Raw genomic sequence first — 144,179 nt, 5'->3', positions numbered from 1 at the left:
CCGATCGCATCGGTGTTTCTATGGAAACGCCTGCGATTAGGAACGAGCCTCCTATGTTTTGCATTAAATTAAAGCAAAACACCGGCGGCTTGTTCCTGATCGCAGGTGTCTCCATAGAACCGCCCGGTGGGTGCGGCTTGGTCTGCGTTTGCAAACGCAGCCAAAATGGCATGCGTGCCACCACCCTTATTGATTGCTGACCATTTTGGTGGAGTTGTAAGTTTGGCTTCTCTACGCCACAGCCCTGTGATCAGCGGTAAATACAACCACATTCTATTTCTGAAATGCCTTGATCAATAGCAGACACAAAGTATTGCAACATTTTCTATAAAATACCAGCAAGTGGAAAGAAGAATTAAAAAATACACAAATAATAATACACACATAATAAATAAACAAACATAATTGGTATTCTCATGTTCCAAAATGTCTAATTTTTAACTATAGAAAGTTTTCTGTTTCGCACATTTAAAGGAAATCTACCATCAAAAACAGCATAATAAACTAGGGACACTTGCTAATAGATCCAGGCACTGTGACTGTGGATATTTGGTATCCATGGCCTCCTTTATTCTAAAAACAACATTTAAAAATATGCTAATGAGGCACAAGGGCTCTGGGGGGGGGCATTACCAGAGTCCCTCCGTGCTGCAGCTTTATATGCTCTGACACTGTCTACCCCTGCTTTCTTCTTCCTCTGCACTTCCCCCTCCCACTGCCTGCTGTACTCTCACACTTCTTCAAAGTGTAACAGCCTTTGTGTCTGCAGCATGGAGTGGATCTAGTAACACCCCCAGAGCTCTTCTGGCACATAAGTTGATTTATAAGGAAGGAGGCCGTGGATAACAAATCTAAGAAGATTATTACGGTGCCTGTATCTATGAGTAAGTGTCCCCGATTTATCCATGCTTGATTTTGATGGTAGATTTTATTTAATATGCCATGGCAATGCATCAGTATCATCTGTACTTGGTGCTGGGGGCGCTGGTGTGGGGAGGATGACCTTCAGAACATCTTAGACACCGCAATTATTATTTATTGCAAACACTGGTTGTGACTGCTGAGGCAGGAGCCTGGATGTCCGGAAATGCTGGCCTCCTTCTCCAATTGTGAGCATGTGCAAGCACCACGTCAGGGTAGTGTCACGTGGTGCACTTAAGCATCTCTCACCACTACATATGAACCTGCAGTGGGGGTTAAAGTTTTATTTGTTGTGGGTTTTTTAGCAGCCCTTCAATGCTCTTAGACAAGTAACTGGCAACACCTTAATATGAGCATTTAATACTTGTCCATTAAAAGGTGCTGCAATGCAAGAACAGAGACTCAGTCAAAAGATGGATGAAGTAATAAAAGCTCCAGTTATGAGGTTGTTAAATCGTTATTGTGGTTACCGTTTCTGGAAGTAGAAGTAACGGCTCCACAACTGTCAGCCCCAAGCAGATCACAAATGTCAGCAAGTGCCACATTTCCTGGGACAGGATTTGCTTCTTATTTTATACATGTGGAGTGTGTCTTCACTACTTTTTACACACTTTTCATTTTTTGTACATGCATTGTAACAAGCTTTTACACAGCATACATAAATCCTTAACCCCTTAATGACCAGGACATTTTTAACAAATTTTCTTAAGTATCGATTCATTGGTGCAGGATATTAGGTGATTTACCTACATACATCTATTAACCTCTCAGCGCCCCATGCAGTATTAGTACCGGTACATCATTTAGTGCATCATGCACGGAGATTCCTTGCTCGATTGTTGCCCAAAACTGTTTTGGGTGACAACCCTGTCGTCAGATCTCAGACCCCAGTGCTGTCTTTAGTAAATGCCTGTAAGGTCCTGTCACAGACAGGACCTTACAAGCACTGTCAGCCTATACATATTGTTATAATGAACAACAAATTGAATGATTGCTTGGTTATGTCCCATAGTGAAAAAAAGTAAAAATTAAATGCTTTTACAAATAAAATACACATATAACATTAAAAAAAGTATAAATAACAAACCCCACATATAGATTATTGCCATGTCCGTAATGACCCGTACAATAAAACAAAATCATTAGTGAGCCCACACAATGAACGGTGTAAAATTTTATATATTTTTTAAACTCACCAAAAACTATCTTGTACCAAACAAAACACAATGAAAACTGAGCAAAAAAAGTATCTATGTGAAAATGGTACTGTTGTAAAGTACAATATATAGCACAAATAATAAGCTCTAAACTAGCTATATAGAACAAAATTAAAAGTGTTATGCCACTTGAAAAATGGTAATGCAAAAATTGCTGATTTTATCCCCACATTAGGTTTTATTTGTAAAACGTAAAAAAAAATATTAGGTTTTATTTGTAAAACGTAAGCAAAAATATAGAAATTTGGTATCACTGTAATTATATGGACCCGTAGAATAAAGATGACATGTTACTTAGGTTATAGGGCAGTGATGAGCAACCTTTTGAGCTTGGTGTGTCAAAATTCGCCAAAAAACCGAGCATAACTCGGGTGGTGTGTCACCTTGACAAAAAAACATAATTTTGTGACATTTATAGTTTAAATAACAAATATGTATACTATTTAACTTCTAGGGTACTTTAACCCTAGGTTGTCTGATTGATCCTACCATGTACTGCCATACTACAGTATGGCAGTATATGGGGATTTTCCACATCATCTATTATTATATGCAATTCGCACATTGTAATAGATCGGTTACAATCAGACAGGTGTGGAAATTCTAAGTAACCTGTGAAATTTCTGTCATGAAAGTTCACAGGTTATAGCGAGGGCGCAGGTGCCGCTGTCTGCATCTCCCTCATACCCTCTTGGCATGGAGAAGGTGTGAGGAGCAAAATAATCACAATGTCTGGCGATTTGCAAGGCGTTGCGATTATTTCAGGGCTTGTACATCACAAAACTGACACACAAGCCCTGATGACTTCTATCATACAGTGCACTGACCTTACTTACTATATGATGAGAGTTGTTGTCCTCCCTTGCCCCTGCTGTGGAGATGGTCGGTGTAGAGGTGGCAGCTGCTGGGACATCACACAAGGCAGCAGCGATGTGACCTCTGACTGAGCTGCCATCTTCCCCCCACCACAACTATCAGGAGCTGCAGAGGAGCCTCCTGGGTGTATGGCCGGGTCACCTCTCCTGCTGTGCCCCATGCTGATACCTGTGCTGACTGGAGACACTAGGCACAGCTCACACATGGGGAGGGGCCGGCCCAGGGGAGGAGGAGGAGGAGGGGGGAGTGCTGGAAGCTCAGTGCAATCTCTCAGCCTCCCGGCTACTGCACCTGGTCATGTAGGATGAAACTTAACTCTCAGGCAGCCGTGTGTCAGTGAAAATGGCTACGCATGTCAGCACTGACACGCGTGTCATAGGTTAGCCATCACTGGTATAGGGTAAACACCAAAAAAAAAAAAAGTAAAAAAAAAACAATTACAAAATTGATAATATTTCTACAACCCTCCCACAAAAAATACATAAAACCAATGTTTGATTTGTAAGTCACGTGACATCAAAACAAAATATCCAGGCTTTTAAAAAATTATAAAAATGTATTCTGCATAAATACTGTATATGTGCACACTATTTTTCACAATGTTGTGCTGCACTATGCACGCTGATACACAATACTGTGCACCTAAAGGGGCATTCCGGTGCGTATTCACACCATCTACCACATTTATGTCTGAAATATAATTGTGGAGCATGTCTGTTAGGGTGCGCCAGGTTCATGAAGACCTTAGAATAAAGATGACATGTTACTTAGGGCATATTAATCAGGTGCATTCTGCACGCTGCATATTTGTCTCACTAATAATCAATGTGTCCATCTATCTGAAAACGAGATAATTTTGAAAATGGTGAATTTTTCACACATTTCCATATTTTTTATTATTTTTTAAAATAAATGCAAAAAATATCAACCACAATTTACCACAAACATGAAGTACAACATGTGATGAAAAATCACTTTGATAAGTTAAAGTGTTCAAAAGTTATAACCATATAAAGCAACGCATTTCAGATTACAAAAAAGGGGCTGAGCCTTAAAGGAAACCTACCATTTAGAATGGCAGGGTTAAGCTGTAGAGCAGGAGAGGCTTCGGCGCTGTGTGCGCACGATCGTGCGCGTGCCTACATAGGAAATAGCGGAGATGTTGCGCGCGCACGGTCGCGGGCAGCGCCGAAGCCTCTCCTGCTCTAAAGTTTAAAAAGTGTTAAAACCGCGATACCGCGGTTTATAACGCTAACAAAAGTAAGTACCGGCACCAGCTCACGCTGAGCTGGTGCTCGGTACTTACAGCTTACCCCTACCATTCTAAATGGTAGGTTTCCTTTAAAGGGGTATTCTGATACAAAAACCCATAATGCTATAAATAAGTGAATTCAACAAAACTCCATTTGTCATTAGTCTCAAAATGGAGCTTAAATGGTTAGATTTTATGACAAAATGTTCTGGGCTTTCTAAAGTATGCAGAGTTGTCACCAAGATGGCCACCACTGGAAACTACAAGTCCCATGAACCCTCGGTTCTCAGTAACAGCTCCTCCCTCTTTGCTCTGTTCCCAGTGACGATCTAACAGACTGTCCTGTCCAGGCAGGTGGAGGACATGTGATGTGGACATGTGACCAGCGTCCATCTTCTGTCCTGTGTCTCCTCCACACAGAGAGAATCAACAGAATGATTAAAGGGCAAGTAGCATTGTAATTCTTCATTACAGTGTATGTCACCAGCATTTTCTGCTAAGGGGAGCAAAATTTTAATAACAACTAATTACTTATTAGCTTATATTTTAAGGACCTATTTGTATATGAATTATACTGATTCCTGGAATACCCCTTTAACCCCTAGGCGCACCAGGACGCTATAGTACGTCCCCGGGGCTACATGCTTAGCGCACGGGGACGTTCTATAACGTCCTGCTTCTGGCACCGGCTCACGAACGGAGCCGGTACCAGAAGCAGCGGCTGTCAGCTTTCTAGTACAGCTGACAGCCTGCGCTAACACCCGCGATCGGAGCCGGCTCCGATCGCGGGTGTTAACCCCTTACACGCGTGTAAGGGTTTTCGCGCTGTGGATCGGATCCCCCGTGCCGCTTACCGGGGGATCCGATCCACTTCTGGGCAGCTCCGAGGACTGGCATGTGCCCCGGAGCTGCCCGGTCTCCATGGCAGTCAGACCCCTTCCGGGTCTGACTGTATACTGTCTGAGCATGCGCGAGCATGCCAGACAGTTTATACTGCTCTACAATAAAATAGTATTGTAGAGCAGTGTATTGAACTTGAACCAGTGATCAGAGTATCACTGGTTCAAGTTCAAGTATGTATAAGTAAAAAAAAGTCAAAAACACTAAAGTTAATAAATTAGAATAAATAAAAAAATAAATACAGGCAGTCCCCCGGTTACATACAAGATAGGGTCTGTAGGTTTGTTCTTAAGTTGAATTTGTATGTAAGTCGGAACTGTATATTTTATCATTGTAACCCCAGCCAGAACTTTTTTGGTCTCTGTGACAGTTGGATTTTAAAAAATGTTGGATTGTCATTAGAACCAGGATTAACAATAAAGCTTCATTACAGACGCCTGTGCTAACTGTTATAGCTGTTTATTCTAGCATAGGACTAAAGTACAATAAATTACCAATATCCAGAGGTCCGTTTGTAACTAGGGGTCGTCTGTAAGTCGAGTGTCCTTAAGTAGGGCACCACCTGTACATTAAAATATAAGCCCCTAAAATGTCACTTTCCTATAAAAACACTTAATAAAGTATAAAAAACACAAAAAAAAACGCATATTTGGTATTGCCGCGTCCGTAACAATCTGTATAATAAAACAGAATCGTTACTGGACCCGCACGGTACACGCCGTAGAAAAAAAACGCAAAAACGTTCCGAAAAAAGATCATTTTTAATTAATACCCTATAAAAAAAATGCTCTAAAAAGTAATTTAAAAAATGTTATGCAGTCCAAAATAAGGCCACTATAAAGAACAACTCTTCTCGCAAAAAATAAGCCCCTAACTAGATTTGTCAGCCAAAAAATAAAAAAGTTATGCATATGAAAAGATGGTGATGCTAAAATGAACAAGATTTTCTCCAAATTGGTTTTTATTCAGTACAATTGAATAAAATACACAAAACCCCCACATATTTGGTATCCCTGCGTCCGTAACAATCTGCATAATAAAACAGAAACATTATTAGATCCGAAAAGTGAACCCCGTAAAAAAAACCCCAAAAAAGCTCCAGAAAAAAAGATCATTTTCAATTAATACCCTATAAAAAATGCTCTAAAAAGTGATTTAAAAAATGTTATGCACTCTAAAATAAGACCACTAAAAAGAACAATCCTTCTCGCAAAAAATAAGCCATTAAACAGATTTGTGAGGCGAAAAATAAAAAAAGTTATGCATATGAAAGACGGTGATGCTAAAATTGACAACATATTTGGCAAATTACTTTTTATTCAGTAAAAATGGGAAAAAATAAAAAATCTACTGTATTTTTCGGACTATAAGGCGCATTTAAAAGTCTTGGATTTCCTTGGAAATCCAAAGTTCGCCTTATAGTCCGGTGCGCCCTATATGAGGGCAGCAGACCATACTTACATAGGTCCCCGCTACCGGAGACAGCAGATCTCCAGCGGGAACTGCAGACCACGCGGCACGAACAACTTCTGCCGCGTGGTCTGCAGTTCCCGCTGGAGATCTGCTGTCTCCGGAAGCGGGGACCTATGTAAGTATGGTCCGCTGCCCTCCTCCCCCTCACCTTCCCCACTCACCTTCCCCGCGTCGCCGCGTCTCTTCTCGGCGTCGCGTCCCGTCGGGTCTCCGCTCCGCCCCCGGACCTCCGCCACGCCCCCGACCCTGCGCCTTATAGTCCAATGCGCCTTATATATGGAATTATTACATATATAAGGCGCATCGGACTGTTGCGCCTTATATTCCGGTGCGCCTAATGGCCCGGAAAATACGGTATATAAATGAGGTCTTTTCGTAATCGTGGCGACCCATAGAATAAAAATAATATACTATTTTTATGGTATGGTAAACGGCCAAAAAAAAAAACCATAAAAATCTTCCTGAAAAGTGATGATTTTCATTTCCTCCACCAACAAAGAGTTAATAAATTCTCACCAGTTAGCCTATAGATTCCCCCAAATTACGTACCAGAAAAGTGCATCTCATGTGGCAAAAGAAATAAGCCCCTATAGGTCCACATTAAAAAAAAGAAAAAAATTATAGCCTGTACCATGTGACATAGCAAATCTGATCTGGATGGTGCCTCCTTCCCTTCTATGCCCGGCCGTGCGCCCATACAGCAGGTTACCACCACATATAGAGTATTCGTGTACTCGGGAGAGATTGGGTAACAAACTTTGTGGAGCCTTTTTTCATTTAATCCATTGTAAATGTTTAATTTTCCACCCAAAATGAGTGTATTGTGAAAAAATATTACAATTTGCAGACTGCACCTCCATTTTGTTTTAACCCCTATAAAACACGTAAAGGGTTAACAAGCTTCTTAAAAGTGGTTTTTCATACGTTGAGGGGTGTAGTTTCCACAATGGGGTAATTTATGAGTCTCGCTATTATTTAGGCCTCTCAGTGTCAATTAGAAGATGAGCAGGTCCATCTAAATACAGGTTTTGGTGATTTTACAAAAAATGTGAAAAATGATACCTAAATTCTGAGCCTCATAACATTCTAGTAAAATATGTGGAATCTTAAAAAACCATCCAAAATAAAGCAGACATTTGGGAAATGTAAGTTATGAATTTATTTGGGTGCTATGACTGTCTGCATCAAAAGTAGAGAATTTAGAACATTGAAAATAAAGAATAAACAATCTCAAAATTCCCTGGATATCTCATAGCGTTCCAAAGCTATAACCACTTATAGTGACATAGGTCAGATTTGAAGAATGGGGCCGCGTCCTTAAGGCCAAAAGAGGCTGAGTCCCATAGGGGTTAAGTAAATAATGGCTATGTCCTAAAGAGGTAAATAGTTCTGCACTGCCTCCAGGCTTTACTTAACATATCAAGAAAGCGGTGCAAAACCTATAATATAGATGAATATAGGTAAATTACCTAATATCCTGCCCCCCCCCCCCCCCCTCACACACACAATATGAATGTGTTTCTAATCATTTATTGCTATTTCGTGTTTTTACTTTATATGTCACCATGAGAACATAATCTACTCCTGGGGACATTTTTTTTTTCACTTACAAGTTTTTCCCTGTTACTGGAGCATTCATATGAGCCACAGTTACAATGGGAAATGACCCCTGTGGGGTTGATGTCTAGGGTAGAGCTGTACTGGGTCTGATCAGACCCACCAGCTTTGCAGACCCTGAAATCATATGACCACCGGGTCTACAGAGAAAGCGGCAATGTCGGCGCCATGCAGTGAAGATAGGAGAAGTCAGAAGCAGTAGTAAACTGTTCCTGCCTTCTCCCTAGGGTCTCCAGTATGTCTGGCCTCCTTCCTCCTAATGTAAACTGAAAATATGATAATGAGCCTGACGGGTTACTATCTCCTTTGTGATCTAGCTTCATAGACTGTTACAAAGTCTTACATTCCTCCTGCTTCCTCAGTACAAGCAGTAATCTAGTGCTGTGGGAGCAGGGGGTGGGTGAGACAGTGTAACTGAGTTTGTATGTTTTCTCCGTGTTTGTGTGGGTTTCCTCCGGGTCCTCCGGTTTCCTCCCATTCTCCAAAATATACTGGTAGTTTGATTAGATTGTGGGACAGGGACTGATTTGGCAAGCTCTGTGTAACGCTGTGTATTCTGTGTGCGCTATATTAATAAAGGAATTATTATTATAATAGGCAAGATTACATGGACACCAATCCAATAACAGCATTTATTATCTCTCAAGCTCCCTATAGCTATAGTCAGGTTGACAATAATGTCAAATGAATAGTGGGGAAGCATCCTGCAGCGGATACAATGCCAGATTAATAGCAGAAGAGGAAGTCATCTATGGCTGATAAACGAAGCCGTTATTTTCAGGAACCGGTTGAATTTGGACCACTTTGACACGCCATAGCCGTGACATCACAACAGGGAGAAATCCTTGTTGGAACTTGACAGAGTGAGAGGTTTCTACTGGAGCTACTCTGTTTACCACTATTCACATAATGAGACAGCAAATAAAATGGATAAAAGATCCTTTTCATCATCATCAGCCACCGCTGAACAAGCAAGTAAGTCATTTGTAAGTCAAATATCTCAAACTGAAGGTTAGGCTTATATAATCCTGGGGTTGATCCATGCTATAGCCAGCATAGTGACCACTTATTGTTTTCCTGTTTAATTTCAGTAAGTGAGGACTAGCGTCGGTGGATTACCAATTGTTGTGTTCAGGCTGTAGTTACTACTACTGCTCCCACCAGAAACTAGCCCCTAATTTCTTGTTATATTGTAATATTGAGAAGTGCAGTGGTATCCCTTTTAGAGATAGAAGCATATTTGGTGGAGTTGTCCCCCAATGCATGATAGGTTAAATAAAATCGTAGATCCATATAATATTATATGTGTAGAGTCCTGCATCTGTAAGACAAAACTGGTTTTATTTTCCCTTGAGTTTCTCTCTATATTGGTGAAAGAAGGGGCTGCTTCAACGCTAAATCTCTCTATTGCCAGGCTTTGGGGTACAGCCAACCAGTCGAGAAAGACTTATCTGACATGCACATGAGAAATGTAAAGTCTGGCCTTATTGTCCCCTCTTCCCTTTTTACCTCTTTATCAACAGTGTTTATTTTATTACCCTAGCTACTGCTTTCTTGCTTGGATTTTCTTTGATAGTTCCTGATATTCATGTGCAGAATCAGGGGAGGATTAAAAGAGGGGCTCCTGAGACTCTAGCCCCGGGGCCCTTACTACTTTCACTTTTTAAGGGGCCTCCACCAGTTTCCGACAGTCTCTGAGTCTGTGTCTCTGTGTGCAATGCGCAGTGGCCCGTGGCCACCGCAACGCCGCACATAAGGGTCTAGGATGTCAGCTCTGTCAGCGAGACACAGCTGCCTTCGCTGGGGGGGGATCGCTGATGCACTGTTTCAGGGCAGCAGATTGTGATGGGATGCTGGCGGCGAGTGATGACGTCACAATGTCGGCGGCCGATCACTACATGCTGCCGCCAAAGCAGTGCATTGGCGATCTCCCTCAGCAATGGCAGCTGTGTCTTCAGTGGCCGGTGGCTGTCTGAAGAGCGAGGAAGAGCCTGCAGCGTTGTGGGATCACTGGAAGGAAAGGTGAGGTAAGCATGAAGTTTATTATTTTGTGGCTATTTTCTACAGGGGACTGCCGGCTAAATTCTACAGGGATCTGATGGCTGTATACTACAGGGGGCTGGTGGCTGTATACTACAGGGGGCTACAGGCTATATACTACAGGGGTCTGGCAGGCTATATATTACAGGGGGCTGGAAGGCTACATAATACAGGGGGCTGGCAGGCTGTATACCTCCAAAAACATTATTGGAAGGGCCCCCACCAGTTTGTGCCCAGGGGCCCCCACCACCCTTAATCCGGCTCTGTGCACAATATATAGTTTATAAGAAAATAATTGGAAATGAAGGATCCATCCACAGAGATTACATGTTAGCTCATGGACTATTTCACTTTCACAGTCACATTCTTGTGTATTGGTGAATGGGGGTGCTAGGTCCCTGTTGTTTTCCATCCATGCTCCTGTTTGTTACCAATGGACAGGTTGAGCAAAGCAGCATTGCACCTGTGTCATTATTTGCTAATAGCTGTATGACTGCAGTGTTTCACTTAAGTCTGCCAAGAGGCATGGGTCAATAAAGCTAAAGAACAGTGTCCTTTGGTAAATGGGCAGAGGGCAGCTATTTTCTGTAATAGCATCGTATGTATTTATGGAGAAGTTAATGGAGACATGATTATTATGTCAATGGTCTAATGACTGTTTGCTTAGGATCAGCAGCAGATACATGTCTACAGGGTAAATACTGGTGGTAAATGATGGCCTTTATCCAGTGAAATCTAGACATAGTTTTATTTATGTCAGCTTGCAGAATTGCCATTAAAGGAGGAAAAGGAGATTTGTAAATGTGAAGACCATTTTACTCTTTTTTTTTTATATATAATTGGGTTTTTATTAAAAGTTTAACAAACAATGTGATGACACATGTCAGCAAATAAACAGGCAGTATAAGAATTTTTTTTTTTTTTAAACAATACATACAAATAAAGAAAGACAAGATTTGTCGGATCTGAGAATACAAGCTTTCAACAATCTGCATCTTTAACTAGGGATTAACCCTTCATCAAACCTGTTTATTATACAGCGATTCTCCGGTCTATGACCGTACAATATAAAATGCAAACAGGGTTGGGACCTGAACATACGCAACCAATAACCTCATGTGATGCCTGAAGTTGTTGGCCTCATAGCTGAGGTATGCAATCAGACTTATCCGCTTATGTGTTAGCACATTTCCAGCAAAAGTCCTAATACACAAGAAAGGAAAAGAGAACCAGTAGAAGAGACACAGGGACCTCAGTCATACCCACAAGGACAAAAGACAACATATAAATTTCAAGACAGAGCCTCCTCAAACAGTTGGGCGCCCACTTCACTCCTCCCCGCGCCCCAACTCCTCTGCCCAGAAGCGATCCCACTGTTCCCACACTTTATCAAAGGCCAAAATACGATTATCCAGGGAGGCAGTTAGGGACTCCATAGTGCGAATACTTCTCACTCTGGAGAGGAGGTCCAGGCGGGAAGGGGGGGGCCTGCCTCTTCCAGAATTGCGAAATCAGGCATCTGGCTGCCGTCAGAATGTGTAGGCACATCTTGGTGATTGTCTTGGCCAGCGGCTGGGAAGAAACATTCAGTAGGTAAAATAGAGGGGAAAGTGGGACATCTACCGCTGTGACTGCTTGAATAAGGGCCTGCACCTCTTGCCAGAAGGGCTGTATGAATGGGCAGCTCCAGAAGATGTGCTGAAGGGTCCCGCCGGCGAGACCACAGCGCCAGCAAGTATCGGGTGTGTCCGGAAAAAGTTTATGTAGCAAGGAGGATGTATGATACCATTGCAGCATTAGCTTGTACTGGTTCTCCTTGTACGTGGCACAACGAGACGTCTTCGCAGCCCTCCGCCAAATCAACTGCCAAGTCTCCTGCGGTATCGCCTCCCCCACTATGGCCTTCCACTTGGTCATGTATGGATGTGAGATCAGTTCTTCTGGGTCTGGGTGCAATAACACCATGTAAATATCTGAAATGAGACCAGCCGTGTGGGTGGCGTTTTTACAAATGTGCTCAGATACAGTGGGTATCGAGACCGTTTCAGTGCTCTCCAGGGATTGTAACAAGTGCCTAACCCGCATGTAATATAAGTTGGCGGAGGGCGGAAGATTGAACTTATCTCGCAAGTTCTCAAAGGGTAGAATCTTCCTATCTCGGTAGTCCACAATATCTGCAAATCTGAATAGACCCTTTTCATGCCAGGGCTTGGAATCCTGTGCACTCCCTGAACATTGCAAGGAAGGAGTATGTTAAAAGGACTGCATTGGGGAACACTGTGACACCAAAGGGAATTTGTTCATACAAGCTTTCCAGACTCTTATTGTGAAAGCAATGGGACCTAGAAAGGAGCTAGGTGTCGGGGGCGGTTTCTTAGACCAGAGGTAGGAGTTGGGATGAAAGGGGGCTAACCACAATTTTTCAATCTCCATCCATTTGGAGACCAAGCCGGAATTCGTCTCAGGTGGGTCGCCCAACAATACTTAATTATGTCTGGGACTGACAAGCCTCCTCTGGACTTATGGGATAGCAAAACTGATTTGGAAATCCAATGTCTCTTTTTGGCCCAAATAAAGTGCAAAATCATCGCTTGCAGAGATCGCAGGACGCGATCGATACCGGTAGAGTCTCGAATCCATAGAGCAGTTTGGGCAAGATGGTCATTTTGACCGCAGCTATCCTACCAAAAAGAGACAGGGGGAGGGAGTTCCACTTATCCAGCAGGGTTCTTATCTCCCGGAAAAGACCGGGGAAATTCTGCGTGTAAAGGAAGCCATATGAGGGGGTCAGCAGTATCCCAAGGTATTTGATGGCATCTGTTTTCCAGTTATATTTGAAGGTCAATTTAAGGTTGTCCACTAGGGGTCGCGGTAGATTAAGCGGCAGGGCCTCCGTCTTGGAGGTGTTGACCTTATAACCCGATAGACGCCCGTACTGTAATAGCCAAGCTTGCAGATTGGGCAGGGAAATGAGGGGTTGGGTTATGGTTAGCAAGATGTCGTCTGCAAACAGCGCCAATTTAAATTCTTTATCTCGAAGTGCAATGCCGTGTATGTTGGGATCTTGCCTGATTTTTGAGGCCAGGGGCTCTATGCACAGTATAAAGAGAAGAGGGGATAGCGGGCAGCCCTGTCGGGTACCATTTCGATTCTGCAGAGGTGGGGAAGACGCGTGCGGGAGCTTAATTTGAGCTGTGGGATTTGAGTATAGCCCTTTCAATGCCTGAAGGAAGGGACCCCGTATGCCTATTTGTTCCAGAACGTGGAACATAAAGGGCCAACTGAGGCGGTCAAACACCTTCTCAGCGTCCAGGCTCAAAACTAACGCTTGATCACCCCGTTTGTTAACCAAATCAATAAGATCAATCGTTCTTCTGGTGTTGTCACCCCCCTGTCGATCTTTATCTTTATGGATCAAATGGGGGATCCACTGGATCAGACGGTTGGCCAGTAAGTTTGTAAAAATTTTTAGATCCGTATTCAAAAGTGCTATTGGCCTATAGTTAGCACACTCAGTCGCATCCTTCCCCGGTTTGGGGATAAGGGTGATATACGAATATACGAAAGTATGTGAGTCCATCCGGCCCAGGAGACTTCCCATTAGGCATTTCCTTTATTACCTTTCCTATTTCATCCGGTGTTAGTTCTGAGTTAAGAGCTTCAACCACCTCCTGGGACAACCCTGGAAGGGAGTAGGAGTCTAAAAATTCCACCAAAGCTGCTTTCCTGTGATTTTCATCTCGGGGCAAGGTGTCTGGCAAGGAGTACAATTTGGCGTAAAAATCATGGAAACGGGATGCTATAGCCCTTGGGTCATGTAGTAAGCCCCCAGCCGCGTCCCGTATGACATGGGGTACCTGATGGTCTCTTTTTTCCCTCAACTGTCTCGCCAACAGGGAGTGTGGTTTATTGGCCTGCTCATAATACTTTTGTCTAGTAAACACAAGTAGCTTTTCTACCTCTTGGGTTTGCCGGAGCTGCTCCCTCGTCTCTGTCAGCCGGCGTAGGCGACTCTTAGTGGGTTTAGCCAGGAGTGCTGCCTCTTGTTTGCCTATCTCTTTTCGCAATTCCCCTTCCAGGTGCAGCCTGTTCTTTTTGAGTCTTGCCTTGTGAGCCTCCCATATCATAGGGATGGAGGGTATAGATTCCTCATTGAATTGAAAGTACTCTTTCAGAGCTGCAATAAGCTCTTCCTTAATTAAGGGTTTTTTTTTAGAAGGGACTCATTTAAGCGCCAGTGACAAGCCCTGACTGAGTGCCAGATGGACAGGCGCATGATCTGACCACGAAATGTCCCCCACCTCTGCAGATTGCATCAACCGCAATATTTGTATATCCCCGAACCAGTAATCGATCTGGGTGTGCGTGCCGCGCGGAGCGGAATAGAAGGTGAAGGAGCGGTCGCCCGGATTACCCACCCTCCAAAGATCGCACAAGGCGAATCGTCGGATAACCCTACGAAAAGGCCGTCGAAATGCTGTTTTGGGACCTTGCTGGAGGTGTTGGGTTAATTGCTAAGCGGTCCATAGTTTCTGAGAAAATTACGTTGAAGTCACCCCCTAACAGTAATGGCGCAGGTGGAAGTTTGGCTAATTTGTTCAGGACTTTGGTGATAAAACGAACCTGAGACTTATTAGGGGCATACAAATTGCATAAGAGAATTGGCGACCCAAACATTTTACCCTGAATGATAATGTATCGCCCATTGGGATCCGAGGTCACCGATTCCGGGACAATGGGACAGGAAGTAGAGAATAAGATCGCTACTCCCGCTTTTTTATTGTCTGTGGAGGCCATATAGCAGACGGGATATAAGTGCCTCACGAAGTTTAGGTTCCCTGTGGTGTCAAAGTGCGTTTCCTGCAGGAACACTACATCAGCTCTAGACCTTTTCAGCTCATTGAGCGCTAGGCGGCGCTTACGGGCTGAATTGAGCGCCTTCTTATTCAAAGTCAAAAACTGAACCATGATGAGCTAAACAGTTAGAGCGTGGATATGAAGCGGCTAATATACCCTAAGCAGGTTTTACCTTAGACCGGCTTCTGACAGGCGAGGTCTATACACTGCTACTGCCACACCTCCTTTAAGTGCAGAGAATGGAGTCCCGTGTGCACAGCACCCTAGAGCAACAGGGAGACAAGAACGACACAAACACAGACACAACAGATACCTAGGAAGACAAACACTAGAACGAATCCAAGAAAAAAAAGGGGGGAGAGGGAGGGAAAAAGGACGGAAGAAAATAGAACAATCAATCTATAACTAGAGAGAGGAGGCACCTCCTGTCTCCAGTGTAGGCTTAATCAGCCGATCTACCCCTAGACTCGGGGAGCACTGTCGGCTGGTCCAGAATCCTTCACCACCTAAGGGTTAGGAGGAAAAGGTCTGAGCAAGACCTACTTACCGAGGGTGTTGTGGCAACGGAAGCCTCTAAAAGGCTATAAACCTTGTAATATACAAGTCGATAACAGCTTAAGAAAAGTATTAAACAACAGATTACAATAAGACATCACACTGGGAGAAGCACCCCAGCGCCTTAGTGCACGTATGTAGTTAACAAACTTAGAGAGGAAGTACCCCGGAGGTACACCCAGATAAAAGAAAACCCCCCCTCCCCCCGGACCAACAAAGCTAAAGAAATTAACTTCAAAGGATATTTAGCAGGGCGGTCTGTCGCCCTCAATCACACGAGTCCCTGGAGAAAGTTCTATTTCTCGGTTTTCGTCGTTTCTGCTGGGGCTGGCTTCCCTCTTGCCTCTGATACATCGGTGGAGGGAAAAGGTCCCAGTCATCCATCTCCGGAATCGGGATATCCCAGACCTTGCAGAATTCTCGTAAGTCCGCGCTCGCAGATAGAGTGGTCGTGACTCCGTCTTTAGTAGCTGACAGAGCAAATGGAAAGTTCCATAGGTAGGAAATCCCGTGTTCACGCAGCACATTCAGCAAAGGTTGCATCATCCTTCTCTTCTGTAGAATAATTCCTGACAAGTCCTGGTAAAGCTGCACCTCTGCACTGTTAAAGGTGAAGTCTCTCTTCTTCCTTGCCAGGGACATAATCCGCTCTTTTAGCTCGAAGTCATGAACACAGCAGATGATATCTCTCGGGTTCGCCCCCATCGATTTAGGCCTCAGCGCTCGGTGCGCCCTGTCAAGCTTAACTTGTGTCTCCGGCTCATCCAGCAGTGCAGAAAACAAAGCTTGAAGAGTAGAACGGACATCCTCCTTACCCTCAACTTCGGGGATGCCCCTCACCCGGATATTGTTGCATCTGCCCCTATTATCCAAGTCTTCTAGATGTCTGGCCATATCTTGTATCACAGAGGACTGAGTACGCAGGACTTGTTGCGTGTGTGAGACTTGGCGTTTCGTATCCGCTTGTTCGGCTTCCAGGTTATCGCGCCTCATCTCCGAGAATTCGGATTTGAAAGTTTCTTTAACATCCGCAATCAGACATTTAAAGTCCTCTTTAGTGGGCAGATTCTGCAAGTGAGTGTGCCAGCTTAATTCAGGGGCTGGTGTTCTACTATCCGCAGCAGAAGCGGTGAATTGTTGCTCGGGTGGGGACTCCCATTCTGGTGAGGGTGCCGCATAACGTGCCATAGCAGGGGTAGCACTAATGTCATCTCCAAATGACTGTGACAGCGGAACATACGGGATTATGGGTGTAAACACCCCTGGTTGCGGGACAATAGGAGATCTGAGAGGCGGCACCTTTGTTTGAAAGTCCTCTTGGTCTGATGCAGTGAGGGCCAGGCTGTCCTTGATAGGCGAGGGATGGGTAACTTGGGAAAGTTGCTCACCTTCATGCTGCTGCCTGGGGGAACCCTGCTGTGATTCCTGTGTCGATGCGCCAGAAATTTGGCGCTGCTGCGCCAGAGTGGAGCCCTGCTGTATTTGTGGCGCAGGGGCGCCACGATGGTGACCGGAGACCGCATGGTGCGGGGAGGTGTCCACATGGCCTCGTACCTGTGGCTACTGCACGGTGGCGTCCGGGGAGCTGTGTTTGCCTGCAGGAGCTGTGGGCGACAGCTTGGTCCCTGGAGGAGCTGATGGCGCCATTTTCGCTGTCATCCTGCTACTGGGTGCAGGCCCCGCCGGTGGTTCAGTGGCGGGAACGGAGCGGAGGTACCGGGTAAGTGCCATATTCCCTTCTGATGCAGCTGGTTTTGGTCCTGGGGTCTTCACTCCCCTTCCAGGGTTTGGGGGCCAGGGTAGCTCCTCTCTTTTGGGTTGAATCAGGCACCGGGGTGGCAGAGCTCTCTCAGTGTGCGGCCATCTTCCTTGAGGTCCAGCCACGCCTCCAAGACCATTTTACTCTTAACATCCAAACATGTTATCAAAGAAGTCACAGCAAGGCCACTTCTTTCACTAACTATAGATTTATCAGCTGAGTAAGGTTAGTGACACAATATACTATGGTGTAAGAACTGCAGTAAAAAAGATATAAGGGATCCATGTACCAATTCGGATAATTCTTGTTTGTACCCAGTATAGATTGCCTATGTCCAGGTAACAAGCCTGGAGTTGATAGATGCTACTGTTTACTAAAGCTGTATCAGCGGGCAATATATTATCATAGTTATAATGTAAAAATAAATGGTTAGCACCAGGGTTGTAACTACCGTGGTAACAGACATAACAGCTGCCATGGGGCCCACAGCACCAGGGGGCCACTGCATCTGACCTGTCACACTAAAGAATGGAGGATGTGCACCATCACTTAATCGCAACACATCAGCAACCTTAGCCACAGTTTACACTGCACATTGTTCAACATAATGGGGCACATTTACTTACAAGGTCACTGGAGCGCACTTAAAGTGCATTGTCCGTCTATAATGCTGCGTGCAGCGATTCACTAAGATAGTTCATCTGAAATCATGTGTCGCTTCCCTGCACTGGTCCAATAGAGTTCACCATCTTTTTTGTGGTGCATCTTTAACATAAGGCGTTTTGAAAGCTAAATATGAAAGCTAAATATGGCGCTCAGTCGGAATCAGTCAGACTGTCCGGCGGAACACCCCCTAATATGTGCCGCATGGAGGCCAGCGCAGCTGCGCCACAAAAGGTTCGCGTGCGACACAAGCTCAGCGCAGACACTCATTACATATCTGTGCTATCCATTTTAGCCATGAAGAACGTGAACAGTCCGACTAAAGTGCATTGCAAAGCCCTTAGTAAATGTGCCCCAATATGTATGCAACAGTGTTCATCTTCCACAGTACATTGCATGAATCAGTAGCTCAAATTAGAAATGTTGGGAAAGAGGGACTAGGGATCTCTCATCCCTATTTCCTGCTGTCTACTTCCCCCATGTGGTCAGCAGCAACTGGGACAGATCTGTGTGTATATATATATATATATATATATATATATATATATATATATATATATATACATCAGTGCATACATGATTTATACAAATATTGTATGAGGGGGTAGGGTTCCCCCTTCAGAAGGCTGCTATGGACATAGAACTGACCCAAGGAGGTGGTCTAATGATAAATAACCCCCTATATCCATATACCAGATGTAAGATCCTTTGTCCGTTGTATGTGTTGTGTAAAAGGAAGTCTAGGAAAGATCATTTGGTATAGCCCTAATTATGGAATCAATAGACGGATTTTTGGATAATCATGCCCTAAGTGCCCTAAGCACTGTAGATTTGTCAGGTTTCTGGTATTTAGTACATGCACTAAATAATAGTTTTCATTCCTCTCAACCGGTGGGGTGGTGTGGGATAGTTTTATTTTGGTTATAGTTGAAGTTGGTTTTATTGTGAATGGTGAGCGAATTTTATAAACAGCTGTGGGGAAATGAAACTTGAGCTCTGATTGGTTTCCAAGGGCAACTAGAGCAGTTCTGCTCTCAGGCATTCACAGACATTCACAGTCTGAGACAATAAGAGACAGTCAAGGATAGACAGAAAAAAAAGTCGGAGATAGAGACAATCAGTAAGAGACAGAGACAGTCCAAGAAAGTCAGAATCAGAGACAGTTAGAGACAGATTGAAGAACGCGGAGACAGAGATAGTCAGAGACAGACAGAGAAGGAAAACAGAGGCAGTCGATAGAATCTGTGTCCATATACTGGATCCCATTACTGTTTGCCAGATCCCTTGTTGGAGCTTGTGTCTGTCTACTGGATCCCATGTCCTTCTACCAGATCCTGTTAGATCCTGTGTTCATCTACCAGATGCCATGTCCGTCTACCAGATCCTGTGTTAGATCTTCTGTCTGTCTACCAGATCCTACGTTAGATCCCGTGTCTGTATGTCAGATCCCATGTTAGATCCCGTGTATGCCAACCGGATTGCATGTTATATTCCGTGTCCATCTACTGTATGTCATGTTAGCTCCTATTTCCTTCTATCGGATCCCATATCTGTCTACTGGATCATGTATTTAATCCTGTGTCTGCCTACCAAATCCTGTGTTGGATCCTGTGTCCATCTACTGAAACCCAAGGATTTCTACTAGATTTCTATTTTGGATCCAGTTCATATACCTATACTAGATCCCATGTTTGTCTACCAGATCCTGTGTTCTTTTCTTTAATCACATGTACATCTAACAAATCTAATTGCTCTCTACTGGATCCTAGGTCTGCCTACCAGATCCCATGGTATATCCTGCGTCCCTCTACAGGATTCCATGTTTGGTACAGTGTCTATCTACTGCATCCTGTGTCCGTCTACCAGATCTTGTGTTGATTCTGTGTCCTTCTACTGCATCCTATGATAGATTCCGTGGCCATCTTCTGGATCCCCTGTAATACCCCGTGACCTTTACTGGATCCCATGTTGGATACAGTGGGGAACATTAACTTACCCAGTCTGCGGCGTTCACCGAAAGTACATTGTCTGGCGGTAATGTACTCTGCCATTATTGACTAAGATTGTGTGCCCGATATCCTGCATGTGTCGCTTCCCCGCTCAGGTCCGACAGAGTTCACCTTCTTCTTCCCGGTGCATGTAAGTGCATTGTCTTGCGGTACAATTTGAAAGTTAAATCTTGTGCTCACTCCGAATCAGTCTGTTCTTCCAATGGCACACCCCTCAATTCGTGTCGCATGGATCGCGTGCAACACAATCCAGCGCAAACCCATGTTAAATACCTGTCAAAGCCGTGCAAATCTGGAAAACGGTGCGAAGTCTGACAAAAGTGCAGCGTGCGACCCTTAGTAAATAAGCCCCATTATCTGTCTACAGGATCCCATGTTGGATCCCGTGTCAGTCAATTGCATCCCATACTAGATCCTGTGACCGACTACCCCATGTAGTCCCATATCCATTTACCGGATCCCATGTTAATTTCTGCATCATCTACCAACTCTCACATAAGATCCTATGCCCGTCTACTGAATCCCATGTTAGATCCCAAGTCCATCTCCCGGATCCCATGTTAGATCCAGTGTTGGATCCTGTGAACGTTTACCAGATCCCTTTAAGCCACTTTAATTAATCTGATGGGCAGTGGAGCTCCAAAGATAGACATAGAACTGACCCAAGGAGCTGTTCTAATGATAAATAACCGCCTGTGTCTGTATACCAGATGTAAGATCCTTTGTCCGTTGTACAAGTTGTGTAAAAGGAAGTCTAGGAAAGATCATTTGGTATAGCCCTAATTATGGAATCAAGACAGATTTTTGGATAATCAGGCCTTAAGTGCCCTAAGCACTGTAGATTTGTCAGGTTTCTGGTATTTAGTACATGCACTAAGTAATAGTTTTCATTGGGATATGTAGTTGATGTGTAAGTGAATGAGGTTAGTATCATAGGAGGGGGCGTTCTTCTTCTCTTATATCTGTAAATGGCTCACTTGATCATTAGTGAGTTATATGGCATGATTATTATAAGAAGTTAAAGCTGATTATAATCTTTAAGATGTTTTTTTTAAGTCGCTCTGTATAAGGATGGCATTTAGTTTTATGTTAAAATTGAAGCTAGTTAATAAGGGCAACACAAGTTGGTTATTATTAGGCTGCGGACTTACAGAGTGTCAACTCGTGATATGAGGTGGGCAGAATGTGGTCAGCTCAGGATAAGAGGGCAAGCTGGTCTCATTGCTACTAGGTTCCTTCTCCCTACCTATTTGAACCTGAATAAATATGCCCAGGACAAGGTCCACTATGTTATCAAATAATCTAATGAGTCTTGTCTATAGTTTTTGCATCCAGTACAGTTTAGCTTGAATTTATTACAGTAAGGAAACGATCATGTTGTGTTTTTTTTCCATATTCCTTCTCTTTTTACTTCTTACTACTACTACAGGTTCCTCAATTTCACCAAGTTAATTTTTTTAAAAAAAGGGGCTCATATAAGTGAAAGTGAGTTTAGCTTGCAAACCAAGGGTTTATATAGATGTAGATATAATGGGGCACATTTACTGAGAATGTGGCAAACTGCTTGTGTATAAGGCTCGGTGCGATAGATTCATTACGAACGTGCGCCATGAATCATGAATCTGGCTCTTCCCTGCACTGGCCCGACAGAGGTCACCTTTAAGACTTTGCATGTTAAGTCCGGCGCACGCTCTGACTGAGCGCCAGAAAGCCCTAATTTGTATTGCATGGAGGCTAGTGCAGCTGCGCCACAAAAGGATTGCGTGCAACACAATAGCGGCGCAAACACTTCTTAAATACCTAGGCAAGCAGCTTACACTTAAAAGAATGTGCAAAGGTCGACAAAAACCTTGCAAAGTAACTTGCAAAGACTTTAGTAAGCATTATGAGGGATGCACTGTGGGCTCCCTAAAAGTAAGAATTAGAAGACCTCTTCCTGATGCCATAAATGAGTGAATATTTCTACTATACTGCCCTTAATAAAAATACTAAGGGGCACATTTACTTAGAACAGTGCAAATTGCACTATATGTAGTGTTTGCCTGTGCAGGGTGACCCGGATTGAGGATTTCTGGCGCACATTCTTTGTGAATCTGGTGCCACCTGCTGAATTTTTGCTGAATTTTTAATATGGCCCATGCAACATGGTTCTAGGCAGTCTTTACATACTGGCTTTTTACTCGAGAGCTTACTAAAACACATGTTGCATCTGCGTAACTGAGTTTTCCTTTTATCCGGTTCTTTAGATTTCTCCTTCTCTTTGGTCTCCTGCAAATAGAGAAGGAGAACGGTTGCTATTTTTCTATCATGCAACTTCTGTACAAAAATATACATAGCATGAGGATATTTTAACCCCAACATCACCAGACCACCCCAAAACCACTCACAGGAGCTATCAGCGGGGGATCTGTAATAATGATGCCCATGACAGAGGACTCAGAGCTGCCAATTTTGGTAAATGTACAAAAAACAATACACATTAGACAGGCATGATGAGTAAAAGATTAAAGGTCATTATATATATATATAGCAGTCTGACCTTATCAGCGCACATGAACCTAGGAAGGAGAGTGGGCTTCAGAGATCTAAGGGATAACAATTGTCATTAGAACCCTTCTGATTGTATAATTACCTTGCTACACTGATGTACCAGATCGACGAAGTGTGCGTGGCTGATGGCGACAGACCCCAGATCAACTTGAGAGCCTGCCTGCATATCAAACATACTCACGCTGGCTTTCTCGCGTTGCGATACGTTACTTCTGTTGCGACGCGTCTTGGCCGGAAGTCGCCATCTTGGAAAGGTTCCGCCGCTCATACATGCTCCCAGGTGATGTTGGCTTCACGGAGCCACTAACAGAGCCAGTTGAAGGTCCCATCAGAGGCAGGGGAAGGATGCCTAAGAGATCGCTCACGGCCTAGGACCGGGAGGTTCAAGGAACACATCCTGCACCTGACTCTCCCCCTGACTGTCTTCCCTAGAGGAGATGGGGAGAGGTCTCTCTACTCCCTGCCCTGTGCATGGGGTGGGGTATTTAACCTCTCTGCTTCCTGTCCCTACAGAGGTCAAAAGGGTCATCCTCCAGATGGGGCCATCATAGGGACACCATTGAAAGGAGTGTTTCTCATTTCATCCAATGTGAAATGCGTCTTCTCATTTCTTTATGTGTTTTCCCAACATTGATACTGTCTGATGGACTTGCTGTGGCGAGGTACCACCAGGTCGCCCTACAGGCGCAACTTTGCCCATGGAGGTGTCTAAGGCGTGGTACAAAACCGTGAGGCACAATTGTGGTCGGGGAAAGGCAGAAGGTCAAGCAGCATGGGAATAACGTCAGCAGGAGGTGCCGGGACTGGAGCAGGAGGGTGGAGAGGTGAGTGAACCCGGGGAAAGCGGACGACACAGAGAGGGGCACAGGATTCTGAAACTGCTTCATTTTTTGCAAAATTGTCCGAAAGAGCAACCTCTGCATGGGTACGAGTCCAATACAAGGGGCTGCAGCTATGCAGTTCTCTGTTTCTCAGTGTTCTATAAATGCCTTTTTGGGATAGCCTCTTTTTTGAAACCTAAATTAGAGTTCATTGCATTCTCTTAAAATCCTTTTGAGAACAACTTCACCCTGCACAAACGGTGCTGACCAATGGGAATTCCCTTTAAAGGTGTTTTTTTTTTTTTTAGGGTGAAATGTTTCCGATGTCTAAAAGATATGGCGGTTTGTAAAACTAGGAAGTCCATAAAAGTCATCAAAAATTAAAAAAAATGTACAAAGTCAAAGTACTACACCTCCATTTCCCCAAAAAACATAGTCAATATAATACCCCAAAATAAAATCTATTTGGTGAATTTTTCATTGTCATTTCTGAAAACGTGTTTTGCTTCCTACCACCGTGAAAATAAATTTTGTGGAAAAGATGGAGGTACTATACATGAAGTGTAATTTAAAGGACATCTACTATCAGTTTTACTAACAGTTAAGTATTCCTACCATCTAGTTCCTGAGAAACAATTTCCCTCACAGCTTCTTTCATTATGACTCTATATGCTGTGATTTCAGCCAAAATAAAAATTATGCAAATCAGTCTGAGGTGCTCCAGCTACATCCCCGAAGCCCCTCAAAGCACCTAGTCTTATAATTTATTAAGTCCTCCATTACACTACAAGTCCTGTCTGCCACCTGCTTTATGCCCTGTGGCCATGAGGATTACCTTTAAAGTCCTCAAGATGGATTTAATTTTTTTTATGTTTGCAGGGTACCCATGTGAGGAATACTATGATTAAAAAATTACAATCAGACAAAATATACTCCATTAAAGAAGACACAAGACACAAAACGTAAGAACTTTGCTTAGTTTTTTAAATAATATTGTGGTCTTATTTCTCTTGTAAAATCCATTACTACAAATCTAAAACAGTTTTTTTTAGCTGTTGTAACACTAAGTCTAAAATAACAGAGGAAAAGTAAGAGAAGACATTGGGAACAACATCCTTGAAGAAATAAACATGGTTGATGATGACAGAGGAATATATTTCTCAGATTCTATAAAAATGCAAATAGGGTGCTGGTTTGGTGCAGAAATAGGAGAAATTCTTTAAGAGAATTAGCCCAAATATACCTCTTCAACCATGGGAACATAAAACTTAAAATTCGTCCTCAAACCACAAGACTTCAAATATGTTTCAACACCTTCTTAATAATAATTCTTCAGCTCTAGGTCCCCAATCCTCTTCTACTGCCTCACAACCATCTGCAGGTGTCAAGCTGCTCTGTGAACTCTTGCATCTACTTTGTGTCGAGCTTGGCCATTTCCTGAACATAGATCCCGATGCTTTCACTGTCAAACAGTAGGAAGTAAATATTCTTCACAGTGGATGAGCTGGAGGAGCCAAAATGGTTGGAGATTGCTCGCAGAATCACCTGAGCCGCTGTTTGCTTGGGAAAACCGTTTCTTAATAGTGAAGGAGACAGACAAGAGAAAAGTTTAGTCACATATTGCCGGTCTTTTAGAATGTGTTTATCGTTGTTCAGTCACATGGTCTCAATCACATTTACACATCTCAAAAAATTGCACACACAAATTTAAAGGGAAACTGTCATCACATTTTCACACATACAGCTAGTGACAGGTTCCCATAGAGTCCTATTAACTAACTGACACCCTTCTTTTACTTAAAGTTGATTTATGTAGATTTAAGGGAAACAATTTTTAAGTTATAATCCCAGGCATCAGAAGGGGTGTGTCTTGCTCAGCCAGACCCTCCCATCTTCTCCACCCCATGTCCCATGCCTCTACTCAGCATGTTCTGTGACCAGAGTGACATCACGTAAGGTCCTGTTACATTTATGTCTACTCCATGTATGCATCTGATCACATGAAATCACAGCAGCCATCCATGGATTTCTGCTGTCATTTCATGTGATCAAATACATACATAGGGTAGAAGTTGTGGATGTAAAAGGACCTTAGATGACTTCACCTGGTCACATGACTCTAAGTGCATTATATCATAGCACTTAGACCTGTCAATCAGGTAAATTTTAATATGCAGGACTAGATGTGAATGACTTACGTCAGGTGATTTGCATATCAGTTTACAAACTGATTTTTGTAACATTGCAGCCATGGAAAGGAACCATTTAGGGATAAGGACAATCTTTTATAATCATAGTTTTTAATGAAGTCTTTATTTTGGGTGGGTTAATTAATTTTTTAATGGGTTCTCTTTAAGTTATGGCTTGGGGTCACGTTACCTCTCATGGGTTTTCCCTATAGCTCAGCTCTAGAATGTATAAGCATTAGCTGCTTCAATGTCCACCTTATACTGTACTGACAAAATAAATTAGTAGAACTGGTTCTCATCACACAAAAAAAGAAGTAGCATACAGGACAATCTAGAGCAATGAACTGACTGCAGGAGGCAAAGGGAATAAAAAAAGAGTGGAAACAAGCATTGTTCTGTAATTTTATATGTAACAAAGTTTCTTATTGTCACTTTAACTAGAAATAATCTGTGCATCAAAGGTTTAACCTTTATGATAAATCTCTCCCTGTATGTCTTTAATAGAGATTTTGGTGTAATAAAGTTTTGAGGTAAAACCGCTCTTGTTTCCCATGGAAACCAATCAAGGCTCAGCTTTAATTTTATAGGCTGAGCTCTTATTGGTTGCCATGGGCAACTAGAACACATTTGCTCTAAGAAATTTATGATAAATCTCCCCCACAGAACCTATGGAGCTCTTAATAACAATGCATGTACATATTATCATGCATGCCTTACCAGACAGTGGGAGAGGGTTTGTATTGATGACTTTTAAAATTTATGACTGCTTTGTATTCTATAATACTGACAGTCTTGAGATAAAATTCTACCCACAATTACTTAAATATTTTATTAATTAAAAACTTTTCAAAATGGTTTACAATGAAAAGGAACATATTGGGTACAGTTGGAACTAAAAAAAAAGTGTCAAAATAAAATATAAATTCTTATTATTTTGTTATTCTATCGAATATATTTCTAAAAATGGATCAATAAGTTACATAAAATATAAAATAATATCAATAAAAATTAAACCTCATAAGGCAAAAAACAAACTTGCATGACAAAGTTAGCGAGCAACACAAAACCCATCAACATGTTTTACTCAATAGCTAAAAAAATATAAAAAGAATATAATTTTAACAAATTGTAGAATACTTTAACCTACTGTGGTTAAGTTGGTATACAGTGAGATTAGACATTTGTTACATAAAAAAACAAATTGATTCCAACTATCGCCTGAGTGGTTGTTCTATTAAGAAGTGCAACAACAACAAACTTGAGACCTTGTCTTCTAATTGTTAGATTACATTTATGTCGGCCAAACACAATTATTTCACCTCAACAGAAATGACTGACCTTCTAATGTTTGTGAGGCCATGAAGAAGAGAAACTTTTTCAAGGCCCCATGCTTTTATGTACAGCGAGATAACACACAGTTACTGTGGACTGGCAGAAGATTTCTCACCTCTTCCTACAGAAGAATTGGTTTGGTTGAGACTGAATATGAGGTCGAAAGAGGTAACCACTGCCAACACACACAGGTATCTTCTTTACGATAAAGAAGTGAAAAAAAAAAAACACATACCTGCCACTGGGCAAAGAAGGAAACGCCACAGATTTAAGCTTTTTATCTTCTGCAACTGATAAACAATTCTTGATGGTCTTTTCCAACTGCTCTTCACACTTATCTGATCCCCACTGCGGGATGTGGCAGTGGATGACAAACTTGGCTGCCAATCCATTGGCTTGACTGAGGGCGGCTAATAAAAAAAAGTTATAAAATTACGTAGTTAAATCATAAATGAATGTAGCATGTTATACAGTAGAAGGAACTAAGCAGATTGTACACAGTGCCCATTCCACGCCATGTAGGGGTGATGGGGGCGTAAAGGGGCACGGTCACAGGTACTTTTTAACCTGCAAAGTTTATTTGCGAAACTATGCCAGGTTGGCCCTGGCCTAGTTTTGCCTGGTGGCAGCGCCTATTTATGAGTCCAGCGGCTAACGGAGATATGTGGCCTTTATCATATGCAGGTGTATGATAAATTCCGCCCCCCCCCCCATAGTGCCTGTACTGCTGCCCGAATGTCATAGAGAAGGAATGAGCTAAACAGAATGAAAAACTGATGAGTTTTTGAGCAAAAAAAATGTGCTGAAAAACCCTAAGGGAAACCCCAAAACCCCTACCCCAAGGAACAGGGTGTCTATGTACTGGGGGCTGCTGTCTATGTACTGGGAGCAGGGTGCTTTTGGCTATATACAAGGGAGCAGGCACTGGCTATACACAAAGGGACAGGCACTGGCTATACACAAGGAGGCAGGCACTGGTATATACTGGGGGCAGGGGGCTACTTACTATATACTAGGGGGCAGGGGCTGGCTATATATTGCGGGGCATGTGCTTGCTGGCTATATACTGGGAAGGCTGTTACCAATGCATTTCCCACCCTAGGTTTATACTCAAGTCAATGGGTTTTCCCAGTTTTGTGTGTTAAAATTAGGTACCCCAGCTTATACTTATATGGTATAAGAGTATATACGGTATATCTTTGCTATTTAATAATAATTCCTCTATTTATATAGCGCACACAGATTCCGCAGCGTTGCACAGAACTTGCCAATGACTGCCAGCTTTCCTTCCATGATTGTGCTAAAAGAGATAGCTGCCATTCACTAATAGGACATATGTTCTACAGTTTCAAAGTAAGAGTAATGATGAAGCATAACAATGTTTTTACAAAATGATACATCTTCTCATCAACTCCTGCTCTACGACTTGTTGCTTTCAGACAAGACACTATTTACAATCTGCTCAGCTCCTTCTGCTCTATAACATCTTTCCTGGAAATGGCACACTATGTATAAAGCTCTCTGCTCCTCCTGCTCCATAACATGCTGCTTGCACACACTTTATAATCTTATGAGCTTCTCCTGCTCTATTACACTGTATTTTTATGTTGATTGGTTCTCTTCACATTACATTTTATATCAAAGTAAGTATTTCTTCACTTTTGCAATGAATATTTATTAAAGATTAAAAGGATGTGTATTGAAATTCCACTGTTTAATTCTAAGCGAAATATTGAGTTTCTTTGCAATTTATCCATTCTAAGCAACAGCAAGTTCTGTTTTCCGTTAAGATAAAAATGCAGCTACAGAATATTGCTGGTTTCCTGTTACCACACAGTGTGAGAGCTCAGAGTACTAAGTTATTATGTTACTCCTTTATTGTTAATATAGGTTTAAACTGTGAAAGGTTGTTAATAAATTGCAGTTTGGCTATTTTGCACATGTGTTTTTCTTTTTTAGTTTGTATTGCAAGTATTGAGCAACTCAGATGGTATAGATTTTTTTTTTAATATGGGCCCCAAGGAGGAATAAAAATTCCAAACTAGCCATACTTGCCCCTCTCCTGCTCCCAAGTCACATGGCATCTATCCTCACCATCAGCCTCTGTTGATATACAGAGGTTAAGCAGTGACATAAAGTTGACAGCCACGTGCCCACTACAGCCTGTCAATGCCACATCACTGCTGAGCCGCTGTATACAAACAGAGACATGTGGTTATGGGGGTAGTGCCACCCTGAACCAGAAAGCACAAGAGAGGTCAGTATAGCTACAGTAATTTGACATTTTTATACACCCCCGGCCCATGTTAGAAGGAAAAATATCCCTGAGAGCCCATTTAATCAGAGGGAACAGTAAAAAACAAACACAACAACATGGTAGAAGCAGGATAGGGAATTTGTGTGGAAGGTAAAGAATGGATGATTGTTGTACTAGAACAGAGTATTAGGACTGGGTATCAGTAATTTAGATTGACTACTATGATTTCATGATGCACAGTTAGACATTTTCATTGTAGTCTTGGCCAGATAATAGGTCTCATTTATCAAAACCATCTTTCACTTCCTAAACTACTATGGAAAAAAACACTGCACTGCACTGTACTGTGATTAGTTACTATTGGAAAACATTTTTTGTTGATATTCTAGGGCACCAGCCACCAGGCTGTAGCCAAACCATATAAAAAAGGAAAAAAAAAAAATCATTCCTGATACTCATCTTTCCCCTGCCCCCCAAAGTGGCAGCAGTTTTCTCCTATCCTCGGTGACTGTGGGAAGGGCTGAAGCTAGGAGATGATGTAATTACATTGCGTCTGCCGGCTTCTGAGACGAGTACAGCCTCTCCAAAAAGAGAGGAAGAATGCTGCTGCTTTGGGGGAGCTGGGAAAGGTGAGTATGTATGTATTTTTTTCAGTGATTAGAAGGAGTTTTCAGAAAAGCGGTAAGGGCTATGGAAAAATGTGTGTGTGGTATTAAAATGCCCCCCCTTTGTGAAGCCCACTTCATAAAGAGAGACCACAGAAAATAGGGCAATCTAAGGGAGGGTGCTGCAGAAAATGTGGAAAAATGGTGTCTATAAGGAGAATGCTCCATAAACAAGAGAAAGGAGGGGCTGAAGGTAAGGGGGCATTATAAGATGGGGCTGCAGGAAAGTGGGCATTGTATGGGTTGTTGTTAAGTACTGGATAATTGCAGGCACACACATTTTTCCACAAGGGCTATGGGAGGCATCTGGAAATTGGTATTGGTATTTTGTTCAGCCTGTCCATATTAAAAAAAAAAGGTTGGGGACCATTGTTCTAGGGTACAATGTTTTTAAGTAACCTTCATGATTTCTCCTAAACTTTAGAGAATAAAATGTATTGCACCAGCTTGTATGACAGAGCCAGGAACGGTGTTCATTTATATAAAAAATAATATTATAACCTCTGCATTATGGTCAAAGAAATGTATATCACTTTACCTCCAGTCAACTCCAAGGGTCCATGAGATTTACGTAGCTCTTTCACAGCTTCCAGGAAATCTTTGCCGCCAGCTTTTTCCAAAGCATTTCCTATACATATGATACTATAATCAGTATTAAGTATCCAGACCATTGTATTAGTTTTGTATATACTGTTCATATATAATTTATTTTTTTTAATTTCTACCTTTTTATTTTTTACATAGTGCATTTTTAAATGAGATGTAACATCAAAGACAACCATATAGTTTGCATGGCAGAATAGTGATCAGTTGCCTAATATTAGATATAGATTGTCCATATCCCCTGCTGTTGTTGAATTTGTCGGACGAAAGGACAGTTAGAAACTGGCTTCCTGTGGATTGGCACTGTCAGATAGTAGACTGAACTGTATAGACTGATTATTTATGCTTCATTACTTACCAATGTCTTCTTTGAGGTCAATTTCAGCTGTTGTTGGATGTATAATGCCTTCAACTTTCATCAAGCCTATGTGTCCGAGATCACTCTGAGTCAAGGACAACTAATAAATATATAAATGTATACAGTTTTTTAAAGACCATGCTAAATCTCGTTAACTTATATTTATTTTAACTTTAAAACTTACCTTCTGCCCAAGCAGTAGACTCTTTGAGGAAAGGATGGTAAATCCATCTCCAGGCCCATCATCTGATGTGGAACTGGATGCACCTTCCTTTCCATCTGCTTGTTTTTCCTATTAGTAGATAAAGACAGTCTTTGTCAGTAACATGTACAAGCTACTTTGTACTTTGAAATATATAGTTAGGCTATGTTCACACTACTGTCAGAGCCATTGAAACAAAATCTGTTTAGATGTGGTTTTCAGAGAAACGCCATACCCTCAATTCTTCATACTTATGATCTATCCACAAGATTCCCACACAACCCCACCGAACACATAATAATGATCAGCTGTTCCAATGCCAAACTTCTCTGCTTCTTAATATCCTAATAAAGAATTCCGTATATATCACAAAAATAAGGTAAAAAGAAATTGCCATATTGCAAGGCCCCAGGTAACACTTCTTACCTTTCTGAGTATTTTATTTTTCCCAGATTTTGCCTTCTTTGTCAGTTTGTCCAGTGATTTTCCACTCTTTTTCTTTTTCTTCTCTACAGGTTGAGAAAGGATAGTCTCTTTGCCACGAGTACCACGCTTTTTAGCTAAGAGCTCAGGGTGAATTCTTGGCAGGACCCCTCCACTTGCAATTGTCACTCCTCTGAGTAGCTAAAATAACAAGTAATACAGACAATATATATAAAAACATTAACAGAGCAGCTTTGTGGTCCAAATTGGTTCATTCTTTAAATGGAACCTGTCACCAGGAGACCCATTTTCAGCAGCCCCACCTCAGTCCCCCTCTTTATTTTACAGAAATAAAGATAAGTTATATATTACCTTACAATGCCATGTGAGCAGTGACTAGTCCATTTGTCCCCTGGGAGTGGCTAAAGAGGAGCAGTTTCCCCCACCCTCGGGAAACTGCTCCTCCATGTGTCGTTTTCAAATTTATAAGACCGCCCCTTACCTGGCATATCGAAGCCCCCTGCCGGGTTCCCCCTGTGGACATCAATTGATGATCCGCCCGCTGTCATCCCCTTCCGCTGACCGCGTCAGGCATTCTCACGCCTTCGGGGTCAGCATCCTGCAGAACATGTGGCCAGACATGCACAGATGAAGTGGAGCCGGCAGCATGGTCTCCACATTGGTCTGTGTATGCGCTACACTATGCCTAGCAAGTGGCTGCGTAGAGTAGCGCATGTGCAGATGAATGTGGAGACCGTGCTACCGCCCCTGCTTCATCTCTGCATGTCCAGTCGCACATACTGCAGGATGCTGCCTGAATGCCTTTCTCTGACCCTTAAAGTGTTAAAGCAGTGTCAGTGTTGAAGAATGACTTGTTTCATTATTTTATACATCATCTTTCCAATTTTTCTTTATATTTTTAAATATTTTTTCTTCAAGGACTGTTTTCTTTTAAAATCATTTAAATTTATGATAATGAGCCTGAAAATTTCCTGGGGGTGAAATCAGAGTCCCATCCATACTGCAGATCACAGGCTGACTCTCTCTCCCACTGTTTGACAAATATTCCTCTGCTGCGGTGAGATTACATCAGGCAGAGGGGGGATAAGTGCTGAGGGGAAGATTAGACAGTGTGACAGCCAGTGAAGCTATAGCGTATAGTATAGGGCTCTAGTACCACTCACCATAGCACTTCAGGCTAATTAACAATTTTAAACATTGATTTTAAAAGGCTGTAGATAATGGAATGATAAATATAAGAAATGTACTATAGTCAGGGTGCCTGGATCACTGGATTTTGATGGAAGATTTCCTTTAAACAAGAAAGCAAGCAGTAGCTTCTCTGCAGTCTACAGAAATCTATGTTGTTAAAGGAAGGTTTCCCAATGAGAACATTTTATGGAAAGTACATATGATGGACAATTTCTTATATAAACAACATCTTCTCCTTCCCATTTATTAAGAAAAGTACCTGGTTGAGCTCTTCATCATTGGCAACTGCTAAAAGGATGTGCCTTGGAGTAATTCTTCCTTTCTTGTTATCTCTGGCTGCATTTCCTGCAAGCTCCAAGATCTCAGCTGTGAGCAAAGAAAACAACAGTAAGTAAAACTAACAGCATAATCAGGGGCGCAGGAGCTTATATGGGCACCCGACTTGCCACAACAATGGCAGATATGCACCATTATATACATATTATTCTGCACATTGTATAGCATAATATGTATGTAATAGTCTACCTCTTCCACAGTACACACTACAGCAGGCAGCTCAGATAAGAAATGTCTGCTTCCTGCCGTCTACTTCCCCCATGTGGTCATCAGCTACTAGGCTGCATGAAATCAGATTTGTGGCCTCAGACACCGCTGGCAGTGTCTGAAAGTGAGTATATGCCAGTGAGTGTATATATGTTCGTGAGTGTAAAAATGTGTGGAAGTGTACATGTGATGTGTATATAGTCCATATAGTGTTTGTATCTGTGTGATATGTATATGCTGTATATATATATATGGTTTATGGTGTGTATACACTGTATATATGTGTGTTCATGCTGTATGTGTGTATATGGTGACTATATACTGTATGTGTATTTATAGTGTGCTTATACTTTGTGTATGTGTATATGGCATTCACATATTGTATGTGCAATAATATGATGGGTATATACTATATGTGTGTATATACCCATCATATACTGTATACATATACGTTTAAGTGTATAAATGTACATATGAGTGTAAAAATGTAAGTGTAGAACTGTATGTGTGTGACCCTGCCTCTCCTAGTTATGTCCCTGAGCATAATACAGCTCTCAGGGCTGAATTTCTCTCCCGATTTGATATATATAAGCAGACCCCTAAATCTCTTTTTGACAGTCTTGCACAGAGTGGGGATTAGACAGACTCACTCCGATGATCAGTAGGGGTCCCTACATCACTAAAAACATTGCTGCAATTTGCCTCTATACAACCTCCTGAACATAAACTACACATAAGCATTATGGTGGCCATAAACCTTATAATAATTTGAGCCAAATTCACCAAATTCAGCAGGACACATGGGACAATCTGAAGGAAAAACTGATAAAGCCACTATTAGGGTGACAGCAGACCTAAAAGGACATCAGGGTCCAAATCAATGCACATGTAGAATCACAACCAGATACTGTGACCTACTTACACTCACCGGCCACTTTATTTTACTTTATACTCACCGGACACCTGTCCAACTGCTCGTTAACACTTAATTTCTAATCAGCCAATCACATGGCGGCAACTCAGTGCATTTAGGCATGTAGACATGGTCAAGACAATCTCCTGCAGTTCAAACCGAGCATCAGTATGGGGAAGAAAGGTGATTTGAGTGCCTTTGAACGTGGCATGGTTGTTGGTGCCAGAAGGGCTGGTCTGAGTATTTCAGAAACTGCTGATCTACTGGGATTTTTTCACGCACAACCATCTCTAGGGTTTACAGAGAATGGTCCGAAAAAGAAAAAACATCCAGTGAGCGGCAGTTCTGTGGGCGGAAATGCCTTGTTGATGCCAGAGGTCAGAGGAGAATGGGCAGACTGGTTCGAGCTGATAGAAAGGCAACAGTGACTCAAATCGCCACCCGTTACAACCAAGGTAGGCAGAAGAGCATCTCTGAACGCACACTACGTCGAACTTTGAGGCAGATGGGCTACAGCAGCAGAAGACCACACCGGGTGCCACTCCTTTCAGCTAAGAACAGGAAACTGAGGCTACAATTTGCACAAGCTCATCGAAATTGGACAGTAGAAGATTGGAAAAACGTTGCCTGGTCTGATAAGTCTCAATTTCTGCTGCGACATTCGGATGGTAGGGTCAGAATTTGGCGTCAACAACATGAAAGCATGGATCCATCCTGCCTTGTATCAACGGTTCAGGCTGGTGGTGGTGGTGTCATGGTGTGGGGAATATTTTCTTGGCACTCTTTGGGCCCCTTGGTACCAATTGAGCAGCGTTGCAACCCCACAGCCTACCTGAGTATTGTTGCTGACCATGTCCATCCCTTTATGACCACAATGTACCCAACATCTGATGGCTACTTTCAGCAGGATAATGCGCCATGTCATAAAGCTGGAATCATCTCAGACTGGTTTCTTGAACATGACAATGAGGTCACTGTTCTCAAATGGCCTCCACAGTCACCAGATCTCAATCCAATAGAGCATCTTTGGGATGTGGTGGAACAGGAGATTCGCATCATGGATGTGTAGCCGACAAATCTGCGGCAACTGTGTGTTGCCATCATGTCAATATGGACCAAAATCTCTGAGGAATACTTCCAGCACCTTGTTGAATCTATGCTACGAAGAATTGAGGCAGTTCTGAAGGCAAAAGGGGGTCCAACCCGTTACTAGCATGGTGTACCTAATAAAGTGGCCGGTGAGTGTATTTACTGTTGATTTACAATTGTGAATTACAGATCAATGCAGTTTTAGTAGAACAGTGCAAGGACCCCAGTTGTTACACACCTGCCAAATACTCTATTACCGCAGCCATATAAACAGGGGCACCCATGCCTATCCTGTACTTGTGTGTGCCTCTTCTTAAGTAACGCATCATTCTACCAACTGGAAATATTACTCCAGCCCTGGATGAGCGCGACAGTTTGGTGGTTTTCTTCTTCCCTCCTCGGGCAGACATCTTTGTTTTTTTCTGGTGCCCGTTTCTTAGAGAAGCACAATCTGCTTATGGATTGGAGTCACTGAAAAAAGAAAATGATTGGATTAGATGTGAAGCACTTTACAAGAAAAAACTGTTGCAGCATTTACACTAGACTGTGAACCTACCGGGACAGCATTTAAATTAGACTGTGAACTGACAGTGGCAGCATTTACACTCGAGTGAGGACCGACTGCGGCAGCATTTACACTCGAGTGAGGACCGACTGCGGCAGTATTTACACTCGACTGTGGACCGACTGCGGCAGCATTTACACTACACTGTGGACCGACAGAGGCAGCATTTACACTCGAGTGAGGACCGACTGCGGCAGTATTTACACTAGACTGTGGACCGACTGCGGCAGCATTTACACTACACTGTGGACCGACAGAGGCAGCATTTACACTCGAGTGAGGACCGACTGCGGCAGTATTTACACTAGACTGTGGACCGACTGCGACAACATTTACACTCGAGTGTGGACCGACTGCGGCAGTATTTACACTAGACTGTGGACCGACTGCGACAACATTTACACTCGAGTGTGGACCGACTGCGGCAGTATTCAAACTAGACTGTGGACAGACTGCAACAACATTTACACTCGAGTGTGGACCAACTGCGACAACATTTACACTCGAGTGTGGACCGACTGCGACAACATTTACACTCGAGTGTGGACCAACTGCGGCAGTATTTCCACTAGACTGCGGACTGACTTTTCTCTAAGCTAAGTACAGACCAGTGGTAACTTTTACACTCTGTGGTATATACACTGGCAGCAATGTGAGATTTTGGTAGCTGCTTTAAGACCCCGTGTCAAAAAGAAACTATGGAAGTACATGGGAATATGGACTTTGCTGACCCTTTCATCTGGTCAGTCTTTGGTGTAGCAAGGATGGAGAATGCTGATTAAGGATTGGATATTTAGATTAGTTTCAGCCTCATTTATAGTTACAGGTTTTCTGTCCAGCAGTGAGACAAGGACTTGTCCAAAGGTCCACTCCTGACTGGACGAGGAATTCAGGCGGGAAAAGTAACGGCGAGCCACAAGTCAGTGACAGTACTGACAGGGCCTGGGACATGGTTCTAGTGTTCCCAGCTCTGGCTTCACTGCCTCAGCCGTCACTAACAGAAGTAACATGGCCGCTGTTCAAGATGTCAACTTGCTGTGTGTCAGGTAAAACCTCTCAGCTTGTCACCTCTGCCACGCGTGTCATAGGTTATCCATCACTGGTCTATGTGGAGGGTGGAATGGACCACAGAGAATATGGGATTTGCAGCCAGACTAAAACAGTACACAGAGAGCCGCAGGAAACTACCCAAACTACCCAAACTACAAAACATATCACTGAAGCTTTATAAACCCCTAACACGGCCATGTCCAGAAGCCTTGCCCCGGCCACAGGAACTCACAAGGGGAGATTAATCAGAAGTGTCTGAGAGCAGAACTGTTCTAGTTGCTCATGGCAACCAATAAGAGCTCAGCTTTCATTATCCCACACCAGTTAATAAAATTAAAGCTGAGCTATGATTGGTTTCCAGGGGCAAGTTACATTTTGATAATTCTCCCCCACAGCCTCCTTTGGAGGTCTCTGCGGCGAGTGTACCTTGTCTGAGGCGGGTGGTTGTGCTGTTATAGATGGAGAAGACACCCATCTTTTGTTCTACAGAACCTGTAAACATGGTGATGTTGTCATGTTAAATGTAATAATCTTATCTTGGATCACATCGGGTGATTGTGGTTATGTGAGCTACAGAACTGGAGATACAGGCAGTTAAAGATATAGCTGCATATGCAATCTGCGACAAAAAAATCCAGTTGCTGCAGTTTTCTATTTGTCTGCATCTCCCAGAAGCTTGATGTGATCTTATCTTAAATATGACACCAAAATCATCTTTCTAGGTACTACTGAAGATTGGGGTATCTATGGTGATGCTCCCTCTGCAGCCAAAATATGACTCTTCTCTGCTCATTTGCATCTAGGTTAATGGGCGAGATTTAACATAAAAGAGGGAATTATAGAAAAGACATTTTATGCCCTCTCTGAGGGGTATATGTTCAGTGTTTGAAACTCAGTTTGTATGTCCATGTGCATTAAAATAAGCATGTAATCCAACTGACACACAAAATGAAACAATACACGGATCTAAAGGTTGTAGTATAAAAAAAGTGATTGGTGTCAGAACATGGAAAAAGGAAGACATTTCTTTTAGTACTTAAGGTTTTAATGTTTTAAAACCTATTAAAACATATTAATACCTAAATAAATTTGGTATTGTTATGATCGTAGCAATCCAAGGAATAAAGAAGAGGGGTTAAGTGGGACAAAAAGTAATAGGTCTAAATACTGAATCCACAAGAAATGGCACAAATGTTTTTTTTCTTAAATGTCACCACATTTAGATTTTTTTTCAAGCTCTTAAATAAATGAGATGGAATATTAAATACCATAACTGGAAAGTACCAGGGACACGTACTCATAGATCCAGACACTGTGACTGTGGTAATCTTCTTCTTCTTATATTTGTTATCCATGACCCCCTTCCTTCTAAAATCTTCCACTCTTCCTCGCCCTCATTGCAGCAGAGGCATTTTTAGCACACATTGGAAGGAGGAAGTGCTCCCCCATTAGGCTCAGCTTAGTGAGCTGAGCCTAATGAGCCAGCTCCCCCGACTACATCATAGAGTGCGACGGCCGGCAGAGCACATGGCCGCCAGCTATTACAGCAGATAGGGGAGAGGACCCGTGGCCTGCATGGGGGCCGCCGAAATGTGAGTATGTACGTTTAATTTTTTATGTGCTTGGCAAACAGGGGGCTGTCTTGCCACAGAGGGCAGGCTGGATATATATCACAGGGGCAGGCTGGCTATATACCACAGGGGGCTGGCTGGCTATATACTACTGGGGGCTGGCTGGCTATATACTACTGGGGGCTGGCTGGCTTCATACTATTGGGGGCTGGCTATATACTGGGTGGCTGTGACCAATACATTTCCCACCCTCGGTTTATACTCAAGTTAATAGGTTTTCCCAGGTTTTGGTGGTAAAATTAGGGGCCTTGATTCATACTCGGGTCTGTTTATCTCTACATTGGTTAAACACATGATATTTGTAGATGAGATTTGTACCACAGGGGGCGGGCTGGCTTTAGTGTTTAACCATAATAATCCACTTTACACCATATTGTATTGCATTTAGACTTCTTTCAGTGAAAGACAATCTTTCAATTGATTTCCTGTGGATAAGCCATCAATAATATTTCTCGGATAAACCCTTTTAAGTCGGATTCTAAGTATTCTTAGCGGTAATAGCCGACATGTTGGAACTGGTAACCCAGCAAAGGAGTGACAAAAGTTGAGTCATAGATACAGAGTTTCAGGCTGTTTCAAGACATTAAAGGAGAACAGGTCTTGAAACATACAGTTGCATACATGGGTGCAGGGAACATCTATACACCCTAACATTATGTATGAGAAATAAAAAAAACAAAAACATTTCTAACTATATACTATGATGTGCGAGGATAATATGTTATGAATATGAATGCAACAAAGGTGAAATAAAGAAGGTTAATTTTAGGGAAATGTGAACTGAAAGCAAGAGCACTACTGCATAGTAAAGGAAAAAGTGATCTATGCTAGGCTTCCTCCACAGTTACCCAACGCGCAGGGTGCAGGAGCTCAGGATGTGGGTGCGGTTACATTTTGGTGACACAAAACATTTCAGTGAACAAGACAAGATTTCCTTATAAGTCCAAAGTTCTCGGCTAATGGAAGTTTTGGAGTTTTAAATAATTTGAAAACCCCTCACAATCTCACAATGCACACGATGTGTATAAATATGCAATAAATTATACCTATGTAAATAACCTTGGCATGACAGATTTCACTGCTGTACAATCAAATCATGAGACACCTACTCATAGAACCAGGCACCGTAACTCGGGTAATATTTGTATATATTTATAATTCATAGCCTCCTTTCTCAAAATCAACTTTTAAAATTATGCTAAAGAGCTTGATAGGCTTTAGGAGCATTACAAGAGCCCATGAATGCTGCAGATTCACAGGCTGTTACAATGAGCAGAACATGTTTCACCTGCTCTATCCTTTCTCCAACACCAAGGCTCATTAGAATAATTATAAACATAAAAAATATATATAATTTGTCTAAAAGAGTTCTCTTTTAGACAAATTATATATATTTTTTATGTTTATTTTTAACCTGGTACTACTATATTAGAATACCAATAAAAATTGGATTTTTAAAAAAAAGTAGACCCAGTCTTCCAGCGCCGTGCAAACGCTCATCATGCATCATAGATGCGCAATCTGAAAAAATATCTTCAGTTCTATAGCACCTTGAAACATGCTTTTGGTGTCATATCAAAGATAAAAATCTTAAATCACATCATGCATGTGGTACAGAATCAGAGATGCACACAGTAGTAGAAACAGGAGCGGCTCACATTTCCCAAAATGTATGTAACTGCCTATAACTCTGGTTTTGTAGCTCATACAACCACAATCTCTTATCTGAAGTAAGAGATTCTTATCTTTAATATGTTGAGCTCATGTTTCTTTAGGGGTGGAACCTCAAAACCTGACTAATCTCAGGCAAAATATGACTCTTCTATGCTAAATTTTAAATTATTTGAGGAAATGTTTATAGGCAAATAGGTGAGATTTCAAATAAATCTGAGTAGCATAATGGAGTCAAATCTGATGACAGGTTCCCTTTAAAACATAACTAACCATCTTCTACAGTAATTTAGAAAAGAAGCTTGTCATATATCATGGTCCAAAATACATTTGATGTTGGAAAACATTTGATAAAATACATAGATAGTGTATACAATCATTTTCATACCTAGAAGGCTGGAAAAAAATCTGTTCTTTTAGATATGACTAGAGAGAAGATACTGATTCAGCAACAACAATAATAGGCAAATCAACAACCTGAAAAACACGAATAAGGACTCCCTAAGGAACCATAACCTCTTGGGATGGGAGGTAGTAGTCAAGGCGGTTCTTAAAAATGAACCATTGTTGTTACTTGGTGTTGAAACGAAACACAAATCTATGTGTCCATTTACACAAGCACAAAACCTAACTATGATTGCACAATTTAGGTTCTGTTCACACCTGTCCCGCAGGATTACTACACAAATCTTATCACTGTTTTCTGTGTTTTGATGGATTCTACTCAGGGTTATAAATGGAAGCCACAAGGCAGATGTACACAGAGTATCAGACAGTACGGCAGTAACAGAGGGTAACATATACTAAAAACCTAAGAGCAGATACAATTTTTGCTTAGTGCAACTCACTTGTCAGCTTTATTGTAGTCCAGGTTCGAACAAGGTCTGCAATCTATACTCTAATTCTGTAGGGGGTAATGTAAAGGGTTTTTTGGACAAATAAAAACATGTCTGCTGTCTTACAAACACAGGGCCACACCGGACCATGGGTTGTGCCATTATAGCTCCACAGTATAGAAATGAATGGAGTGCGCTACCCATGATCAGACGGGGAGTTGTTTTTAAAAAAGAAAGCAGCCATGTTTATGAAATCCCTAAAAACCTGTTGTGATATAGTGCCCGGAGCCTAGGTATGGCTAATCAGCATCATCCCTATGTATATATACTATATATACACCATTGTCTACTAAAATTAGAAAAATCTGTCAATTGACTCCATGGACCAACATAATGCTGTCCTCCTAATACGTTATCAGTATAATCTTGATAGGGGTCAACACTCACCCAGCACTGATCAACTGTTTCAGCAGTCTCCTGGCACTGTAAGTTATCCAAAAAGACTCAGTGGGGAGTGAATAGGATCATAGCTGCAGTACTGCTACACTGCTGATAATGTTGGAACTGAGCTTTTTGCCAAAACAGGACCAGGCGTGACATAGCTAATTTAATTTATTTTGGGGTGGATGGAGGGCATAATACTTTAATTTTTGGTGTTTTTTTAGCTTTTTAATTTTTTTTTGTCTTTTTAATACATTTTTTGGTTTTATAGGGGTACACATGATCCCCGCTAATCTTATATATAGATCATAGATAACAGTGATCTAAGCGTAACAGTAATCTAACATCCCATTGGATCATTGTTATCAGTGATCTGCATACACTGTCCACATACAAACATGCCATGCATACACTGCACACACAAACACATGCCATGCATACACTGCACACACAAACACATGCAATACATATGACACACTGAAACTGCACACACAGTACAATACATATGACCCACCAACAGTTACTTCTATGCACTTTCAGCCTGTGGTGGAGATCCCCCCCCCCCAGTATATCAGTGCAGGGGTCTGTATAGAGCAGGGGTCTCAAACTCGCGGCCCGCGGGCCAACTGCGGCCCGCGGGACAACATTTTGCGGCCCCCGCCTGGAAAAGCACCGCCCGCCGTGTATTCACGGCGGCGGTCGGGTCGCGCTGCATGGAGAGGGCTCACGGGCTGAGCCCTCTCCATAGCCGGTAAGTCTTTGCTGCATATTGCAGCAAAGGCTTACTGGTAACACCCGCGATCGGTGCTAGCACCGATCGCGGGTGTTTTTACAGCGTGGGCTGCCGGCAAAGCTGCCGACAGCCTCAAACAGATAGCGGCGCATGGGCGCCGCCATCTTACCTGGGATCGCCGCTCCCCGTGACGTCATCGGGGGGCGGCGATCCGTCTCCATGGTAGCCTCGGGTCTTCCGAAGACCCGAGGCTATTTCGTTTTAACCCCTTCATTACAATGTGCTGATAGCACATTGTAATGAATGAGGAGGAAAATCCCCTTATACTGCCATACTGTAGTATGGCAGTATATGGTAGGATCGATCAGACAACCTAGGGTTAAAGTACCCTAGGGAGTCTGAAAAATAGTATAAATAAAAATAAAAAAAAGTTTTTTTTAAAAAAATTAGAATAAAAAAAAATTAAATTTCAAATCACCCCCCTTTCCCTAGAACTGACATAAATATAAATAAACAGTAAAAATCATAAACACATTAGGTATCGACGCGTCCGAAAATGCCCGATCTATCAAAATATAATAACGTTTTTTACAATGCGTTTTACCCCGTTACGGAAAATAGCGCCCAAAGTCGAAAATGGCACTTTTTTGCCATTTTGAAAAATATAAAAAAATCTATAAAAAGTGATCAAAAGGTCGTACAGTCCTAAAAATGATATCATTGAACATATTATCAAATTTCGCACTGAGCCCCTGACTGGGCTCAGTGCAGTAGGAGCTTGGGACCCCTCGGTGCACAGGACGCGTTCATAGAGAAAACACGTCTCCCAGCTCGGGGCTTTCCTTGCGCTGGGAGACGCCGTGACATTTGAATCTGAATAATGATATTTTGTAAGCTCATTTTGTGTGGAAAACTTGATGCGGCCCAGCCTTACCCAGAATCTACCTCCAGCGGCCCCCAGGTAAATTGAGTTTGAGACCCCTGGTATAGAGGCTGCACAGGAAGCTCAGTGTCTGCTCCCTGTGCTGGATCCTGGCAGACATGAGCTTCAGCCCCTCCCCCTCCTCACACAGTCGGCTGATGCAGGAGAGGGTGAGGGACAGCTCTTGGCAGACTTAGGCTGGTGCCACACGCACCGCTCTGTCTGCGTTTTAAAACGCAAACAAAGCCACACCCACCAGGGCGGCCCGTGGCCCGGTCGCATCGTTGTTTGAGCCGCCGGTGTCTGCAAACGCAGACAAAGCGGTACGTGTGGCACCAGCCTTAGGGTGATACCACACGTCGTTTTGAACCCGGTTTTGGTCCGTTTTCTAAGCAGAGCTTTAAAAAACGCATGCTTTTTAAAAAAAAAAAAAACGCATGCGTTTTTGACCAGTTTGAATTAAGATAATTGGTCAAACCTGTTAAACCCAATTATCTTAAATAAAAAATTAAAACGCATGCATTTTTTGACAGACATGGGGCTTTTTTAAAGGAGTAAATGTGTCTCTACATGCATCTAGACGCGATCTCTAGGTGCGTGGAATCAAAAGCCATCATGCGCAACAATTTCCTGTAGTTAGAGCTTTTAGCCACTAAAATAAAACAGAATCATCATCTTTCATTCCCTCTGCAAAGACCATCGATAGTTATTTCTGGTCAACTGCTTTCACTGAGAGACCCCTCAAACGTCACTTTTACAGGGAACTAAATTTTCTCTGCTGTCCCCTAATTGGATGAAGCTGACCCCATGACCACCCTTGACCCCATTTTGGCCAGACGATAGACTGAAACTGGAAGAACAATCCTTTAAAGGACACCTACCACCACGAATCTACCTATAAAGGTAGATCGGGTGGTAGGTGGATGTATGGGACGTGAGGATAGCCCTTTTTAGAGCTAATCCTCACGTCCCCGCTAGCATACCATAAACTTTATTGCCCTAATATGTTAATTTAATTAAGCGGCTACCGGGGCGTGGAGTAGCCGGACACGAGGCTACACGGCGCGGCTACTCCACGCCCCAGTAGCTGCTTTCCCCCGCCTACCCTGTGATCTTCGGCGCGCAGCTCCTGGCAGCTGCGCGCCCTCGTCCGAGAAGCCGGAGTTCTGCGCATGCGCAGTAACTCCGGCCTCGTTCCCGAGATCGCGCATCTTGGCCGGAGTTACTGCGCATGCGCAGAACTCCGGCTTCTCGGACGAGGGCGCGCAGCTGCCAGGAGCTGCGCGCCGAAGATCACATGGTAGGCGGGGGAAAGCAGCTACTGGGGCGTGGAGTAGCCGCGCCGTGTAGCCTCGTGTCCGGCTACTCCACGCCCCGGTAGCCGCTTAATTAAATTAACATATTAGGGCAATAAAGTTTATGGTATGCTAGCGGGGACGTGAGGATTAGCTCTAAAAAGGGCTATCCTCACGTCCCATACATCCACCTACCACCCGATCTACCTTTATAGGTAGATTCGTGGTGGTAGGTTCCCTTTAAGGCACTGGGGTTTAACTGCCCTTCATATGCATCTACAACTTTTACGGGAGCTTTTGTTGGGTCTGATTTTCATTAAAGCGGTTGTTAGTGATGTTAGCACAATAAAGAGTATTTTTTATCCCTTTACTTCACAATTTTACTCAGTTTTATTGCTGTTTTAGCTTTTATCACTCAGTGATGGTCAGTGTAAAATACAATGGTGTGGGCAGGGACTCTCTAAGCAGACTTATTATGATCCATCTAGTTCTATGAGCTGACAATGTGATTAGATTATCATGTTACAGTTTTGTATACACTTTCATTTACCTTCTGAACATTGTGCTAGTATCTGCCACCTAAAGAGAGAGAGGAAACAGATCAGAGATAATGAGATCCATGAGAAGCCTGTTGCAGACAATGACATTCATCTCTTCTGCATCTCTGCTATTCCACAACACACCAAATCTGCTGTGCCTTCCCAGATAAAGAACTTATATGTCTGTAGCTTGCAGCTTCTCTCTTGTCATGCTGCTGCTTCCGGCAGGAACACAGTGTCTATGTATCAGTTGCATCGGGTACAATCGGGTGATACAATTGGGTTAAAAGTGGTGTGGAGTGGGGTGACTGGCTGGACATTTAATAGAGAGCCATTCAGGAGCCAGAAGAGCCGTCTCTTCTTAGTGAGCGGAGCCTAAAGAGCCAGCTCACTAAGAAGAGCTGTAATTCCCATCACTAGAGTTCATCAGCGAGTGAGCTCGATCCTGGACTGCAGGGGGCAGGGCTAGAGTGCAGAGAGCAGAGATAGACAGAGACAGAAATCTCAGCTGCATGGTGTCACACAGAAACCCAAGATGGTATCCCTGACCCTAAGTCAGAAGTTACAGGGTCGTGTGTAGGGGCAAATTAAATTGTGCACCAATACTAATTGAGACGAGTTGGATTTATATCTGTGAAAAGCTGCATTTTTGTTAATAACAGGGAATTAGAGAATGTGTTATTTTGTTATCCTGAGTACATTTAAGAAACTTGTCTTCGTGGGAATGCCCCTTTAACAATACAGCTATAATACTTCCTTCGGAATACAGTGCTACACCTGACACTAATAAGCTCAATTCAGGCCACAGTCAATGGTTTTGAAGTCATAAGCATAAAGGGCTGTCCGTACTCATTAGCCTTCAATTCACAGTTATTATCCACTTCTCCAGTGAAGCGGGGTGGCCAGAGCATTACTGTTGGAGTTGTGTTCTTCTGGTTCTGATTGTATTAAATAAGGGATGTAAGAAACAATGAACAATTAATAATAACTAGTGTTGAGCGGACCAGAACCACAAAGTTTGGGTTCATGCCTAACTTTCGGGTATTGCTCAACTTCCCTCTGCAGTTAACACCAGTAATTGGTGCTGGCATTAACTCTTTAAATTCTGCCGGCAAAGTCACCACAGGTATTGACATGGCTGTGGCCATGTACCGGTATCAAAATGCTGGCAACGCTACATGTCCCCAGTTTAGGGACCATTGTATCTTCCAAAGGACCTCATCGGGAGCAACAACCATCCCCAAAATCTCAGAATGTAGCAATGCCAGCTTGTTAGTGCCGGCACCTGCAAGCCCACAATCAGTGTCAGCACCAATCATGGGTGGTACTGGTTGGGGTGGGTTCCAGATCCTAACAAAATTTTAAAATTCTGGTCTGTCCAAACAGGGATGAGATGTCCGGCATTCTGGGCTGCTAATTATTCACGCATCATGCTGGGAGAGGGAGGTAAAGTCATGAAGAAGGTGTACATAATTAGCAGCTTACAGTGCCAGACATCTTGTCCCTGCACTCCGGCCTGCTTTTTACAACTATCTACTTTTTACAGTTCTACTTTAGTGTCTGTAAATCGAGCAGACAAATTGGGATGCAAACTCACTTTGGCCTTAAAGCATTGCCTTACACTTGCACCATGAGATTTACAGGAATATACGTATGGAAGAAGGATTAAAAAAAAAACATTGCAAAAAAATAAAGCAAACTAATATGTTGAGAAAGTTAACCTGTATATTAAAACAACAAAATAGAAGTAAACTCATTATAGAAAATAAACTTTATTGAATAAATGAATAATTGAAAACCATAAAGAACACAGAAATATTTAGTATTTCTGAATTACCATAGTTTCTTCCTGCTGTTTAGACTCTCCATCTTGATTTCTAAATGTACCCTACTATCTTTTCTCTGTGTTCTCATATCCCATACAGCAGAGGTCCCCAACCGCCGGTCCGCGGACCAGGACCGGGCCGTTGGAGTTCACCAGCCGGTCCGCGCAGGGGCGGCACCGGCCAGCACTGAGCTCCCGCACCCGACGCCGCCGGCACCTTACAACGGCCCCCAGACCCTGCCGGCACCGAGCTCCCCCCCTCCAGGCTCTCGGCTCCCTGCTCCCCCTGCCCCCGCTTAAGCTCCAGGCTCCTTTCCCGCACCCTCCGCTAAAATCCTCCCTGCTCCCTCCGGTTCCTGGCTCTCCGCTCCCTCCGGTTCCTGGCTCTCCGCTCCCTCCGGTTCCTGGCTCTCCGCTCCCGTCTCAACCTGTCTCTGCTAACGCCCCCCCCCTCCAGACTCTCGGCTCCCTGCCCCTGCTCAAGCTCCCCTACCGCTCGCTCCGCTCTCGGCTCCCTCTGCCACCCCGCTCCCGGTTCTCGGCTCTTGACCTACCCGCTTACGGCTCTCTGCTCCCGGCTCCCCTTCCACTCCCGTCTCAACCCGGCTCCGCTAACGTCCCCCCCCCCCCTCCAGGCTCTCGGCTCCCGGCTCCCCCTGCCAACGCTTAAGCTCCAGGCTCCCTAGCCTCCCGGCTCTCAAGACCTACCCGCTCCCGGCTACCTCACCGCGCCACCACCGCTGCAGAGAGGTAAGGTTACTTTATCTTTGCATATATATGTGTAATATGTGTATATATGTGTAATATGTGTATATATGTGTAAATATATGTAATATGTGTGTGTGTGTGTATGTATGTGTGTGTATATATGTATGTGTATATGTGTATATGCTATATCTAGTGTTTTTTTATGTGTATATATGCTGTATGTATATGCAGCATTTGTGATATTTATCAGGGCTTCTATTTTGTACTACATGGCAGTACTCGGTATGCATTTTATACTACTTGGCGGTACGTTGTATCTATTTTATACTACATGGCGGTATTCTGTATGCATTTTATACTACATGGCGGTATTCTGTATGCATTTTATACTACATGGCGGTATTCTGTATGCATTTTATACTACATGGCGGTATTCTGTATGCATTTTATACTACATGGCGGTATTCTGTATGCATTTTATACTACATGGCGGTATTCTGTATGCATTTTATACTACATGGCGGTATTCTGTATGCATTTTATACTACATGGCGGTATTCTGTATGCATTTTATACTAAATGGCGGTATTCTGTATGCATTTTATACTACATGGCGGTATTCTGTATGCATTTTATACTAAATGGCGGTATTCTGTATGCATTTTATACTACATGGCGGTATTCTGTATGCATTTTATACTACATGGCGGTATGCTGTATGCATTTTATACTACATGGCGGTATGCTGTATGCATTTTATACTACATGGCGGTATTCTGTATGCATTTTATACTACATGGCGGTATTCTGCATGCATTTTATACTACATGGTGATACGCTGTATGCATTTTATACTACATGGCGATACGCTGCATGCATTTTATACTACATGGCGATACGCTGCATGCATTTTATACTACATGGCGATACGCTGTATGCATTTTGCATTGCTTTATTTTTACACCAAACCAATATGATGGATCTGGTCCGGACACTCCCTGATATCTTATATTATAAGCTCCACCCCTCCATAACCCCACCCCATATGACCAAAGCCCCGCCCCCACCGGGCCATGGAAAACTGGTCTAGCTTAAAGCCGGTCCCTGGTGCAAAAAAGGTTGGGGACCTCTGCCATACAGCACTGGACCTCTTAATTTTGAGTTGTGAGGCTTGGCACCACTACAGTCACTCAGCCGCTGATTGGCTGTAGCAATACCAAGCCTTCCAATGGGAGGTGCAGCGCTGGACAGACCAGGGGAAAAAGGAGGTAAGATTTGTTACTAGGGGAACAAATGTACATGCAAAATATATCTGTATATAATTAATCTAGGACAACCCTTTAAAAAATATTAATACAGTACAGTGAAAAGTTTTCAGTGTTCAGGCATTTACCACTGATGTCACTTAAGTAATTCTAGCAACTGAACGACAGAACAGATAGGTTATCACAGGTTCTAAACCCAGAACACTCCATTAAGAAAGGGGATGGGGCAAAAAAAATACCTTGGGGGAGAAGGTACCTCTGTTTCGCTGCCTTTAATGTCCAAAAGTAGAATACCCTTTTAGGCTACATGCACGCGATGTATGCCCGCCGTACCGTACTACGGCGGGCATACATCGGCACTGCGGAGAGGATCAGGAGATGAGCGCAGCTCACCCCCGCCCCTCTCCATAGGCATATACAGCAAACGGTGCTGTATAACATAGAACGATCTTTCTTTCTACGGGCTACGGAGCAGTACGGTGCCGCACTTGTACAGGGCCGTGGGCCCATAGAAGTGTATGTGGGATGTATATCGGCCGTATATACGTCCCCCATAGATGTGTGTGAATGTCGCCTTAATCTGTATTAAAACATCAGGATGAAGGATTGCATGCAAACAAGGCTGGAGCCCCTCAGCTTCATTTGCATAGAGTCTTTCATCCAGCTCGTAGATGTCCTTTAAAGAAAATCTACCGTCAAAATCCATCATGATAAAAAATGTAATCATTACATTTTTGATCCAGGAACGTGACTTTGGTAATCTTCTCATATTTGTTATCCATGGCCTCCTTCATTCAAAAAGCAACTTTTATCCTATATATTGACCCTGAAGAGCTCTGTAGACATTACAGTCAGCAGAACATGTCTCACCCAACCCCGTGCTCTCTTCCTTCTTCCTTTGCCTGTGTAATCCGGAAGCAGCAGGACATACAGGGGGAGGTAATACCTGCTCTGCTCATTGCAACAGCCTGTGAAGCTGTAGCACTGAGGGACTCTAGAAACACCCACTTCCCCTCCCACTAGAAATACTCACCTTCCCTCCTCTTTATCTTGATCCCGGCACTGTCCGTTGTAAGTCTTGACACACCAGGATCACATAGATTATAAATAGCAGCCTGAAGCGCGGGAACAAGAAGTCCACCAATCCAGCTGTTAATTATGCACGCCCCCCACACCTCCCTCTTCCATGCTGGTAGAGCGAGGTGCGGGGGCATGCATAATTAGCGGCCCAGAGTGCTGGACTTCTTGTCCCCGCACTTCAGGTTGCTAATTATAAGCAACACATAATTAACACATAAAGTCACATTACATGCAAAGCAACAGTGGAGTCCACACACTTTTCAGTGTTCTAAGTTATTATTTGTAACTTGTCAGATAACATTATGCCAGATGATAAACTTTTGTTAATGTAGTCAGGCATGTTTCTCATTGCCTTCCCTCTAGGTCACTCAGTTACTCTCTCAATCCTCTTTATCTTTATGTCATTGAGACAAATTATGAAGACATTTCGAATACAAGGGGATTAGTGAAGACACCATCTAAATGGATTTATGAAATGACATAAGTGCCTGATCCTGACAAGTCGTTACAGATCATGGGGCACGTCAGAAGTTTTAGGCCACCTCTAGGACATACAAGAATTAATTTGTGTCAGAAATATAAACAAAGCCCCCCCCCCCCCCGCCCCCTTACCATCTGAATGACACTTAACGTCATTTTACTCAAGAAAAGATGCAGCCAGCCCAGAAGCCTCGGTAAATAGAAGAAAATACTAATTCTTCTGACAGCGACTGTGTCTTTAAGAGGCCTAGTAGTAAAATCACAGGAACCAAGGCCTCCAAATCCGGATTATCCATAAAAAATTTAAATATTATTACATATCCATGTATAATGACACAACTGCCCACCGTCACCCCCCCCCAGGTTTCATTAACACCACCTCATCTTATTAACACTACACAAAATATTAAAGAAATACAAGTGTAAAATACTAACAAATAGAAAAATAAGACCGAAAATGAACGCTGGAAGCTAGAAATTCCCCGAGGCTGATGGGGGAAGAGGAGGAGGAGGCCTCAGGGGAAGTCAGCAAGGAGGACCATATTACTGAAATACTGCAAGGAATGTAGAAATGAAGCAGGCGCAGGGAGGAAAATGAAAAGCAGCCTGCCATACGCGAGCGCTCGCTGGCTGCTATTCTTACGCTTCAGGGGTCATTGTAACCAGCGGCGGGAAGATACATACCAGACATATACATGTCTTACATAGAAAGAGAGAAAAATGGGAGGAAGTCAAAAATAAGAGAAACTGCACAAAAAATTCCTGCTGCTAGGCCCAGGAAGTGTGTAACAATACAGTGAGCGGCAGCTTCCGATAATACAGGGCTAGCCTGCGCCATCCATACATATCCACTGCTAAAGGGTTAACATGTAGCACTACAGGTAACATGTATGTAGACATATGTGCTGCTCTCCACCCCTTCAGAGCTGACTGCAGGTATCATCACCGCCATCATGTCTGATGGCTGGCATCTCCAGGGGGCACGTCCCCTTTAAATGTCTGCTATTTCCCCATTAGCTGTGTACAGTAATAGCAGCCATTCATTGATAGAGCTGTGGCCGGCAGCGGGCTTACCTTTCTCCCCCGTGTGTGCCCTCCACCCGATGCCAGGCTGCCACCCGCACGCCTCTTCTTTGTTATTGTTGCTGTTGTGATTGTTTTAGTCTTTTGTTGCCTTTTCTATTATTTTCTTGTTTTCCCTCCCCCCCCCACCGGTGTGTAAATGGAAGCTCTGAAAGCTGATAGTAAAACCAGGAGGTGGGCGGCAGAGAGGAGGGCGGTGCCAGGGGCAGAGCCAAGGACACATTCAAATTCCCCCTGGGTGGAGCAGGGTGATTGGGCGCTGCAGCTAGTCTTACGTCCTGGCGTGTGCCTGCGTCCCTCCGGCGCCCCCCTTGTGGGCCCCCGTGCAGATAAGGTCGGGGCTCTCATTGTCTGCAGGCGGCTCACTATGGTGATAGCAGTGTGGTCTCTGCAGTGATCCGGCCCATTAGGCTCTTCATATATACTAAGCCACGGGGGGCTCTGCTCTGCTTGGGCTTCACTCACAGAGGTTGGTCTCAATGTGCAGCCATTACACATGTCACATTCCTAGTGTGTGTCCACCAACAAGTTACTACATCTTTATAGTACACACACAAGTAGTGCGACCCCTACAGCCAGAACATCGTATAACATATAGCTACAGTCCTTAACCCCTTAAGGACGGAGGGTTTTTCGGCTAATTTCTCGCTCTCCAACTTCAAAAATCCATAACCGTGTACTGCGAAGCTGAAAAAAAATTCCAAATGTGGAAAAATTGAAAAAAACCCGCACGTGCGTCACGTTCTTGTGGGCTCAGTTTTTACGACTTTCACTCTTCGCTCCAAATAACACACCTACTTTATTCTTTGGTTCGGTGCGATCGCGGTGATACCAAATTTATATAGGTTTTATTGTGTTTTCATACATTTTCAAAAATTAAACGAATGTGTACAAAAAAGAAAAACATTTTTTTGCCATCTTCTGACGCTAATAACTTTTTCATACTTTGGCGCACGGAGATGTGTGAGGGGTCATTTTTTGCGAAATGAGGCGACGTTTTCATTGCTACCATTTTGAGGTCTGTGCGACATTTTGATCATTTTTTATTTCATTTTTTATGTTATGTAAAAAGGTGTAAAAGTCGCATTTCGGACATTTGGGCGCCATTTCCCGCCTCGGAGGTCACCGCCGCCTGTAACCGTTTTTATATTTTGATAGATCGGGCATTTTGGGACGCGGCGATACCTAATATGTCTGTGATTTTTGCTGTTTGTTATGTTTTATATCCGTTCTAGGGAAAGGGGGGTGATTTGAACTTTTAATATTTTATTAATTTTTTTGGATTTTTTAAACTTTTTTTTTCTTTTTTTTTTCACTATTTTTTAGACCATCTAGGGTACATTAACCCTAGATGGTCAGATCGCTCCTACCATATACTGCAATACTACAGTATTGCAATATATGGCATTTTTGCAGGTCATACATTACAATGGGCCACTGGCTCATTGTAACGAACCTGCATAAACCATGTAGCCTCGTGTCAAAAGAAGACCCGAGGCTACCATGGTAACCGATCGCCGCCCCCCGATGACGTTCGGGGGCGTGGCGATCGAAAAAAAGATGGCGCCGCCCGCGCACCGCCGTCTTTTAAACGCCGCCGGCGACTTTGCCGGCGGCGTTTAGAGGGTTAATAGCCGCGGTCGTTTATTAGCGGTGGGGGTTTTGTGCAAAATGCAAAAACCCCCACCTCTGTATGAAGAGGACTCAGCCCGTGAGCCCTCTTCATACATCCCTTATACCTCTGCGCCGTAGAGCTACGGCGCAGAGCGTTAAGGGGTTAATGTTCATATTGGGCATTCGCCTGATATTAGGAGTAAAAGGCGGATGTGTGTCCTGTCCTACAACCGGAATTGTCTAGGAAACACAAAGGTGATTATTATAATAACCACTAAGGGGAGATTTATCATACACCATTACCCTGTACGCTGGAGTATAATACAGACCCTGGCAGACGATTCTACTCCTGGTCCTGACTGATGTAGAACTGCGCTAAAGCTTGCAAACTTATAGTCCTGAGGGCACGTTCATAACGCAATGCTAGCGCACAGGGGGCGCGGCTTGGGGCGATCGCATATACATTTCCTGGGAAACGCATGCGATTGATAACCCGATTGCATGCGTTTCTCTGTAAATGCAATGCTAACGCACAGGGGGCGGGCTTGGGGCGATCACATATACATTTCCCGGGAAACGCATGCGATTGATAACCCGATTGCATGCGTTTCTCTGTAAACGCATATGCAATTGCCCCAAGCCCCTCCCCCCTCGTGCACGCATGAACGCGCCCTGAATGTTCATAGCAGGAACACTACGCAACGTCCTATTGTGCTGCAGGCAATACCCCCTTTAGCCCTTCCACGCCCACTCAGAAAGCTGGCATATGTGTCCTGATAGATCTCCCCCTAAGGCTTGTGCCACAAGCCGCGCCCACCGGGGCGGGCCTCGGCCCGATCGCATCAGCGTTTCTATGGAAAAGCCTGCGATCGGGAATGAGCCGCCGGTGTTTTGTGTTAATGCATTTTGAACCCGTTTTTTGTTCCGTTTTTAAACATGCGTTTTCAGTCTGTTAAAAAATGCATACGTTTTTGTCCGTTTTTAAATAAGATAATTGTTAAAAACAGACAAATGCGGTCAAAAACAGATGCATTTTCAAAAATGCATGCGCTTTTTAATGGACTGAAAACGCACGCTGAAAAAACGGTTAAAAACGTGAATGTGCGACACCACCCTTAGGCCCGTTCCCCACTTGCGAGTGTGATGCGATGAACTCGCATCACACTCGCAACGCAAGCTGCCGGGAACGCACGGCCTGAACGCTGCACCGCGGGAGTGAACTCAGCATGTCAGTTCACTCCCGCGGTGCAGCGTTCGGGCCGTGCGTTCCCAACAGCTTGCGTTGCGAGTGTGATGCGAGTTCATCGCATCACACTCGCAAGTGGGGAAGGGGCCTTAGGGTGATGCCACACATGGCGTTTTGAAACAGTTTTCGGTCCATTTTTAAGCATTCCGTAAAAAAAAACGCACGAGTTAAAAAACACACCCTTTTTTTTAAAAAAGCATGCGGTTTTTTAAAACGCATCCGTTTTTGTCCAGTTTTTATTGCGCTAATCTGGAAAACCTGTCAAAAACGGATGCATTTTCAAAAAAATGCAAGCGTTTTAAAAAAACTGATGCGTTTTTTAATGCATGCATATTTTTACCGATTGCTTAAAAACGGACCAAAAACGGTTTCAAAACGCCATTTGTGGCATCACCCTTAGGCTATATTTCCGAAATTGCGCAATGAAAAACGGACAAAAACGCATGCGTTTTTTAACGATCTGAAAACGCACTTAGTAAAAACGGCCCAAAAACGCCATGTGTGTCTTCACCCTAAGGCTACATTCACACTAACATATGGGGGACGTATATACGGCCGACGTATATACGGCCGATATACGTCCCCCATACACTTCTATGGGCGCACGGCACCCTACGGGAGCGGTACGGTGCTGCACACGTGCGGCACCGTACCGTTCCGTACCCGGGACCTGTCCTATCTTTTCCCGTAATACGGCGCCGTGCGCCATAGGTTGCTATGGAGAGGGGCGGGGGTGAGCTGCGCTCACCTCCTCCTCCTCTCCCCGTACACTGCCGTTGCCCTCTACGGTACGGTACGGGCGGGCAACGGCAGTGTGAATATAGCCTTAGGCCGGCGCCACACAGGGCGCTTTGTCTGCGCTTGCAAACGCAGACAAAGTCGCGCCCACCGGGGCGGGCCTCGGCCCGACCGCATCGGCGTTTCTGTGGAAACGCCTGCGATCGGGAACGAGCCGCCGGTGTTTCGCGTTAAGGCCTTTATTTCCTTCTATTGAGGACATCATTGAGGAAAATTTGCACCAGAAATGCAACCTTTATTGAGGATTTTAGACCATTCTTAGGGTGGTGGCATACGTGCCGTTTTGGCTGCGTTTGCAAACGCCCCGGTGGGTGCGGCTTGGTCTGCGTTTGCCACCACCCTAACTCTGCACCCTGTCCGCAGCGAGTTACCCCTGCTGCACGCTCGGGGCAGCGGGCAACCAGGACACATGCGCTTTAGGGAAGTTAATGCTGTCTGTCTTCTGAATCAGGCTGGGTTCCTGCTCCTACGGGATTCTGGGGGCGGATCTCAGGCTGCATAAATTGGATCTGGACCTTCCACCTGTGCCTGTGTTTGTCCTTGCAGAACTCACAGCCTAGCTGAATTCCTGGTCTCCTGTTCTCCCTTAGGGCGCGTTCACACGTTGCATTTTGTCCTGTGTTTTCATTGCGTTTGAAACAGCTGAGGAGAGGTGATTTGCTTACATTACTGTTTACATTTGTTAACGCAATGTTATTGCATGCGTTAACGCAATATTAAGGCATGCATTAACACATGCGTTAACATCGCGTTGACAATGCGTTACGTAAACGTTAACAGTAATGTAATTAGGCAAATCACCTCTCCTTAGCTGGTGTAATGCGTTTTAAAACACAATGAAAACACAACCAAAGCGCAACATGTGAACGCACCCTAACACGTAGCCCTTGATCTAAAATGTTTAAAAGCTAAAAGGGTGTCATAGATGGTAGGGTGAGCGGACAGCGACTGCCGCAGTTTTTTATACACCCATGGGAGGCAGGATAGCGGGACACGGGTAAAGTGCTGCTGGTAACCCACTTTTCACCTAGTAAGGCTCCATTTAGACGAACTTGTGCTTGTCCGGCTGTAGCGAGCAAACGTTAGTGCGCTGGAGAGGAGGGATGAGCACTGCCCACCCACTCTTTCCATAGGAAATACGCTGCTCGGCCTTAGACACCGAGAAAGTTAGAACATGCTCTACTTTTTCCCTGTGTACAGTACAGTACCACATGTGTGGCACTGTACCACCACCGGGTCGCCATAGGCGTCTATGGGGGCTTTGCGGCCGTATATACATCCCCACAATGATCGTGTGAATGCAGCCTAAACATGTAACATATTACATTAGGTTAGAAAATGACATTTTTAAAAAAGTTGCACGAAAGCAATACCTACTCATCTTTTGCTTTTACCAGTAGGAGTGTGGAGGGTTTTTTTTCCAAAAATTAGTGACTTTTTGCAGACAACGGGGCACATTTACTAACCTGGTACCTGCGTGATCTCCGATCCGGAATGTAGGACGAGGATGAAGTCTGCCGGGATTCACTACCAGCGCGCGCCAGATATCCTGCATCTGTCGCTTCCCCGATCAGGTCCGCTGGAGTTCACCTTCTTCCTTCCGACGCATGTAAATGCTTGGCCTGCGAGACAATTTTAAATGTTAAATCCCGCTCAATGTCCGAATCCGGCGGATCGTCCGTCGGCCTGTCCCCCGATGGTGTCGCATGAAAGCCGTCACGATTGCGACGCAATTTTTACTTTTACTATTTTTCAGACTCCTTATGGTACTTTAACCCTAGCTTGTATGATTGATCCTATCATATACTGTGTTTATGATTTTTACTTTTTATTTTTACTATTTTTCAGGCTCCCTAGGGAACTTTAACCCTGGGTTAATATATGGCAATGTATGGGGATTTCCCTCTTCATTATAATGTGCTGATCGAACATTGTAATGAAGGGGTTAAACTGAGGCAGCCTCGGGTCTTCAGAAGACCCGAGGCTGTCATGGCGATGGATCTCCACTCCCGATGACGTCAAGGGGAGCGACGATCCTCGGAAAGATGGCGGTGCCCACGCGCTGCCGTCTTTTTGAAGCCGCCGGAAAAACTGCGGGTTAACACTTGTGTTCTGTGCTAGCACTGACTGCGGGTGTTACCGGTAAGCCTTTGCTGCAATATGCCCGTGAGCCCTCTCCATGCACCCGCACCCGGCATGTGACTGACATACCGTTGGCATGGTCACATGCCATGATTCATTTCGATTCTAATCAAATTTTCTCGTAAAATTTGGCGAACCGGGTCGAATCGTATTTTCAATAATTCAACCATCTCTAATTATTATATTATTGTGTTTTATTTTTAATAAATTTCCACTTTTTTAATGGAGTTGAATTTGTTTGATTCCTTTTCTGTCATAGACATAAGCACCACATTTTTTTTTGTTGTATAGTGGCAGGTTCTGCATGCCTCTCCATTTGTGAAGTCCAGCCGCGTGGACCTTGGAACCTCTTTTAGCGGCATTTAGCATATATCCAAGTGATAATGAGGTGAGCACCCTGATTAGGGGTTGTTGTTCTTTTATCTTTTTCTGGAAGGTATCTATGTTTTTTTTTTGTGTTATACACAAAGGGAACTGGCAGATTAGTCATCGGTAACACAGGAGAAATGTAAATTTTTAGAATGGACTTGTGAAAAACATTGTGAATACGAAGTGCATTAGGCAATTGCAATCTGAAAAATTATTTTGATAGCAGCGTGCGGACAAATATATGTTGAATCAAATTTCCCAGACGGAACTTTGGGACACAGATTTTTGGTACATAGCCATGGACCAGGCCATTGTCGGTCTTTATATGGAGAGAGGGTGGGGAGACAAGGAGGGACAAAGAGTGCTCCTATAGCGTAATACCCTTAATATAATATAATATGGTGTTATGGTGTAGTGATACACTCACCTATTGGAGTTGTGCATGAAGGGCACAACTCCTTGTAGAGCCTATAACAAGACTTAGTGCCTCTGCCGCGTTCCATTGCTTTCTCCCCCGTAGTAGATGTGCAGTTTTCCAACGTGAGTCTTTCAGTATCCAATAGGGATATGTTTTTCCTCCAATCCGTATTGTAAAAATGGCGCTGGCTCGCTCGAATAAAAACTTTTTATTTATATAAAATTATTATATATAAAAAATAAAATAAGAATAACGTGTTTCGCGCTCGTGCCGAGCGCTTCCTCAGATTCATATTTTTATAGGTCACAAGCATGAAGGCTATACAGGCTATAAATTTATAGGCTATAAAAAGATTCTGGGTAGATAAAAGTGATCTTTTGGAGTCCAAACATACATATACAGGCAGTCCCCGGGTTACATACAAGATAGGGTCTGGAGGTTTGTTCTTAAGTTGAATTTGTATGTAAGTCGAAACTGTATATTTTATAATTGAAGTTCTAGACAAATTTTTTTCTTTTGTCCCAGTGACAATTGGAGTTTCAAAATTTTTGCTGTAATTGGACCAAGAATTATCAATAAAGCTTCATTACAGACACCTTACAGCTGATCATTGCAGTCTGGAACTATGGTAAAGCATTTAGAGAGCTTCACCAGAGATCACAGTGGGCAGAGGGGTCCGTCTGTAACTATGGGTTGTCTGTAAGTCGGGTGTCCTTAAGTAGGGGACCGCCTGTAGATATTTTAGCAAACAATAGATTCTTTGGTCGTCTTAAGTGTACACTCTTGACATGTTTAATATGACTAGCTCAGTCAGGGAAATAATAAAAATATTGTCCAATTTAACTACTACATTCTAGCCCAACATGTCCCGTAAAATGTTTTTAAGAAATTGCTGGAAGATTGCAGGTGCATTACACAAGCCAAAGGGCATAATAGATGTTCAAAATGTCTTCTGGGGTATGGAATGCAATGTTCCACTCATCCCCTTCTCTAATCTAAATCAATTGTACAGCAATACACAGGAAGAGTCAAATTCATGGAACCAGGGTCACAACGGAAATTCTCAGAAACAGCGCAAGGCATCAAAACAGCTTTCTCAAAGGCTCAAGGCACAAAGATCCGGCAGGGTGTGATGGGATGTGCAGGTTTAAATAGCCTTATGGGAAAATGGCCAGTCCCAATTAATGATGTGCTGGCCCTTTAAATTTTCTGAGGCTAGCGCGCACACTCCATGGGACACTGAGAAGCGTGCACGGAGCGGAGCAGGAGCGCGGCCTCGGAGGAACCGGTGTGGGACCAGGACAGGATCGTCGTGGAGTCCGGAGTCAGGTGAGGTGAGTATGGACCTGGGGGAGTGGGGACAGCGGCAGAGGTGCACGGGTGCCCCCGCAATCCGCAACATGGATCGCGAGGGCACCTGTGCCATGACTCAGGGGCCGGGCAGCGCACAGTAGCACCCGCGATCCGAGACATGGATCGCGGGGTCACCCGTGACAGTACCCCCCTTAGGGCCCCTCTTCTTCTTCAGCCTCTTCTTCCTTCGCTTCCTCCAATTTTTCATGGTGATGAAACGCCCGAGGAGGAGAGCAGGAACTGGTATGGACCAAGCCAAGGGCATCTTGAGTCCGTCTTGAACGACTTTTGGCGGAAGCTGGAGCGGTTCTTGGGTAGCCGCAGGCTGGAGCGGCTCTTGGGTAGCCGCAGGCTGGAGCGGCTCTTGGGTAGCCGCAGGCTGGAGCGGCTCTTGGGTAGCCGCAGGCTGGAACTGCTCTTTGGTAGCCGCGGCTCTGGAGCGGCCTCAGGGGAGGTCAGTGGAGACTCTGGAGCGGCCTCAGGGGAGGCCGGTGGAGACTCTGGAGCGGCCTCAGGGGAGGCCAGAGCAGCTGTAGGAAACTGTGGAGTCACTGGAGCAGCTGTAGGAAACTGTGGAGTCACTGGAGCAGCCATGGGAAGCTGCGGAGTCACTGGAGCAGCCATGGGAAGCTGCGGAGTCACTGGAGCCGCCGTGGGAAGCTGCGGAGTCACTGGAGCAGCTCTGGGAAGCTGCGGAGTCACTGGAGCAGCTCTGGGAGGCTACGGATTCTGAGGGGACACTGGGACCAAGCAGGACAGGCGAGGTAGCCGAACTTGAGGTGGTTCAAACCTGGACCAGATTTTGGCCAGGAACTTGATATGGGTAACCATGTCCGGGTCACCATTCTCCCATAGAGGAGTAGCCCAGGCCAGGGCCTCTCCAGAGAGCAAACAGTAGACGAACACCACCTTAGAGCGTTCGGTGGAGAACTGGGAGGACATCAGTTCAAGGTGCTGCGAGCACTGGGAAACAAATCTCCTGCACAATTTGGGGTTGCCATCAAATTTGTCAGGCAAAAAATTTTCGGGTTTTGGGTACTGCTGGAAAACATAGCGGGGTGACTGAAGGCAGGAGGTAAAGTACCGGGAGAGACTGCTGCTGGGAGGCAATGGTCCAGCGAAGGGTGGCAGCGAGTTTGTCCAGTAGTTCTTTTTGGGTACAATCTCTTGAGACTGCTGGGCAATACGGCTGGGAAGGTCACTCAGCAGCTGGCGTGGGTCCTTAGCACAGTCTAGGGCTTTAGCAGGATACAAGACCTTGGTGGAGTCCTTGGCCGGATCTTACTGTCACGGACTGGGGTGCGGGGGCTAAAGTCTGTGGACTCCCTGGACCACCGTGGGGGATAAGGATGCTAGCCGCAACCCAGGAGCGGAGTCTAAGTGGACTCCTGGTCTTCACTAGAGCCCGCCGCAAAGCGGGATGGTGTTGCTGCGGCGGGGAGCCACCAGGTCACTCCACCGGTGCGACTAGGCCCGCGGTGGCAGCCAAGGTAGGGACACAGGGCAGGCAGGACCACGGGAAGGCAGGACCACAGGATAACCACAGGACCGCCACAGGATAACCTGACTGCAACAGGATTACAGGACCGACACAGGATTACAGGACCGCCACAGGAATAGGGGACCACCACAGGAGCACAGGAACGCCACGGGAACACCACAGGAACACGGGAACTTGCTCAGGAATCACGGAGGCGTCTGGAAATGCTCAGGAATCATGGAGGCGTCTGGAAACGCTTAGGAGGCTTTCTCTTCAGTAGAATGACCTGAAGATCCGGCAGAGGATTCTGGGAGTTGCCAGGCTATATAGCAGCGCCGGAATGCCAGTGCCAATAAGGACACTGGCCCTTTAAATTCGTAAGGAGTCGGGCGTGCGTGCCCTAGCTTCGGGGGCGCGTGGCCTCAGCATGCAGCAGGAGCGCGGCCTTGGAGAAAGCCGGCATGGGACCAGGACGGGATTGTCGTGGAGTCCGGAGCCAGGTGAGGTGAGTATGGACCTGGGGGAGCGGCAGAGGAGCACGGGTACACCCGCGATCCGAGACATGGATCGCGGGGTCACCCGTGACACGTTTCTTCCCTCCCAAGGGATCTGTAAAACATGTCTCAGGAGGACTGAGGTGTCCAATGTAAAGTATTTTTATTTGTGAACATAAGTTTGTAGGAAGATGTCAACGTAATGAGATAAATTTGTGGTCAATGGATTAATCCCCGAGATTATGGGGCGACCAGGCGGGTTATTGAGGTTTTTGTGGATTTTAGGTAAATAATAAAATATTGCTGTAGCGGTTTGTTCTATTTTTAGTTGAATTCTTGATCCCTGATCTATAGCACTTCTCCACTAACTCATATAAAGCTGCTTTGTAGGGAATGGTAGGGTTGCTACTTAATTTGGTGTAGCCTGAGTGAGTCTTTTATGTAGTTTGTTTTGTTAAGTACTACAATCCCCCGCCCTTGTCTGCTGCCTTGATTATTATTCCATCATATTGGATCAGTTGTGTCAGTGCTTTCTTTTCAGAGGCCGTCAAGTTGTGTTTTTGCTGCTGTAGGTTCCTAGACTGAGTCGTGAAATCTGCTGAAACCGAAGAGTAGAAAGTTTCCACAAAGTTACCCTTGTGGTGGGTAGGTTGAAAAACAAGGTTCCAGTCGAACAAGGTTCCAGTCGACTACTACAAGCGAGATGGGGCAGTCCTGAAGGAAATGTCTGGATCTACCACAGTTAAGACACAAGAAATTCTTCACAAGGTGATGTTCTCTTCTGGTTTTGGCATTCAGGATTCCCAGTTGCATTGGTTCTTGTTCAGACACAAGAGGGACAGATGTTTTTTAAAAGACAGAGAAGGCAACAACGAAGAGCAACGAAGAACCACTTAGCCGGTGGTCAGTACTGACTGCCAGTGCCATAGGTTGCTACAAACTAGAGTCATCAACCTAGGCCTTTTTATACAGGTTCTAACATACCATGTTTAAAGAGGGCTTTTAGGGAAGGTTGATACCAATTCACGGTAACATAGTACATACGGATCTCCATACAATACTCTTTCGCAGAGTATTGCCAATCCCAGGTGGTAGGCCATAATAAACTGGACCGGAGAAGAGTGCAATATTTTCTGGACTGTTTAAATTGTCATTGTAATGGCCTATAGGACAAACTATTTGGCTCCACTTGGCCTCCTGGCAAGCTGTTGAAGTCTGGCCACCTCCATTAAGTGACGTCAGGTGTTTCATATATTGCCAATGTACTAATCTCTTGTCATGTGCTACCACCTTATGACTATTTGAGGTATTGTAGCCAAAGTGTGATCTGCCTGTGAAAGAATGGTTAACATTTTTACTCTTTAAATGTAACACTATGTTATCCTTTTCTGCAGCGAGGTCAGTCAACTTTTGGAAGCCTGGAATTACCTCCATTATGTCCTCTGGCTGCAGTTCTAGAGGATTTGTTCAGTATGCTTCTGTGAGCCTGGAGAGACAAGCAGCTTGCTGCTGCTGTCTCTCCACCAGACCAGCATTTCTTTGTGCTCCCCTCCACAGAACCTGCACCAAATTGCGGCCTAAGCAGCCTCTGGTATTCTCCAGCCCCAAGCCATAGGAGAAGGGTTGTTATCGAAACCCAGACTTCAAACCCAACCCAACCTTGAGGAATCTGGAGGTAGGTTCTTCTACCTTAGCCTGTAATCTTTTTCTGCATTGAAAGTCTGTTGATTAACATATAACTCACAGTCTTGTTATTAAACCCTGTCATCACGTGTGATCCCTTGCTGCTGCTACTATCACTTGTCTCTCCTTCACCATCTGCCGGGGACTCCTTCACTACATCCACCAACCCCACCAGTGCCTCGGCATCCGAGGGGTCCCCATGTCCCACCCATTGTTGGATCTCACCCGGTAAGGCCCCCAGGAAACGGTCCAAAACAACTTTCTCCACAATCGGGCTGGGGTTGATGTCTCCGGCTGGAGCCACTTACAGACCAAGTGAATCAGTTGGTGCATCTGTCCCCTTGGTGGTAGCGCCTCCCGGTAACTCCAGCTGTGCACTCTTTGAGCGCGTAGATGCAGATCCACTCCTAGTAGGGCCAAGATCTCTGCCTTTACCTTGGCGTAGTCCCGGGCATCCTCCTTGCTCAGATCATAGTATGCCTGCTGGGGATCAGCGACGAGGAATGGGGCCAACACCTCTGCCCAGTATTTCTGTGGCAACCTCTCACGGGTGGCCACCCTCTCAAACCTTGTCAGATAGCTGTAATCTTTGTCATGGCTTTATGGACCTCTTTGCTGGTGTCCTTCCCAGTCCTTTGCTGAGCAGTTGCCAGGGCTGTCACTTGCTGGTGCAACAATCTGTTTGTTTCCTGCTGCTGCAAGTTGGCCTGCTGCTGAGCCGCCTGGGCCTGTTGCTGCTGAACTACCATGGTCTGTTGCTGCGCTGCCATTGCCTCCTCATGCCTTTGCTGTTGCTGCATGTTGACCTGCTGCAGAGCTGCCATAGCCTGTTGCTGCTGCACATTGGACTAGACAAGCTGCTTTATTAACTCTTCCATGGCTGTGGCTTGCAGCTTCAGCGCTGTCGACATCTATGACATGCAACTAGTGTGTACTTCACTGCACTTTGCCCGCATCCTCCACCATGTGTGGGGAATTGCTCTGGTAGATGCCTTGTAGCAGTGCAGGAAACAGGGACACACGCAGAGTTAAAGTCCAAAAATCAAGTGTTTATTCACACTTCCTTGTCAAAACACAAATTCAGCCTTGGCTTAGGCACATAACAAAGTACAAAATAAACCTTGCCTGGCTGGGCACTGCCCAATACAATAACAGCACCTAACTATACATGTACCAGGCTGCCTGACACACGCTCTTGGCCAGCAAAATATCAGGAGGAACTCAGTTACCTTTGCTGTGTGAACACGGTCCAGCCTTTAGCTCTCCAGGTAGTGCCTCTCCTACTGCTTCTGGCCTGCAGATTATATCAGGCCCTAACGAGGTCTGTGACCCGCACCTGTGGGTTATACAAAAGCCCAGGACTGAAGCCCGGGTGGAGTAGGAGTCCCACTATCAGCCTACCCCTACTCCATAATAAGCAGGCCCAGTACGGACATTACCAATGTGTCCATGTTAGATAGGCCAACATGAACCAAACAGACTTTTCCTGCTTACTATATGTCTGCATTAACCCTTGGGTTACTGCAGACAAATCCAGGGCTTTTACCACCTGCACTTTATCTGCCTCTAAGACAGCGGTTTTCCCACACAACACCTCTTACTTTCTCACAATACATACATTGGAAGTGCCTCAGGAAGGGGAACCTTCTATAGTATTTTTGCCTTCCCCTCTTCTTGCATCTTCTCCCTGACCCTGAATGGTGTGGATGAGGCCTGTTCACCTGGAGCCAACTTCCGTTGCCACTCAGACACCAGGGGAATCCTTTCTTTTGTGGTGTTTCATTCTGTCCTGTTCTGAGTCATTAGACTCCATTTGACCAGTTTTACAATCTGCCAGGAAGAGGAGCCTGGCTGTGTGTATAACACCCCAGGGAGTCTGTTTGATCAGAGGAGCATGGTCTTCCTGAGTGGTAGAATTGAGACTTTAGGTCGGAGGGGTCGAGGTAATGGGGGATGAAAAGAAGCAGCAAACTGTAGTTTTTCCCTCCAAATTTATACAAAGGGAATATCATAGCTGTCCATAGCTGGGGCATAATTCATAATTATGGGTCCCCAGTTACACAGGACAGTTATAGGGTCTAGACACACTCCTGGAGCGAACATCAGAATATGATAAAGAATGGGATAGACTGGAGAATCCAGGGTGGGTTGCTTATTGGGGGTTGACCATGAGAGACTATCTTTTACGGCAGCGTTGTATTCAACATCCATTCATTTTATGGATGTCTTACTGAGCAACTAGGACATATGTCTTTTTATCTAAATTTATCTAGAGGATTTTAGCCAACAGATAAATCAAAGAGCAGAAGAGCTGTAGCAAAAAAAAGAAAAATCTGATGCAAATTTGTCCCAATGTTTTGTAGGTGTTTTCACGGTTTTCAGTTTTTTTTTTACTGATCCGTTGACCCAAAAAATATGTGGATTTTTTTTTTCATGAATGCAAATGAAAAGGCAATAAAAGTCTATGGGTCTGCAAAAAACTATTAACAGTTCCACCTTTTTCAATGATGAGGCTGAGGAACCATGTGTTGTGTTTTCTAACCAATGTTAAACCTTCAGTTTTTTTTGCAGATGAAAAACAAAGGTAAGAATGGAAGCCTAACGCATGTTATGCAGAGAAATAATGGAAACATGGCACAGATGCACAACGGACACAACACATAAGTAAGCGTGATGTTGAAGGACAATAGAGAAGGTCATTAATAGAGATGAGTGAGCACTAAAATGCTCGGGTGCTTGTTATTCGAGACAAACTTTTCCCGATGCTCGAGTGCTCACCTCGAATAATGAACCCCATTGAAGTCAACGGGAGACTCGAGCATTTTTCAAGGGAACCAAGGGTCTGCACAGGGAAGCTTGGCCAAACACCTTAAAACCTCAGAAAATGATGGAAACACCACGGGAATGGACAGGAAACAGCAGGGGCAGCATGCATGGATGCCTCTGAGGCTGCTTAATCGCACCATTATGCCAAAATTATGGGCAACAGCATGGCGATGACAGAGTGACTGAATGAGGCTAAATAGCATCTAAAACATCCAATAATTGACCCTGACACTATAGAAGACGGCATGCAGAGGCAGCGGCAGCAGCGGCAGGCTAGCGAGTGGCATGGCGACATACCCCAAATGGACTCAGGCTTCAAACCAATGGGTGGCAGAGAGGAACCAAAGGAGGTGAGCAAGAAGCACTCAAATGATTTCCTATGTCAACAAAAGGTTGACGGTATATTTAGTCGATAACACAGCATGGTGGCGACATAGTGACCAAGTTCCATAACGTATCTGGTGAAACACCCGAAAAATGAGCCTGACACAGCTCGTTTGATAAGGGGACGACATGTGGAGGCAGCCTTGGAGACGACTTCCATGATTAAGAGTGACAATATGGGGCATCCATATTGCGCTGCTATGAATGAAACTTCAGGTCTCCAGCATGGCGGCGACAGATGCGCCGAGTTCCATTATGTATCTGGTGAAACACCTGAAAATTCTGCCTTACACAGCTCGTTTGATAAGGGGATGATGTGCTGTATATCCTCTCGCGCTCCAGCGTCTGGGGTATAGAGAGTTGAAAGTTGCGCATGGAGACATTGGTGGACGCTGTGGAGGATCGTGGAGGCGAAATGAACAGGAAACAGCAGGGGCAGTATGCATGGATGCCTCTGAGGCTGCCTAATCTTGGGATGGAGCTGGCGGTCCGCTGCCAGGCGAGTTTTTGCCTGTCCAAGCCCCTGTCTCTCGGCTCCTCCCCACCCAAAATGGGCCTGGGGGCCAGAAGCGTTTACTTTGAAAAAATTATAATTTTCAAAGCGGGCGGGGTCGTTTGAATATTTCATCTAGGAATAATGGAATAGCATAGCGGTTCTATTTTTAATTGTCTTTTCGGAAATGGTTCCATGATTAAGAGCGATGATATGGGGCATCCATATTGCGCTGCTATGATTGCAACTTCAGGTCTCCAGCATGGTGGCGACAGATGGGCCGAGTTCCATTATGTATTTGGTGAAACACCCAAAAATTATGCCTGACACAGCTCGTTTAATAAGGGGATGATGTATGGAGGCAGTAAAGTAGTAGTAGATTAAAGGTGCTGCAGTTAAAACTATGTTAGTTGGATCTTGGGATGGAGCTGGCAGTCCGCTGCCAGGCGAGCTTTCGCCTGTCCAAGCCCCTGTCTCTCGGCTCCTCCCCACCCAAAATGGGCCTGGGGGCCAGAAGCGTTTACTTTGAAAAAATTACAATTTTCAAAGCAGGGGGGGGGGGGGGGCTACAAACAGCACTTCTAAGAACCTTTTGTATAAGATCAAGTGTAGTACTGTTCTTATAAGTTTTGGTTATGGCGGGTGAGGGGAATGTAAACAGATGCGCAAGAAGCGCTGAAATAATATCGGTAAATGATAAAAGTTTGCCAGTATATTTTGTGGATAACACAGCAGGGTGGAGACAAAGTTAACAAGTTTGATGTGGAAGCCATGAAAACAACCCAAAATTCTGCCTGACACAGCTCGTTTGCTAAGAGGACGATGTATGGAGGCAGCTATATGGACGACTTTGGGAGGCAGCTATAAAGACAACGTGTGGAGGCTGCTATGGAGACAATTACATTTGGATAGTGCCTGTATGTGGCAGTCCAAAAAAGTTTTCAAACCAGAGGAGCAGGTAGGTGGTCCTCCAGAAAAATTAAATAGATTGAGTGCCTGTATGTGGCGTTCCCAAAAATTGTTTAAAACAGAGGACCAGGTAGGTGGCCCTCCAGAAAAATTAAATACATAGAGTACTATAGCTAGAGCCAGTTGGCCCTGGCAAAAAATAGCCAGTTTCCTCTGCTTTAGTGTACAAAGAGGAGAAGGAGGAAAATGAGGAGGAGGAGTGCATACATTATTCAGGTTCAGCTTCTTTCACCTGGTGGAGAATGGAAATCCTGAGAAATCCAGGCTTTATTCATCTTGATAAGCGTCAGCCTGTTAGCACTGTCAGTCGACAGGCGTGTACGCTTATCGGTGATGATGCCACCAGCTGCACTGAAAACCCGCTCAGACAACATGCTAGCGGCAAAGCAGGCAAGAACCTCCAAGACGTACAGCGCCAGTTCGTGCCACATGTCCAGCTTTGAAACCCAGTAGTTGTAGGGAGCTGTGTGATCATTTAGGACGATGGTATGGCCAGCTACGTACTCCCTCACCATCTTTCTGTAAAGATCAGCCCTACTCTGCCGTGACTGGGGACAGGTGACAGTGTCTTGCTGGGGTGACATAAAACTGGCAAAGGCCTTGTAAAGCGTACCCCTGCCAGTGCTGGACAAGCTGCCTGCTCGCCTACTCTCCCTCGCTACTTGTCCCGCAGAAGTACGCCCTCTGCCGCTAGCGCTGTCAGAAGGGAAATACTGTTTCAGCTTGTGCACCAGGGCCTGCTGGTATTTATGCATTCTCACACTCCTTTCCTCTCCAAGGATGAGAGTGGAAAGATTTTGCTTGTACCGTGGGTCCAGGAGAGTGAATATCCAGTAATCGGTGCTGGAATAAATTCTTTGAACGCAAGGGTCATGGGATAGGCAGCCTAGCACGAAAACTGCCATATGCGCAGGAGTCCCAACTCGCAAGAATTCACTCCCCTCACTGGCCTGACTGTTCATTTCCTCCTCCTCCAACTCCTCTTCTTCTGCCCATACACGCTGAACAGTGAAGGCTGTCTCGCCAACATTCTCCTCCTCATCCTCCTCCACCTCCTCCGATATGCGCTGACAAACAGACCTGAGGGTGCTTTTTCTATCAACAAGGGAATCTTCTTCCCCCGTCTCTTGTGACGATCGCAAAGCTTCTGACTTCATGCTGACCAGAGAGTTTTTCAACAGGCCAAGCAGCGGGATGGTGAGGCTGATGATGGCGGCTTCGCCGCTGACCATCTGTGTTGACTCCTCAAAGCACCTGACAGATATCAGACATCCACGTCCACTCCTCATTGTAGACTTGAGGAAGCTGACTGACCTGACTACCAGTTCTGGTGGAAGTTGACATCTGGCAGTTTACAATCGCTCTGCGCTGCTGGTAAACTCTGGATAACATGGTTAATGTTGAATTCCACCTCGTGGGCACGTCGCACAACAGTCGGTGAGCGGGCAGTTGGAGGCGGCGCTGTGCTGCCCTGAGAGTGGCAGCATCTGTGCTGGACTTCCTGAAATGCGCACAGAAGCGGCGCACCTTCGTGAGCAAATCAGACAGATTGCTTTATGTCTTGAGGAACCGCTGAACTATGAGATTTAACACATGGGCCAGGCATGGCACTTGTGTCAGTCTGCAGAGTTGCAGAGCCGCCACCAGGTTACGGCCGTTGTCACACACAACAATGCCTGGCTTCAGGTTCAGCGGTGCCAGCCACAGATCAGTCTGCGCCGTGATGCCCTGTAATAGCTCTTGGGCAGTGTGCCTTTTATCACCTAGGCTCAGCAGTTTGAGCACGGCCTGCTGTCGCTTAGCGATGGCACTGCTGCTGTCCCTAGAGCTACCGACTGATGGCGCCATGCCCACGGATGGTAATTCGTCGGAGGAGGGGTGGGAGGAGGAGGAGGCATAGTAGGCCTGAGAGACCTGGACCGAGGTAGGCCCCGCAATCCTCGGTGTCGGCAGTATATGACCTGCCCCAGGGTCAGACTCGGTCCCAGCCTCCACCAAGTTAACCCATTGTGCCGTCAGCGATACATAGTGGCCCTGCTCGGCAGCACTCGTCCACGTGTCCGTGGTCAGGTGGACCTTGACAGAAACGGCGTTGGTCAGGGCAAGGATGATGTTGTCTGACACGTTGTCTGACACGCCGCCATGAGGTTGCAAAAGGCCTCGGTCTCTACCAGCCTATAGGGCAGCATCTCCAGGCTAAGTAGTTTGGAGATGTGGACGTTGAGGGCTTGGGCGTGTGGCTGGGTTTCACTGTACTTCCTCTTGCACTCCAGCGTCTGGGGTATGGAGAGCTGAACGCTGCGCATGGAGACATTGGTGGATGCTGTGGTGGATCGTGGAAGCGAAGGTATGGTTTTCGCAGGGGAGGTGTTTGGGCCGGGGTCCTGGGCAGGGGGCTGACTAGCATAGGCATCAGATGACACAGGGGAAGGAGCAGTGGTGTTTCCGGCCGGAGGTGAACGGCCTTGGTTCCATTGAGTGCGGTGTTTAGCATTCATATGCCTGCGCATACTGGTGGTGGTTAAGCTGGTAGTGGTGGAACCCCTGCTGATCCTGGTGTGGCACAGGTTGCACACCACAGTCCGTCGGTCATCCGGTGTTTCTTTAAAGAACCTTCAGACTTCCGAAAATCTAGCCCTTGCCACGGGAGCTTTACTACGTGAAACATTTGGCGCGGATGCACCAGCTCTGGCCCTGCCTCTCCGTCTGGCCCCACCACTGCCTCTTCCAACCTGTTCTTGTCGAGGACTCGCCTCCGTCTCAGAAGCACTGTGTTCACCCGGCCTATCAACCCAGCTTGGGTCTGTCACCTCATCATCCTCCGATCCCTCAGTCTGCTCCCCCCTCGGACTTCCTGCCCTGACAACAACTTCACCACTGTCTGACAACCGTGTCTCCTCATTGTCCAACACCTCTTTACACACTTCTTCCACTACGTCAACAATGTCATCATCACCCACAGACTGCGACCGGTGGAAAACCTGGGCATCGGAAAATAGCTCAGCAGCAACCGGACAAGTGGTTTGTGACTGTGGGAAGGGTCCAGAAAACAGTTCCTCAGAGTATGCCGGTTCAAATGCCAAATTTTCCTGGGAGGAGGCAGACTGGGGGGAAGGAGGCTGAGGTGGAGGAGCTGGAGGAGTGCTGATTTCGGTGACATGGGTGGACTGCGTGGAGACTGACTGGTGGACAAATGGCAAGAAGCATTGTCCGCAATCCACGACATCACCTCTTCGCACTGTTCTGGCCTCAACAGTGCTCTACCACGAGTCCCAGTAACTTGAGACATGAACCTAGGGAGTGTAGCTCTGCGGCGTTCCCCTGCTCCCTCATCAGCAGGTGGTGTCTCACCCTGCCCAGGACCACGGCCTCTGACCCCTGCAGTAGTTGGACGCCCACGCCCTCGTCCTCTATCCCTAGCCCTCGGGTTCAACATTTTCAAAATTAAAGTGTAAACTGTAAACATTTTTTTGTGTTTTTTTGTGTTTTTGTTTTTTTTAACAAAACGATGCTATCCTATTGCTATGGCTAGTTTCTAACCTACACTGACAGCACACAACAGGATTTTTTGCTGTGCCTGATAACTTTTAGTTTTGAAAAAAAAAAAAAAGAAAAAGCAGACTGTGCCTAATTCAATCAAACCCCTAATAAATTGTTCCACTTAGGTGTTTGAGATGGATATGTGTGTCACTAAGAGCTAAACAGAACGTTCGCAAGACTCCCTGCAAATTCGTCACAATATGGTACTAGCTGCACTACAAGCAAATCAACAAAAAATAAAATATATAACACTATTGTAGCGCTAAGAAAGCATGTTGGGTTCTTGTAGAATCCTGCCTAACACTAATCTAATAGAACACCCTAACGCTATCCCTGCAGCAGCAGCAGCTCTCTCCCTAACGGCATCCAGACAGATAATGATGCGAGCAGCGCGGGCAGGGACTAGTCTATTCCAGGGTCACCTGATCAGGCCAGCCAACCACTGCTATCGTTGTGTAAGTGCACCACGTCATGCTGGGTGGAGTGCAGAGTCTCCTGGCTTGTGATTGGCTCTGTTTCTGGCCGCCAAAAATCAAAACGGCGGGAGATGCCATTTTCTCGAGCTGGCGAAGTATTCGTCCGAGCAACGAGCAGTTACGAGTACGCTAATGCTCGAACGAGCATCAAGCTCGGACGAGTGTGTTCGCCCATCTCTAGTCATTAACATAAATTTAGAAGCAAGCCCAACAGCCAATCAACAAGTTTCCGCTAATATGGATATATGGTTTCTTATAATATTGTTCAGTTTTGATAAAAATGTTTTTGGAAAGGTCTTTATACTTTCTTTATTACCGGGTACGGAGTGGTACGGTGCCACACATGTGCTGCACTGTACCGCTCCCGTAGAGCGCCTTGAGCCCATTGCCGTATATGGGGGATGTATATAGGCCGTATATAAGTCGGCCGTTTATACGTCCCCCATACGGCATTGTGAATATAGCCTTAATTCTGAATCTGAAGACAGGTTATTAGTTTCAAAAATGGTCTCAGCCCAGAAAAACCCTTTAATCAAAAGAAAGACTCAAGAATTGATAGTTTTGCTTCTATTGTTTTATTAAGCCTTAGGCTGAATTACCACTATCGAATTAACATTATCACCGCTCAGCTAAATTAAATATTATTCTGTAGATTTTTTAAAAATATACTGTAATACTATGGAAAGACATACTAAATAAACAGCAATCTTCATAAAGCATAAATGAGAAGAAATCACACATAGATACATGTAAGAATAGATGTCTATAGATATTCATGTAATATATGTGTTTGGTCTCTAGACTCTGCAAATTATATCCAAGTGCATTTCAACAACATTGAAAAGTCTAGAAACACAAAAAACAAGTTTTAAACACACAGCTGACAGTATTGTGTTAGGAAATACATTTATCCCGTATATGATAAGTTTTTTAATGTATGTGACCCTCAGATATACTTTCATAGGTAACCAATTTTACATTCTTCGTCATGGAGGCCATATTGAAAAAAATATGCACAGTAGACATTTTTCTGTAATGAAGCAATAACTTTCCTTATGTTGTGTATTTTAATATGATCACAGTTAAAGATGTTCTTGTTATTTTGCTTAAAAACATGATCCAATTATTCACTGAATATAATGCCCACATACGAAAAGAGGCAGGACTCAAGAAAAGTGGTTACTTAAGAAAAGTGCTGAAACATATGCCTCTTTTTTACAGTTGTCATCTGGGCTAGTTCATGGGGACACTAACCTATTCTCTTAGGTTTCATTTTTGGTTTTATATATCTTTCAACATGATGGATAGATATGATATATAATACAGGCAGTGTTGAATTTGTATGTAAGTGGGAACTGTATATTTTATATAATTATATATATTATATAATTGTAGCTCTTGACAAAATTTTTTTTTTTGTCCCATTGACAATTAGCAATAAAGCTTCATTACAGACACCTTACAGCTGATCCCTGCAACCTAGGAGTAAAGTAAAGTATTCAGAGATCTTCACCAGAGGTCACAGTGGGCAAACAGGGTCCGTCTGTAAGTAGGGGACTGCCTGTATATATAATACATAAATTTGTGATTTGTTTTCTTAAATTATAATTGGCCTAAGACTCTATTGATTAAGAAGTGACCTTCACATGGAAAGGGTGTTTGAATGTATTAATTGTTTACAACAATTGCTAAGAAACTGAGGAAATAGTAGGATCAATTATTATGTTTTAGCTAAAAATATTTTATAAAATTGAATTTTTCTAGAGCAACTATCAAACACATTTTCTTTTCCAGTAAGACTTGGTTAAATGTCATAAAATATTTTACAGTCCCTCAGATGTGGTATCATCTGTGCACTTGACATATGAATACACTGGTGATATTGACATGTATTGTACAACACTTAAGAGTGTTATATGATGTGTTGGTGCTTATAAAAACCCAATGATAAAACATGTGAATAAGAAACAAAAAATACAACATTAACAACATTTTAAAGTCTTCAGTATGTTTTTGCTGCTTTAGAAGTTTTAGAAGTTTTTATTTAAAGGGAACCTGTCACAAGGGTCCTTATTTTCACTAAAGACAGGTTGCAAAAGCCCTCTATACCTGCTGTGCAAGTATGCCTTTGTCAATTTTTCAGCATTTTCATTACAATATAATAGTGTGTTTTAACTTACCTGGCTTCCTGACAGAATCATGTGGTGAGTCCCAAGATTTGCAATGCATTGGATGCTTTAAAAAAAAACATAAGTGACTTGTCTATGCTGCTCACTCCTCAGTTCTCAGCCCCCATCTTTTTGCTCCTACATAACTCCTCCCTCCTTCTCCTTCACTCACACAGGGACAGCTCACAGCATGGTTAATTGACATCAGTGGGGAAGGGAGGAATTGTATTCAAGCAGAAAGGTGGGGCCTGAGAGCTGATGAGTCATTGAAAAGCATAGATAAGTCACATGGTTTTTTTAATGTAGTCAAACCAAAGCAAACCTTGGGACTAGCTACAGGATTTTGTCAGGAAGCCAGGTAAGTTGAAACACACTATTATATTGTAATGAAAATGCTGAGAGAAGGCACAAAGTCATATTTGGAATGCAGGTCTGTTGGGCTTCTGCAACCTGTCTTTAATGAAAATGAGGTTCTTGGTGACAGGTTCCCTTTAAAGGAAAACTACCATCAAAATCCATCACTTACTCATAGGTCCAGGCACAGTGACTGTAGTTATCTTCTTATATTTGTTATAATATATATTTGTTACATATCTTATTCCTAAGCAGAATTTTAGAAAAAAGGAGGCTATGCATAACAAATATAAGAAGATTACTTCAGTCACAGTACTTGGATCTATGAGTAAGTGTCCCTGGTCTACCATGCTTAATTTTTTTAGTAGATTTTCTTTAACTTGATGTAGGTGTTGACATGGACCCCATGTAGTACAGCGTGTACAATCATATAAGTGATAACATGAATTCTTAGTAGGAGTAAAGTAGCCTTTAGATCCAGACAGCTATAAAATTTTAACTATACTAGAGGTCTGGACACTGAACTGCTTATCTTTACTTCTGTCTGCATGTAACATCTTTACCACCCACAACTCTAACATTTGCTGGAAATAATCTACACACAAGGTGTTAAATGTAATGAGGCAAAATCCCTGCTATGAAGAGTAAACTAAAAATCCCTTTTACAATCCAAGATTTGAACAGATGTCCAACTTTGAGCTTCTCCTACTGTTAGTGTAGGAAGAAATCACGGATCCTTGTGGCCTCAATCCAAGGAATATATGTTGAAGTTCTAGTGAAGACACTTGGTTTGTTTTCCACTGTACATCCGATGGGACCAAAGCTGACAATACCATGAACTTCCCATTTTTCTCTACCATTTTGGCAAACAAGAGGCCCTCCTGAGTCACCCTGTAGGCAACAAAGTCAGCAAGTCACATATATGTTATGCAAGTTACATTAAACCTTTAAGAACTAAGCCATTTTAGGGCTTTTGTACCAAGCCTGTTTTTATTTAAATCTGCCCTGTGTATAAGTGGTTATAACCTTGGAACACTTTAACATATCTGGGTGATTCCTTGTGACATAGTGGGGCTCATTTACTAAGGGCCCCCCGGACCGCACTTCCGTCGGACATCCCGACGATTTCCGTTTTGCGCCACTGGGACAGGGATTTAAAAGGGATTTTTGGTGCATGTGATCGGATTTTGGCGCAGTCGCGCTGGCTTTCATGCAACACAAGTCGGGGGACGGGCCATCAGACGATCCAACGGATTCGGAAAACCGTGGGATTCAACTTCAAAATTGTGTCGCAAGCCAAGCACTTACATGCACCGAGAGGAAAATGGTGAACTTCGGCGAACCTCAGTGGGGAAGAGATACATGCAGGAAATCCGGCACACAATCTAAGTGAATCGCGGCAGAGTGCATTCCGGACGGACAATGCACTTTCGGGAACTCTGGGGGACCGGGTAAGTAAATGTGCCCCATTGTACTTTAAATTAGTAAAAAATTTGGAAATTTGAAAGATTTCAAATGGTTAAAGGGGTATTCCCACCTAGGCAACTTTAATGTTATTGTTTGTATGATGACAAATAATAAGATTTGCCAATATACTTTCTGTATGATTTCCTCACAGTTTTCTAGATATCTGCTTGCTGTCATTCTATAGAAAGCTTTATTGTTTATTTCCAGTGGACAGAAATCTGACCATGGCAACACAGGTTCACAGCTCATCTAATATATAAGCCTGAGTGTATGTGTGTATGTTGTATGTCCGCTAAAGGAATCTGCACCATCGTGTTTACAATGACCAAATTTTGCACAGCCGCTCTCTGTGACTCAGGGAACGTCATAGACGTTTTGAGCCAACATTTTCACCCCACATTTTCCAAAATCCACTTATTTCCCACCATTTACAGAAGCCATTGTCTGCTGCTGCTGTGGCAGTTGGAAGCTGAGCCGTTATTGGTTGCTGTTTTGCCATAGGTCATTAATATGAGCTCTGATGTGATTGGTTACTATGGGAATGAGAGTCTTAGCCTATGTATGAGGTAAGATGGATAGGGATACAGAGATAGGGGGAGATTTATCTCTGTACAGAGATAGGGAGAAGGGAGATATGTTGTGCTTTAGACAATTCTGATAAATCCTCCCATAGACAAAGAAACAGAGAGAGAGGCAGTCGCTGGAATTAGAGTGTCAGAGACAGAGACTAAATTTACTCACGATGCCACTGAAACGGCTTTGTGGAAATTTACTTTTACCAAAGCACAAAGCCTCCAAATTCTTTCATTAAGAATATCATCGTAAGTTCCATAGCTAAGCATTATTACGATTGGGTGTGATACTTTGCCAATTAAGGAACAGTTCTGCAAATTTAAGAATTTAGTTTCTGGCAACACTAAATTCTTTTATTTTCTTCTGTTTTCCTTACGGTGGAAATACATTTTTAAAATATTTTCCATGGTCTAAGAGCTTTGACTTTATTATTTTTTAAGTGTTTTAGTTAAGTTGTTGCCTCATAGGTAACATTTTAGGTCACATATGATCTCCAGTTAACTTTTTCTTTTTCATGACATGATTTAAATAGAAGAAAAAAGTTATTCTGGTAGTAACATTGGGTAGTTACCTGACAGGCAGCAGGGGGTCCACCAATATCTCGGAAACCAGCACAGATCATTGACTCTCGAACCCTGTCACCCCAGAATTTTTTCTGTCTACATGTTTTGGTATCAATGATTGGCAGCTTTGCTTGGTTCAGAACTTCCGACAGTGTAAGGTTCTCTTTTCCACCTTAAAAAAAACAACAAAAAAACAAATAATGTACAACTGAAATGGGCCTTAATATCACAAGACTTCAGAGTATTGAAGAGTCATAAAACTGGATCAGGAAGATTTGGTTGCCATAGTTTTTTTTTAATGCTGTGTAATCTGTCGCTATATGGAGAAGAATGCCATGGATCATAACATTCATAACATTTCAGAACAATGAAGTCAGTGTTAGCTTTCTTGCAATTTACAAGCATGTTACCTCTGGTATCTCCCCATCCAGTGACCCAGCAAAAATGACCTGGGCGTAGAGTAATTTCTTTTTTAGGAAGGCAGGCATACTGTATAAAGTGTGTGGTCAATATGTCTCCCACAGGCTTGACTAATGCAATATCATAGTCCAACTCATTCAGCTGAGGGTAGCGGAAACGTTCATGCCTGTAAATGCGCTTTACATTATAAATTTTTTCCGTAAGTTCTGTATGGTTGAGGTTATGCTTCCCAAGGACGATCCTCCAGTTAGAGGCATCTTCAGCCTTCCCCCTATTTAACAAACATATCAAAGAAATATCAAAAAATAGATATTGTATCGATAAGGTGTTTCATTTTACTGACTATTTAGGGTATGTTCTCACAAATAAAATTTCTTGCAGAAATTGTACTTTTTTATGTAGTTGTCACATACACCCAAAAACTGACACATAAATTATAATGAGCAATTTAAATTATTGCTTTTTATCAGCAATAATGTGATCAGCAAAAAGATTTTATCTGATGGCTTACAATCATAGCACTCACTTCTGAAAACAGTGGGCCGCAGTGAGGACCCAATTTTTGTGAATGAGCGTCCCACCGCAGACGTGAACATATTTCTTATTTCCCCTAGCCCGAACCTAAGAAATGAAAAGTGCAATGTATTAAGACATTAATGAACATAGTAATAGGTTGCATCTATACATCTTTTAAAGATAAAATGACTTTTCAAACTCAAAATGAAGGAATTGCTATACCAGTGAGGGTCTGACTTCTCACAATCTACTACATCAACCTCATGATCACAAAAACTAGGATCTCAAGTCCTGTAATTTGGATGTAGTGTTAGAAGTCTACAACTACATGGAATTGTCACAGATTGCATATATTGAGGAATGCAGTTTCTCTTAGGAAGTCCTTTAGAGATGAATGCTGGGCATTATGCAAGCTGCTCCATTCAAACAAAAGGGACCTATGATCAATGGGGTCCTTTCATTCTCACCCAACCTACCTATCAGTTACCGCTCATCCTGTATTGAGAAAATAATCTTATGTATTTTATATTCTTAAATAATTTATTTTATCTCGACTTACAGTATAAACATAATCAGTTGTTCAAGAGATGCAGTTTCCATAGAGGAAACTAAAATTTTACCTGTAAGGAAACCTGCCATGGCCAGGAGAACGGGCGTACTTCATACCCAGACACGATCCTTTCAGCAGTGTTTTGTTGGAAAAATGCAACCCCACAGTCGGCCGGCCAGTCTGAGGAAATTAGGAAATTCTGTATAACTAATTTACAAAATCCTAATTTGATACTAATGTCACAGTTTACACAGATTCAGTAAACAGTGTAGAGAGAGCCGCAAGGGAAACAGGTAAAACTATCCCTTACTCAGTGACTAAGTTAGTCCCTGCCTGCATGTGATGGTCGGCTTCCCTGGACTAGCTCTGGACCTGACAACTTCTCTCTCTCTCTGAAAACGAAGACCTCTCCAGAAAATAGGGGGAAGGACTAAAGAATACTAGGGTCTGCAGTACTAAACTAGTGAAAAGATTGCTGCAAGTAACTTGGAGAACTAGCAATCCCTGCATGCACACAAACACACAGCCGAGACTGAACATAGGAAGGAGGGCAATAGGGAGGACAGGAATAAAGGGCAACAACCAGAGCAGGTCCACAAGGCACTTACAATTACATAAACACAAACAAAAGGGGAACAGACCAGAAAGTGGTGAGTGCATACGTGAGAACAGACAAACTTTAAAATCTCTCACCACAGACAAAGTAAGAAGTTACTAAGTATAGATGTTCAAACAGACTAAGTGGCAATATTATTAGTGGGGCCCCTTATTCTAAAGTAAATTCAATCATTTGAGAAGGGGACATGGCAAACTTCACCCCAAAATCCACGTATATTATATTGATTTGTTACCATATATCTGCAGAGCATTTTGTAGATGGTAGACTCCCTTTAAAGGGCTTGTCTGGGATCTAATTTTTGGACATGAAGACTGCCGTATATAGTACAGTGGCTGTTTTTGGTATTGCAGCTCAGCCCTATCACTTTAGTGTAACAGAACTGCCCAAAGGCTATGTTATAGGTGATCAATTTGTCCAATGCATTACCATAATGAACTTTTACATTTACCAGTCATTTTATGGTATTATAATTATTCATGATTTAATAATAAAAATATACCACATTCTCAACATTTTTTGAATTTTAACATATACACTGGCATCCCAGTTAATTAACATATTTTCCCATTACTGCCTAAGCCTTATAAATATTTAAAGTTTCGTATATAAATACAGAAAGCTTAGTAGAGAAATATATGACCAGAATCAAACTCTTTACAGGAATACAGCACCAGAACCAAGCTCCTAACAAAATTACAACACAAGAACCTAGCTCTGCACAGAAATGCAGCACCAGAACCAAGCTCCATAAAGAAATAGAGCTCTATAATGAAATTCAGCATAAGTACTGAGCTCAGTACAAAAATACAATACCTACACAGAGTTTATTCAGAAATACAGCACCAGAACCAAGCTATTTACTGAAATATAGCACCAAACCCAGACTCTGTACAGAAATAAAGTACAGAACCTACAGAGATACAGTACCAGAACGGAGTTCGACAGAACCAGAATGAGACTTTTTATAAAAATAAAGAATTTTATATTTAAACATTGCTCACAAATTGATATTTCATATATACAGTTTCCCCTAATTAATTTCCATATATAAAGCCCCTCTGATAGAGTAAAAATAATCCAGCATGTTTCGAGGATTATTTTCAGTAATTTTGTAATACTCATGGGTGACTTTGAAGTTGGAATTCCCATAGTAGGAAATCAACTGAAGAATGACCAGCTGCCATAACGACCAGTCCTTTGCCGCAAAGTACGGCAGAATTCTGCCATAAACAATTGAGCAGATTTATCAATCTGTTTACAACAAAATTCTGTACCACTTTTAGCGTTTAGACAGTTTTCTGTGCGCAAAATAGAATGCTAATAACACTTTTGATAAATCTGTCCCAATGTATTTGTGATTTTGTCAGTTATTTTTGGTTTTAAGAAAAGGGATGACTAGAATTTTTAGATTTTCTTTGTTTTTGGAACTTTGTTTTTACATTTTTAAAATTATTTGGTAATATTTTCAACCACTTACTGACATTTGACTTTATAGTACATCACAGTGTAGTTGAAGTTGTTTGGAAAGGACACAAGGGCTGAGCTCTCTTCAAACATACTTGGTATTTAAAACCTTGGTGCCGGTGGGTGCCGCCATCTTGGCGGGATTATTGCTCTCTGATGACAGCATGTGACAGCCTGGAGTCTGTACGAGCTTGACACTTCTGAAGGTCAATTACAGTGTGTTGGTGGCACACTGTAAACAATCTGCAGTAAATCCACTGTATACCGTATATACTCGAGTATAAGCCGACCCGAGTATAACCCGAGACCCCTAATTTTACCACCAAAAACTGTGAAAACCTATTGACTCGAGTATAAGCCGAGGGTGGGACATGGATTGGTCACAGACACCCCCCCAGTATATAGCCAGCCAGCCCCCTATAGTATACAGCCTGCCCCCAGTAGTATACAGCCATCCCAGCCTGCCCCCAGTAGTATACAGCCACCTAGCCTGCCCCCAGTAGTATACAGCCTGCCCCCAGTACTATACAGCACTGCCCAGCTTGCCCCCAGTAGTATACAGCACTGCCCAGCTTGCCCCAGTAGTATACAGCACTGCTCAGCTTGCTCCCAGTAGTATACAGCACTGCCCAGCTTGCCCCCAGTAGTATACAGCACTGCCCAGCTTGCCCCCAGTAGTATACAGCACTGCCCAGCCTGCCCCCAGTAGTATACAGCACAGCCCAGCCTGCCCCCAGTACTATACAGCACTGCCCCCAGTAGTATACAGCCCAGCATTAAAAAAAACAATAAACTTATATACTCACCCTCCGGTGGCCCCGATCTGCAGCGCTGCTCCCCCGATGTCCGCGCGGGTCCTCTTCTGGCTTCCGCGTCAGAAGAGGGTGGGACATGGATTGGTCACAGACCCCCCCCCCAGTATATAGCCAGCCAGCCCCCTATAGTATACAGCCTGCCCCCAGTAGTATACAGCCATCCCAGCCTGCCCCCAGTAGTATACAGCCACCCAGCCTGCCCACAGTAGTATACAGCCTGCCCCCAGTAGTATACAGCCTGCCCCCAGTACTATACAGCACTGCCCAGCTTGCCCCCAGTAGTATACAGCACTGCCCAGCTTGCCCCAGTAGTATACAGCACTGCCCAGCTTGCCCCCAGTAGTATACAGCACTGCCCAGCTTGCCCCCAGTAGTATACAGCACTGCCCAGCCTGCCCCCAGTAGTATACAGCACTGCCCAGCCTGCCCCCAGTAGTATACAGCACTGCCCAGCCTGCCCCCAGTAGTATACAGCACAGCCCAGCATGCCCCCAGTAGTATACAGCCCAGCATTAAAAAAAACAATAAACTTATATACTCACCCTCCGGTGGCCCCGATCTGCAGCGCTGCTCCCCCGATGTCCGCGCGGGTCCTCTTCTGGCTTCCGCGTCAGTCCACTGTACATTGCGCAGGACGCTGCCATTGCTGTCTCCCGCTGATGATGTCATACTAGGCGCCCAGTGCGATGTACAGGAGGTAGAAGAGGTGCCGGGAAGCCAGAAGAGGACATTGGGGGAGCAGCGCTGCAGAAGAGGACATCGGGGGAGCCAGAAGACGACATCGGGGGAGCAGCGCTGCAGATCGGGGCCACCGGAGGGTGAGTATATTAGTTTATTATTTTTTAACTCGTTGTGACTCGTGTATAAGCCGAGGGGACGTTTTTCGGCACATTTTTTGTGCTGAAAAACTCGGCTTATACACGAGTATATACGGTACCTCAAAACTACTGTATGAAAGCATATGGTAGGAATGAGCAAACCCCCAAGGGTTAAAGTACCCTAAGAGGTCTGCAAATACAGTAAAAAAGAAAATTCTAAAAGTTTAAATGATTCCCCTTCCCCTAGAAAAATAAACTAAATCAAAAACATGTTAGATATTGCCATCCGGATCTATCAAAAAGTCAAGATGAAAATATTAAAACGGTTATTCCTGTCAGTGAAACCCATAACGGAAAATAGTACCCAAATGTCCGAATCGCCACTTTTTTGTCATTTTGCAAATCATAAAAATTTAAATGAAAAGTGATCAAATAGGCGTACAGTGACAAAGGATTTTTAAAGGAGGGGAGCAAAAAAGGAAACACAAAAAATGAAGAAGGGCATCAGCAGGAATGTGTTAAGATTTTTTGAATCCTGGAGGGTTTGATGACTAATACAATATAGTGCAGTAGATTTCTACTGTGAATTGTGCCAGCCATGGGAGGCTCTGAGAGGTGCCTAGCTGTGGTAGTAACCTACAGCTGCACCTATTACATCATGGAAGGGTAGAAGGGGGAAATAAATAAAGTATGGACACCTCTGTGATGACTAATACATTTAACAACATTATATAATGTATATAGACTGGACCTAAGGAGGTTAAAATCCACTTCTAGAATAGTTTTTTTTTCACATTTTTTTACCAATGAAACATACCTGCGTTGGTAACAGTGCACATTTGTACTGTTTTAGTTGCATTTCTCCTTTCTACCCCAAAACAATTAATTTTTCCTAAAATTATCATGAGACTGTCCCTTATACAAAAACATTATCACAGAATATTTTCTCAGCAAATTACCATTGGTAATTTTAGAGATTTTTTTTCTTGAAATACTACAGAATATTTTGGATTATATGTCTATACATGTAGCATCTTGAAGTCATTGACAGTGACCTGGCATGGTTTAGTTATGAAGGGATCCTGTGCTCTTGACCATAGGAAATTTTTGGGGAATTTACCTAGTTCTGGGAAGTAGAGGGTTACTGGAGCTTTCTGAACATATGTATAGCATAGCAATATCTCACAATCCTCCAACACTTAGCAGATGGTTTATCTAGGGAGGACAAACCCTCAGGGATCGCCAAACATAAACCTTCTGTTATCATTGATCTATTACAGAATATACTTAGCAATAATGATTTGCTCAATAAATATTGTGAATTCAATAAATTGCAAACCAAATAATCAAAGATCAGATTTGGTAACAAAACACTTACCCAGGTGTAGGAACTTGGGATGGATAATATGTTGAGGCGAGGTTGCCTGTGCTAATGACAGCACAAAAAGCAGGATAAGCAGATCCTTTAAAATCATTTCCAGGTTCCTGAACTGCTGTACTGAGGCTAGTCTTGCTATTTATACAGCAGAGGCAGTGTCATGATGAGCTTTACACAGGGGACACAATATTAACTTTTGCTGTTACCAGGGTCCTGATGCCTGTACAACAATACACCCTGATCAAAACACATGGGCCTGGATAGTTCTGCATGTGCCTAGCATTCTACCTAGAAACTCATCGCTGGGACTTATATCAGCAGTTTTGTACTGGCTGGCAGAAAACAGTTCAGTATCAGACCACTGAATTCATGAAATGGGTTATTACTTTAATCAGTCGATCTGTGCTGTCATTGTGATATATTGGGGGTCATTTACTAAGGGCCTGATTCGCGGTTTCCCGACGTGTTACCTGAATATATTTCCGATTTGCGCCGATTTTCCCTGAATTGCCCCGGGATTTTGGCGCACGCGATCGGTTTGTGGCGCATCGGCGCTGGCATGTACGCGATGGAAATCCGGGGGGGCTGGGGCGTGACTGTCGGAAAACCCGACGGATTCGGAAAAACCTCCATATTTAAAAAAAAAAAATTGGTTGCACGGGCCATACTCACATGCACCACGATGAAGACGATGAACTCCGGGGCACCTCGGCGGACTTTGGCGCAGCAGCGACACCTGGTGGACATCGGGCGCAGGACCCGAACGCTCGTCGGAGAAGCCGCCGCTGGAATGCGAATGGACCGGGTAAGTAAATGTGCCCCATTGTCTTGTAATCTAGTCTTGTTTTTATTTATGGAATTTAAAAATGGTAGCTTAAAAGCACAAAGCCAATTTACTCACTGCAGGGGGCAGAAACATGGGCAAAATATGTGTCTGGGTACAAAATGAGCATAGATGAAACCCAAATTCCGCTCTTCTTATACCCTGTTTTTTTACCAAAAAAATACTTTTAAAATTATGCAAATGAGCTTAAAGGGGCTTCCGGCTCCATAAACACCTACAGAGACCGCAGCCCCTCAGGCTCATTTGCATAATATATAAAGCCTTTTTTTCTTATAAACAATGGAATAGGAAGCTTTACCCCTTATCACCGACACTAGTTTTCAGCTCAATGACCAGACTCGATTTTTCAAATCTGCCCTGTCTCACGATAATTGGTTATAACTTCGGAACACTTTTACATATCCAGATGATTTTGAGAAAGTTTTCTCGTAACACATTGTGCTTCATGTTAGTTGTAAAATTTAAGTGATAAGTTTTGCGTTTAGTTCTGAAAAAAAATTGTCAAAAGTTTGTAAAAATTCTTCATTTTCCAAGTTTGAAATGTTCTGCTTTCCAGACAGGAAGTAAAACTACCCAAAAAGCTTGATAATTAACATTTACGGAATGTCTGCTTTCATCAATTTTTATTTTGGATTTTTAGCACTTTTTAACTCCCCGCTCACCGTAACAAAAAATAATATTTTATCTTTATTCTCTGCTTCACCACAATTACGGTGACATCTCATTTATATAGTTTTTCTTATCTTTGCTCAATTTTCCTGAGCAAAAGCAATATTGGGGAAATTGCATTGACAACTATTGACAACTTTTTAGGGCCATAACTTCTGTATTTTTCTGTTGTCAGATCTGGTTGAGGGCCGTGTGACATCACAGCCCGACACCGGCACTTTCTTTACCCGATGTCCCGAAATCTTCTTCTGATGCGCCGCTGTAGAAAGGCGTTGCGTCAGAAGAAGTACCCTTAATGACCGCCGTAAAAAGCCGATAGGGCGTTCATTAAGGGGTTAACTCCTCTCTGCTTTCTCGGTGACATTAGACGTCAACGGGTGCAAGGCCGGAGTCTGCTGCAACGTCTTTATACGTTGCTGCAGTTTTCTACTGCTCCAGAGCTAGCTGCGGGAGCAGGACCTGGTCTCCCGGTGTCAGAGACACCCGAAAACCCGAGGGAGATGCTGTTTGTTAATGCTTCTCCTTTCTTCGCTCCTCACAGCATCGCACTGAATGAGCGCGATGTATAGAGGAGTGGAGCTGCTGCCAGCTCCATAGACTTGGCGGTCACGTGATCGCCAGGTCAAAAGGGTTAAACAGAGCTGCTGGGTCTAATTAAACCCAGTCCAGCTCTGATCAGAGTCCCCAGTGACCGCTGGCCATTTCCCCTGTAACTGAAGTTCTTATAGATGCCTCTGTAATATAAAAAAAAAAAACACAGTGAAAATGTCCCACAGGGATCTTGTATGAGCTCATGGGGGACATATGAAGTAAAAATACACACACAAAATAAATATTAATAAATATTCATAAGCATACAATGACATTTCCTCATATAATAAAAAAAAATCCCCCGCTTCACTACAAAAGCATCGCCATAGTTGTCCCGTTTGCCTGAGACTGTACATATTGGGGCACACTTACTTACCCGTCCCATTGCGATCTCCGCCGTGCGTTGTCCGGCGAGGATTCAGGTCTGCCACAATTCACTAAGATCGTGCGTTCAATTTCCTGCATGTGTTGCCTCCCCCCACTGAGGTCCGCCGGAGTTCACCTTCTTCTTCCCGATGCATATAAGTGCTGATCTTGCGATACAATTTGCTTTTTAAATTCTGCTGTTTGTCCGAATCAGTCAGGTTGTCCGACGTCCACGCCCCCCGATTTGTGTTGCATGCAAGCCGGTGCCAATGCAGCATAATCTGATTGCGTGCAACATAAACCCGGGGCAATTCAACACAAAACGGAAAAAAACGACCGAAACAAAATAGGGAATTCAGTACTAATTTTCATTTTGAGTTAATTTGAAAATAAAAAAGGACTATATAAAGCCACTTTCCACTTTTAGCCCCAAATAAAATGATATTTATTATTTACAATAAGGTTTCCAAAGTGTTATGAATGAATTTCTTTTCACTTCATATCTTACTAATCGTCAGTTCAGTGGTCCCTTGTTCTCCTGGCTGGTTGCAATACCTGTAGTATGGACTCATACTATAGCAACCAGATAGTAATTGCATAACCCCTATCCAGCACGGCTAGCCTTTTATAATGATTAACCACTAGAGGGCACCCCTGGTCAACCTTGAAGATAATTAGTTATAAAGAATGCACACACTAATTTATACACATAGAGAAAGGAGTGATCCTTTTGTCTCTGTATAAATCATTAAATTGTCTTTTGGCTCTTTTGAGAACCCAGTCAGGATATTTTGATTCCTGCATGCTCGTACCAATTCTCTCTTTGGCAGATTCTTGACAACATGAAAGGGATGATGCGATTCTGCATGCAGAATTATGTTTGCTGCTGTAGGTTTTCTAAATGTACTGCTTGTTATCCTGTTGTTAATAATCTTAAAAGTAAGATTCTAGAAAGAGATGGAAACAAAATCTGAATGTACTGTAACTTGACGATTATAGTCATTTGAGTTCATATAAGACACTAAATTGGGAATGTCACATTGACGACCCACCCAAATCAGAAGGAGGTCGTTGATGTAACTGCCATACCAAATAATATCACCAAAAAATGGGTTTATGTTGTTGTAAATGTATTTTTCTTCCCACAAATTCATGAAGTTATTGGCAAGAGATAGAGAAAATTTTGCTCCCATGCTGGCGCTGGCCATTTCCCAGAATTCTTTATGAACCAGCCTCTTCCTGCACAGGCTGCCGGATCTTAGTACCTTGTGCCTTAGAGAAAGCTTTGTCTCATGCCCTGCACTGTTATTGTGATTTGACATAGTTCCGTTCCTGACTACACTCCTCTGCAGCCTGCCTTGACTTATTGCTATGTCCCCGACTCCGATCCCATGCTGCCCGTCATAACCTCCTACCTGTCCCCGTCTACGATTCTGCTCAACGTTACTGTACCTCACCTTGGCTGCCACCGCAGATAAAGTTGCACCTGTGGAACGACCTGGTGGTACCATGTCTCAGCAAGTCCATCCCGATTTGCGGAGGGCTCTGGTGAAAACCAGGTACCACTTAGATTACGGTCCCAGGTGTCGGTTTACGTCATCATTCGCTGTGGTCCAGTGGGTCCACTATCCCTGGAGCCTGATAATAAAATCCAGCCATGCACTCTGCCAAGGTTCCGCTATCTAAACTGGCTTTTCTTACTACCATTGTGTTCCAGAAGTCCCAGCAGATTGCCACAAGTTGAACAGCCCGGACAAATCACCGCCATTTTGCAGCAATTGATGGCGTCAAGCTCCTGCAGCTCCTCCTGCTACTCCGGTTAGCCTGCCTTCCACTGAACCTAGGCTGAGAATCTCCTTGCCATAAAGTATGATGGGGACCCCGAGTTGTGCAGGGGCTTTATCACCCAGTGTTTCATGCATATTGAGCTTATGCTGACTCACTTTGTCAAGGAACGGTCTAAGGTGGCATTCATCATCAGCCTCCTCTCCGGGAAGCCCCTGGCATGGGCTACATGGGACAGAAAAGACCCAGTTACAGCTGACTTCATCTCCTTCTTCACTGGGTTCCGGTCTGTCTTTGAGGAACCTGCACGGGCGTCTTCTGCTGAGACTGCACTTCAGTTCCATACTCTGGCCTCTGAGCTAGCTTGGAACGATGCAGCCCTGACTGCAACCTTTAAAAAGGGACTTTTGGGAAAGTTAAAGACGCGCTGTCTGCACGTGACCTGCTGTCTACTCTGAGTTGAGCTCATCTCTCTGGCCACTCGGATTGATATCCAGTTTTTGGTGCGCACTGATAGGCAATGTCTCGAACAAGAGCAAGTCCGGGTTCGACGGCTGCTTCACTTGGCTCCTGCCTTCCAAAGACTGCTTCAGTCTCCTGCTGTGACAGCTGCAGAGGAACCAATGCAGGTAGATAGAGCTCGGCTGTCTTCTCAGGAACATTTCAAGCGACACCTGGAGAACCTCTGCCTTTATTGTGCCAGCCTGGAACACTTATTCCAAACCTGTCCACTCCGTCCTCTTTGTAGGGAAACGCTTGCACCTAGGGTTCTTGGGAGAACAAAGCTTCTCCACGAAACTTTGTGGATGATGCTCTGGTCTCCCTGCATCACTTTCCTGTGGTCTGCCTCGAGAAGCTTCTGGTCATCTCCTCTGTCAGTGGCCAAATCCTCTCCCATCCGGTTCGGTACTGCACAGAACCTTTGTTCCTGCAAATCGGAGTGCTACCCCGTACCAGGTCTTCCCTCCTGCTGGGTCTTCCATGGTTGCAGCTCCATGTACCTGGGCTTAACTGGAAGACAGGGGGGATTCTTCACTGCGGATGTCATTGCCAGTCTCGCTGCATGGTGGTTCCTCATCCTGTACCTGTCATGGTCTCTTCTGTGGTCTCCAAGCTTTTGCAGATGTTTTTTCGAAGAAGCAAGCCAAGACTTTGCCACTGCACCGTCCCTACGACTGCCCTGTTGATTTGCTGCCGGGTACGTTTCCTCCTTGGGGTTCGGTATACCCACTCTCTGTGCCCGAAACTGCAGCTATGTCAGATTACATCAAAGAGAGCCTGCATAGGGGGTTCATACATAAATCCTCTTCTCCGTCTGGTGCAGGCTTCTTCTTTCTGATTAAAAAGGATGGGTCCCTCTGTCCATGTACTGTATAGACTATCGCAGTCTTAACAAGGTCACCGTTAAGAACTTCTATTCTTTGCCATTGATCACTGAACAGTTCGACCGCTTACGTGGAGCCAAGGTCTTCTCCAAACTGGACCTTCGTGGGACCTACAACCTCATCCGTATCCTTGACTGAGATGAGTGGAAGACCGCTTTTAATACTAGTGATAGACACCTTGAGTACCTGGTAATGCCGTTTGGACTCTGTAATACACCAGCTGTCTTCCAGGAGTTCGTCAATGACCTCTTCAGTAGGAGGGGGGGGGGGCAGTGCTTACCCAGAATTGCCAAAGGCTGAATGCTCACTTGAGGGTTTTTCTCTAAGACTTTCTCCTCCACAGAGAGGAATTACTTCATAGGAGACAGAGAACTACTGGCCATTAAACTTGCTCTGGAAGAATGGTGTTATCTTCTGGAGGGAGCTCACCATCCAGTCTGCGTGTATAAGAACCTCCTTTATCTCCAGACTGCTCAGCGCCTCAACCCACGGCAAGCCCGCTGGTCACTCTTCTTTTCACGTTTTTACCTCTTGATACAGTTCCTTCCTACTGAGAAGAATGTCAAGGCTGATGCCCTCTCTTGTGCCTCTTATGTAATTGGGGAAGAACCGGTTGTTGCTGCTCAAGTGGATCTTCGGCAGCTTCCTCCTGGCAAGACTTATGTCCAACCTGCAGTTCGAAAGAGGATTTTGACTTGGGAACATTGCTCTCATGGGTTTGGACACCCTGGAATGACCTGTTTCTATTGGTGGCCTTATCTGGTCAAAGATGTACAGGGTTTTGTGGGCTACTGCACTTCCTGTGCTTGTAATAAGCCATCTCGCCTCAAACCAGCTGGTCTACTACTACCAATACCCAGCCGCCCGTGGTCCCACGTGGCTATGGACTTCATCACGGATCTTCCATCTTCCTGTGGGAATACCGTCATCTGGGTGGTAACTGACCAGTTCTCCAAGATGTCACATTTTGTGCCTCTGCCAGGCCTGCTGTCATCCCCTCACCTTGCCAGCCTGTTCTTCACCCACATCTTCCGGCTACATGGACTTCCTGAGCACATCGTCTCTGTTTCTCCGCTTCTGGTGTTCTCTCTGCAGTCAACTTCAAGTAAAGTTGGATTTCTCTTCTGCGTACCACCCTCAGTCCAATGGACAGGTAGATAGAGTTAACCAGACTCTGGGATGCTTCCTCCGTCATTTTGTTTCTGCCTGTCAAGAGGACTGGTCCACATGCCCTGCGCTGTTATTGTGATTTCCCGTTGTGTCCCCGGTTCCATTCCTGACTACATTCCTCTGCTGCCTGCCTTGACATATTGCTACTTTTCCGACTCTGTTCCCATGCTGCCCGTCCTGACCTCCTGCCTGTCAGCATCACTGTACTTCCACGTGGCTGCCACCGCAGACAAAGCCACACCTGTGGAATGACCTGGTGGTACCACGCCGCAGCAAGTCCAACCTGCTTTGCGGCGTGCTCTGGTGAAAACCGGGTACCATTTAGATTCCAGTCCCAGGTGTCAACTTATGTCATCATCCGCAGTGGTCCATCCGCAGCCTGACAAGTGTGAACCTACAAATTTTAAAATCATGAAAATACAGAAATCTCTTTGAAAGAGAAGGTGTGTCCAGACTTTTGGTCTGTACTGGTACCCATAGGGAGAAAACTTAAGAATCCAGACAATGAATATTTAGAATGGCAGCTTAAAAACATGATAAAAATTCTCCCCAATATGTATGTAGCCAGAACACCGCCCCTCCCACTATATAGTATACAAGTGGTCAGCACACAGCTCCCATAGTATATAGGTAGTCAGCACACTGCCCCTTTAAAAAAAATAAATCCATACTCACCTTGCGGCACTCACCGCTGCTCCTCTTCCATCTTCAGCATCTCTGTGGCGCCCCCCGTTTTCTCCACTGGATTGTCCTGGGGCCACCGCCCACCCCGCCTGGCGGAAGAAACGGCCCTGATTGCTCATGCCTCTGTTAACTGTAATGTGCAAATGCCTTTAACTAATATAAAAAAATTACCGTATATTCCGGCATATAAGACGACTTTTGAAGACAGAAAAATCTTCTGTCTGGTCTGGGGTCGTCTTATACGCCGGTAATTGCCGCCATCTTGCCTGGGATCGCCGTCATCGGGGGCGGCGATCCGTCTCCATGGTAGCCTCGGGTCTTCCGAAGACCCGAGGCTATTTCGTTTTAACCCCTTCATTACAATGTGCTGATAGCACATTGTAATGAATGAGGAGGAAAATCCCCATATACTGCCATACTGTAGTATGGCAGTATATGATAGGATCGATCAGACAACCTAGGGTTAAAGTACCCTAGGGAGTCTGAAAAATAGTATAAATAAAAATTTAAAAAAGTTAAAAAAAAAAATTATAATAAAAAAACCTAAAATTTCAAATCACCCCCCTTTCCCTAGAACTGACATAAATATAAATAAACAGTAAAAATCATAAACACATCAGGTATCGACGCGTCCGAAAATGCCTGATCTATCAAAATATGATAACGTTTTTTTAATGCCTTTAACCCCGTAACGGAAAATAGCGCCCAAAGTCGAAAATGGCACTTTTTTGCCATTTTGAAAAATATAAAAAAATCTATAAAAATTGATCAAAAGGTCGTACAGTCCTAAAATTGATATAATTGAAAATATTATCAAATTTTGCAAAAAATGACACCACCCACAGCTCCGTAGACCAAAGTATAAAAAAGTTATTAGCGCCAGAAGTTGGCAAAATCAAAAAAATAATTGTTGTACAGGAGGTTTTCATTTTTGTTAATGTATGAAAACATTATAAAACCTATACAAATTTGGTATCCCCGTAATCGTACCGACCCAAAGAATAAAGTAGACATGTCATTTGGGGCGCTCAGTGAAAGACGTAATATCCAAGCCCACAAGAAAATGGCGCAAATGCGTTTTTTCACCATTTTCATTGCATTTGGAATTTTTTTCCCGCTTCTGAGTACATGGCATGGAATATTTAATAAAATAAAAATTTAAGGTACAGTATGGTAACATTTACAGTAAAATGGACGATGGTAATGTTGTTGTTGTATGCCTTATGTTTATGAGCGACAGTTTTCCTGCTATATACCTGCATGTCATAAGAATTTAAATTAAAAAAGGACCATGTTAAATTCAAATCTGTTTTTTTTTTTAAATTTTACCGGTGTTTTGTATGCGTTGGAAAAGGGGTAGTCTTATACGGCGAATATATATTAAACTCTATATTTTAACATGAAAGTAAAGGGGTCGTCTTATACACCAGGTCGTCTTATACGCCGGAATATACGGTAACTGTAAAAGTGCTATTTTTAGCATTTAAAGGGAATTTCTCATCTGTCATTTAATTCCCCTTACATATACATACATTTCTTCCATAGGATGTTCACATTTTTTTTAACCTGTCTTAAAAAAAACTGTTTCATTTACTTAAATTAAGTAATTTTTAGAGATGAGCGAACACTAAAATGCTCGGGTACTCGTTATTCGAGACGAACTTTTCCCGATGCTCGAGTGCTCGTCTCGAATAACGAACCCCATTGAAGTCAATGGGAGACTCGAGCATTTTTCAAGGGGACCAAGGCTCTGCACAGGGAAGCTTGGCCAAACACCTGGGAACCTCAGAAAAGGATGGAAACACCACGGAAATGGACAGGAAACAGCAGGGGCAGCATGCATGGATGCCTCTGAGGCTGCTTAAACGCACCATTATGCCAAAATTATGGGCAACAGCATGGCCATGACAGAGTGACAGAATGAAGCTAGATAGCATCTAAAACATGCAATAATTGACCCTGACACTATAGGGGACGGCATGCAGAGGCAGCGGCAGCAGGCTAGAGAGTGTCATGGCGACATACCCTAAATGGACTCAGGCTTCAAACCAATGGGTGGCAGAGAGGAACCAAAGGAGGTGAGCAAGAAGTGCTCAAATAATATCGGTACATGATAAAAGTTTGCCAGTATATTTTGTGGATTACACAGCAGGGTGGCGACAAAGTTAACATGGAAGCCATGAAAACAACCCAAAATTCTGCCTGACACAGCTCGTTTGATAAGGGGACCATGTATGGAGGCAGTGAACTAGTAGTAGATTAAAGGTGCTGCAGTTAAAACTATGTTAGTTGGATCTTGGCATGGAGCTGGCGCTCCGCTGCCAGGCGAGCTTTCGCCAATCCAAGCCCCTGTCTCTAGGCTACTCCCCAAACAGCACTTTTGTATAAGATCAAGTGTAGTAGCGTTCTTATAAGTTTAGGATATGCCGGGTGAGGGGAATGTAAACAGATACGCAAGAAGCGCATGATGCGCATGGAGCTGGCGCTCCGCTGCCAGGCGAGCTTTCGCCAATCCAAGCCCCTGTCTCTAGGCTACTCCCCAAACAGCACTTTTGTATAAGATCAAGTGTAGTAGCGTTCTTATAAGTTTAGGATATGCCGGGTGAGGGGAATGTAAACAGATGCGCAAGAAGCGCATGATGCGCATGGAGCTGGCGCTCCGCTGCCAGGCGAGCTTTCGCAAATCCAAGCCCCTGTCTCTAGGCTACTCCCCAAACAGCACTTTTGTATAAGATCAAGTGTAGTAGCGTTCTTATAAGTTTAGGATATGCCGGGTGAGGGGAATGTAAACAGATGCGCAAGAAGCGCATGATGCGCATGGAGCTGGCGCTCCGCTGCCAGGCGAGCTTTCGCAAATCCAAGCCCCTGTCTCTAGGCTACTCCCCAAACAGCACTTTTGTATAAGATCAAGTGTAGTAGCGTTCTTATAAGTTTAGGATATGGCGGGTGAGGGGAATGTAAACAGATGCGCAAGAAGCGCTGAAATAATATCCCTAAATGGTAAAAGTTTGCAAGTATATTTTGTGGATTACACAGCAGGGTGGCGACAAAGTTAACAACTTTGATGTGGAATCCATGAAAACAACCCAAATTTCTGCCAGACACACCTCGTTTGATAAAGGGACGATGTATGGAGGCAGCTATATGGACGACTTTTGGAGGTAGCAATGGAGACAACGTGTGGAGGCTGCTATGGAGACAATTTAATTTGGATAGTGCCTGTATGTGGCAGTCCCAAACATTTTTCAAACCAGAGGAGCAGGTAGGTGGCCCTCCAGTAAAATGGGATAGATTGAGTGCCTGTATGTGGCAGTCCCAAAAATTGTTCAAACCAGAGGAGCAGGTAGGTGGCCCTCCAGTAAAATGGAATAGATTGAGTGCCTGTATGTGGCAGTCCCAAAAATTGTTCAAACCAGAGGAGCAGGTAGGTGGCCCTGCAGTAAAATGGAATAGATTGAGTGCCTGTATGTGGCAGTCCCAAAAATGTTTCAAACCAGAGGAGCAGGTAGGTGGCCCTCCAGTAAAATGGGATAGATTGAGTGCCTGTATGTGGCAGTCCCAAAAATGTTTCAAACCAGAGGAGCAGGTAGGTGGCCCTCCAGTAAAATGGAATAGATTGAGTGCCTGTATGTGGCAGTCCCAAAAATTGTTCAAACCAGAGGAGCAGGTAGGTGGCCCTGCAGTAAAATGGAATAGATTGAGTGCCTGTATGTGGCAGTCCCAAAAATTCTTCAAACCAGAGGAGCAGGTAGGTGGCCCTCCAGTAAAATGGAATAGATTGAGTGCCTGTATGTGGCAGTCCCAAAAATTCTTCAAACCAGAGGAGCAGGTAGGTGGCCCTGCAGTAAAATGGAATAGATTGAGTGCCTGTATGTGGCAGTCCCAAAAATGTTTCAAACCAGAGGAGCAGGTAGGTGGCCCTCCAGTAAAATGGAATAGATTGAGTGCCTGTATGTGGCAGTCCCAAAAATTCTTCAAACCAGAGGAGCAGGTAGGTGGCCCTCCAGTAAAATGGAATAGATTGAGTGCCTGTATGTGGCAGTCCCAAAAATTGTTCAAACCAGAGGACCGGGTAGGTGGCCCTCCAGAAAAATGGAATAGATTGAGTGCCTGTATGTGGCACTCACAAAAATTGTTTCAAACAGAGGACCGGGTAGGTGGCCCTCCAGAAAAATTAAATGCATGAAGTATAGCAAGAGCCAGTGGGCCCTGTCAAAAAATAGCCATTTTCCTCTGCTTTACTGTACAAAGAGGAGGAGAAGGAGGAAAATGAGGAGGAGGAGGAGGAGTGGATCAATTATTCAGGTTGAGCTTCCTTCACCTGGTGGAGATTGGAAATTCTGAGAAATCCAGCCTTTATTCATTTTAATAAGCGTCAGCCTGTCAGCGCTGTCAGTCGACAGGCGTGTACGCTTATCGGTGATGATGCCACCAGCTGCACTGAAAACCCGCTCGGACAAGACGCTAGCGGCAGGGCAGGCAAGAACCTCCAAGGCGTACAGCGCCAGTTCGTGCCACATGTCCAGCTTTGAAACCCAGTAGTTGTAGGGAGCTGTGTGATCATTTAGGACGATGGTATGGTCAGCTACGTACTCCCTCACCATCTTTCTGTAAAGATCAGCCCTACTCTGCCGAGACTGGGGACAGGTGACAGTGTCTTGCTGGGGTGACATAAAGCTGGCAAAAGCCTTGTAAAGCGTACCCTTGCCAGTGCTGGACAAGCTGCCTGCTCGCCTACTCTCCCTCGCTACTTGTCCCGCAGAACTACGCACTCTGCCGCTAGCGCTGTCAGAAGGGAAATACTGTTTCAGCTTGTGCACCAGGGCCTGCTGGTATTCATGCATTCTCACACTCCTTTCCTCTGCAGGGATGAGAGTGGCAAGATTTTGCTTGTACCGTGGGTCCAGGAGAGTGAACACCCAGTAATCGGTGCTGGAATAAATTCTTTGAACGCGAGGGTCACGGGATAGGCAGCCTAGCATGAAATCTGCCATATGCGCCAGAGTACCAACGCGTAAGAATTCACTCCCCTCACTGGCCTGACTGTCCATTTCCTCCTCCTCCAACTCCTCCAACTCCTCTTCTTCTGCCCATACACGCTGAACAGTGAAGGACTCAACAATGGTCCCCTCTTGTGTCTCGCCAACATTCTCCTCCTCTTCCTCCTCATCCTCCTCCACCTCCACCTCCTCCGATATGCGCTGAGAAACAGACCTCAGGGTGCTTTGGCTATCAACAAGGGAATATTCTTCCCCCGTCTCTTGTGACGAGCGCAAAGCTTCCGACTTCATGCTGACCAGAGAGTTTTTCAACAGGCCAAGCAGCGGGATGGTGAGGCTGATGATGGCGGCATCGCCACTGACCATCTGTGTTGACTCCTCAAAGTTACTCAGCACCTGACAGATATCAGACATCCACGTCCACTCCTCATTGTAGACTTGAGGAAGCTGACTGACCTGACTACCAGTTCTGGTGGAAGTTGACATCTGGCAGTCTACAATCGCTCTGCGCTGCTGGTAAACTCTGGATAACATGGTCAGTGTTGAATTCCACCTCGTGGGCACGTCGCACAACAGTCGGTGAGCGGGCAGTTGGAGGCGGCGCTGCGCTGCCCTGAGAGTGGCAGCATCTGGGCTGGACTTCCTGAAATGCGCACAGATGCGGCGCACCTTCGTGAGCAAATCAGACAGATTGGGGTATGTCTTGAGGAAACGCTGCACTATCAGATTTAACACATGGGCCAGGCATGGCACATGTGTCAGTCTGCCGAGTTGCAGAGCCGCCACCAGGTTACGGCCGTTGTCACACACAACCATTCCCGGCTTGAGGTTCAGCGGTGCCAGCCACAGATCAGTCTGCGCCGTGATGCCCTGTAATAGCTCTTGGGCGGTGTGCCTTTTGTCGCCTAGGCTCAGCAGTTTGAGCACCGCCTGCTGTCGCTTAGCGACGGCACTGCTGCTGTGCCTAGAGCTACCGACTGATGGCGCCGTGCCCACGGATGGTAGTTCGGAGGAGGAGGTGGAGGAGGGGTGGGAGGAGGAGGAGGCATAGTAGGCCTGAAACACCTGGACCGAGGTAGGCCCCGCAATCCTCGGCGTCGGCAGTATATGAGCAGCCCCAGGGTCAGTCTCGGTCCCAGCCTCCACCAAGTTAACCCAATGTGCCGTCAGCGATATATAGTGGCCCTGCCCGGCAGCACTCGTCCACGTGTCCGTGGTCAGGTGGACCTTGTCAGAAACGGCGTTGGTCAGGGCACGGATGATGTTGTCTGACACGTGCTGGTGCAGGGCTGGGACGGCACATCGGGAAAAGTAGTGGCGGCTGGGGACCGAATACCGAGGGGCGGCCGCCGCCATGAGGTTGCGAAAGGCCTCGGTCTCTACTAGCCTATAGGGCAGCATCTCCAGGCTAAGCAATCTGGAGATGTGCACATTAAGGGCTTGGGCGTGCGGGTGGGTTGCACTATATTTGCGTTTCCGCTCCAGCGTCTGGGGTATGGAGAGCTGAACGCTGGTGGATGCTGTGGAGGATCGTGGAGGCGACGATGGGGTTTTTGGGCCAGGGTCCTGGGCAGGGGGCTGACTAGCAGCTGACACAGGGGAAGGAGCAGTGGTGTGCACGGCCGGAGGTGAACGGGCTTGTTGCCACTGAGTGGGGTGCTTAGCATTCATATGCCTGCGCATACTGGTGGTAGTTAAGCTAGTAGTGGTGGAACCCCTGCTGAGCCTGGTTTGGCAAATGTTGCACACCACAGTCCGTCGGTCATCCGGTGTTTCCTTAAAGAACCTCCACACTTCTGAAGATCTAGCCCTCGCCGCAAGAGCCCTCACCACGGGAGCTTCACTAGTTGACAGTGGCGCTGATGCACCAGCTCTGGCCCTGCCTCTCCGTCTGGCCCCACCACTGCCTCTTCCAACCTGTTCAGGTCGAGGACTCTCCTCCGTCTCAGAAGCACTGTGTTCACCCGGCCTCTCAACCCAGCTTGGGTCTGTCACCTCATCATCCTCCGATCCCTCAGTCTGCTCCCCCCTCGGACTTCCTGCCCTGACAACAACTTCCCCACTGTCTGACAACCGTGTCTCCTCATCGTCGGACACCTCTTTACACACTTCCACTACGTCAAGAAGGTCATCATCACCCACAGACTGTGACTGGTGGAAAACCTGGGCATCGGAAAATTGCTCAGCAGCAACCGGACAAGTGGTTTGTGACTGTGGGAAGGGTCCAGAAAACAGTTCCTCAGAGTATGCCGGTTCAAATGGCAAATTTTCCTGGGAGGGGGCAGACTGGGGGGGAGGAGGCTGAGGTGCAGGAGCTGGAGGAGTGGGGATTTCGGTGACATGGGTGGACTGCGTGGAAGACTGACTGGTGGTGGACAAATTGCTCGAAGCATTGTCAGCAATCCACGACATCACCTGTTCGCACTGTTCTGGCCTCAACAGTGCTCTACCACGAGTCCCAGTAACTTCAGACATGAACCTAGGGAGTGTAGCTCTGCGGCGTTCCCCTGCTCCCTCATCAGCAGGTGGTGTCTCACCCCGCCCAGGACCACGGCCTCTGACCCCTGCAGTAGTTGGACGCCCACGTCCCCGCCCTCGTCCTCTACCCCTAGCCCTGGGGTTAAACATTTTTAAAATGAGAGTTATAACTTTTTTTTTTTTTTTACTTTTTTTTTTTTTTTTTGTGTGTTTTTTTGTGTTTTTTGTTTTTTTTTGTGTTTTTTGTTTTTTTTTGAGTTTTTAGAACCAAACAATCCTATCCTATTGCTATGGCTATTTTCTAGCCAAGTATCAAAGGAAGCACACTACTATGCCAGATGAGATGACACTGAGTTATTGCCTAATAGAAATCCAACCCCTACTGAATTTTGCCACTTCAGCCTTTGCTATGGATATGTGCGCCACTAAGCGCAGAACACAGCGGTCGCAAGTCTCACTACAAATTGCTCAGAATTGGCAAGTACATGCACTGCAGAAACTACAGCCACCAGCAGATCAACCAGAAATCAAATATATAGAACGCTACTGTAGGCTTCAAGAAGCTATTTGTATTCTCCTATGGCTATTTTCTAGCCAAGTATCAAAGGAAGCACACTACTATGCCAGATGAGATGACACTGAGTTATTGCCTAATAGAAATCCAACCCCTACTGAATTTTGCCACTTCAGCCTTTGCTATGGATATGTGCGCCACTAAGCGCAGAACACAGCGGTCGCAAGTCTCACTACAAATTGCTCAGAATTGGCAAGTACATGCACTGCAGAAACTACAGCCACCAGCAGATCAACCAGAAATCAAATATATAGAACGCTACTGTAGGCTTCAAGAAGCTATTTGTATTCTCCTATGGCTATTTTCTAGCCAAGTATCAAAGGAAGCACACTACTATGCCAGATGAGATGACACTGAGTTATTGCCTAATAGAAATCCAACCCCTACTGAATTTTGCCACTTCAGCCTTTGCTATGGATATGTGCGCCACTAAGCGCAGAACACAGCGGTCGCAAGTCTCACTACAAATTGCTCAGAATTGGCAAGTACATGCACTGCAGAAACTACAGCCACCAGCAGATCAACCAGAAATCAAATATATAGAACGCTACTGTAGGCTTCAAGAAGCTATTTGTATTCTCCTATGGCTATTTTCTAGCCAAGTATCAAAGGAAGCACACTACTATGCCAGATGAGATGACACTGAGTTATTGCCTAATAGAAATCCAACCCCTACTGAATTTTGCCACTTCAGCCTTTGCTATGGATATGTGCGCCACTAAGCGCAGAACACAGCGGTCGCAAGTCTCACTACAAATTGCTCAGAATTGGCAAGTACATGCACTGCAGAAACTACAGCCACCAGCAGATCAACCAGAAATCAAATATATAGAACGCTACTGTAGGCTTCAAGAAGCTATTTGTATTCTCCTATGGCTATTTTCTAGCCAAGTATCAAAGGAAGCACACTACTATGCCAGATGAGATGACACTGAGTTATTGCCTAATAGAAATCCAACCCCTACTGAATTTTCCCACTTCAGCCTTTGCTATGGATATGTGCGCCACTAAGCGCAGAACACAGCGGTCGCAAGTCTCACTACAAATTGCTCAGAATTGGCAAGTACATGCACTGCAGAAACTACAGCCACCAGCAGATCAACCAGAAATCAAATATATAGAACGCTACTGTAGGCTTCAAGAAGCTATTTGTATTCTCCTATGGCTATTTTCTAGCCAAGTATCAAAGGAAGCACACTACTATGCCAGATGAGATGACACTGAGTTATTGCCTAATAGAAATCCAACCCCTACTGAATTTTGCCACTTCAGCCTTTGCTATGGATATGTGCGCCACTAAGCGCAGAACACAGCGGTCGCAAGTCTCACTACAAATTGCTCAGAATTGGCAAGTACATGCACTGCAGAAACTACAGCCACCAGCAGATCAACCAGAAATCAAATATATAGAACGCTACTGTAGGCTTCAAGAAGCTATTTGTATTCTCCTATGGCTATTTTCTAGCCAAGTATCAAAGGAAGCACACTACTATGCCAGATGAGATGACACTGAGTTATTGCCTAATAGAAATCCAACCCCTACTGAATTTTCCCACTTCAGCCTTTGCTATGGATATGTGCGCCACTAAGCGCAGAACACAGCGGTCGCAAGTCTCACTACAAATTGCTCAGAATTGGCAAGTACATGCACTGCAGAAACTACAGCCACCAGCAGATCAACCAGAAATCAAATATATAGAACGCTACTGTAGGCTTCAAGAAGCTATTTGTATTCTCCTATGGCTATTTTCTAGCCAAGTATCAAAGGAAGCACACTACTATGCCAGATGAGATGACACTGAGTTATTGCCTAATAGAAATCCAACCCCTACTGAATTTTGCCACTTCAGCCTTTGCTATGGATATGTGCGCCACTAAGCGCAGAACACAGCGGTCGCAAGTCTCACTACAAATTGCTCAGAATTGGCAAGTACATGCACTGCAGAAACTACAGCCACCAGCAGATCAACCAGAAATCAAATATATAGAACGCTACTGTAGGCTTCAAGAAGCTATTTGTATTCTCCTATGGCTATTTTCTAGCCAAGTATCAAAGGAAGCACACTACTATGCCAGATGAGATGACACTGAGTTATTGCCTAATAGAAATCCAACCCCTACTGAATTTTCCCACTTCAGCCTTTGCTATGGATATGTGCGCCACTAAGCGCAGAACACAGCGGTCGCAAGTCTCACTACAAATTGCTCAGAATTGGCAAGTACATGCACTGCAGAAACTACAGCCACCAGCAGATCAACCAGAAATCAAATATATAGAACGCTACTGTAGGCTTCAAGAAGCTATTTGTATTCTCCTATGGCTATTTTCTAGCCAAGTATCAAAGGAAGCACACTACTATGCCAGATGAGATGACACTGAGTTATTGCCTAATAGAAATCCAACCCCTACTGAATTTTGCCACTTCAGCCTTTGCTATGGATATGTGCGCCACTAAGCGCAGAACACAGCGGTCGCAAGTCTCACTACAAATTGCTCAGAATTGGCAAGTACATGCACTGCAGAAACTACAGCCACCAGCAGATCAACCAGAAATCAAATATATAGAACGCTACTGTAGGCTTCAAGAAGCTATTTGTATTCTCCTATGGCTATTTTCTAGCCAAGTATCAAAGGAAGCACACTACTATGCCAGATGAGATGACACTGAGTTATTGCCTAATAGAAATCCAACCCCTACTGAATTTTGCCACTTCAGCCTTTGCTATGGATATGTGTGCCACTAAGAGCTAAACACAACGGTAGCAAGTCCCCCTGCTAATTCCTCACAAAATGGTAAAAGATGCAAATTAAAATAAAAAAAGTAGAACGTTATTGTAGCCCTAAGAAGGGCTGTTGGGTTCTTTGAGAATCACTCCTGCCTAACAGTAAGCTAATAGAACACCCTAACGCTTTCCCTGACCAGCAGCAGCTCTCTCCCTAGCGGCATCCAGAGACAGAATGATCCGAGCAGCGCGGCCAGCGGCTAGTCTATCCCAGGGTCACCTGATCTGGCCAGCCAACCACTGCTATCGACGTGTAAGGGTACCACGTCATGCTGGGTGGAGTGCAGAGTCTCCTGGCTTGTGATTGGCTCTGTTTCTGGCCGCCAAAAAGCAAAACGGCGGGAGCTGCCATTTTCTCGAGCGGGCAAAGTATTCGTCCGAGCAACGAGCAGTTTCGAGTACCCTAATGCTCGACCGAGCATCAAGCTCGGACGAGCATGTTCGCTCATCTCTAGTAATTTTCCTTTTACCAAATTCCTGATGCTCTCATTTTGCACCACTGCTAGTGATTAGCTGCAACTTTCATAAGCCACTGTTGAGATATTGTTGGTGGAGGCCATAGACATAGAGGTCATGTCGAAAAAGGGATGGTATCCATTATTCATTTTTTGTATTTGAAAATGTTTTAAGTCTATACCAGTTGTCACGGTTACACCCGCGATCCTTGGTATGGATCACGGGTGCACCCGTGTCCTATCATGTGGCGCCTTCCCCCAGGGCCCATACTCACCTCTCCTGGCTCCGAATTCTGCGGCGGTCCCGTCCTGGTCCCACGCTGGCTTTCTCCGTAGGCCACGCTCCTGCTGCTTTCCGAGGACGGGCTCTAGCTGCTAGGGCGCGCATGCGCCCGCTCTCCAGCAGCTTAAAGGGCCAGCGTGCTCCTAATTGGTGCTGGCATTCTTGGCTCTGCTACATAATACGGCGGCTCCCAGCATCCCCAGCCGGATCTTCAAGTCCTTCCACTGAAGTGAAAGCCTCCTGTGCGTTTCCAGATGCCTCCGTGTTTTCCGTGTTCCTGTGGCATTCCTGTGTTCCTGTGGAGTTCTTGTGGTGTTCCTGTGGCGGTCCTGTGTTCCTGTGGCGGTCCTGTGTTCCTGTGGCGGTCCTGTGGCGTTCTTGTGACGTTCCTGTGTTGCTGTGGTGGTCCTGTGTTCCTGTGGTGGTCCTGTACTCCTGTGGCGGCCCTGTACTCCTGTGGAGGTCCTCTACTCCTGTGGCGGTCCTGTGTTCCTGTGGCGGTCCTGTATCCCAGCCGCAGCAAGACTATACTGCTTTGCGGTGGGCTTTGCGGCTAGTATCATCATCCCCCGTGGTGGTCCAAGGAGTCCACTGACTTTAGCCTCAAGAGACTCTTCCCACACCTCCGTGCATGACAGTAAGATCCGGCCCTGGACTCCGCCAAGGTCTTGTATCCTGCTAAAGCCATGGACTGTGCTAAGGATCCACGTCGGCTACTGGCTGACCTTCCAAGCACTATCGCCCAGCAGTCTCAAGAGATTGCTGCCCAAAAAGAACTCCTGGACAAACTTGCTGCCACCCTTCGACTGATGATTGCCTCCCAGCAGCAGGCTCCCTCGACTCCTCCTCCTGTTGCTTCAGTCACCCCGCCTTGTTTTCCGACAGTAGACGCTGGACCTGAATTTTTTATGCCTAACAAATTTGATGGTGTTAAGGTAAACCTAGCTGATAGATCAAATCCTGTCATTTCTACGTGTCTTATTTTCCTAAAAAGTTCTCTAATAGAAACAATGAACTCAAGATGGCGCCGAGACAGAAACATTTTGAGGCTAAGGAATGTCAACATGACCTCAATGTGCGACAGCAGGGAAGTTCTCCAATCAAGAGACTTCATAAATTACCTGCTTGTATGTATAAAAACCGGCCTCCCAGCGTGTAGTTTCGTACCCCCTGAAGAAGCGTGGGCGAAACGCACGTTGGGGAGTCCGGGAGGCAGCCACAGACGACGTATAATGGGTAGGACACTTGTCTTTTACTTAGTACTGAGGTGTGACTCATATTGAATTTGTATACCCTGTTGTACATCTATGTGGATATTTGTCTCTCCGGACCTTTTTTGTTTTGGATTTCCTCTGCACAATTCATATTGTTTTAATTCATGACAATACAATTTTGTGTTGTCTTGTGTGTACAATAAAGATTATATGTATTGATTTTATAAGAACGTTGTAACTCTGTTTCTCTGCGGTAGTATACAAGAGACTTCATAAGCTGGGAACTCTCCTCCCCTTATGATTTTTTTTCCCTATTTTTCTTTATAGATTTGTGAAACCAAATAAACCTGCGCAGTGCTGATTTTTGCCCTAGGCAACAGTATTAGCAAATCTTGCATCAGCAATTTGTCATCCTATGCACGCTTATTGATTAGATACGCAGCCAACGCACACTAAAAGAGGATATCTTTAATCCTACCCCAACAATGCAATTTTTGCAGGAGCTTTGTTGCCCAGTGCTCACTGCACATTAAACTGACGTCCTCCCAGTTCACCACCAAACACACTAAGCTGGCATTTGTTTTCCTCTGCAGCTTCCCAGTGCTGCTCCAGCGGCTTCCCAAGAGTCGCCCCAGTCTGCGGTTTCCCAAGGGCCACTCCAGCCTCCGGCCAAAAGACGTTCTAGACGTCCTCAAGATATCCTCGGCTTGTTCCATGCCAGGTCCAAGCACCACGTGGTTTGTCCTGTCTTCACTGTTCCTGCTCTCCTCCTCAGGTGTCTCATCACCAAGAAGAATTGGAGGAAGCGGAGGAAGAAGAAGAAAAGGAGGCCGAAGAAGAAAAGAAGAGGGGCCCTAAAGGAGGGGGGGTACTGTCATGATTACACCCGCGATCCTTGGTTCGGATTGCGGGTGCACCCGTGTCCTACGATGTGGTGCCTTCTCCTCCGGGCCTGTACTCACCTCTCCTGGCTCCGGATTCTGCGGCGGTCCCGTCCTGGTCCCACGCCGGCTTCCTCCATAGGCTTCGCTCCTTCTGCTTGCCTAGTCAGCGTGCTGCTAGGGCGCGCGCACCGACTCTCCAGGAACTTAAAGGGCCAGCATCATACTAATTGGCGCTGGCATTCTCGGCTCTTTAAATTGTACAAAAAAATAGGGATGCCCAGAATGTATAACAATAAGTAAATATTTTATTGAAAATTAAGGTACATACATTTAAAAACATTTAAAATGCACTAATTGTGCAATAACAAACCAGTAAATCCCGTGCCTATTTAATGTTAGCTATAGTGTTATGGATAAATATCATCAGCAATAAACAAATAAAGTCAACAAGTAATGGATAGTAGGTCCACAAGTGTGGTATGAATTGATAAGCTGTATGATAGGTCAGATCATAGTTACCTGTATAACATAAGTACAGGAGCTGGGCACCGGGAACTGGAGAGATCCCCATTCTCGGCTCTGCTACATAATCCGGCAGCTCCCAGCATCCCTGGCTGGATCTTCAAGTCCTTCCACTGAAGTGAAAGCCTCCTGACAATTCCAGATGCCTCCTTGGTTCCTGTGCGTTTCCAGACGCCTCTGTGTTTCCAGTGTTCCTGTGGTATTCCCCTGTTCCTGTTGTATTCCCGTGGTCCTGTGTTCCTGTGGTATTCCTGTGGCGTTTCTGTGTTCCTGTGCTGTTCCTGTGCCGTTCCTGTGGTGGTCCTGTGTTCCTGTGGCGGTCCTGTACTCCTGTGGCGGTCCTGTGTTCCTGTGGTGGTCCTGTATCCCGGTGGCCATCCTGAGGTCCTGCCATCCTGAGGTCCTGCCATCCTGAGGTCCTGCCATCCCGAGGTCCTGCCTACCTGAGGTCCTACCTACCCCGTTTCTGTACCATGGCTGCCACCGTGGGCCTAGTCGCACCCGTGGAGCGACCTGATGTGGCCCCGCTGCAGCAAGACCATCCCGCTTTGTGGCGGGCACTGGCAGAGACCAGGGGTCCACTTGGGGTTGCAGCTAGTACCATCATCCCCCGCGGTGGTCCAGGGAATCCACTGATTTTAGCCTCAAGAGACTCTTCCCACACTTGCGTGCGTGACACCAGTTACTAGCAGTTATTAGTTGTGGGGTTCAAGGACCACTTTCTACTTTATGACAAATCTAATTCATATTTTTTCAATCCATCTCCCTCTTTTACACCTTCAGTAAGGACAGTAACAGTTAATATGTTCTTTGTATTTGTGACTGAGTGGCATTATACCTCAGTGTGAAGGATAATTGGATTGAGGAAGAAACTGCCAAGGAATTTTGCAGCGTCCAACAGAAGCTTTAAAGGATTCAAATGCAAATAGGATATTTACGTAGATGACACAAATACCACTGCTGACACAGCAGGAGACAGGAAACTGCTGTAACATGAATTTTTAAAATTATTCAGAACCTTAAATATTTTTTGAAAAACTTTTGAATGCAGAAAATTAAAGCACTGAAGCATCAACAAGAAAGTGCTTTCATTCTGAAATCTCACTTCAACATCACCACAGCCCACTTTCATTTTTTAAAAAAAACTTTATATTTGGTTCACAGGAGAAGGTACATTAGAGCTGATTATTTTTTCATTACTTTTCTATATAATAATTACTATTAATACGTTTCCCATATTAAAGGGACTTACCCATGAAAGAAAGTTCTCAATTTTAACCCCCAGTGATGTTTACACAATAAAGATCATTTTTAACCAATTACAATTTTACAAAGGATTTTGCTGTTTTTGCTCCTATCAATCAGTGATGGTCAGTGAAATATTCCAGAGTGTGGGTGGGGATTCTCTAAGCAGACACTTCATGATTCCTATGTACTATGAGATGCTGTGTGCTGACAATGTGCTTAAATTATCCATGGTACAGGATTTATTTACACTTTCATTTAGCTTTTGAACATTCTACTAGCATCTGACACATAGAAAAAGAGAGATGGGACAGATCAGAGTCATGAGATGAATATAAGACACAATGACACACTCAGCTCTGCTACCTCACCTAACCAGTAAAACATACAGTCACCCCTGCTATGCCCCCCCTTCTCATATCCAGAGCTTATCTTATCTGTAGAGTTTGTAGAGAAGGTCTCTACACGCTGCTGCTGGACAGAAAGTACTGCTCTCTGCCTCCTGCCCTTGCAGTACAAGAGAAGCTATTCATGTCAGAGGAATCTGCCCCACCATAGACTGGAGTTTATGGTCATAATCAGGGACAATTATATAGACGGGTTGGAATTATATCTGCTGATTGATCAATTGCCTTGTGTTTTAGGGGGAACCCAATGTGCATGCTCTCTGTAAACATAGAGAAGGAAAAACTGTTCCTATACTGGGGGATCGCTTATATATTTTAAATCTATAGCATGAATAACACAAAACCCACACAAAAGGGTATTTTTATGCTATAAGTAGTGCATATTTTTGCTTTTAAATAAAAAGTGGTCTTCTAGTACTTTTGCTACAAATAGACATAGCACCAAATGTCCCTGTACACACTTACAAGTATATTCCATATTTTATTGGGTCTGAAGACTGCAACACACTATGGTAATTTTACCAGACCACTTGCACTTACCTCATTTGACTTATGTACCTGAAGACTTGTGGCCCTGCAAAAGGGAAGCATAGCAAGAATTAGGTAGTCCATGTATCTCCCAACAGCTTAACTTTAAATAAATACTGTTTGGGTGTCGCAGACTTCATTTAATCTCTCTGTGACTTCACACAATGTGATGAGCCTGTGCCAGCTGCAGGGTTCTGGTTGTTACACGCACGGGGTAGGTAGAACTTTCAGCTCTTGTTCAACGGAAATTCTAAACTGATAATCAAAACCAAATGATCAGTGTCAGAATGTTGTTTTGATAGAGACATGAAACAGCCAGAATCATCAGATAAATTGGCTAAAAATATAACTCAAGGTACACAAAATTTCTTAAACAAAATTAAGAAATGTGCCAAAAACCAGGATATTGTTCAGATAAATGAATAAATAAACATGAACTCTTTTAACCCCTTATCATCGACACTAGTTTTCAGCTCAATGACCAGACTCGATTTTTCAAATCTGACATGTCTCACGATAATTGGTTATAACTTCGGAACACTTTAACATATCCGGGTGATTTTGAGACTGTTTTCTCGTGACACATTGTACTTCATGCTACTTATAAAAGTTAAGTGATAAGTTTTGCAAAAATTTGTAAAAATTCTTCATTTTCCAAGTTTGAAATGTTCTGCTTTCCAGACAGGAAGTAAAACTACCCAAAAAGTAGGATAATTAACATTTATGGAATGTCTGCTTTATGCTGAGATGATATTTTATGCGTCCTCTCATTTTTCTAGGATGTTATGAGGCGCAGAACTTAAGGTGCCATTTTTCTCATTTTCATGAAAATTGCCAAAACTCGCATTTTGAGGGACAACTCAGCTTTTAAGTGACTTTGAAAGGCCTAAATAATAGTAAAACCCCATAAATTACCCCACTATAGAAACTTCACCCCTCAATGTATGTAAAACAACTTCTATTAAGTCTATTAACCCTTTAAGTGTTTCACATGGGTAAAAACAATATGGACCTGCGATTTAGAAACTTTAGAATTTTTTGGGAAAATACATTCATTTAGGCCAAAACTGATCGTTTCATAGTAAATTAAATGATGAAATCCACTGCAACTTTTGATGCCCAATTCCTCCCGAGTGTCCTGTTACCCCATATGTGGTGGTAAACTGCTTTATGGGCGCACGGCCGGGCATGGAATGAAAGGAGGTGCCATTCACAGCAGCAGCAATACACAGCCATTTGTATTGTCACATTGTACGACCTATACATTTTTTTTTTTTTTTTTGGTAATGTGAGCATATGAGGGCTTGTTATTTACGGGATGAGATACAATGTATAGATAATTCATTTTGGGAGTCTAAAACTTATTCATAAGATTTTATTAACTATTTCAAAGGGGACACAAACAAAATTATCAATTTTTATTTTGGATTTTTAGCATTCCGCCCCCCCCCCCCCCCCGCTCACTGTAACGTAAAAATAATATTTTATCTTTATTCTCTGGTTCACAATGATTGCGGTGATACCTCATTTATATAGTTTTTTTTATCTTTGCTCAATTTTCCTGACCAAAACCAATATTGGAGAAAATCGCATTGTTTGGTATGAGACCCACGATGGCAGCCAAGGTAACTAATGCAGGAAACAGTCACAACCTGGGATGACAGCCGGAATGCAGAGGAACACTGGTAACGCTGGTACAGACTGAAGACACTGCTGGGAAGGAACCCTGGAAGGCACAGCAGGAGCATGGGATGGCTGGAGGACAGGAGCATGGGAATCATCCACAGGACACGGACCACAACCTGAACATCAGGACGAACTTCAACCTGAAGAAGGACTGACTTAGTGCGGTACTGGACCAGATCAGGCAAAATCTGTCCATCAATGGACGATATGGATAAAGGGTTTTTGAGAGGAAACACTGGAATGTGATCCCGGGAGACCAGAGCAGCATCCCCGCAGAACCAGAACCCTTGCAGTGGAGCATTGTTACCAACACTGAGGAGTACGGGCACTATAAAGCGTGCAGATCCCATATTCTTACCTAGGGAAGTTTGTCCTAGAACTCCAAGGTGTTGGTGTCTCCTAGACGTTTAAGGATGGATAGGACACATCCTGATGAAATGCTGGGGACTAGCACAGTAAAGGCAAAGGTTCTCCTGGAGACGTCTGGAACATTCCTCAACGGTGAGACGGGTACTGTCGACTTGCATAGATTCCAATTGAGACTGTGCAGCTGGAGACCAGAGTGGCTTTTGGAACAGTGGAGTCTGGAGCGGCTATTGGAACACTGGGGTCTGGAGCGGTTTTTGGAACACTGGCGTCAGGTGAGGCAAGCGTGGAAGCCAGACTTGAGGTTGTCCATGGAGCAATTCTCCAGCATGCTCCGTGAACTGCACATCTATCCGAGTGACCAGAGTGATGAGACCTCTCAGGGTAGCAGGCAGATCACGGGCAGCTAGTGCGTCTTTTACCTGGGAAGATAGTCCTTTCTTGAAGGCTGCAGAAGAGGTCGCATAACTCCAGGAGAACTCAGACGCTATGGTGCGGAACTTGATGGCATATTCGCACACGGACCAGTCTCCTCGGTGCAAGTTCAGCAGCGCCACCTGAGCCGAGGAAGCTCGAGCGGGCTCCTCAAAGACGGACCGCAACTCAGCCAGGAACGCAGCAAGGGTGGTCGTGACTAGGTCTCCCTTGTCCCATAGAGAAGCAGCCCAGACCAAGGCCTCCCCGGAGAGTAAACAGAGAACAAACGCCACCTTTGAAAGTTTGGTGGTGAACTGGGATGGCATTATTTCAATGTGTAGTGAGCACTGAGAAACAAAACTCCGGCACAATTTGGGGTTGCCAACAAATTTTTCAGGCATAGAAAGTCTGGAGGCAACTTTGCCTAGAAGTTCTCCATGATAGGCAATTTTCTGGGACTGCCGGTCAACACTGGAGAGCTCAGCCAGAAAGCGACGTGGTTCCTTGGCAAGGTCTGATTCCTTGCAGGGATCCATGGCCGGATCCTACTGTCACAGTTCGTGAAGGACGATCCATCTGAGAGTCTCTTTGGGAAAAGTCTGTGGACCCTCTGGCTCTTCGCGGGGGAAGGTATGAGACCCGTGGTGGCAGCCAAGGTAACAAATGACCGAAACAGTCACAACCTGGGATGATAGCAGGAACACAGAGGAACGCTGGTAACACTGGTACAGACTGAAGGACTGGTACAGACAGGCTGGAGGACAGGAGCATGGGAAGGAACCACAGGATTCGGACCACAGGATTCTGACCACAGGATACGGACCACAGGATTCAGACCACAGGATACGGACCACCGGACACTCAATTACAAGACCAGCTCAGACACTTCCTGCCGGCAAGCAGCAGTGTGCAGAGATGTACGCTACAAACTACAGATAAGATAGATATTTATAGCAGAGGAAGGAGGTTTAGCATAGCTGAATCTGTGTGTTACAGCTGAGATGTAACGAGCTGGAGTGTGTCATTTTGTTTTACATCCATCTCATGAAACTCATCTGATCTCTGATCTGTCTCATCTCTCTGTGTCAGATGCTAGTAGAATGCTCATAACCAAAATAAAAGTGTAGATAAACCCTGTACCCTGATAATCTAAGCACATTGTCAGCTCACAACATCCCATAGCACAGAGGGATCAAAGAATTTTATACTGACCAACACTGAGTTTTAGGAGCTAAAACATCAATAAAACTGAGTAAAATTGTTAAGGAATGGGTTAAAATGATCTTTATTGTGTAAACTTATTGTGTGTATTAAAATTTGAGAGCTTTCTTTCATGAGCATATCCCTCTAAAAAACTTTATTTAATTGCTTTTGTTGTGTTTTTAATATGTTCCCCAAAAATTAATACGTGAATTAGCTCATACTAGGAAACATTTTATCTGCTCTGATCAGAGCTAGCATTTTTCTGCCTGAGCCGAAACTTAAAATGCTGCCCCCCACCCGCATGCGCCCGATGATGCTACCTCACACACTTGTAGTTAGTGGCACAGGTATTAGTGACATCTAGTACCTAACAGGTGATCAGCTCCATCAAGAAGAGGACTTCGTACGATTTCTCCCTACCATGGTTTTTCATGCTGAATTCACAGTTAAACTACTTCCTCTCTACGCAGCACAACTCGACACGGCACCCCTAAAAATACCACAATCACTTACAGTATAATGGAGCATGTTCCTAATGTATATTATCTTCACAACATGACTGAACACACTATTCCTCAAAAAAAACATCCTTTATATAGTCACCAGAATAAATAATAGTATATATGGCTCCCACAATTTATTAGGTGCCCTAATTTAGCCTCCCCCTACATACACAGCAACCACCACCCTTGTATACACAGCCTCCAGTCCCCTGTATACACAGCATCCTGCCCCCCTGTACACACAGCCTCCGCCCCCCTGTATACACAGCCTCCAGCCCCCTTGTATACACAGCCTCCAGCCCCCATGTATACACAGCCTCCAGCCCCCATGTATACACAGCCTCCAGCCCCCATGTATACACAGCTTCCTGCACCCCTGTATACACAGCCTCCTGCACCCCTGTATACACAGCCTCCTGCACCCCTGTGTACACAGCCTCCAGCCCCCATGTATACACAGCCTCCAGCCTCCATGTATACACAGCCTCCAGCCCCCCATGTATACACAGCTTCCTGCCCCCCTGGATACACAAACCTCCAGCCCCCCAGGAAACATAAATGTCAAGTTGATCAGGGGGGTAGCCGCAATAAAACTCTTATAGACTCTTATAGTACTTTAAAGTATTTTTTGCACAGATTTTGGAATTGTGAAGAGGATAGTGAACTGTAATACTTTTCTTTCATTTTTAATTCACTCATAGTTTTTGCATCCTACAGCTTTAAAACATCACCTGAGTGGTCCTTTATGCCTTCATATTTTCCCTTAGGTTTTCATACCATGGTGTGACAGATGCTACAGGTAATAGGGTCTCTACACTGCTGTATGGGCAGCGATGCCGCGAGCATTAGCTCTCACATTCAGTGCGTTTGTTTTCCAGAATTTTTCCGTGCTAAAATGCTCTCTCTCCTGGTTGGGCACAGAGATCACCTCACATTACTCACACTACGATTGACAGTTTGGTTCATAACAAAAAAACAGGACATTTCTAGTCACAAAACCTTCTTTTGTATGATGTCAAGTGGTCCTGCTGGCCTTTGCAGTTGTTTTTTTTATCATCTTGTGGTCCATAAGTTTAATGTTACATTGGTGCATTCACATCACATAAAATTGTCCTTTCAATGGAACAATTTAAATGAATAATTTTAGGGTTAAAAGAAATAGTGGAGGTTTCACATGGACAGTATCCTGGGCAGGACCTTGCAGGCATTTACTATGGACAGCCCTAGGGTTCAGATCCCAGGGTTACCACAGCAACAGTCAGCATTCCCCGAAAACACTGTGTGGGGTGCCGATTGAGCAGGAAATCTCCCTGCAGCCATTTAAATGCCTTGATCGCTCCCACCACAGCATTTAAAGGGTTAACACCTGCAATAGGAGCTCACTCTGACTGCAGGTTTTACACAGGGATGTCAGGGGTAGATTATTGCTGACATCCCGTGTTTCCTGTTGACCGTTCAGCTCCGATGCAGAGCTTGAACAGCATAGGCTCCACGAAGTACTATTATGGCATGGAGTTCTATTAAAAAAAAATTTACATTTTGTCTGTTTTTCCTTCGCAATTAGCCCATTAAAGGCTCTAGGAGAGCTACAAAATGGATGGCCGATTTGTGCCAAATTCACGACTTTTTAAAACTCCTCTCCATTTTTTACTTCTGACAACATGCTAGACAGATTTATGAAGTGCGAGTTTTTGAAAACTTTAAATTTAGACGCAAATCAACCCCAGTTCCCTCCTGGTGTAGGAAAATCTTAGGCAGGCGGGGCTAGGACTCTTGGACTTTAGATGTCAGTGGTCGCAGGTCCGTAGCTGTAGAAAACTGGAGCGACGTCCATAGCCGTGGGAGCAGGACCGGGTCTCCGGGTGTCAGAGACACCCAGGGACTCTAGGGAGTCCCTAGGGAGAAGGGAGAAGGGTGGGAAATGCATTGATCACAGACCCCCCCTCAGTATATTGCCAGCAAGTCCCCAGTAGTATATAGCCAGCCTGCCCCCAGTAGTATACAGCCAGCCCAGCCTGCCCCCATTAGTATACAGCCAGCCCAGCCTGCCCCCAGTAGTATACAGCCAGCCCAGCCTGCCCCCTGTAGTATACAGACAACCCAGCCTGCCCCCTGTAGTATACAGCCAGCCCAGCCTGCCCCCTGTGGTATACAGCCAGCCCAGCCTGCCCCCAGTAGTATACAGTCAGCACAGCCTGCCCCCAGTAGTATACAGCCACCTGAGCCTGCCCCCAGTAGTATACAGCCACCCCAGCCTGCCCCCAGTAGTATACAGCCAGCCCAGCCTGCCCTGTGTAGTATACAGCCAGCCCAGCCTGCCCCCAGTAGTATAGAGAGAGCCCAACCTGCCCCCAGTAGTATACAGCCAGCCCAGCCTGTCCCCACTAGTATACAGCCAGCCAAGCCTGCCCCGTGTAGTATACAGCCTGCCCCCTCTAGTATACAGCGAGCCCTGCACTAAAAAACCCCAAAAAACTTATATACTCACCCTCCGGTGACCCTGAAGCGCAGCGCTGCTCCTCCAATGTCAGCACGGGTCCTCTTCTGTCTTCTATCTTCTTTTGTCTTCCGCAGGGCGCCACCATGCTCTGTCTGGCAGGCACATACTATAACGCGGCCGTTGCTGACGTCATACTATGCGACGGCCGGGAGAAGAACATTGCGGCGCCCTGTGGAAGACAGAAGACAGATGAAGATAGAAGACACAAGAGGACCCGCGCTGACATTGGGGGAGCAGCGCTGCGCCTTGGGGCCACCGGAGGGTGAGTATATAAGTTTTTTCTTTTTAAGTGCTGCGCTGGCTATTGACTCATGTATAAGCCGAGTTGAGGATTTTCAGCACATTTTTTGTGCTGAAAAACTCGGCTTATACACGGGTAAATACGGTAATAAAAAAAATACCCTGCTACACTACAAAAAACATCGCCCCTTTTGTCCGAGACTACACATATTATAATTGAAAATGACCAAAACAAAATAGAGAATTTGTTAATAATGTTAATTTTTAGTTAATTTGAATACTAAAAAAAATATGTTCTATAAATGACAAAAAAGCACCTTTTTTCTAATTTTAACTAAAAATGAAAAAAAAATCTTTAAACTTTTATTATGTTTTAACTAGCTGTATATGTAAAAAAAACCCACAAAACATTTTACGTTAGCACGCAAAATAAAAAATGTTTTTCAAAATCGTTTTAATGTATGAGAATCCTGGGAATGCACATTGCAGGAAAGCACAATAGCAATACATACAAACTGTATTCAGATCAGATCTATTTACAATTTGGGATATTTTTAATTTGACAATGGCATGTTCTTACATGTACATTTGTTATCTCATGTGATCTTTTGTGTATACATGCAGTTTGCATGTGTGGTTGAAATTCTATAGATTATGGGAAAATCCTCAATATCTTATAAATTAACATTCTATAGATTATGGGAAAAAAAAGGTACAGTCACATGTTGGATCCACATCATAATTTTTTTGTAGAAGAGATTAATAAAATGCCATGTATTTGCCCAGTTATGCTGAAAAATGAGGCATATTTCTAATCCAGCTAATACTCAACCAGATATATCAAAGTGCTGTAAATCTATCGGGCAATCCCCCAAAACGTCGGAAAGTCCTACGAAAGTGCATGCGTGGACCCTTAGTAAATAAGCCCCAATGTTAGTGGTGAGCTAAAAACTGGAATGGAACACTGTTTAAAAAAAAAAAGTAATAATTTTAAGGGTGCGTCCACACGTTGCAGTTAAAACTGCATCACTGCATTAGGTGCAGTTTTTTTTTTTAAATTTTAACAGGTGAATCCCATTTGTTGAACAGGTTCCACCTTCAAATTCAAATTCACCTGTTCATGTCTTTCACCTGTTAAATTAACAAAACTGCTTTTAAAATAACCTCAAAACTGATAACGATGCAGTTTTAACTTTGCACAGCTGTAATGAATAGACCTTTGGTGGCTACCCAATTTTGCACAGAGACTTAACATCAGATGAAAAAATATTCTCTAAATGTTAGCAGGATTCTTTTGTAACCGTGCTGGTGCTGCTGTTTTGCTGGCAGACAGGGAGTCTTTGCATCATATTTCAGTATGGTGCAAGGACTCCCATTCACTGTACTTTTCTTAGTCTGTGAGATCTGACCAGCACACAGGTCCTCTTCGATGGAACAAGAAAGTTTGTGTGCTGGGGGTCTAAAACTAAACCCTATGTCACAAAATATAATGATGCCTGTAAAAGTTGTAGCATGTAGTGTATTGGAGCTAATTGTTGTTCATAAATTGTTCTTGCAATGGTTTTAGCCGCAACACACACTGATAACCTCAGATTGCATGCTCTTGCTATAAGTTTCACATGCAGGTTTTCTCCTCCAGCTTTTGAAACCAAAACCAAGGGAGAGAAAATATAAATGACATGTGCTCCTACTCCTTTACTTTTAACTCCACACCTTAATTTGGCTTCAAAAACTGCATTAGAAAACATGGAAAAACTAGTCTGACCACTGACATCTTTAATGGGTGCCAAAAAAAACTGTACTAATTGCTAAGGAACAATGAGAACTAGACAAAAAATTCAAACCACTCCGGAATCAGTGCAGCAAAACCCATTAAAAGATCAAGAGAGTTGAACCTGGCGGTGATGATGAAAGGTCCTTTTTTTAACAATTATGCATTTGATGTACATATAACATAAAGTGGAGAATTATATGCCACTGCCAAGGTCAATTTCTCCAAACGTATAAAGCTATATAACCTCACAGAGGCTACAAAAACCATATTGAAAGTTCACAGTGTAAACAGGTAGGTGCTTCCAAAAACCATGTTGTAGCTTCTGGCTACAAGTGTAGCCGTTTTTACCATATTCTAATGCTATCTTTAGCACCTACTATTATGCACAAATTATTGCATATATATCATTTGCCCATTCAGGTATGAATGATTAAGGGTAGAAGCACAAGAATATGGGAGGTCTTTGAATCATGGACATAGAGCAACCACAGTACCAAGGACAGGACATCAGAACACTAGCACCAAACTGTTATTGATTACAGTTGGTGTTGCTGTTTTGTGGGAAAGAAGAGACTCCTTGCATCAGTGTCCTCAGCCCCGTGGCTGGTCCCTGAAAAGCACTTTTGTCTTTGGTTCACAGACCGACCATGGCCTTGGGCTTCTAACCAGATTTATTAATGGTCCTAACTGTCTTGCTCGTTATAACTGCTATAGGATGGAACCTTTTTTAATTAGATTCTGGAACGGCAGAAATCTTCTGAAAATGAGTTAATAAAATTGTGCAAATGAACCAGAACTGTACCGGCTTACAGTCCTGCCAGTCGATCACGATTTCACCAGTTGCCTGCACGTTTGATGGGTAGGACTAGGCTTAAAAGACTACAGTCGGGGTATGTGTAAAATAAACAGTAAACTAGCCAAGAGGAGCTCTAAAGACGTAGACCGTAGCACCCGGGCTCATTTGCATAGATACAATAAAACGATTCCATCCCCTAGCAGACATAAAAGAATTTGAGTTAAATCAGTAAATCTGATGGTATATGTCCTTTAATGAGAATCTTTCACCACCTCCCTTAAAGGACATCTGCCATTAGTTCCACTGATGGTAGATGTCCAGCATTTATCTGCCCCTGACTATTAATAAAAATATAAATTAGCTAGAGATGCTCAGGCTGGGGTCACCTGGGCATTATTCTGTCCCCCACTGTAATTGTATCTCATGCTCCCGACTGAGGAACTAGGAGGCGGCCAATGACGTCAGAAAGCTGGAGCGTGAAGAAAGCAGAGCGTGGGCTTTCTCTTAGCTCCTTGGCCAGGAGCAGGAGGTCCGATCACAGCCGGGGGTGAAATAAATTAAAACCCGGAGATGCCGGTTAATGGCTAATTTACATGTTTTTTAAAAGTCAGTTTCTTTGAAAATGTGTTGTTTCTTTATGGTACTGATTGCTCAGAAATGGTAGGAACTATAGAAAACTTATCCAAAGTCCGTGGAGTGGTGCCTATTATTGAGATCATAAAAGTGGTGGAGGTGATAAAAGGTCCTCTTTAAAGAGGATCTGTCACCAAATACAACATTTCGAATTACATACATGTGAATAATGCTGTGCCCCTGGTCTATTTGAACTTTAGTTTTTTAAATCCATCTACCCTTTCAAAAGATATGACCCCCTTTATTTTTCAAGAGGGCAGTGACAATTCCTTTCATAAAACAACCAAAGAACAAAACATCAGAGAAAATACTAAATTATAACCCCATTGGCCAGAACCTTCTACTTCACGTATAAACCTCTGGAGGCCATATCCTTTGCATGGGTAGTCATTGAAAAAAGAAATAAAACACAAAATTGACCACAGTTAAGGCACCAATCAAATGAGGTGCCAGCACATGTTGGATGTGACAGATTCTCTTTAATTTATACAGAATATTGAATTTGGTGGCTATTCTTATGACTTTACAACAATTTCAAGGTATGGGAGCCAGGGCCTGTGTGCTGTGTACAGCAAAGTGCATGCATGAAATTAATTTTTGTGTTTTATTATCTCCATTGTCACTCGGGTGTAGCACTGGAGCACACACAACAACTGCATTGTCTCAGGGATTGCATGACACTCCTGATAGACCTCCTCTTCTCCTTATCCGATTGCTCTGTTTCTCTGGATTGTTCGGAAGGCTGTGTGTTCTGTTCTATCTGGATCTCTAAATGTTTTTGAATAGCTAAGCCAAGAACCTCAGGGTCAACTGCAGCTCCATAAACCTCCCATGTCATTCCTTCTTCATCCCATCTAACCTCTCGCACTGGTGTTTGAGGACATTGGAGGTTAAATCCTAATCCAACTTCTGGGAACAAATGAGAGGGAGTCTGAATAAATGGAGTTGTTGCGACTGCCTTGCTTTCCATGATAATCACAGTTTGGACCTCTGCATCTTTGACTCTGAGCGATCTTTTATCATCTATGGATAAATCGTTTGCAGATGTCATTGTCCAATTATCTCTTCTTTTCATGTCCGTGTCTGAAACTTCCAACTCATCTAGTGGAATTTCAATTGTTTTCAGCAGCAAATCACTGAAATCTCTTTCTGAAGTGAGCAAATTAATTTCTCCTATTGAGACAGGAGGTGGTGGAAAGGCAAGCTGGCCACTTCGTAGAAGCTTTTTAGTATCTAGTCCAGATTCACTAATTGATGATGCCAGTTTTGGAAATGAAAATTTATCAGGTTGTGGCAATTGACAACAGAACTGTGGTTGAATGTGCCCTATAATCGGTTCACCAAGTGAATGCTCCAGTCCAGATGAACAGTGAATAGATGATATAGGTAAGGAGTGGCAATAGGCAGCAATTGTATCATCAACCTTTAGCAAAGGTTCATGGCCCTTACTGCAATGGGCAGAACAGCTGTTATGGATAACCATAGCTGGTGGTGAGAGCTTTGCTTCGGAAATATTATCACAAGACATAACACCTGGAATGCTATGGAATTTCTGACCATACACATAATCATTATTTGGAAACATGTTACCAGAATTCCTTTGTTTTAAGACTCCGTGTTGATATGTACCTGGCACTGTATACACTGTGATATTCTGCTGAATTGTACCGCTGTCCAAATGACTCAGTGGAATATTTTGTTCCTTGTCAGAAAAAACAACATCAGTCAAATTGTTTTGAATGTTTGATGGAGAATGAACTATCCCAGAGTCTTGAGTAATATTACTGAGAGTACACGTCCCATCACTGCCAGACCCAGAAATGCTGCTGGAAGTAGATAGATTGGAATATGTGGCACTGATCCTGTAATTTACCCTAACAGAATGAGGCACTGAGGTCCGGCGTCCACAGAAGTAATCTGAATAACTCTTTTGAACTATCTTGTCTGGCAAGTCAAGATTATCCATGCTGTCAGCTTGACACATTGATGTTTCTGAGTGACCTAGTAAGGAAATATTTTCAGAGACATCATATCTTGCAAAGTTCCTTGTGACCTCCTGCCCCGGTGTTGCTAAGGATGATTCAGCTGAGCAATAGTGAGTTTTGTGATTAATCCTTTCTTGTGTGTGACCAACAGATAGATGATTGCAGTCAGATTTTACAGGATTAAGATTAGGAGGACAATCCTTGCTGGAAGACCACTCTGAAGTATGTGCATGCTGAACCACACTGTTTTCGTTACACTTTGTCACATGGATAATACTGTTAAGGCTTTTATGCAGCTCTGTTTTCTTCTGTGGGGCTCCAGCAACAACAATAGGAAGAGCAGAGGAGCTTTTGGAGATGAAATGGCAGCCACAATCAGTCTTCTCTTGGCAAAATAAATGGAATGTTTCTTGCTGAGATGGCGGAGACAGGTTATGGTTCCCGCTGGCCATAATGACTAATGTACCTCAGCACCTATATAAAAAAGGATACATTTATTAATGAATGTACATGGGAAAGGAGAGCCCCAGCAGGGTAAATACATTTTATTTTATTGGCACACATGTCCTGCTCTCAGAATTCTTGGAAAAATCCTCTAACTACTTATAAATTGCAAAATACTAACAATGGGTCAACACAACATAGAGTTAGAAGAAACAGAAATTATACTGAAACAGTTGTTGGTTTCGGTTTTTTCCTTTTTAAATACCAAATTTCACAGAAAATTGTTTAGTGCTACACGTAAGGGCCATTGGTTTAAACAAGACACAGAACATTATTTGCAATCAGGATTTGGCTCTTGGTTTGCAGCTAGCATGAAGGATTACAAGGAGAGATATAGAATTAATGCATACTATTTTTGGCTAAGCTTCCGTTGGCTTGTAAGACTGATCCTAAGTCTGTTGCTCTCATTAATTCTTTGTATGAAAGCAACAATTTTGCGTATCCTTATTGCCCATTGTTGTGTGACTTACAAGGTGACCTATTTAATTTAAAAAAAATGCAGAGAAAGTTGGATTAGAGAAGCAGAGTAATCTGATTAAGCAGTGCTAATTATTTCAGAGAATAGATCTTTCTTTGCTTGGCATTTAATAGTTGCAAATTAACTTGTATTGTAAAAAACTGAGGTAGACAAATAACACAATAAATAAGTCCAGGGCTGGCTATACACATTAGGAAGCTCTTGATGGTCGGTTGTTGGGTTGGCTATTTCTGAAGCCAGAGCAAAAGAATTATCTAACAATTAAATTATTGTTTTCTCTAACATCTGCCCTCAGGAGAAAATCGAGAGTCCCCATTTATACAGAATAGATATTAGTTAGTCCCACCACTGTTAAGGCCCAGTTGCAACTACAGTTAGAAATACAATTTGTTAGAATATCAGTTAGAAATACAATTTGCATAAAAGTATATGGTCATATGTTATAGTCTGTTATGCAGCCATCCATTATTCCTCTGTTTTTTTGGCCAGAAAACAATTACGGTGGCTGCTGCACAATTTTTGGCGTTTGAAAAAACAGATGCATAACAGATTGATACTTAACATTATGATTTTTTTTAAGCCAATAGGAGGCGCATAGAGATAAAGCAATATAGATATATTATATAGATAGAACATAGATGATAGATGATAGAAATTTAGATGATAGTTTGGGTTATGTGTGGTTAATTGGGGTGTTAACATAAACTCTTGTTACATCAATAGAGAGATAGATGATAGATTGATAGATAAATAGACACAAGATATTGGTCGATAAAAAATGGCCAGTAACTGACATCAACTAAAAGCAGAGTGTCTGTTTTTTTAAACATTAAACTCTAAGGCATTAATGGACACTATGGGGTGGTTCATTATGCATTATCTTGCCAGTTTTCTGGCAGAGATGGTACATCTCTCCCCCCCACCAGTTTCATGTCTTCTCCAACTCAAGGCAGCAGGTGGGTCCCGTGTGGAAGAGCGGCCCAGCCCACTGGATTTACACATTTATGTTTTTTAAACATTTATGTTTTTTAAACATAAATAAACAATAAGGAAGATAGAAATTTTAGGTGGTTCCCTCAATACTACAGAGCTGCAGATAAGACTGGAGATCTGTGTAATCCTACCTTTATGTGGGTTTTTAGTAATATCAGGATTCCGGAATCCAGGATTGTAGCTGAAATCCATCCTGGAATATTTAATCCAGTTACAATTATATTCTCTCCAAGGCTGCAACCTCACAATTATTGGCAAGTGATAACATAGGAGTTGTGTATACTACTGAGGACATCCAATTTACTTCAATGGAGCTGATCTGCAGTACGATACATAACCTATGAACGGTTACAATGTTACAGTTACATGCAAAAACTTAAAATAAGACATAGACAACCTGAATACAAAAAACCCCCAAAAATACAACAAAATAACATGAATCAATTTTTTCATTATTTAATTTATTCAAAGAAAAGCTGAATTGTCTTAGAGGCCAACCATTTCACAAAACGTAGTTAATACTTGATAGAGTCAGAGTTAATTGCTGGAAGCAGCACTAAATGGTTTATCCAGGATTAGAAAAAAACATGGCTCCTTCCTTTCGAGATCCATGTAAACTTAGTCACATATTGTGAGCTGTGAAATTTCTGATTTCATGGGTAGCATTGAGAATTCTTGGGCAATTGCTTTGTCCTTTCCCCATTCTCAATGCATATTCACATTCTTCATCATAACACATACATGCACATATGCATAACTTTGTACTTTATTTATGGCTAAAGGACAGACCCTCTATGCAATGCTGTATCCTGTGTACTAAATTTACCTTATAAAACTACATGATAACTGATAAAAATACTAACAACCTCAATAATAACCAATAACTTGACTCACTGATGCAATGTGATTGACCCTACAAATGCTGAGAGTTACTTACGTATACTAAAGATATATTATGGTTAGACTTCTGAATTAATTTCGAAAGCTTTCGGACTTGAACTGTAAACCACTAATAAAAACTGTAATCCCTAAATATTTTTAAAATAATTGGAACAATGGTGGATGGGCTTACTCCTATCCAAATCCTATACACGCAATGCGGAAAAAACTGTAGCGAAAAATGTCTTTCCACTACGGATTTATGGCTCAAAGCATAAATCGAGAAATCAAAGCATAAATACAGAAATCAACCATTGCAATGGAAAGGTTGTGCTTCACCCCTCTACCGAAATAGAACTGCAGCAAAAACCATATCAGGAACCAAACAACATCACTGTTATTTGTTATTTGCAAAATGGATGCAGAATTACTGCTTGGATAAATGCCCTTAGCCATCTCAATGGGGCTCATTTACTAAGGGTCTGCGGACCGCATTTTTGTCGGGTTTCCTGTCGATTTCCGTGTTGCGCCGCATTTAACATGGGTTTTTGGTGCAGACGATCGGATTTAGGCGCAATTGCACCGACTTTCATGGAAGGTAAATAGGGGGTGTGGCCGTCGGACAACCCGACGGATTCGGACTCAAATTGGATTTAGAATTCAAATTGTGTCGCAAGACCCGCAATAACAAGGTGAACTCTGGCGGACTTCAGCGGGGAAGCGACATATGCAAGATCTCGGGCGCACAAGCTACATGAATCGTGCCAGACTTAATCTTCGTTGGACCGTCCGGATCGGGGATTGCGACTGGAACGGGTAAGTAAATGTGCCCCATTGTGTCTACAGTGCGTGCCCCCATTGGATCCACTCTTCTTTTTGCTTCTATACCCTTGTTTTTACAAAAAAAGGCTTTATAAATTATGCAAATGAGCTTGAGGGGTTTTTCGGGTTTAGTTGACAGTTTTAGAGCCCAGAGCCCCTGAAGCTTAATTCTTTTTTGTAAAAACAAGGGCACAAAGAGATAAAAGAAGAGTGGGTCCTGCCAGAGGGGGCACACTCCAGTATATAAGTGTGCTTGGTTTACAATCCTTGATCCTGGGGGTAGTCTTATGTTCTCCCAATATCTGGGGGTCATATTGTATTTGAGTTTTAATAAATTAAATACACATTTTTAATTCATAATTATTGTATTTAAACAGTCAAAGGGTCAATTCAGATCTCATTTACCATTATCTTTTCATCAGTTAGGCCCCATGAACACAAAAGTGCTTGATCTGTGGAAATGGACATGTGTGCTGGACAGATCCCATAGACCAAACACAGTGCAGTGGACGATCCATTGCACTGTGCATGATCGGTGTGATCTGACCAGCACACGGGTCCATTTCCACAGACAAAGCAAGTTTGTGTGCAGGGGGCCTTTTTGTGAGCGACAACATGGACTGGATGAACACACAGAACAAGAGCAAGTCTTTCCATTATTTCTTACCTCCTCAGTCTTTGATTCAAAATAAGTGAGGCAAAGGAAGATGACATTACTCACATATGAACTGGCCCTTCAAAAGTAAAATTTGACTTTTGTAGCCTTTTTTACACACCTTTTTACTACATAGTTATTTATAGGCTACATACTTATGTTTTAAAAATTGGGTAAGTAGGTGTATTTAGCTTGTAATGTTGATTTAAGCAACATTTATTTAAATTATGGTGCAGGTGTCACCCTATCTATATATTTATTGAGGACATGTTATCACTCAATACCAACATACTACTAATACTACAAATATGTTTTCCAGTAGTTCCAGTACTGTCTACAGGTACAGTTGGGAATCTGTTCCTTCTACAATAGATATACTGGTTTGGCTTGAGGCTTCTTGAAAGTCATGCTTGATGTTATGGGGGGCTTCCTTTAAAGTGGTCTCATTGCCAATGTCTCCATAAGGAGAGTTCTTAATTCCTGACCCTAGTCAAATCTCTCTCACACAGCCAAACCAGTTCCATACACTGAACTGATGCAGTCTGTTCCTTTTGGAATAGATATACTGGTTTTGTTTTAATCTTGCATTATGTCATTAGGCTTTCTGAAAGTCATGCTTGACGTTAAGGGGGCTGCCTTAGAAGGTAGCTAGAAGCTACTCTCCAAAATCCAACTTGCAGTCCAGTACGGAATAGCACACTGCCTCAGCTTGTATATTTTATACCTATCTTGATGCTTTTGTTATTAATGGTTGGAAGAAGTCTTTCTTAAACATCTCTACTTTACAATATCAGTAGTAGCTAAGGTACATTTTCAGTATACCCAGATTTTTAAAACTGCATACAGCACTTTTCTGGGGCACTTTGCACATAAATATGTAGTATTTGCTCCAGTTTTGTCTTGTAGCTGCAACACAAAAGTCTGCAGCTAAAGGGGTGTTCAGGTGCAAATTCATATCAGGAACCACATTTATGTCGGAAATCCAACTTAATTGTGGTGCACACCCATTAAACTGAGTACACCAGAAAAAACTGATGTGGACATGTGCAGGATGCGCCAGTCTCCAGTAATCTGGCACCCTCTGCACATCAGTGAGGCAAACTGCTCATAGCCTCACTAATGATAAATCTAGGACAGAGTCTTACATAGCAGCATGTCATTTTCTGGCCTTCACTGTTAAATCATATCCCCAGAGATACCATCATTTGGACTTTATTTTATTCCTCGGCAAACATTGAGTGGTTGTTGCACAGTTTGTACCGGCAGATCTATTTAATACAATTACGGATTTTCATCTTCATGTTACAGGTATTCAGCATGTTGTTATTGCTGGTTCAGAGTTATAGGATTGGGAAATAAATCTTGGAATAATACCTTTCTTCATGCACATATTAAAAACCCAAATAAATCCAGAATGCAATATTTAATCATTCTCTTTAATCTTCAATCTACTTAGATGGCACAAACTTCAAATTACACAACCAAATAGCTTACAGTGAAGACTGGATTACTGGGATGTGCTCTATGATATTAAAGCAAAACTAAATTTTATCAGTGTTTTACTGGAAAATGTCCTGTGTGATGAACATCAGTAACGTCACTAACATTGTAGGCTCTCTGCTTATAAATTGGGAGAAGGAGTGACATTTCATATTAAATTTTTACATATACTAAAGATAGTATACCAGCAGTTTTGACTATACAAAGTTGCAAACAGTATTAGGTAGCAAGTAGCAAGGGTAGTCACCTGAAACTCCTGTGTTCTTTGATCTCTGTATTCAAACTTTGCTGTAATATACAACCAGAAGCCTGCTACAGCAGTGACTCAGAGCAGAGGGCAGAGGTTATGTTGTGTTCAGTCAAGACATCTCATACATCAGTGCATCAAATTGCTCCAAGTCTAGCTGCAGGCCCCACTGCTTGTGCTATGTGGGTGATATACCTGTATGATGTGTGTGTTATGTTAATCATGTATTTGTATGTTGTGTGTGCGGTACTTGGTAGATGCCTGCAGGGCTGGATTATAGGGGGGCTCTCGAGGCGCGCGCCCCAGGGCCCCCACCAAATGTGGGCGATTTGGGCGGTTGCACGACCGCCCGAATCGCCAACAGTGTATATGGCTCCGGGCTCCTCGGGCCGAATCTCTGCAATGTGTCTGCCTTTCGTCTATGGCAGAGCAAGGGAACTATAAGTTCCCTGCTCTGCCATAGACGATAGCATATAAACAAAAATGCCGCAACAGTCACGGAGCCACCTGTAGCAGGGCGCCGCCATCTTTGTTTACATCCGACACCAAGAAGGAAGATGAGGACGGTGCACATCGGGGGAACATTGGAGGGTGAGTACAATTTTATTATTTTATCTAAGAATGTATATAGTTATAATAGGGGATTGTATATATTTATTATGGGGGGAGTGTATATAGCAATAATAGGCGGTGGAAGGTAACTATTCCTGGAGACCCGATGGACATCCCCTCTGATCTTATGGAAGACCCGGCGCAATATGTTCCAAAAATGGTTTATTAATAAAATGGTTACATAAAAGTTGTTTTGAATAAAATAAATGATAAAAGACAAGACGCGTTTCGGACCCCGAACAGATCCTTCATCAGTTGTGTTACATAGCCATAGTATGTGGCAAATATATCAATATTTTGGCGCGTTCCCGGTACCAAGGCGGGGAATGGCGTGCAGGTTGATGACTGGATGACTGATTACATCGATTAAAAAATGATTACATTAAGAGATATACATAGAAAACACAATTACAATACAATACATTATTAACAAGTCTTTACCTTACATAAATAATGGATAATCTACCTGAAATAGGAGTGTCCTATGGATATCGGTACTTTAACGTCCCGATCCCCGGTGCGGGGACGGAGGAACTACTAAAATGGATGCCAGTGGGTGTGAAAGACTACATCTACAGAAGCCTGTAGGGACCAAAACGCTGTAGCATGCAGAGAAGTTTCATGGTTATGATAAACCCTGGTAAGTGGGGAAGATCGATTTAGTGATGCCCAATCCATATGAAGCGTACTATTTTAAGTATAGATTCATTCGGATTATAAACACCGGTATTTGTGAACGATCTATTTTGTAATATCTAATCCATATGAATCCTACCATGTTGGGCGTAGTGATAGTTGTATATACACTCACCGGCCACTTTATTAGGTACACCATGCTAGTAACGGGTTGGACCCCCTTTTGCCTTCAGAACTGCCTCAATTCTTCTGCATAGATTCAACAAGGTGCTGGAAGCATACCTCAGAGATTTTGGTCCATATTGACATGATGGCATCACACAGTTGCGGCAGATTTGTCGGCTGCACGTCCATGATGCGATTCTCCCGTTCCACCACATCCCAAAGATGCTCTATTGGATTGAGATCTGGTGACTGTGGAGGCCATTTGAGTACAGTGAACTCATTGTCATGTTCAAGAAACCAGTCTGAGATGATTCCAGCTTTATGACATGGCGCATTATCCTGCTGAAAGTTGGGTACATTGTGGTCATAAAGGGATGGACATGGTCAGCAACAATACTCAGGTAGGCTGTGGCATTGCAACGATGCTCAATTGGTACCAAGGGGCCCAAAGAGTGCCAAGAAAATATTCCCCACACCATGACACCACCACCACCAGCCTGAACCGTTGATACAAGGCAGGATGGATCCATGCTTTCGTGTTGTTGACGCCAAATTCTGACCCTACCATCCGAATGTCGCAGCAGAAATCGAGACTCATTAGACCAGGCAACGTTTTTCCAATCTTCTACTGTCCAATTTCGATGAGCTTGTAAAAATTGTAGCCTCAGTTTCCTGTTCTTAGCTGAAAGGAGTGGCACCCGGTGTGGTCTTCTGCTGCTGTAGCCCATCTGCCTCAAAGTTCGATGTACTGTGCGTTCAGAGATGCTCTTCTGCCTACCTTGGTTGTAAAGGGTGGTGAGTTGAGTCACTGTTGCCTTTCTATCAGCTCGAACCAGTCTGCCCATTCTCCTCTGACCTCTGGCATCAACAAGGCATTTCCGCCCACAGAACTGCCGCTCACTGGATGTTTTTTCTTTTTCGGACTATTCTCTGTAAACCCTAGAGATGGTTGTGCGTGAAAATCCCAGTAGATCAGCAGTTTCTGAAATACTCAGACCAGCCCTTCTGGCACCAACAACCATGCCACGTTCAAAGGCACTCAAATCACCTTTCTTCCCCATACTGATGCTTGGTTTGAACTGCAGGAGATTGTCTTGACCATGTCTACATGCCTAAATGCACGTAGAGTTGCAGCCATGTGATTGGCTGATTAGAAATTAAGTGTTAACGAGCAGTTGGACAGGTGTACCTAATAAAGTGGCCGGTGAGTGTATGTCATACTAAAATGGTTTCAGTGACTTCATTTAACGGTAAAGTACCGATGTAGTTATTATAGGGGGGAGCTGTATATAGTTATTACTGGAAGCTGTATACAGTGATTGCTGGGGGGAGCTGTATATAGTGGTTGCTGGGAGAGCTGCATATAGTGATTACTAGGGGAACTGGATATAGTGTTTGCTGGGGGAGCTGTATATAGTGATTACTGGGGAGCTGTATATAGTGATTACTGGGGACTGTGTATAGTGATTACTGGGAGATGTATATATTTATTACTGGGGGCTGTATATAGTGATTGCTGGTGGAGCTGTATATAGTGAATGCTGGGGGGCTATATACAGTGATTATTGAGCGAGCTGTGATTGCTGGAGGAGCTGTATATAGTTATATCTTGCGGCTGTATATAGTGATTATTTGGGAGGCTGTATATAGTTATTACTGGGGATTGGTATGTAACGATTGCTGTTCCCTGTCTGGATTACATTCAATGGGGGCTCCCAGCATATTTTGCGCCCAGGGCCCCCCACCAACATTAATCCGGCCCTGGATGCCTGTGTGCATTTTGTGTGGTGCACTTATTCATGTGGTACCTGAACTGGTAAAATGCCACAGTAACGCTGTAATAACATTACATTTCAGACCTTGGTTGTAAAAATATGAAGATTCCAGGGGCGTAACTAGGAGAGGCAGGGCCCCATTCTAATAGGAGCCCCCCCTTACCGCTTAAAAATATACTTTTTACATTGCAGCTGTAGCTAGTGCATGGCAAGGCAAAAATCAATTGTGTAATATAATTATCCAATGATGTTTCTGTTACACTAGCTGGAAGGTGATTGGAGAGGTGCTACCACCTGACCAGGGAGTATATTAACCCCTGCTGGGTGGAAGCACATGGCCTGTTCTAGTGATGGGAATTACGGCTTTTCTTAGTGAGCTGGCTCCTGAATGGCTCCCTATTAAATATATAATAGGGAGCCACAGGCCAATCGCCCCACACCACTCCCCTTTTAACCCGATTGTATCGTGTTAAAGGGGGTGTGGTGAGCCAGTTAGGGGTGGGGTTAAGTGAGCCAAGCTAGCCTCTTAGAGCTGGCTCATTGGCAAACGACACATCGCTAGTCTGTTCTTCAGTGAGAGCATAAGAAGGAGCAGTACATGGCAGTGCTGCCACAGCCATTAATCCCTGGAATTTATAGTGCCGCAGGCCTAATGCCTGGCACATAGGGCAAGTCCGGAGACTTAAGCGTAGAACTGCAGCTCCACCAAGCGGACTCAGTTCCATTGTAACCAGCCCAACCTGCATCTACTATCAGGCTGCATGTGTATCTTTCGTGCCGACCACCATCTATCACCCAGGGATTTCCCATCCAACCACTGCATCAGCCTCTCCCTCCATATTTCTTATACACATCACCTCCTGGAGATCTGCGAGGCTGTAGATCAGCCCTCTGGTCCCCATACCAAGCAGTGTGACCACAGCGCTCCCAAGGCCGCACTAGCCAGCCACTCTGGGCCAGGTATTCATCCATCCCCCCATGGACTCAAATGGCATCCGCTGAGTGAATACTTATTTTTCCAAGCAGGAAGCAAGTTTGTTGAATTTTTTAATCCAGCTGTAAAAACAAGAAGCCAGTGCCTGCACCCCAGTATATAGCCAGTGCCTGCCCCCCCAGTGTATAGCCAGTGCCTGTCCCTCAGTATATAGCCAGTGCATGTCCCCCAGTATATAGCCAGTGCTTGTCCCTCAGTGTATACCCAGTGCGTGCCCCCAGGATATACCCAGTGCATGCCCCAGTATATAGCCAGTGCATACCCCTCAGTATATAGCCAGTGTCTGCACTCCCCCGCATATATCCAGTGCCTGCACTCTCCCATATATAGTCAGTGCCTGCTCTCCCCTGTATATAGCCAGTGCTTGCTGTCCCCCGTATATATAGCCAGTGTTTGCTGCCCCCAGAATATAGCCAGTGAATACCCCCAAATATAGCCAGCAGCCTCCTGCTCAGCCTTAAAAAAAAACCCAAATCGCTGTTCTTCTGTCTTCAGCTTGGGCTCGGTCTTCAGCTCCCCTCGTGGTCCCATCACATACACCATGACGTCAGCCTGACATCATAGGGTGTGCCGATGGCGGCGTGCACACCCTGATGTTGGCAAGCGGCTGATATCATGGCATATGCAACGGGACCATGAGGGGAGCCCGAGCCAAAGCTGAAGACAGAAGACTTGCAGGGGGCGTCGCAAAGGTGAGTACAGAGGTTTTTTTCATTGACAATTTCAGCACAATTTTTGCAAATGCATGTGATCAGCAATCAGCGCCCATTGGGGCAAATTTACTTACCCGGTCCATTCGCGTTCCAGCGGCGGCTTCTCCGCTCTGGATTCGGGTCCGGCCGGGATTTAATAAGGTAGTTCTTCCGCCGTCCACCAGGTGGCGCTGCTGCGCTGAAAGTAAACTCATCGCGCCGGAATGCACCGAGCTGGACCAGGTGAAGGTAAGCGGTCCTTATGCGACACATTTTCGGTTTTTAAATGCGGCGGTTTTTCCGAATACGTCGGGTTTTCGTTCGGCCACGCCCCCCGATTTCCGTCGCGCGCATGCCAGCGCCGATGCGCCACAATCCGATCGCGTGCGCCAAAATCCCGGGGCAATTTAAGTACAAGCGGCGCAAAACGGAAATATTCGGGTAACACGTCGGGAAAACGCGAATCGGGCCCTTAATAAATGACCCCCATTGTCTTGCATTTACACAAAATAACATTGGGCACTGATTGCCGATTGCATGCGTTTGCGTGCAAACGCATTTGTGGTCGTCTGCGGGCAGCCCCATTGAAAAACGGAATCAAATTGGGAACACGTAGCACCACCCTTACAGTGGATCTTTGGGGGACTCCCCCTGGGTCCGGTGCTGATCTCTTATAGTAACGTGCTGAGGGTTATGGGCAGAGGCATTAACTTGATGGCTCCAAAAGGGGGCGTAAGCACCGAGAGTGCCTAGGGCAACATCAACACTAAATATGGCCCTGAATATACATACGTTACATGACAGTTTTGTAAGCACAATGTTAACAGCTATGTAATCAGGCAAATGTCCTCTTCTCAGCTGTTCAGATGCGTTTGAAAACGCATGCGTTAGGGTGCAGCCACACGTTTTTCAGATGCAGTTTTTGATGCCAAAAGGAGGTGTGGATTAACATTAGTGAGGATTATCATTAAGAAGTGCAGCTCCTCCTCTATTTTCACTCCACCCCTGGTTTGGGCATCAAAAACTGCATCTGAAAAAATGAACAGTGTGGACGCACCCTAACTGCTGCAAGAACTTGCTCTGCAGATTAAATTCCATTCGCTGAGCACCACACCTGGGTGTAATGATCTGTTTTAAGCTGGTGATTGACAGGCGGCAGACTTTCTTAGCTGGGAATGTGTGTCAGTCCTATGATAGTGCTGGAGCTCTGCACCAGCTTCTACTTCTGGGGTGATCTCCAGTTACTGTATATATTGCTGCTTAACCATATAGATATGCCTCTGAAAGACTTGTCTCGTGGTGATTCTATGATTTTCTGCTGTGATCCTGAGCTTTTGCATGCACCTATTCTTCTGCCTTACAAATTTGTACCTCATCGCCATCTTCGTTCTGCTCCAAGTTTGCTTGACCATGCTTGTTTTCTGAATGTGTATGTGTGTGTGTCTGCTGCTCAGAGAACTTATTCAGAGTAGGGACTGCCGCCCAGTTGTTGTCTGCAGTTTAACACAGTGCCAGCTAGTAAGCAGGGACACCTGTTGTGTGAAGTGCAGGGTTCACACTTCTTCCCTATCTTGACCGAATGTAGCCTGAGTCTTCCTTTAATGGGCCACCTAACCTGTCCCTGTTACTTAACCTTTCCACACTACACAGAATATCAATCCTAACATTGTGTGGCCAGAGCTAATGATTTTTACACACAATTGGGGACTCCCATAGTCTAGCTCCAAGTCTAGTCTCATCATAAGCTTGTTCGTAGTTGATACTAATGATAGGTGGATCCAATGACAGGCTGAGCTAGAACTGTCTTGACCCTCGGGGGTCAACCAAAGATGTCATCCTGTGCAGTGCATCATCAGTGCATCAATGGTGTATCATCTACCATCAGAGTGTATTCCACAGATGACCCACATAACAGTAAATCATCCACAAATAACCTCTGCAACAGTTGTTGCCCTAAAAGATACAACCCATACTACATTTCCCCAAAACAGTGTGTCATCTGCCTATAGAAGTATGTATGCCATAGATACCTTAGATATTTCCATATTGCTGGGTTATATGTACCATCTATATAATGCTACGGTGGGATATTGCAGCAGGCAGATGCAGGGGTGAAGTGCCGAGGGAGCAGGGGAAGGGTGAAACTACAGCTCAGAAGGGGTCTGGTAATGCAGTTTATAAATGCTTCATTTGGACGGTAGATTTCCATTAAAGTGAACGGTAAATTGAGGCACATCCTAGTCTCATAGAAAATACATTTGGCTGAATGTTGGACACACAAGGGAGATTTTGCTGTGGATGTTGATATCACAAGTAAGCCTGTTCTCTGGACAGAATTGATGGCATTACGTTGAGCTAGGAGAACTGTCTGAACTGGCAGCGAGGGCTGAGCCTGGAGGGAATTGTGTACAAAGCGATCAGGTGATTGTCAGCTTAGCCAGTTGTAAGAAGGTCAGAAACAGCTGAGGGAAAGCTCTGGCTCAGGGGAGGCAGAAAGTCTTTTTAAGCCAGAAGGATATGTGATTTGCTCAGCTGCTCATGTGAATATAAACCTCAGCCTTTCTGTCCGCTTTTATTAGAATAACATCATACTTTAGGGGTTTTCTGTCTTTGAGTGGGAACTTCACATTGCCATGTTATTGGTTTAGTTTACATTATTTTTTATTTATTTTAATATTTTCATTGCTTTTATATCGCTTTATATTGCTTTTACAATGGATGTGATTCTCTATTAGGCTTATCTAATCTCACATAAAGCCAAATAATCCATCTGTATGTATTTATGTATGGATAATGTAAGTCAAAAACGATAACCACTGAGCCACCATGGAGCCAAGAGTGTTGTTTAGTCTGGGTATCGTCTTTTTCCACCCAATGCAAGATTGTATTTTAAAAGCTAAAAAAGTTCATATGTCTATGGAATTTGCGCAAGAATGCCAAATACACACATTAGAGGCCAATTTTGTGTGGCACTTGTTTCCATACAAGATATAAAACCTTGGTTTTCATCTTTTAATAGTCTGTGCCAAAAGTTTTGCCCCAATGGTGATTTTTTACCGTCCTCACCAGTTGCCGAAAAGGGGGCATGGTGCACCACAGGGCTCTGCCGGATTACACAACTTTCACGATCTCTAAATGTAGCGCCAGCGGTACGTGTTTCCACAACCTTGGATTCAATGTATTATCATAATGTTTGAGAAAGTGGTGGAGCCTGGAAAACTTAGCTATAAGCTCTTCACATGCCTAGTGCTTCTCACAGCGTTGGTGGAAATCCTTCTAGTAAGTCATTAGACAATTTTTGGCCATTTTTTTGATATTGCCAAAATGGTTGTGACTTAAAGAGAATAAGTTGTGTTGCAATAATACATCGAATATTATTTATTATTGTTTGTGTACAATTATAAGAGGGAAGGAATGAGAAACTCCCTAAGTGATACACATGGGAAGGATTCACAGAAGAGTTAGTAAAAGCAGGTATAGTATATGATTTCTTGGAGATCTTTCACTGCTGTGATTACTGATGTGTTCTGACTAAGATATGACTTTTAGGATGCATTCACACGGTCAGTTTTTCAGATGCAGTTTTTAATGCCAAATACATTGCAAATGGTCTGGGTTCAACCTGATCACATATTTATTTCCATGTAAACGCATGTGATTGGGGTGCTTCGTATCGATCGCATGCTTTTCAATGGAAACACATACGTGATCAGGCCGAGCCCAGACCATTTTCATTTGCATTTCCAAACGCAACATGTTAATGCAGCCAGACGGTGTGACCACATGTTCAGTTTTTCAGATGGAGCTTTTGATGCCCAAACCAAGAATGGAGTAAAAGTCGGAGAAGTAGCACATTTCAATTATTTGGCTCTAAAAACTGCATCTGAAAAAATGAACGTGTGGACGCAACCTCAAAAAGATTATAACTTCTTTCATTACCAGATTCCTTGATGTGACAGTATGTAAAGAGCAGAACATATGAAATTGTGTCATATTTTCCTTCAACTTTATCATTCTATAATAAAATGCAAAAAAATAAAAACATAAAGCATGACACATTTTTTTTTACATGTGTAACCACTGTTTTCTTCTTTTTCTGTTGTAGATCTCCAATATATCAAGTCACATAATATGAAAACAGTTTCCAGTGTTTCGGACAGGGGGTATCCCTCTATGTATAACATCTATCTTCTTGTATGATTGTTACATAGAGGATAACATTCAATAAACATTTTCATCTGTTTGGAAATTTGCATATATAAGTTCACAGGCTTTTACAGTTAAGGGAAATCCGTGCCGCCTGCAGATGTAGCAGAGTTGATATAGTTGTTATGGAGAACTATCATCCTACTATCATCACTATGTTATCTGTATTGTTTTACTAGAAATCCAAATAAGCACAAAGCAAACCGTTGATTTACAATCTACCAACTTCAGCTCTGCTTCGTCTATATGTGCAATACTTAGGTTGCATTTAATTCAATCACTGTATTCCTTACCTTTAGGTGAAGGATAAAGTAGAAGATCCTGTGGAAGTGAATTCCTCTTGATATAGAGCACAATGTTTTCTTTAACACCTAGGCTGAGCTTCCCATTTGGACCAGAGATGTGGATCCAGTATGAAGATCAGTGCTGCCACAGGTGCCCACTGTCCCTCCTCTAACCCACCTACTTCTTGTTGTGTGACAGGGGACAAGATGGTGTTTCAGAAGGAGGAGGGAGATAATCTGAAATCTCAGCTGATTATAGGGAGGCGCATACATTAAACCAGAGAGTTATAGGAAGGGAGACAATAGAGTTATAAATACATCCTATTACTATAGCTTCTATTAAAGGACAAGTCATAAAAGAGTTCCATAAATACCTGAATACAGTGTTGTGTCTACTCTATCTGATAGAATAGTGTCATCCTGTGCTGCGGCACCATCTGCTTCTTACATGAAACCTTGGGTGACCTCCTCCTTCTTCCTCGGATGAAGCAGTGGAGTAAATCTGGATGTTGAGTGCCTTTTCAATGCTGAGTATAAGTTGTTACTCCACACATTTTATACATGTTTATAGATACCGTCTTGTTTTATAATAAAAGTATATTTCCTGTATATGTATTAATCTTCTGTTTTGTATCATGCTAATAATTACAAATCAACTGCAAATCTGCATAAACCAATGACATGCTGCATGTGGCATGTGAATATATTACAAATGAAAGTAATTTATACATAACATTGAAGTACACAAAGAGGAATAACTAGAATATTTGATTTATTAATGCAGTGTGAAAGTTACATTCTTCATAATAATAAACTTAAAACAATATCCGGAAAGAGTGGAAATAAATGCATTATTAACCTTCCTTGATCTGCCCATAGAAGTTTAGAATCAGAAGAAAAGCAAAGAAACATACAAACATTACTCTATGGGGCACACTTAGTAGTAAACTTCACTAAAAGTGCACTGCCCCTGTAAAATGCTGGGTGCGACACATTCATTAAGAACTTGCGCCAGAAATCATGAATCTGTCGCTTCCCTGTACTGGTCCGACAAAGTTCACCATTTTTTTTGTGGTGCACCTTTAACAAAGGGCGTGCAACACAATTTGCATGTTAAATACACCGCTTGGTTCGAATGGGCACCAGAACGCCCCCTAATATGGGTCGTATGTTGGCTAGCACAGCTGATCCACAAAAGGGTCGCAAGCGACACAAATAGTGGTACTGCCACCAGTGTTATTTTAATAGTCACTGTACACATGCACATTCATGCTTGTCTAAAATAGATCCAAACAAAGATCTTTTTATTGTCATAAATTAAGGTTATATTTTACTGGCCAAAGGGCCTTCCATGTTGCATAAGTGCAAGTTTTGTGAACATAATTGCCTCCAATAGTCACAGTCATTATAAAAGCCCCTTTTCTCTAGCCCCTTAACTTACAATGGCCCCCAGTCTGTAGCCCACTTCCGCCTAATCCCTGTTGTATGTCCCCCTCCATTTAAAAAACCAATCTCCTTATCACTGAAAAAACCAAAAACTAACATATACTCACCTTTCCCTGCCACTCCTCCAAAGCGGCAGCAATCTTCTTCAGAGACTGCTGCTTTTGGGGAGCCGGGCAAGATGAGTATTGGAGCTGTAGGCCATATGCTGCAAGCCTGCCTAGTGCAGCATATGGGCCTGCCTAGACAGGACGGATAACACAAGACCATGGGGGCATTTATTAATTAGGACGCATTGTGGCGTTGGAAATCTGCTATAATTTTTACTGTGATTCAGTGTGTAAAGCAAGGGATTAAAGATTGGCGCTTGAACCAGAAGTGTAACAGCTGCCTCCACATGCATGAAGGTGAAATAGAGACTTGCTTTTAGCTTCTCTATTTTTGTGCCACAAATTGCAACACGAAACTAGTCAGAAAAATAGAGATGCCAGAAAAGTGTTGGATTCACAAGTGGCAACACAATTTTGTGCCCAAAAACAGAACAAGTCGTGAGTGTCGGAAAAGCACCAACATTGTAATAAATAAATAAGGTACAAGAGTTGCAGCAAGGGGAAAACAAAATCTGCCAGCTTTCCAATTGAAAGTTGATAATAAATACCCCACTTGTCTTTGACACCCAAGGTCTGGATTTTTATAGTCTGGACCCAAGGTCTTACTTCATGAGATTCTATGTCTTGTTTTCCAGATTTATAAAAGGCTGGCCCAGTTACTTTATTTCTGCCACATCATCATGTTTTGCTTTTATTCCGGCTGCCTCATGCTATAACATGCTTAAAGGGGTTTTCCCACGTAATGTTAACACAATAAAGATCATTTTAACCCTTTACAATTTTACTTAGTTTTATTGCTGTTTTAGCTCCTACCTCTCCATCAGCTACTCAATGCAAAATCCCAGGTTGTGGGCGGGGCCTCTCTGAACAGACACATTGGGGGTCATTTACTAAGGGCCCAATTCGCGTTTTCCCGACGTGTTACCCGAATATTTACGATTTGCGCCGATTGTACCTGAATTGCCCCGGGATTTTGGCGCACACGATCGGATTGTGGCGCATCGGCGCCGGCTTGCGCGCAACGGAAATCGGGGGCGTGGCCGAACGAAAACCCGGCGTATTCGGAAAAACTGCCGCATTTAAAAACCGAAAAAGTTTCGCTTGGGAAGCGCTTACCTTCACCTGGTCCGAGGTGGAGCATTCCGGCGCGTTGAGATGAACTACTTTCATAGATCCCGGCCGGACCCGAATCCTGTGCAGAGAACGCGCCGCTGGATCGCGAATGGGCCGGGTAAGTAAATCTGCCCCATTATGATCCATCTAGTTTTGTGGGTTGACAATGTGGTTAGATTATCAGGGTACAAGGTGTATATGCACTTTCATCTGGCTTCTGACATTGTATTAACACACTGACAAATAGAAAGAGAGATGAGACGGATCAGAAATGCATGAGATTATTACACAGAGGCTGATAGACCATTACACTGCTATAGGAGTGGGTTGGCTAGATCCAATGGGCGCTGGCCACCGGTATAGGAGTATCCACGGCAGTGAGCACTGACTCATCTCCTGAAAATTATTGAGAAGTCCACATTTAATGGCGTCATTCAACACATAAAACCGCATTTAAAAACCAAAAAAGTGTCGCTTGGGAAGCACTTACCTTCACCTGGTCCGAGGTGGTGCATTCCGGCACGTTGAGATGAACTACCTTCATAGATCCCGGCCGGACCCGAATCCTGTGCAGAGAACGCGCCGCTGGATCGCGAATGGGCCGGGTAAGTAAATCTGCCCCATTATGATCCATCTAGTTTTGTGGGTTGACAATGTGGTTAGATTATCAGGGTACAAGGTGTATATGCACTTTCATCTGGCTTCTGACATTGTATTAACACACTGACAAATAGAAAGAGAGATGAGACGGATCAGAAATGCATGAGATTATTACACAGAGGCTGATAGACCATTACACTGCTATAGGAGTGGGTTGGCTAGATCCAATGGGCGCTGGCCACCGGTATAGGAGTATCCACGGCATTGAGCACTGACTCATCTCCTGAAAATTATTGAGAAGTCCACATTTAATGGTGTCATTCAACACATAAAATAAAGTGATTAAAAGCCTTAAGAGTAAAATATAATATAAGATCCTTCTATCTCACAGATATGTGCCTACTTCCCCCGGATCACTTATCTCCTTGTAGTTTGCAGCCTCTCTCTCTGCCCACCATGTGCTGACTGGTTGTGAATCAGTGTATGTGTCTCTGAGCTCCGTGCAGGGGGCGTGGCTAGAGCCACACAGCAGAGACAGACAGAAATCTCATCTGCAAGATCTCATCCAAGATGGCGCCCGACCCTAAGTCAGAAGTTACAGGGTCGTTTTTAAGGGCAACTGAAATTGTGTACAGCAGGATTCATAGAGACATGTTGGACTGCATTTTTGTTAATAACAGTGAATCAGAGAATGTATTATTTTATTATACTGAGTATATATAAGAAACTTGTCTTCGAGGGAATACCCCTTAAACTTACCAAGTTCATCTTCTACGAAATCACATGGAACCAATTAATTTAGTGAGAACCCGTCATAAAGGTGTCGTAAAATCTACAGACAGGGAAAAGGTCTGCTAAATTGCTTTTTTCGGAAACAGACATTTTGTTAAAAGCTGTAACTGCTTTGGCCACGAGATGTAGTCAAAGAACTTGGAATTGCACAGGATTGCAAACATTTAACGGTTCAAGATCAAAAAGATGGAAGGTTTTCCTTATATGGAAGATATAACTAGATATCTAAATTCAAAATAAGACTTCTGAAGAAGAAATACTGGGAACTTTGACTCATATATATATATCATCTAAGCACTGGATCTGCAACCCAACTTGGAAGAACTTTGGGACTTATTAGCAACTACCACAATCATTAACAACCATTTTTTCATCCATTAATAAGCGCTACTTTTGGGGTTGTTGGAAATTTCTTGAGCACCCAATATGTTCCTTTTAAATGCGAGAATGGAGATGCAGGAGATGCATCAAAACTCAGACAAACATTATCAACAGTTTCATACTTTTCCCTTTAGAGTGAAATTACCATGGAATGGAGTTCTTGGATGTACGTAGTGTATTCTGGTAGGAACAGTTGCACTTGAAGGTCTTGAAGATTTGGAACAGATCTCTTTCTCAATATTCTTCTTTTTCAGTGTTATAGAGAAGAGGACTACCAAATGGAGACTTACTTATTATCCCTTACATAGTCATGTTAACAACATTGGGGCTCATTTACTTACCCGGTCCATTTGCGTTCACGCGGCGTGTTGTCCGACGTGGATTCGCGTCCTGCCGGGATTCACTAAGGTCATGCGCCCGATGTTCACCAGGTGTCGCTGCTGCGCTGAGGTCTGCCGGAGTTCACCATCTTCTTCCTGGTGCTTGTAAGTGCGTGTCAAGCGACCTAATTTTTTTTAAATACCGCGTTTTTTCGAATCCGTTGGGTTTTCCGATGGCCACGCCCCCGATTTCTGTTGCGTGAAAGCCGACACCATCCGATCACGTGCGCCAAAGTCCCGGAGCAATTCGCCGCAAAACGGTAAAATTCGGAAAACCTGACGGAAATGCACAATTCGGACCCTTAGTAAATGTGCCCCAGTATGTCCACAACAGTTATTCATATTCTCAAATGGGAGAAACTATTGCTCTGATAAAGACAGCAGGTAAACTTTTGTGATTAGCAGAGAGTCACACTGCGTCCCTGTCAGCTATATAGAGAATGGGGTCAGGGAGTGTCAGGATTACCTCAGTCACTACAAGTCAGTGAGAACGATGTTTAATCCATGAAGTCTTATGAAAGATTTCCCTTGTACGAGGGAATCCCTCTTTATACCTCTTTACAACCAGGTCAGATTATAGAGAATGTATCACCAGTTTTAATTTTCTTTAGTTATCACTTTTTTAATGTGTTATATTTCCTCTATATTTTACAAACAATAGATGATGTCACAGCTTATCTCTTCCCCTCCCTGTACAATGACCTATATATAAATAACACTGACCCATCATTACATCACTACTGACAGTAGATGATGTCACAGCTTATCTCCTTCTCCTCCCTGTATAATGACCTCTATATAGATAACACTAAATCATCATTACATCACTACTGACAATAGGTGACGTCACAGCTTATCCCCTCCCCCTCCCTGTACAAGGACCTCTATATAGATAACACTGACCCATCATTACATAACTACTGACAATAGATGATGTCACAGCTTATCTCCTCCCCCTCCCTGTACAATGACCTCTATATAGATAACACTGACCCATCATTACATCACTACTGACAATAGATGATGTCACAGCTTATCTCCTCCCCTCCCTGTACAATGTCCTCTATATAGATAACACACACCCATCATTACATCACTACTGACAATAGATGATGTCACAGCTTATCTCCTCCCCTCCGTGTGCAATGACCTCTATATAGATAACACTGACCCATCATTACATCACTACTGACAATAGATTATGTCACAGCTTATCTCCTCCCCCTCCCTGTACAATGACCTTTATATAGATAACACTGACCCATCATTATATCTCTACTGACAATATATGATGTCCCAGCTTATCCCCTCCTCCTCCCTGTACAATGACCTCTATATAGATAACACTGACCCATCATTACATCACTACTGACAATAAATGATGTCACAGTTTATCTCCTCCCCCTACCTGCACAATGACCTCTATATGGATAATACGGACCCATCATTACATCACTACTGACAATAGATGATGTCACAGCTTATCTCCTCCTTCTCCCTGTACAATGACCTCTATATAGATAATACTGACCCATCATTACATCACTACTGACAATAGATGATGTCACAGCTTATCTCCTCCCCTCCCTGTACAATGTCCTCTATATAGATAATACTGACCCATCATTACATCACTACTGACAATAGGTGATGTCCCAGCTTATCCCCTCCCCCTCCCTGTACAATGTCCTCTATATAGATAACACTGACCCATCATTACATCACTACTGACAATAGATGATGTCACAGCTTATCTCCTCCTTCTCCCTGTACAATGATCTTTATATAGATAACACTCACCCATCATTACATCACTACTGACAATAGGTGATGTCACAGCTTATCTCCTCCCCCTCCCTGTACAATGACCTCTATATAGATAACACTGACCCATCATTACATCACTACTGACAATAGATGATGTCACAGCTTATTTCCTCCTCCTCCTTGTACAGTGACCTCTATATAGATAACACCGACCCATCATTACATCACTACTGACAATAGGTGATGTCACAGTTTATCTCCTCCTCCTCCCTGTACAATGACCTCTATATAGATAACACGGACCCATCATTACATCACTACTGACAATAGGTGATGTCACAGCTTATCTCCTCCTCCTCCTTGTACAGTGACCTCTATATAGATAACACTGACCCATCATTACATCACTACTGACAATAGATGATGTCACAGCTTATCTCTTCCCCCTCCCTGTACAATGACCTCTATACAGATAACACTGACCCATCATTACATCCCTACTGACAATAGATGATGTCACAGCTTATCTCCTCCCCTCCCTGTACAATGACCTCTATATAGATAACACTGACCCATCATTACATCACTACTGACAATAGGTGATGTCACAGCTTATCTCCTCCTCCTCCTTGTACAGTGACCTCTATATAGATAACACTGACCCATCATTACATCACTACTGACAATAGATGATGTCACAGCTTATCTCTTCCCCCTCCCTGTACAATGACCTCTATATAAGGAACAATGACCCATTTTTTTCCAGCTTGGGTTACAGCATGGCATAATAAATAATGTGACGGAGAAGTAAAATTTATTATTCTTAAAAATAGTAAATTATTACACACAAAATAAGCCCTCATACAGCTCGGTACAAGGAAAAATGAAAAAGTTATGGATTTTTGAAGGTGGAGAGCAAGAAATAAGCGAATAAACCCTGTGTCATTAAGGGGTTAAACTAAAAAATCCTCCTGTGGGAGCTCGGCTGTGTGTGAAACCTGGGCTCCCACAGCAACAGCTTTCAACAGTGTGCTTGTCAACCTATGCAGAATGCATAGGCTGACTATGTAATATGCTGAAATACACTCACCTGTCCAACTGCTCTTTAACACTTAATTTCTAATCAGCCAATCACATGGCGGCAACTCAGTGCATTTAGGCATGTAGACATGGTCAAGACAATCTCCTGCAGTTCAAACCGAGCATCAGTATGGGGAAGAAAGGTGATTTGAGTGTCTTTGAACGTGGCATGGTTGTTGGTGCCAGAAGGGCTGGTCTGAGTATTTCAGAAACTGCTGATCTACTGGGATTTTCAACCACAACCATCTCTAGGGATTACAAAGAATGGTCCGAAAAAGAAAAACCATCCAGTGAGCGGGAGTTCTGTGGGCGGAAATGCCTTGTTGATGCCAGAGGTCAGAGGAGAATGGGCAGACTGGTTCGAGCTGATAGAAAGGCAACAGTGACTCAAATCGCCACCCGTTACAACCAAGGTAGGCAGAAGAGCATCTCTGAACGCACAGTACGTCGAACTTTGAGGCAGATGGGCTACAGCAGCAGAAGACGACACCGGGTGCCACTCCAGCTAAGAACAGGAAACTGAGGCTACAATTTGGACAGTAGAAGATTGGAAAACGTTGCCAGGTCTGATGAGTCTCGATTTCTGCTGCGACATTCGGATGGTAGAGTCAGAATTTGGCGTCAACAACATGAAAGCATGGATCCATCCTGCCTTGTTTCAACGGTTCAGGCTGGTGGTGGTGGTGTCATGGTGTGGGGAATATTTTCTTGGCACTCTTTGGGCCCCTTGGTACCAATTGAGCATCGTTGCAACGCCACAGCCTACCTGAGTATTGTTGCTGACCATGTCCATCCCTTTATGACCACAATGTACCCAACATCTGATGGCTACTTTCAGCAGGATAATGCGCCATGTCATAAAGCTGGAACCATCTCAGACTGGTTTCTTGAACATGACAATGAGTTCACTGTACTCAAATGGCCTCCACAGTCACCAGATCTCAATCCAATAGAGCATCTTTGGGATGTGTTGAACGGGAGATTCGCATCATGGATGTGCAGCCGACAAATCTGCGGCAACTGTGTGATGCCATCATGTCAATATGGACCAAAATCTCTGAGGAATGCTTCCAGCACCTTGTTGAATCTATGCCACGAAGAATTGAGGCAGTTCTGAAGGCAAAAGGGGGTCCAACCCGTTACTAGCATGGTGTACCTAATAAAGTGGCCGGTGAGTGTACATTAGTATTGCAGTATATTACAATGAACAAGTGATCAAATGATCACTCTACCATGTCCCACATTGGGACAAAATAAAACAGTAAGAAAAATAAAACAAAAAAAAGTGTATATTAAATATTTTCCTATAAAATGTCCTATAAATTTCACAACCTATGTAAAAATCATACACAACATAAAAAAGTGAAAATCACCACAAAACACCACACCCATAACAACCCATACAATAAAACAAAATTGTTACTTAATCTGTATGGTAAATGCGAAGAAAAAGAAAAGGAAAAAAATGTAAAAAGTGATCAAAAATTAACATTTATCCAAACATGATATCAATAAAAAGTACAGCTTGTCCCACAAAAAACAAGGCCTAACACAGCTCCGTAAAGAAAAAATAAAAATGTTATGCCCCTAAGAACATGGCGATGAAAAAACAAGCTAATTTCTCACAAAATGAGTTATATATTCTGCAAAACAAGTCACCTATAAAAAGATATATAAATGGGGTACTGTT

General features: G+C 43.9%; 3 protein-coding genes and 1 long non-coding RNA gene across 8 annotated transcripts; 1 reads left to right on the top strand and 3 right to left on the bottom strand.

Moving 5' to 3' along the window:
- Positions 1-24,473: 24,473 nt before the first annotated feature.
- MACROH2A2 (macroH2A.2 histone) lies at positions 24,474-51,633 on the bottom strand. 2 transcript variants are annotated; one of them, XM_072131365.1, is made up of 9 exons: positions 51,412-51,633; positions 35,535-35,767; positions 33,011-33,117; positions 31,543-31,740; positions 31,099-31,206; positions 30,915-31,014; positions 30,492-30,581; positions 27,267-27,441; positions 24,474-25,086 (listed from the first exon to the last, which is right to left on the bottom strand). In XM_072131365.1, the coding sequence occupies exons 2-9, from the start codon at positions 35,704-35,706 to the stop codon at positions 24,921-24,923; spliced, it is 1,116 nt and encodes a 371-aa protein (XP_071987466.1). In that variant the 5' UTR covers positions 35,707-35,767; positions 51,412-51,633; the 3' UTR covers positions 24,474-24,920. The 2 variants fall into 2 exon arrangements, with proteins under 2 accessions (XP_071987466.1, XP_071987467.1); XM_072131366.1 differs by lacking the exon at positions 51,412-51,633 and adding an exon at positions 37,144-37,163.
- Positions 51,634-62,903: 11,270 nt separating this feature from the next.
- Positions 62,904-135,361, top strand: LOC140105585 (uncharacterized). The gene is made up of 3 exons (XR_011850592.1): positions 62,904-63,009; positions 73,141-73,250; positions 134,439-135,361. It is a non-coding gene; the product is annotated as an uncharacterized lncRNA (long non-coding RNA).
- LOC140105584 (elastase-1-like) lies at positions 74,297-83,600 on the bottom strand. The gene is made up of 6 exons (XM_072129569.1): positions 83,411-83,600; positions 78,387-78,496; positions 77,777-77,871; positions 77,241-77,521; positions 76,839-77,002; positions 74,297-75,118 (listed from the first exon to the last, which is right to left on the bottom strand). Exons 1-6 carry the CDS (start codon positions 83,505-83,507, stop codon positions 74,939-74,941), a joined length of 927 nt encoding a protein of 308 aa, XP_071985670.1. The 5' UTR covers positions 83,508-83,600; the 3' UTR covers positions 74,297-74,938.
- Positions 114,265-135,294, bottom strand: GPRIN2 (G protein regulated inducer of neurite outgrowth 2). 4 transcript variants are annotated; one of them, XM_072129566.1, is made up of 3 exons: positions 134,833-135,164; positions 121,488-121,694; positions 114,265-119,855 (listed from the first exon to the last, which is right to left on the bottom strand). In XM_072129566.1, exon 3 carries the CDS (start codon positions 119,831-119,833, stop codon positions 118,016-118,018), a length of 1,818 nt encoding a protein of 605 aa, XP_071985667.1. In that variant the 5' UTR covers positions 119,834-119,855; positions 121,488-121,694; positions 134,833-135,164; the 3' UTR covers positions 114,265-118,015. The 4 variants fall into 4 exon arrangements, with proteins under 4 accessions (XP_071985667.1, XP_071985668.1, XP_071985669.1 ...); XM_072129567.1 differs by having other exon boundaries at positions 121,488-121,675; XM_072129568.1 differs by lacking the exons at positions 121,488-121,694; positions 134,833-135,164 and adding an exon at positions 135,198-135,294.
- Positions 135,362-144,179: the final 8,818 nt, after the last annotated feature.

This window comes from Engystomops pustulosus, chromosome 11 (assembly GCF_040894005.1).
Source record: "Engystomops pustulosus chromosome 11, aEngPut4.maternal, whole genome shotgun sequence".
In the NCBI taxonomy this organism is placed as follows: domain Eukaryota; kingdom Metazoa; phylum Chordata; class Amphibia; order Anura; family Leptodactylidae; genus Engystomops; species Engystomops pustulosus.
Note: the sequence above shows the minus strand (reverse complement) of the source record. Positions and strands in the feature narration are given on the sequence as shown.

Bases quoted from the DNA above. Each gene is read 5' to 3' on its own strand.
- LOC140105584 (XM_072129569.1), bottom strand. From the start codon at position 83,507: ATGATTTTAAAGGATCTGCTTATCCTGCTTTTTGTGCTGTCATTAGCA. The intron at 77,522-77,776 runs GTGAGTGCTATG...TTTGTTAAATAG, and splicing joins GCGGCCCACTGTTTTCAGAA to GGGGAAGGCTGAAGATGCCT. The intron at 77,003-77,240 runs GTAACATGCTTG...GTTTTTTTTAAG, and splicing joins TGGATGGGGAGATACCAGAG to GTGGAAAAGAGAACCTTACA.
- MACROH2A2 (XM_072131365.1), bottom strand. From the start codon at position 35,706: ATGTCTGCCCGAGGAGGGAAGAAGAAAACCACCAAACTGTCGCGCTCA. The intron at 27,442-30,491 runs GTAAAGTGATAT...TTTTTTTATTAG, and splicing joins ACCCTTGGAGTTGACTGGAG to CCGCCCTCAGTCAAGCCAAT. The intron at 25,087-27,266 runs GTATGTGTTTTT...TTCACTATTAAG, and splicing joins CCTTCTTTGCCCAGTGGCAG to AAACGGTTTTCCCAAGCAAA.
- GPRIN2 (XM_072129568.1), bottom strand. From the start codon at position 119,833: ATGGCCAGCGGGAACCATAACCTGTCTCCGCCATCTCAGCAAGAAACA.